The 135,517-nt window shown below is 38.0% G+C and overlaps 1 protein-coding gene across 1 annotated transcript; it reads right to left on the minus strand.

The window, feature by feature from the left end:
- Positions 1-36,625: 36,625 nt before the first annotated feature.
- Positions 36,626-121,540, minus strand: PXDN (peroxidasin; the record flags this gene model as incomplete). The annotated part of the gene is made up of 23 exons (XM_084262067.1): positions 36,626-36,748; positions 37,371-37,484; positions 38,707-38,839; positions 41,407-41,521; positions 49,913-50,121; positions 52,847-52,981; positions 53,571-55,074; positions 60,118-60,275; positions 60,705-60,813; positions 64,484-64,640; positions 65,528-65,640; positions 66,668-66,826; positions 67,996-68,112; positions 69,406-69,678; positions 70,603-70,772; positions 72,979-73,096; positions 74,418-74,587; positions 76,444-76,515; positions 77,106-77,177; positions 84,179-84,250; positions 90,658-90,729; positions 92,389-92,460; positions 121,326-121,540. The coding sequence occupies 23 exons, from the start codon at positions 121,538-121,540 to the stop codon at positions 36,626-36,628; spliced, it is 4,452 nt and encodes a 1,483-aa protein (XP_084118193.1).
- Between the last annotated feature and the right edge of the window lie 13,977 nt (positions 121,541-135,517).

Here is a 135,517-nt window from a genome sequence, read left to right on the forward strand (position 1 = left end):
ATAGGTACAATAGTTAATTTCATCTCTGTTTTCACACATTTTAGGAAAACAAAACATAGAATAAAACATATGTAAATATTTTCCCATCAATAGCATTTAACAATAGTATTCATAATTACAAAATAATGAAGCAGAAAAATAAAACTGAAAAGCCAAATGAAAAAATAGAGGTGCACTACAAGTAACTGCCATCAAGTCAACAGAGAACTGACTTAATGAGAACACAGCTGAGCTTTAAACTGTATAATAAGGAAGCCCAAATAATTAAACAGACTTACTCAACTTTCCTAAATATCCAAATTGGAAACAGGAGAAATTAATTTTCATTATTGTGGTAAGTATTAGTGCAACATCAGCTGTGATCTAGGTTTTGTTTTCTTCCTACCTGGAACCAGAATAGAAGTCTCAGATATGAAATAAAATCATTCCTTCAGTGGAATGATCTAATAAATTATTAGAATCTTAAAATCAGTGGTTTATAATCTCTATGCAAGTCATTGTCTGGGGAAGTATCTTTATTCACCAAAAGTAATTTTTAAAGTTTAAAAATCAAATTTTTAGAAGATAAAGTACAAGATGGAATATTACTTGCTGTGTTTTGAAAATCTCCAACCGATTCTATAGAATAGGATGGGCAGCTCTGTGAAAATCAGTCCAATAAATCAGGAAAATAAATCTATTATTTGGAGAAGTCAACATGAATGAAATGAAAATATGTGATGCTGACAGTACTTAAACATCATTTAAATTTCAGTATGTGTTACACAATACTTCCCTCATTCAATGGGATTTTATACCCAAGAAAGTGAAATCTTAGTGTGAGAGACAAAAAAGAATTGGTTGTATAATTAGAAAATAATGACAGTGTAAGTACAAAAAGTAAGTTTGAATATGCTTGTTACATCAAGCTCAATAAAGTCCAAAACAGTAATATATGTAATTAGTGCTTTTAAAGGAGACATTTCCCAAAGCTGTAAAGAAGTCAAGTCAGCTGGCAGAAAGAATGTAAACAGAAAAATCATATGGCAATTGCGAATCAGTTCTGGATATTTAGTTTCATGCCCAGAAACTCATAATCCTATAAGCAAGAACGAAATTGGGCTAGAAAATCCCCAACAAACAAGATGAAAAGACAGCTATAAAACCAGACCAATGTCTAGAAAATTAGGAGTATTGATACTAACGAATATAAATTAGAAGTTGGAAAATGGGAAGGAAAGAAAAACCCGCAAATTAATCCCCAATAAGAATAAGGACAATGAGAAAGAACACTTCAGTACATAAGAATTAAAGTTGCATAGTCTATTATTTTATAGAAATGGTATGGAAAATTATTTTATAAAATGTTACAGGAAATGCAAAAAAAAAACCCCGTTTTCAGAAGTACATGGAAGTAACATGGAAGGAATCACAGTAATGCTTCCAAATGGACAGACATAATGTCATCAGAATGACAGTTCTGAAATCATAGTCCTATTCTTTGTCTCCGAATTTTAAAATCAAATGAGATTAACCAGTATCTATTTTTTCAGTGATCTATCTGTCAAAAATACATTTTTAACTGCAATTTTCATCCTTCCCCACATTCATGATTTTCTTCATCCCTTTGTGTTCTTTTTCTCCTAAGAATATTTTAACTTTCTACAGAGCTCATCCTTTGCTAGTTGTGTCTCAGGTGTCATAGTAAGTCTCTAAAGCAAAAGGCTTTTGGCTACTTCTGTGTTAACAAATCAAGCAGTGCCAAGGAACATTCCTGGGCACTGGAATTTGAACATGTTAAACTCTTAGAACATTCCCTGGCACTGTTTTTCCTGAGCCAACAATTGCTCTATCAAACAATTTCCAGGCATGGTCTGAGTGTTAGTGCAGGCCAAGGACTGATCTCAAGGGACAGTCACCCTGCTTTGGCAGCTAAGACGATAATGGATTCTCTTCCATGCCACTTGGCCTCAGTGCCAGAGGATAGTAGCAGGCACAGTTTCCTAATAAATATGTAGCCTTTTGTGTCAGATCAAATAAAGACACATTCAGAATTAATGTCTCAGATCCTGAGCCAATGTCCTCTCACATTTTTGGCCATGAGTTTTAACTGTTCCCAGAGCAAAGCCATTTTATTTGACTTTTCAAGCTGTGCTTTGGTTTTAATTATCCTGGTACTATAAGACCCGGGTTTCTGTCCATATTTTATATTGAGATCCTGATAATGTGTTCCCTTAGACAGTTTTATTAGCCACATCATGGCTCTTTCCTTTCTAAAAAAACTAAGTTTAGTTCAGAATGGGTCTTGGATGTTTCTTAGTCATTATAATCTGTCTTCCTTTCTTTTTTCCTCTGGCTTTGTTATTTGCCAGCACTGCAAAACAAAAACCAAATCTAGTAGCTTTCTAAAAGACAGGATGCATAAACCGTAAAACCTGTAGTTTTCTATTTTTTCTTTCAAGCGTGGAATAGTCTAGACAGGAGCTGCTGGCTTTTGCATGCTGATGGTTCCTGTCTAATGACAGTAATATAGGTATGAAACGAGCATTTAATGAACTCATGGGACAATCCACCTGAATAACATTTAAAGAATAATATTATTGAACCTGAAGCCTATCTATCTAAAATCAATCCAAAGTTCCCCTTTTAGTAGAGGGAAATAGCTTCCTAAATCAGTCTTTCTGCCCAGCAGAAGCACTTTCTGTGGCTTTGGTGGCATCCAGCATCTTCTGCAGGAAGAGGAATTGAGAAGGCACCACTTTCCTATACTGGTTCAAGTAATCAGGTGAGACAAACCAGAGAAAGAGATCTGGTGCTTGCTTGCAGAAAAGTTTCATTTGGTTTGTCAATAGTCTGAAATAACACATATGCGCCTTCCACAAAACAATATCTGAAAACATAAACTGCTCCAGCACCTCTTCCTACTCTCTTTTCAAACAAAGCTGCTTGTAGCCTGAACTGCACATTGTACTTGAGGTGAAGTGGATCATACTTTCCTTCACACTCAAGACTTATGAATTAAGCACACATCTAGTGAAGGGAGTTCAATATGTTTGCATTAAAACTTGTGCTTCTTGCTTTCTGAATTCGTGCTTTACCCACCTGGGTGCTTTACAAGAAGTGCTATGGATGTCTGTTGAAACATGGACAAAGGCAAACCTCTCTGCAGTACAGTCCCTCAGAAGATGAATGGAAAATGCCTGAAAAACATCATGGGAACTTCCAAGCTAAGTTAGGATGTGACTAATTAATTATGATACACAGAATTTTAGGACACCTTGAACTTACGTCTGGTAAGATTCCCATCTGAAACCCAGAAGAATTTTAGGAGTACAGATTCTAACTTGGGAAGGAAGAGAGGCCTTAGGACCAGATCTATGCTAACAAGTTGAAAATGTCCAGGCTGCCTTTAGCAGCAAGACAACCTGGCATCAACAGCCCATGTTATTATTAATAAATGTTTTTACCCCTCCAAAGCAGGGTGGCTTCATCCAAATGCAAACTGGAATTGTACCATTGTTTACTTTATTGCTATAGATGTTTTAGGTGAAATGGATCTCATCCAAAATGATCATAGTTCCATATCTTCAGCAATGTACTGTATTTTACCAGCTGTTTTTCTTGTCTGTTTTCCTCCACAAATTCATATGTGTCTGCTATGTTTCATTAGTGGAGCCCATGCACCTTAACTGGTTCTATGTTTATATTATCAAGACCGTTAGAACAAAGTCTTGTGAGAAGCAGTCATCTTTGCTTACCTACAACCTTCTATTACCCTGGGTGTTCATTTGCAGCCGTTATTGCTAAAAGTGGGAGTTGGATGTAAGGATTAAAAACAAGCTCTTTCCTTTAGGGATTGATGTTAACACTCCTGTTTAATTGCACTGAGTCATCTCATTTGCTCCAATGGTGTTCACTTACTGTGTTCTAAATAGAGAAAACCACATCTTCCTTTTATTCCAGCTCACAAATTAAGCAGAATTTCTCTCTGCCATAAACACTGCATTCTGTTTTGTTTCTAGTGCACGAATTTTGTTCACTTGAATTACTCTGTCGTGAGATATTCCCGTATGTTTTATGGGCTGTGAAGAGAGAATACATTTTGAGAAGATTCAGACATGGCATTACTGAAGCCAAGTAACTTAGCTGTTCTCCAAAAACTATTAGACCTTTGTATGAGTAGTAAAATTATCTAGAGGATAGAAAACATTGAGAAAAATTTTCTGAGGATACATATCCTGAGGATATCTAAGTCCTGAGTTTCTAAGGTATGAACAAACTTACAACTGCTGAAAGAGAAGGAACTTCCCCATGGGTAGTATCTGCCATGGCAGCCTGTTATTCCAAGCAGAAACATCTGCTTCCAGCCACTGCTGGCCTTAAACACACACATAGTTATCTGACAATACTTAATATCTTTTGTTACTTTCACCATTATTATCATTCTTCACAGACATTTCCCACAATCATTCACTGTCTTAACATAGTGAATTTGCCAATTTCCATATCCATTGTTTATTATCATCTTTCATCATGTATGTTCATACAAATGAATGCATATGGAGAAAGGTGGGAAACAAGTTGGTCTATGCATCCAAGTCAGAAAGCCAATTCTAAGAAATACATTCAGTCAACAACAGGGAAAAATAAATCCAGATAAGTCATGCTCACTTTGCAAGCCAAGTCAAGTAGTAGTGGCTGACTTTTGGTTTTCTCTTTTTGATTGCCAAAAGAAAAAGTAGAAGGTCAGATAGTAAGATATCCAGTCCTGTCAAACCTTACCGAGAATCCACTGAAGATCAAACAGGAATAAAAGTTCAGGAAAAATGGAATCCCACTGTTTGTTTTCAGCAGAGAGGTTGAACACATGCACGTGATTAATTACAATGACCTGCCAGAAGTATCCACACCATCCAAAAATGAGAGCAGAAAGAATAGCAAAGCTACAAAACAGGCTGTAAAAAAAAATCTGAAGGAAGGCAGAAGTGAATAGGGAGCCAGCAAATTAGATGTCAGGCTGGAGAAAACAAGACAGGAAAAGGAGTAGCTCAACATGAGACGGAACATTCAAGGGCTAAAGTCGTCATAATAGAGCAGCTGGAACAGAAGAGTGGCTATTGCTTCATATTTCCACTTTATGCTGGGATCTTGGGAGAAAACATAGACTGTATGCTTTCTTTTTAGTTTGTTCAGAAATTCACTGTAATATAAGGACTCAGATGATGTGAATGTAGTTTAAGACAAATAAATTAAGTTACATCTGAAGAGTCCCTTGCCAGTGAAGTGCTTTCTAACATGACCTAGCAAGCTGATCAAGTTTTGTTGAAGTGTAAACATACACAGCATTTACCTAGTTTTGAATATACTTTAAAACTGATGGTGGTTCCAAAAAGAGCTCTCCCAACAGGAAATGGACAACATTGTCCAAAGCTTTGAACACTCTAATGGGAGGGATGCATTTTGTTCCCAGTTCTGCCAATGAACTGCTGTTCTTTCTCCATATGTCAAGTTTATCAGGTCATGGTTGACAGTAATGAAGTGTAATATAAGAAAGAAATGCACTATAATCTTGATAAAGAGGCTTGATTTTAAAATGCTATTAATTTTAATTAAGGGTCTTTGAATTAAGTAAATGTCAGTTGTTACCATGAACTTTTGGATTTTTCTCAATTAAAAAAAGCAACTATCTTCAGTTACTGGTGCTTCCTACCTTTCTTTTTCTTATTCTGTCCCCCAGTCCCCTCATTATAAGTGATGTGAAAGCAATACTCAAGAAAATAAAATGTAGCATTTCTTTGGTTTGCATGTTGTTCAGAATCAAATCTTTTTGGTAGACATCTCTGGAGGCCATCATGTCCAAACTCCTCCTCAAACTGGAGCCAGTTACCAAGCCAGGTCAGTTTGACTGGGGTCTTGCCAAGTTGAGTTTTGACTGTCTGAAGGGTGAAAATTCCATGTTCTTTCTGGGCAACATCCTCCAGTGCTTCACTACTGACACAATGAAAATTTTATACTCATAGCCAGATGGAATTTCCTTTTCACCAACCATATCTGAGAAGATTTTAAATCTTTCTTTCCCTCCTTAGTTGGCTGCAGATAACAATTAGATGTCTTCTGTTTTCCCTCTCTTTCCTGGGATGAATAAGCCTGTCTTTCTTCTTAGACTCTTCTTATAGTTTTATGCACCAGAATGCTATCTATCTCACTGTATGTCTGCGGATCTCGCCCAGTTTGTTAATATTTCTTTTGCACTGAAAGGCTAAAAACTTGCCCAAATACTCCACATACAATTTTAATGAATGCAAAGTAGAGAGGAATACTGCCTTCATTTCACCTGATAACTACTTCCTAAGTAATGTAGCCAAGGATGTTGTGGCCCTGCATTTCATGCATGCACAGATGACTTGCGCAACTTGCTAACCTCCAGGATGCTCAAGTCCTTTCTAGCAGAGCTGGTCACTCCCCAGCCTATACTATTACTGGGGGTGTTCTGTCCCAGGAGAGGACTTTGTCTTTTCCAAACTTTATGAGGTACCTGTTGGCTCATTGTTCCAGTTTGTCAAGGTCAATGTTGATCATGGTGCCAATATATCATGTATTGATTGTTTGCCTCAATTCTATGGATTTGCTGAAGTGTCTCTGTCCTATTGACCAGGTCATTGACGAAGATAATTAACAGCACTGACCCAAGCATCAGCCCCACAGGAATACAATTTGTAATCATCCACAAGTTAGATTGTAAATCACTGATCACTGTCCTTTGAGACCAAAGATACCCATCCATTCAGTTCTTACAACAACTTTATAGGAATGATATGTGAGATTGCATTAAGGCCTTACTAAAAACAAATGAAACATCTGCTTTAGCAAAGAGATATCATTTTAGTGCCAAATGAGTCTTAGCAATTTTTCTGAAACATTTTGGAGACAGGCTCCTGCAAGCAGTGAAACTCCCAAGAGAGCAGATCTGGTCATCAGATAGGTGCTTCCTTTCCCACAAAAGGCAGCCTCTGACAGAGTGATACAAAAGAAAATACAGAGTGATCAGCTAAGCTTAAAGTTCATCTCAAGATACTTAGATACTGCTATCCATTCTGGGGACATTCTGAATTTAGTGATAAGGATTAAGTTATTTCCATGAGTCTTAAGAACTGAGCGAGCAAAAAATTACATGAAAGAGACATCCTGAAAGCAATACTCAGTTATGTGAGGATGAAAATGAGCTTTCCCCTGTCATCAACTATTAGGATATATTAAGATCTCAAATTTGCAATTAGAACACTCAAGTATCTACCAGCATGACAGGCTAAATTCCAATTACATTGTGTGGAGTTCTGAAGTGTGTTTTCAATGGAGTCATAGGTAGCACGTCAGTTCCCCACCAATTAAATGCACAGGGATTGACTCATTTTATCAGAGGGATCCAGTGCCTTTTGCATCATAGAATCATATCACAGAATATCCTGAGTCAGAAGGGACCTATAAGGATCATTGAGTCTTACTCCTGGCTCCACACATAGCTAGGCAATTCAGAGCACGTGACTGAGTACGTCATCCAGATACTTCCTGAACACCAATCAAGCTGAGTGCCATTACCACTTCCCTAGAGAAGATCCTAGGATCTCCTCGTTGACAGCTTGTTGCCATCCAGTATGTCACAGACATCCTTGAGTTCCTATATGCCCTCTGTCATTCTGCTGTGGATATCTGTGTCAGCCTAGGGCATCTCAGATGGCTCTCGGAAACCACTGTGCTGATGGGCTGGTTAAGTAAATAATACTCAATTACTCAGAAATAACACTGAACCATATTTTCATTGCCTGCAGTGGAAGTTTGAGCACTTAAAATGCCTGTAGATATCTACTCCCAAGCATCTAAATAGTTTTTAGTGCCATCAGTGTCCAGGCTACCCTAATGCAGACTGACAGAAGTGGCACTGCAAACATTACCTGTGGTAATGAGGCATCAGTGACAGTGGCTTTAGCCACCCTCTGCTAACAAGAGTGGTTCTAAAAATAGACTTACAGCAGAATCACTGAGCAATTTTAGAGAAATTGTCTGGGAAAGAATACACTGCAATTCAGCAAGAATGAATGTCAAGTTCTGCACATAAGTAAGAGCAATCAGCTGTATAATGACAGGATGAATAGTTACGATCTCTGGTGCTAGAGAAAAGGCACTCTGAACTACAGTGAGTCACAAGTAGAAAATTATTCAATGTTAGGCTGCTACAAAACAAAACTCCAGAAAATATCATACTGGGATAGATAAACAATACTTTTGTCTGCAAAACACGTGAAGTAACTCTACTGTTCCGCTTGTCAGTAGTATGACCTCAGAGGGAGTACCATGTCCATTTTTGGGCAGTGCAGATGAAGAATGTGGGTCAGTCCAGACAAGCAAGAAGAATGACAGAAAGTCTTAAAAACATGGCTCACAAAGAAAGATTGAAGGAATTAGGATTGAGTAATCTACATCAGGCTGAGAACACTTGGCATGATTTAGTCTTTACTGCCTTTAAGAGTAACGAAGAGAACAAGGAGAAGAAAAAAACCACACAAGGCCATTTCTGGTGCTGATCCCTACTATAGACTTGTGGCCACTATGATTTATTTCTTCCATGAATGTGCATCAGAAGCAGGGTCCATGCAGGCAGTTCATCCATCACTACTGCTTAGCTCACCCTCATGAGCTAGACTTTTGGCAGGAGAAGGCTCTCTGGAAGCATGAAACTACTGCCAAATGCTGAGGATTGTCCAATCTTGTAACCTTTTTTCTCCTATGCTGAGTATCAGCTTGCATTTGTACAAAGAGTATTTACACCACATAAAGAGGTGACTCAGTCAGAAATGGAGGCAACCTGCACAAATCTTTTCATGAACAAGCTTGACAATCTCTTTGTTTCTTTAAAGGCAGCATCAGAGATTCAAATGCTGCTGCACAGTTGTACACAAAACATACTTTTGTTTAAAGGAAAATAAAAGAAAAAAGAAATCCACTGATTAAAATCTGATGTCAGGGAGTAGCAAGGGCCAGTTGATGCCTAAGGACATACAGGAGTCAAAGGTGATCCAGTGTAAGCCATCCCCTCACCACCAAAGCACAGTCCCACAGAGGCTGAGCATGGTAGGCAGAGCCACCGGCTAGCTGCAGGGTCCATCAACAGCTCTAGACCTTGGTCCACAACCGATGCTGGGGTTCTCATCAGGCGCAAAAGGAGATTGGGCCAGAGAAATGGCTGCAAACATACAGTTGCCAAATAGTTTGGAAACAGAGAGCCCTGGGCTGAGCTGAAATGGTGTCGTGGGCCTATACACATGGATGTGGGGGTCAGGTGGAGGCTGCACAGGGACAGTGATGTCTGCTGGTACTCTTAGGGCCCTGGAAAGTTGCAAAGGAAAAAAAAAAAAAAAGCAAAAACCCAGCTAAAACCCAACACACACTTAACACACACCTGACTAACTGATGTTAAGGATATCTGTATGTCAAAATAATTGATTCCCCATAACGCTTTTAAGTACTAAAGGTGACAGATACAATTCAATAAATACAATGCTTTGTTCACTACTATTTAATTAAAGTATAGGCATTTCTACCAATAGCAAAACATGAGATGTATTTGTTAGTAAATATGGGCTGAAGGAAAGATTCTTTTGTATTGGCTTAAGGTTGGAAATCTAAGCTCACCAGAATTACAGTTTGGGTTGGCAGCAGAACTTAATGTGCCAAAACCTTTTTTAACAGTTACATGGTTTTGGCAAAAATCTCCTGGGAATTGTGGGGTTTTTTGAGAATCTCTCTGCATCTCAAATCAGAAACAGGCTCTTACAGCTTTGGGATCTTACTGGAAACCATAAGCATAGGAGTGATGTTGAAGTTGGGAATTCAAATGTTTCCCCACCCTTCTTGGCCATAGATGAGTTGGATGTGACATCTTAATTTCAACCCATCTGTTCTTTCAGGCACTATCAGATGCCTAGCTCATTTAACTGACAGCAAATTCTCAGAATAATTTGTATTTCTTGCATTCTGCAATAGCCTTGCTGATCTCGTCTCCTTTCCGCACTTCACCCACAGACACAGACTTAGGTATTCATCATGTGTTCCTCACCTCATTGTACTACGAGACAGCTGTGCTGTCATGGATGGCTTTAGACCATTTGGCTGCAAAAGCTGGCTGGCAATCCTCTTCAGCTGTAACCTTGGCCCACTAACTTTCTAATGAAAGCCATGCCACCGTGGGTATCAAAGGGAAAATAAATACCCTTTTGTCCATGGAAAGTCTGGCAGGGAAGCAGATTCACTTTTGTTTCAATAGCAAATTTCCTTTGACTGTAGCCCTCCCTCAGTCGCTCCTTTGACTTTTTCATACTTAATGAAGTTGACTGAACAGCCAAAGGCAGGACAAGATCAGCAGTTACAGCTGCTAATTATTTGAAACAAATGATCTATGAACAATTAGCAAAGAAATTGCTAAATGAATTCTTAGAGTGCTGCCCTACTTGGAGGTGGTTTCATTCCTCGAACTGGTTTCTTTTAAGTACGCACACACACGTTCAGTAGAAAAGCCTTGAGCAGTGAGGAATGTCTGGCATTTCTGCTGTCAGTGTGGTATTTTTAGAAGCCCATCACATCCAAGTATGCATGAATTCTCACGTAACCTCATAGTGTGAACAGCTCACACAGTCAGAGTTGTGTGGGCTTATCAGATTAAGCACACAACTTGGTTCTTGCTGAGTGTCCAGCAAATATTGAAGATCTGAAGTTCTCCACAAAAACACACACTGCATATTCCAACCCAGGGACAAAATACGTTGTAAAACCCAAATGAAGGAGAGAAGCAGTAAAGGCTAAGTATGGTAGCTGGGCTATAACATAACTCTGCAGTGCAGAGATATAATTCATTAAGCCTGGAGACTGCATGGGGAAAGATGGATATTCAGTGCACTTTAGACAGCCACATGTCCTTTCTAAGTGCGTCTAAGAAGGTCATCCTTTAAGGGAAATTTGTGTAAATAGGATATATAGGTAGTATGCATGTAGGTATACTGCAGCTTCCTGGCCCATGCCTAGAAATTAAACCTTAAATTTCTTCTCTCTTGGATACACCACCTGACAGACAGCCTTTAAGTGCCTTTCACAGTAGAAGAAAAACAGGGTCAGCTTTAGAAAGAATGCTCAGGGAATGTCAGCTTCAGAGAATTTCTAATTTGAGATGTACAGTTATTCACAAGGGACTAGTTTTGACTGGCACCTTTCTGGAGCTTTTTCAATTGTCCTTTATTTCCAAAAGATCAGAATGCCATTTATTACAATGTCAGAGCTTGGAAAATATGAAGAAAACATTTAAGAAAATATCCTTGTGTTAGGGACAGAGATTTTACTGGGTTAGCCACAGAACAGTTTTACAAGGTTCCACTTAAAGAGGGCAATGTTTTAAAGATAGGGTAAGAGTCTCTAAACTGTGGAGTGACTTTAGATAGCTTGTAGGTCAAGCAGAGAACAGTTTAAAGTGCCTTGCATCTTTGACCTAGCACTGAAATATCCAAAATCACTTGACATGTAAATGATTAAGTGTACTGAAAAATAAAAAGGACCATATTTCACCAGGGTGCTTTTGAAAAAAAACATTTTTTTTCAGTAAAATAAGGCAAAAATAAATGTGAACCACAGGTAATATTTTTTTTTCATTAAAATGCTTAATCAGACTTTAAGTAACTAATTTAATCACCAAAGTTGGGCCTGAAGCCATTTGCTGAGTGAAATCCAAGTCTGGAACATAAATACAACATTCCTGTATAAAGCAGCTGTAATCTAATGACTAATAACAAGGAAGGATTCTTGTTCTATTACTCCAGAACACAAATGAAATGACCTTTGTGCTAACTTTCCTTAATCTTGATTACATCTGTATGTCTTGTGGGTTTAAGAAGGTAAGACAAAACTAATTATAATTCTGTTAGTTTAAGGGGTGATCTCTGCTTTTGGATCCAGAAGTTATAAAAAAAGGGTTGAAGTAACTTCTTTAGTGTTTTTTGTAGTTTTGGGGGTTTTTTATGTCTTGTTTGTTTGTGAGGTTTTTTTAAGCTTCTCTTAAAAGGCAGAATGAAGAAATGAAGATGGGGGGTGGGGGAGGGGAAGAGCCAATGAGATGGCTACTACTACTTCTTGCTTCTTGTAAACTTGTCCAGAATTCATAACCCATTTGTCCTTATGATAGGAGATAAAGTCTTAAATAAATAAAGATAACATGGTGTCATGCTACTGGAGTTGTGCAAGCTTGTAGAGCAGCCTGCAAAAACACTGTGGAAGAATACACTGAATGTCTTTCTAGTCCCTATGGTAACTGCTGGAGGAATAAGTTGTTCTGAGGACAAGTGGAAAAAAATGCTATGAGAAAAACAGACCCTTCCTGACTATAGCAAGGAAAAGGCATGATCTCTGCAGCCTCCTAGCAATAAAGTACACTGTGATAATAAGTTTAAGTATTCAGAGTTCCAAGTGTCGCAAAGTGGATGAAAAATAAAGAGCTGTCCCAAGGCTCTGAGGTTTTATGATGGGGCTTGAGGTACAGAGGTAATTTTCAGCCTGTAATTAATATTTCCCTGCTATTGCCAAGACTTCAACTGACTAATCTCTCCTTTTTCAAGGTTCCTAATTGGATATTCTCTGAACAAAGTCCCATGGCTCTAAGTAATACAATGATCACAATAAAATTAACACAAGTAGCAGCTGTCCAATTACTTCCTAAGTGCTATAGGTGGCTCTGCTGCTGTTCCTTCATTTCCTAAATTCTCACTTTCTCCCATGACCATCATTTTACCCAGTGCCTGACATCAATCATCTTCAGAGGTGCATGTAAACCACTGCCAGGCATGAGTAGGATTTCCTTACTCAAGGCAGAAATACAAATTACCCTCAGCATAACATCTCTGCAGCATTCCTGTCAGACATTACTAAACCAAATTTCTTATGATAGTAATATCTTATGTGAATTTTTACCAGTGAAAAACATGAATTGTTCATAATTGAATGTATAAAAGATCAGCTTGCTATACTGAAGATAAGGAATCATGTTGTTTCTGCTGTAGAGAACTCAGAGAGCAGGAAGGAAAAGTTCCTGAGGAACACAGGGGAAAGGAAGAGGATCTGGAGCATGAATGTTCAGGAGAGAATTGGAGGAACTAGCTGGGGAGCACCTGGCATAGTAATTGAAATTCATAACATGATTTTACATTTGAACATCATATCTGTACCAAACTTTTAAAACCGTGTATGTTACACACAGTTTCTAAAACACGCCTGTTCTCAGAATCTTATGAAAGTGTCACTAGCATGCAACAATATACTCATAACAGTGAACAGTTCATAGCCAGATACATATTATATCTGATTTTAATCATTATCTACATAACCAATTCAGCATCACACAGTGCTCCAACTAGCAAAATAGTCTTTTCTGCCAAATACACGATGACTTAGAAGTATTTTCTTGCTTCTCTCTCTAAAGGGCAAAGAGCTCTTTCCTGCAGCTCACCAGAGTATTGACTGCCACTGAAAGGACCCCTCCACATTATGTCTCTGATCTAGGAAACACTTTCTCTGAATAAAAATTTAGAAATTCTTTACCTCATCATCCTTAGCAGCTATTGTCAATTGACATATCTCTCTCCCATTACTTGAAAAGGAAGAAGAAAAAATCAAACATATTTAGTTTGTTGAAGAGAGAAAATATATTCTTCCCACATATCACTTCCAGAATTTCAGCAACAGATGTAACTGAATTACCAAAGTTTTGGATTCCTTTCCTCCTGCCTTAGGTAAAGTAAACTGTCTTCTAGGCAGTTTTTGACTACTATCTCCTAGGCAGAAATACATGCACATGTACTCTATAACACAAGCAGAATGAACTGGACACAGATCCAGGACATTTGGAGCCCACCTTGTATGTGATGCACAGATTGACCTTTCTGAGCAGAAGTGTACATTCGCAATAGGTCTGGTCCATCCAATACATGAGCTATCAGTGAACCATGCACACAATACAGTTAATACAGGAGTTCCAATGTATGTAATGCACTGCTAGACTCTGCTGTAGTAGCTATAGCTATAGTTAGTGGATAACATAAGACAAATTGTCCTTACAGGTCCCCAAAATCCTCACATTCCATTCAGATAAAATTTTCAGGTGAAAAAGAGAACATGTCCAGCACATGCTCATGTCTATCCAGCTCTACTTCCAGAGAATACTAAAAGCATGTACCAATTGCTCCCCAAATCTAGAAACTATATTTTTCATCCTTTATATTTCATGAGGTAGAAATTTTTAGTAATTTTTGTTATTGTCAGCCTTATCTTGCTGTGGAGAACCCACATCCCCTAAGCTTAATTTCAGTGTATTTATTTACTTGGGAGACCCCTTCTCTCTCATGGGGGAACAAAAGTCTCAGAATAGTCATAGCCATGCACAAACACCATTAGCAGCAGGAAGAAGACAGATGGAAGATCCTGTTTTGACAAAGCTTCAAAGCAAGGACATAAGTGCTTTTGTCACCCTTTTATCTCCTTTCCCTTTTATCAAAAGTCATCTCTTGTTACTCTTAGCAGGATGCTCCAGGCATCCCAAACAGCATGAGGTCTGTCAGTGTAGCTTATGAAATCTATGAAAATCCATAGGTCTGCAAAGTCACTTCAATCACATGAACACAATTAATCAGGCAGTAAAAAACTCCTGAGCTCACTAAGTTGTATTCTTTCTCCAGTTACACTGGATTTTATCACAAACTGTTGGGAGAGAGTAACAGAAGAAGAGAAAGAGTAAGGTCTGTGGATTATGAGACTTCAATGTTAATCAGTATGAGGACTGCAAATATTGATAATATCCCAGGCTGGGCACACAATTCAGGTATTCAAGCGAAGGCTTGTTTTTCACTCTTGCATGTACAAACAGAACCTTAAGGAAGTTGTACAAAGGCACTATAATCATTGTACAAAGCCATTCAATCATTGCTCTCCCCTGCCACACTCTTCCTGGCCAAAAATAGGATGAAGAAGAATATTTATGAAGAATATAAATAAGGGAAAAGAAGCAGAAAAAGACTAAAAAGGGATTATAATAAAATAGAAATTGGAAACAGGCATAAGTTAAAACCAAAAAACAGTCTAAATAGAGACAGGCTGGCATCAGTCCAAACTATGGGATTTAAAATAATTTAGACAGTCACCTTTAAAAAGAAGTCATAAAAATGCCTTGGCTGTATCAACAACTTAAGCCCTTCTATACAGTAAACCTTCTGTTTCTCTTTCTTTCTGTGCCCTGTTTTCTCTGTTTTCTCATGCATCTTGTCATTTCCCTGATCACTTTCCTCACATTCAGACTACTTAAAAACAGGTATAAATCCTAGTGGTAAGCAATAGTATCGTTCTGGGTCTTCAACAGGGGGTGAAATACTGGAATACTAAGCTAATACAATACAATACAATTATTTAACACAATGATTTTTACTGTATCATGCCTCAAAATAATAACTAGGTAGTTAAAAGTACAGACACTTCTGAAAAGAAAAAAAGGCCAAGAATTGCCATCTATAAAGATAAATAAGAAAAACTGACATACGAAAATTAGATTACCATAATAAAATGTGCTAGTATCTTTAAGAGGAATGCTTTTGCTGGTATTTAAGCAGAGATAAAATATTGAAAAGTCTTTTAGAAAACTTTTATAAAGTGCTCTGTCACAGAAGGCATGAATGGTTAGCTATGTCCCAGGTAGGAGCACACTAAAATATCCACCATGAAGTCATAATGATTTCCCAGGACATCCTTGAAAACTAGAAGTGTGTCAAAAGGGGAATTTTCCTGATGAAATAATGTATAAATAGCATCAATAAAGTAAGAAAAGGGAAATAATTCTGGTGAAAGGATCCTATTTGATCCTCTCCTCATATATATTTTGCTGACCATTTAAATCAATGGATACTACAACTCAAACCACCAAAAAGTAAAATCTGGGACTGATAAATTATTACCATGTTCCAAGTCACAGATTCTAGGCTCAGCACAGGGCACTCTTGCACCAATCTGTCTACCCCACTTCCTTCTTACCCCTTTGCACATACATACACACAGAGGAAAATCTACCTACAGCTAGCTAGTTTAGAATAGATATTTTTTTCTAAGCTGTTATGTTTCTCAAGTGAATATCAGATGAATTCATAGTTGTGGAAACTCTTGAAACATTTCCAGCTTTACACAACATGTTTGTCTTAGGGCTCTGGTGACGTCTGTAATGTGTGGGTCTGCTGAGATTTGGAACAGATGCATTATTTTATCCAGCCACCTGGAAGAAAGTAAAATATTGAGAAAAGCTGGTTTATAAGGACTCCCTGGTGTCCACAAACCGGCTTGGTTAATAAAAGAGAAAACATTTCTAAGTTTTTTCAACTGCAAAACAAATGGCTAAACATATAATTGCCGCTTTCTTTCAATGAAATAAAAATGTCAGGAGACTTGCAAGGCTTAAAATTAACACACAGTAGCTTGCCTAGTGTCCTGTTTTGGGGGGACATTAATGATTTGGCAATGTATTTTTCAGACTTGTCTTGCAAACCTGAAACCAAAGAGAGCAAAACCTCAAACCTGTGTGCAATTAAGTGTAAACTAGACAGCTTTAGCAGGAGTTAGAGGAAATTCAGGAGGTTGTTTTAAGTTCTTAAATTCTTTACTGGTGAAAAGATACACCTGAATTATACACTTGAGGTTGAGAGCAAAAGATCTCTAAAACAAAACCAAAAAAAAAGCCAAGTTCAAATGGCGGTTCAGAGAATGGGTGTACATCTTCTTGCAAATGTCCTTTAAAAAAAAAACAGGCAAACTACTTAAAATATGCAAATATCACCAGTCGTGCCATTTGCTGAACTTTGCCTCCTTTACTTCTCCTCAATACAATGAAACATGGCAAAACACTCTGCAGACCCCATTTCCTCCTTTGAAAGACAGGTGTCTGTCTGTCTGTCTGTCTCTAGGTTGAAAAGAGCAACTGCATGTTCCTCTGCAGCCCTGACTCTGTGAGCAGACTGAGAGGAGTACAGGCTGGGGGATGACCTGCTGGAGAAGAGCTCTGTAGAGAAGAACCTGGGGGTCCTGGTTGATGACAGGTTGACCATGAGCCAGCAGTGTGCACTGGTGGCTAAGAGGACCAATGGGATCCTGGGGTGCATCAGGAGGAGTGTGGCCAGCAGGTCGAAGGAGGTGATCCTCCCCCTCTACTCTGCCCTGGTCAGGCACCACCTGGAGTATTGTGTCCAGTTCTGGGCTCCCTGATATAAAAAACAACCAACAGGGATCTCCTGGAGAGAGTCCAGAGAAGGGCTATGAACATGATTAAGGGCCTGAAGTATCTCCCCTATGAGGAAAGGCTGAGTGAGCTGGGACTGTTCAGCCTAGAGAAAAGAAGACCATGGGGGGACCTTATTAATGTTTATAAATATTTGAAGTATGGGATGCAGGGGGAATTGTCTAGCCCCTTTTCAGTGCTCTGTGGAGACAGGACAAGGGGCAATGGCTGCAAGTTGGAGCACAGGAAGTTTCGCACAAACATGCAGAAGAACTTCCATAGTGAGGGTGACAGAGCCCTGGAATAGGCTGCCCAGGGAGGTGGTGGAATCTCCTTCTCTGGAGATATTCAAGACCTGTCTGGACACCTCCCTGTGCAATATGAGCTAGGGAGCTGCTTTGACAGGGGGGTTGGACCCAATGATCTCTTCAGGTCCCTTCCAACCCCTATGATTTTATGATTCTATGATTCTATGACTTTATCTACCAACACTGACTTTGCAGCTGGAGCAGAGCTTCAGACAGGCATCAGGAGCACATGAGGAGATCCTGCTAAATTGCAAAGGACTCCCAGGGCTCTTACTGCTCTGCTCACTTATGGTCACATGGCCTCAGAGGGCTGTGGCATCTTTCACAAGAAATGCCAAAATTTGTTCAAGATGGAGAGATTCCCTTCCTCAGTTCTTCTTTCTTAATGACCGTGTATGATGAATATTCCTATACACAGAGGCTACAGGTTGTTACAGACCAGTGTTCAGAACCTGGATATCTATTTCAAGCCTTTAAAACACCGCTATAGTATCCCCTGGTGTAGCCCATCCTATACAGCGCTATCAAATACCTGCTTAATTTAATCTTCAATTCAGCTTATTCCTCTGTCTTGGAAAAATTTTTTATGATCGGGGTGGGGGACAGAGGGCAGAGGAGGGAGGAAAGGCTTGCAGCCATGGAACAAGGCTGGATGCACACAGCCATGTTATTTATCATCCAAGGAAACCATCCCAATCTATGGAATTAAGGACTGCAAGGGATGAACCTTCTGGCCGACTGTCGTGGTTTTACCCTGGCTGAGAGCCGAGATCCACGCAGCTGCCTGCTCCTTAAAGGAAAAGAGCAGGGGAAGAGGGAAGGGAGGTGAGTGAGAGGCAAGTAAAGGGAAAAGGAAGGGGCAAATAACCCCAAAACCAAGAAACTAAGAGGCCCGTGGGTTGGGATAAGGATAGTTTACTAAGATAACAGAAAGATACAATATAACAATGCTAACAGGACTTTAGAGCAAAAATATATGAAGCTGTTGATACCCAATGCAGTTTCTCACCGAACCACACAACTCAGGCCGTGCCACCCAGAGCCGTCCCAGAACCCGACCGTCCCCCAAGAACCGCGCGTCCCAGAGCCGCCCCTGCTCTTCCTCCCATCAGCCCCCTGATATCCTGGGCAGCACGTAATTGGCGTGGAATACTCTCTTTGGCCAGTTTAGGTCACCTGTCCTGGCTTCGCCCCTCCTTTCTCATGAAGACCTGAGAAAGTCCTTGACTGTCTGACAGCAACCAAAAACATCAGGGTGTTATCAGCACTGCTTTCATTTTGACTCTCAAACACAGCATTCCATCCGCTGCTACAAATGAAGTTAACTTCATCCTGACCAAAACCAGGACACTGACATACCTTTGCCTTTTGCATTTATAAGCTATGAACAGTCAAGCTACTTCATTACATCCACAGAATATCAGATCAGCAATCAAGTGAGAAGAGCTGTTTAAGTATATGACGGATCTTTACCTCCTCTTTTGTTAACAAAATTGAAAACACAAATAGCTTTGCCTAGTTGTCTTTAGGATCTCTCAGGTGGCAAAAGAGAAACCTTTTACTTTTAAAAAAGCACTTTTAACATGCCTTCACAGGCAGACCAGGGCTTTCCCACATTAAGACATATAAGGTATTGTCTGAATTGTTTTCACAAATTGACCATAAAATGTCATCACTGTTAGGTAAAGGAGGTAAGGTGTTTCTTAACTACTCCTTGGAATAGAGAGAGGTAGTATATGCAGCAAAAACACTTGTCAGAGACAAGAAATTTTGTCCAAGATATACACGTTTCAGCAGCAAATGTAAAAAACAGTTACGTCGCCAAACATCCTAAGCTTCTGGCCTAAAAATTGCATGTTTGGATAGATAATGTTTTAAAAGATACAACATTCTGAGCAGCTGTGTTTGTAGGCTGTGCCCAGAATCCATCTCACCTTTACATGCTACAGCTCAATATATATACACCAGGATTTCCAAAGAACTCAGTTTTAGTCCTGTATCTTTCACTGAAATTAATTTTTGCATTTCTTTGGAACTATCAAATTTCAGAGAAAACAAAATGGATCATCAAGAGAATAATAAGTCTGTGCATTTGAGATTGACCAGTGATTAAAGTATGATTTAGTATCAACTTTTTATGCATCACTAACAAAATCTTTCCATTGTTCTTGCGTGCTGGTTATTGACTCTTTACCACAGTCAGCTCATCTGACCTTTGAAATATTGTGACTTTTATGGGGCAAGTGCTGTGTAAAGGGATCAATGTGAGAGTCGTAGTTGGCACTTCTTAAAAAAAAAACAACAGAATAAAGTGTTCCTTTTTCAAGCCTGCCCTCTGCAAAGTGAGCTGGAATGTAAAGACGTTTAGTTATAATACTAAGAAAACATAATAAGGAATACATTCCTCTCCCCTCACCTCCAAAAAAATCCAAATCTTCATTATTTAGCAATGTATAATTAGCTACATCTGCAAAACTGCATTACTGCATTTGAAAATCCCGAAGGTCCTAGTGCAATTTCTAACAGATGTATCACTGCTCTTACACAAAGGGGAATAATAGTTCGACCAGCTTTTCAGCCCACTAACCACAAAAAATACATCGTTTTATATCCAACATCTGGTGATGATATCATGTCCCCATTTGTTTTTCAACATCTTACATGGACCTAGACCTAAGTCTGGCTGTGAAGCTCACCACAGAAAATTGCACTACAGTTCATTTCTTATTGCCTTTTTAGAAATGCATTGAAACGTTTCATTGAAATTATAATGTATTTAAGAAGTCTATTATTTAGTGAACCATTTGTCATTCTTGTATCATGGAAATAATCCAGGTATCAGGTTTACAGGAAATGTCTGCTTATGTTAGACTCAAAATTGGTCTGCTGGGGCTTATTGACTTCCTTGATTCTTCCAACTAAGTCAAACTTGGAGACTAAGTGGAGTGAGATGAGCAGACTTGGATAAAAAGCTGGTGGGAGTGGAATGATTAAGATGAGTTAAGGATACAAGGAGGGGATAAAGAAGAGGCAACAAAGATGACAGTGCAGCAGAGAAGGCAAGCTGAAGGGTGCATCAGAGAAGTGACAATAGGGCTAGATCCAAATATGGATTGTCAGCTAAAGTACGAGTTACACAGAATTGTAACTTTCAAGCAGCTCACTTAATTGCCAGTCATCCAAAGCATCATCTCATCCATTGGTTTTTAGATGGCTAAAAATTGCCACCCTTTAAAACTGATTGGCCTGACTTTTGTAACTTTTTGGAAAGGGTTTGTTGGAATGAGCTAAAAGTGTGTAGGCTCCTTCCAGATAAACACTCAAGTTTGCAGGTATGGAGCCTGGCATTGTTTTATTTACTGTCATACAGAGCATCATCATCCCGATTCCATGGAGACAGCTGCTTATCAGCATCGCTGCCCTGGTTTATGCTCAGCTGTTGCATTTAGAGCAGCCTGGCTATGGGAGAAAATGGTTCTCAAGTCACTACAGTGACAGTAATACTACCGCTGTGAATTGTCTCTGCCTTCACTCATGAATATTTAATATTGGACAATGCTTAGTTCTCAGCCTCTCAAGTACTCCTCTGCCACTTACAAGTCATCAAATTACTGTAAAAGCACTAAAAAAATAAAGTCTCAGTAGAGTTTTAAATTGGTACTAAGTAGCTGAAAATAAGCAGTAGCATGCCTTAAACATGAAGGAAAATGTGAAATCACAGAAGGAACTGGTTTAAAAGGGTGGCTAAAGTGTATGCTCAGTGCTGTACCCTGGAACTTGGAGCTTTAGACTCCATGGCAAACGGAATACAGAGTCCAAGCAGGAGTGATATTTGATAGCTAACGTTATTCTCAGGGTGTCCCTTCAGGCTAGTGTGGGATGGTCACTGTTTAGCATATGTTTTTTTCATACATCCCATTTTCAGTGTCTTAACTCTTATTATGCATTATATTAAGCTTAACATCCAGCACTTAGATTTCAGATGCTTTTGAGGACTTATTTATCCTGTGTCTACTGTTGTACACAGTATTATTTGTTAACAGCATCTTGACGACTAGAAATTTCTCCTGTTTAGGGATATATATTCATCTTTGCACCAGAGCTAGTGGAGCACATTGGCACAGCTTTAAACTAGGCTGTTTAGAGATAATAGAAAGATTGCTTGCAACAAGTTGTGGGATGGCATACCACAGTTCGAGGGGCAGCATGCCAGTGAGGCCCCTCAGTCTGTTGCTCAGTGATGTGCTGCACACACTGCAGCACAGTTGCAGTCTAGTGGAGATGAGCCAGGGACTCCTGAGGTAAGAGGAACCAACAGGAAAACACTGGTAAAGTACCAAGAATTCTAACCACTGCAGCCAGGAAATCAGCTTCATTGGGGTCCAGATGAAATGACTCTATGCAAACACATGCAGGTAGCATGGGAAACAGTAATCAGTGAGTGATATGTCCCTGTCCTTATCTCAACTCATAAGCCTTTCGTATTTTCTCTCCCCTGTCTAGCTGAGCATGGACAGTTATAGAATAGCTTTGATGGGCACCTGGCCTCCAGCCTGGCTCAGCCCACCACACTCTGCTCAACCTTTTATAGGGAATTTTCTAATGTATCCTTTTAATGGAATTAAAGCTATCCACCTCTTTTGGGAGATGGGAATGAAAATGTAATTGCTGCCTATAAAGATATAAGTATCTTAAGTCAGAAGAATTTGGATTCATCAGCAGAATGCTGCTCTTTATCAGGTATATTTATAAAAGGGGCATCTCTACAAGTTCCTCTGTGCCTGCGAAGATCCTGGAAAAGATCCTCCTAGAAGCTATGCTAAGGCGCATGGAAGATGGGGACGTGATGCAAAACAGTCAGCATGGCTTCACCAAGAGCAAATCCTGCCTGACCAACCTAGTGGCTTTCCATGATGGGGTGAACACATCAGCGGACACAGGAAAAGCAATGGATGTAATCTACTTGGTCTTCTGTAAAGCCTTTGACACAGTCCCCTACAAGATCCTTCTCTCTAAACTCGGGAGATATGGATTTGATGAGTGAACTGTTTGGTGGATAAGGAATTGGTTGGATGGTCACACCCAGAGAGTAGTCATCAATGGCTTGATGTCCAGATGGACATCTGTGACAAGTGGGGTCCCTCAGGGGTCAGTACTAGGACCTGTTCTATTTAATATTTTCATCAGTGACATTGATAGTGAGGTTGTGTGCATCCCTCAGCAAGTCTGCAGATAACACCAAGCTGAGTGGTGCAGTTGGCACACCAGAAGAACAGGATGTCATCCAGAAGAACCTGGAGAAGCTGGAGAAGTGGGACCATGTGAACCTCAAGAGGTTCAGCAAGGTCCTGCACCTGGGTCAGGGCAATCCTTGTCATCAATACAGGCTGAGGGATGATGTGATAAAGAGCAGCCCTACAGAGAAAGACTTGAGGGTACTGGTGGATGAGAATCTTGACATGAGCTGACCATGTGTGATCACAGCCCAGAAAGCAAATTCTGTCCTGGGCTGCATCAAAAGGACCGTGGCCAGCAGCTCAAGGGAAGTGATTCTGCCTTTCTATTCCATTCTCATGACATCCCACCTGGAGTACTGTGTCCAGTTCTGGAGTCCCCAACATAAGAAGGCCATGGAGCTGTTAGAATGGGTCCAGCAGAGGGTCACAAAGATGATTAGAGGGATGAAGCACCTTTCCTATGAAGACAGGCTGGGTTGTTTGGGTTGTTCAGCCTAGAGAAGGCTCAGGGGACATCTTATAGAGGCCTTCTAGTACCTGAAGGGGTCCTACAGGAAAGTTGGGGACTTTTTAGAAAGGCATGCAGTGATAGGACGAGGAGTAATGGTTTTAATTTGGAAGGGGGTAGATTTAGATTGGATATTAGGAAGAAATTCTTTACTATGGGGGCAGGGAGCCATTAGAACAGGTTATCCAGGTGGATTCCTCCTCCCTGGAAGTGTTCAAGGCCAGGTTGCATGGGGCCTTGATCAGCCTGGTCTAGTGAGCAATGTCCCTTCCCATGGCAGTGGGGTTGGAACTGATGATCCCTTCCAATCCTGAACATTCTATGATTCTGTGATTTATCGAAATGCCTGTGATGCAGAACTTGGAAGAAGTACATCCCTGATGAAAAAACAATATTGCATGGCTATGGAAGCTCTAGTGTGTTGAGAAAATGGAAGCAGACCTTATCTAATCCCATGTCTGCCTGGGAAAACCTAAGGAAGGGAATGATGACAACAGACACTGAATTCAACAATTTCCAGAAAAAATCAGACCTAGGGTTGCCTGAAAGAATAGAAATTCAGATGAAAGATGGGCTTGAAGACTCATCTAACATCACAGAAATTTAAACTGATGAAAAAATTTTGTCTGATTTTACATTCATTTGGGTTCACTGAAATTCTGGGATGTTCTATGATTGGTTTTGAACTGTATTAATACATATTGTTTCTTCATCTTAATTTTGAGAAAGTGGTTGAGGATTTACTGTAAGTGTATAGGCTATCTAACAGGAATTAGACATGCATAAGTATGGTCTCATTGTTACTAATTCTCCATATGCCCAATTCCTTGTACATGAAAGGAAAGGAGAAAGAACTACGAATGTTGCTTCTAAAACCAGAGCAGCTGGTGGGAAATGACAGGTAACACAGTGGCACCACAAGCCACTCACAGACCTAGAAAACATTTGTGATAATGAGATCATCTAAGACTCAGCTTCCCTTTCTGGTTAAATGTCCATAGAGGTGTGGTAAAAGACAGATTTGTCTTCATTTGGTCAACCATATTCCTTTATGAAATAATGACAAAGATAGTCATCATGAAAAACAAACAGGAAAGGGAAATAACACAGAGAAGGAGCAACAGCAAGCTTTCTCTGAGACACAAAAGGCCACTGGTGAGCTTCATTAGATGTTAAAAGCCTTTACATAGGCCTGCACTATTATGTCTTTTTTACAGACGGGAGATTTAAACATTGAGAGATTAAAGGAACTGCCAAGCATACTGAAAGCTAATCCAAGAATAAAGACATGCTGTTTCTTATCTTAAAGGCCTTCATTTAACTGATCATGATTCAGCAAGACAATGGTTAAGAGAAGTTTTTCAGTCTTTCTGCCTTGGTCTGGAATATTGTTTTAGCATCAAGATGACAAATAGTATCAATGTAGAATCCAGCAACTCTGGAGACAGCAGAACAAGCCTCTCCATTAGCCATGTGTCCTTTCCAACTGTCCAGCAGCACAGATGGTTTCTTTGGAGCACTTTTGATAAACCTCTACAAACATGTTGTAGCCAAACCTTTTCAAATTATTCATACAAAACACAACCCATTTTTATGTGTTTTACAGCAAAACCTCCTCCTAAATTCCATTTAACTTCTTGGGCTAACTCACAGCTTGACTCAAAGAGTTGAAAACCATTTTATCACTCGTTTATTCTAGTTTGGACAATTAATTCTACCTCAGAAATTTACTTTTAAAAAAAAATAGTTTTATTTTTGCTACACCTTTTATATAAAACTCATAAAATACAGGATACTGTATACAGACTGTTGAGTACTCCCAAACAGCACATTTCCACTTCTCGATACACAAGTTTGTGCCACCTTCAGGTCAGGGAAAAGGAATTGTAGTACAGAATAGAAAAGCCAGTTACTGAAAAGCAACTAAAATATGGATCAATATGTGAAATATATGGAAATCAATATCAGGTACTGGGAAGAAGAATCCTAATCAGGATAATCAGAATAATCCTAAACAGGATAATACTGTCATGTTAATATAATTCTCAAAGGGATGTACAATTTAGTAACACAGCATTAGTAATTTATCATCTAAAGAAAAATAAATTCCTGCTTCAAATACTGCAGATAGTTCTTACAGCATGGTTCTCCTTTGACAGAACGGAACTTTGCAGATACTGAGGAATAAATCAACATATAAAAAAAGCAGATATATGTTTAGATATGTTGCAATCCTTGCAATTAAGCAATTTCATATTTATTGATTTATGTGCATCATGCACTTAATTTTGTGGAAATTTTACCATGAACTTAAAAGATGGATGTCTTCAGTTTAAGGGATTATTGTACACTTTGAAGAACTCCTCTAAAACTGCACTCTATTTGAACCACCTCAAACGATCCCTTCCTGCCACTTTTCCAACCATTTCCTTCAAAATAACTGTGAACTGTTGTCTTATTTGGTCACTCCACAATGGTTATTCAGCAAAAGGTTTTTTAATCTCCTTAATGAAACTAGTCCTTGTGCTACCATAAATGTTGTTTTTCCCTTAGATCCAACCCCTCGGACAGAATACTTTGGACAGGACTTAGGAAATTTTTTTTTAGGTGCAGGGTCACATGTGTCATGTAAAAGAGAGGCATGGGGACTATAGCTGTCACTAGATAAGGATAAGAAATACCATGCATCACAGAAATAAATGTAATCACCACAGTCAAAGAAAACATTAATTCATAATAATGTAAAGTATTTAATAATTAAAAGTAAATACATGTAATAAAGGACTATCATGTTAAGTGTAAGTTTCCTTCCTGCTTACAGCTGGAAATTCGTGTATTCCATAGAGATATTTTAACTAATTGGCTCTCAAGTTTACAAGACAAAAGGGAAGTATGGGTTTTCTGCCTGATTGCCAGAGATTTTATTCAGGGCCTGAGAGAGAAGTGTATTCATGTAAGTCATGATCCTGTGCACGCTTCCTCAGTGTGCTGTGCCAAGACTGATGTAACAAGCTTTGGGAATCTTCACTGAAGACCAAAATGTGCTAACTGAGATCTAAGCTAGAAGCCATCACCCTGACAGTCTGGCAGGCTGCCTAGGAGAATTTACTATATCTGCTGGGAGAGCTACAGATATTCTCTGAAGAGTGAATGATTTCCTGAAATCCGGCCAAAAACACATAAGTTAGCTTTTACTTGGATTTCAATTTCATCTGTAGCTAGGCAGTCACAGGAATAGACCTTTTATAATAAAAATGACCTAGAAATAAAAACTTTAAATATTTTCTAGGGTAATGTGACCAAGGCTTTTATTCTAAAATGACAAACCCAATGGTCTGTAAAAGGAACTCCTTTAGTGAAATCATGTCCTTAAATTGTCATCACATATTATCCCCAACAATCTAATTAGGAGGAATTTGTAAGTACACTGTTTATAAATGTTCCTTGAGATACTTCTGTTTTCAGGTACTGCTACTGTAACTTTTCTGTTGTTCTGGGCACATATTTAAAGAAATGAGACTCAGGATATAGGCCCAAGATGTTATAGAGGATAGGACTTCTTCCTAACAAAAATGCATCAAGCCTGACCTTGAATGTCTCCAGGAATGGGGCCTCCATCACCTGTGGACAACCTGTTCCTGTGTCTCATCACCCTCAGAGTGAAGAACTTCTTCCTAATGTTTAATCTAGACCTACCCTCTTTCAGCTTAAAGCTATTTTCCCATGTCCTATCACTACACTTCCTGGTGAACAGTCCCTCTCTTATTTTCATGTAGGACCCCTTTAAGTATTGCTAGGCTGCAATTAGGTCACCACTGAGCCTTCTCTTCTCCCAGCTGAACAAGCCAAACTCTCTCAGCCTGTCTTCATAGGAGAGGTGCTTCAGCCCTCTAATCATCTTTGTGACCCTCCTCGGGACCCGTTCCAACAGTTCCATGTCCCTCTAATGTTAGTGGCTCCAGAACTGGACACAGTACTTCAGGTGGGGTCTCATGAGAGTGGAGTAGAAAGGCAGAATCAACTCCCTTGGCCTGCTGGCCATGGTCCTTTTGATGCAGCCCAGGGTAGGATTGGCTTGCTGGGCTGCGATCACGCATGGTCAGCTCATGTCAAGATTCTCATCCACCAGCACCCCCAAGTCTTTCTCTGCAGGGCTGCTCTCTATCCATTTTCCACCCAGCCTGTAGATGCGCTTGGGATTGCGCCGACCCACATGCAGGACCTTGCACTTGTCCTTCTTGAACTTCACGAAGTTCACATGGGCCCATCTCTCTAACATGTCGAGGTCCATCTGGATGACATCCCTTCTCTTCAGCGTGTCGACCTCACCACATTGCTTGGTGTCATCAGCAAACTTACTAAGGGTGCACTCGATCCCCCTGTCCATGACACCGACAAAGATACTGAACAGTGTCAGTCCCAGTACTGACCTCTGAAGAATACCACTCATCAGAGACCTCCACATGGACATCGAGCTATTAACCACAACCCTTTATATGCAACCAGCCAGACAGTTCCTTATCCACTGACTGGTCCATCTGCCAAATCCATGTCTCTCTAATTTAGAGATAAGGATGCTATGCTGTACAGTGTTTGAAGGCCTTGCACAAGTCCAGGAAGATGATGTCCATCATCCACCAGATTTTTCAGGCACAATTTGCCCTTAGTGAATCCATGTTGGCTTCGCCTCCTCATTCTCCTTGTGGCTGAGCATAGTCTCCAGGAGGATCTGCTCCATGATCCTACCAGGCACAGAGATGAGACTGACCAGTTCATAGTTCCCTGGATCTTCTTTTTTCCCCCTTTTAAAAACGGGGCATTTATTTCCCCTTTCCCAGTTGGTGGGTACTTCATCAGACTGCCAGGACCTTTCAAATATGATGGAGAGTGACTTGGCCACTTCATCTTCTAGTTCCTTCAGGACACCAGAATCTGTGAAACTATATGATTTTCTGTAAAGTCCAGGGTGAACACTCTAGTTTGTGTTCCAGTAGTAGCTACTCAATTCTTAGTTCAAAAAATGAACATGTGATTGTTGTGGTATTTGCATTTTCTTTTTATGTTCTAAAATATCCCTTTTATTTTTGCCATTTAAATTAGTAATTAGTTAAAAAAAACCAAATCATGCAAGCAACTTTTCTCTGTAGAAGTATTCTAATACTCCAAATAATAAGTATTATGGGTTTTAAGGTGGTCATGGTTATATACTACTGCTAATCTGAACACCTCTAGAAGACAGGTAAAATGGTTTGCAGTGTTTCAATGGAGAAGCAACACTGCTATAAGAATTCTGCACAGAACAGAGATACTCCTTTCTACCCTCTTGCAAACAAGTAATTATCACACACCCACCACCAAGAGTGGTCCTTAGTTGCAGTGTTATTCTCAACAGAGACACCAAGGTTTGAATGAACTCAGGTCTTCATCTGTGTGTCTGAATAATTTTCCAGAGCTCTGGTGGAGTTCACTGGCACTGGTAAGTTCTCACATCTGCAAACCACGGCTGTTCAGTAGGCCAACAAGGCATTTTTCCAGTGGTGCAAATCCAACACTAAAATATGCAACATTCCTGACCACAGCTATAGCTTAATGTAGCCCAAACTCTTTAAACTTCTAATATAAACATTTTCCCCAACCATGCTTTTCTGCTCTTTCATAAATGTGGACTATTCTTGCTTTAATTTAATTTAAATTAAAGACAGAACTACAGACTACAATACAGACAAGCTTGTGGCCTGAAAGGGAAAGGAGAGACAAGATTATCACTAGGAATACGCAACCTACACAGTGTTAGTAGAGTGTAAATCTTGACTTTCCTATGAAAGTTGTTATATTTTTAAATAATGTATCATCCAGAGTGAAACAAATGGCAGCAGATGGAGATAAAACCCCAGCAACTGTCACCAGCCTTGTTCCTCTGTGGGCAACTTGTCACCACGGAAAGGAAACAGAAGCTCAGCCTTTCTTTATTTTTCCTTTACTTCCTTGCTCTCTCAAGTGTGATCAGTCATATTTGGCTGTGTTTTGCTACAGGGAGTATCAGAGAGATTCACCTGTAGCCTTATCAGAATATCTGTATCAGATGAAATAACTTAACTAAATTACTTTCTCCAATAATAATTAAAATAATTGCTGAAAAGCTTTCTAGCCTGAATTTATCTGATTGGTATAACACAGTTAATCACAAGATCATGCATGGGGGGAATAAAGAATGTGACTCCACTTACATAATTTGGGGCTATAAAACAGCTAAAAGCAGTTTTAGGATCTAGTTGAATATGAATTTTTGGTGTAATTTAATGAATAAGAGTCATCAGAAACTGAATGTGCATCCATAAAACTGAGCAGTGCAGTAGCTGAATGCCTGCACATACATGAACAGTTTCTGGCTCAACTTCTTTGTGAGAGTAAGCAATCCAGTATTAAAGCTTACATTATGGTGATGCAGAAGTAACATTTTAAAATTTTGAGTCACGACTGCATATGTTTTAGTCGGTATTCAATCACGTGATGGTGTCTTAATGTAAGAAACACTGAATTCAGTTTAACATGCTGTGCAGATAAAAGACAGGGCTGCAGTGACTTCTCCGTGCTTTAAAAAGCCATTAATCTAAAGCAATAGGTAGGATTGCCTCTTTTTATCCTTTCCAACATGCAAAATGATTGATCTTCATAAGCTAAGATGACATGTTCCCTGATTACATCTGAAGTTCAAATGGAAACTATTTGCTGCTTGTAAGGTGAGATGTGAGGGAGCAACAGCATTCAACCACAGAAAAAAAGAAGGAACAAAGTGGATGTTTTAAAATCCACGTTAACATTTGCCTGCACTAGAAATAAGCTGTCATTTTCTGACCTCAAGGCAGCTATTGTTTGTTATTGCCTGAATTGATTGTTGATATAAAAGAAAATCCAAATAATTGCATGGCAATCTTGAAATACTCTCAATATAAGAGAATAGCCTGGCAAGAAGTAAGGCTGTATGTAGCCATGCCAAGCCAGTTCAGCTGAAAGAAAACATTTATTCCACTCCTACAATGTCTCCAGTCTGCCACACTGTATTCAAGAAGGCCCTTTCCACAAAGCTTAATTTAAAAAAACAACCAACAAAAAAAAACCCCAGCCCTTCCTTTTCTGTAAGAGCATTTGAGGTTTTAAGTTAAAGCACAGGTTGCAACATAACTCAATTTTACCCAGGATGAGAGAAATTCCCAGCAGCTTAGTATTCCTTTGGTAACCAGAGTTGTTCTCTATATATGAAAGCTGTCACACTTGCTTCCCATGTGTAGCGAGAAGATGGCTTTCTACAGCACAGGTGAGTTAGGAGAGATTAAATCCTCAGCTTGATGTCTCCTCACAGCGGTCCCTGGAACTGTGAAACCCATATTTTGGAAATCTATAGCAGGCAGTGCCAAATCTGGCACATCAGCATGGGGAAAGGACAAGAACTCCAATACGCCCCCTTGGCTAACATTTCCTACCCGCTGACTCTGAACCCTCTTCTGAAGCATCCCCTTCAGGTCTTTGACCAAGTCCTGGTTCACCAGCTAGGACCTGCCGTTTTGAGGGGTTAGGCTGATGATTTGCCCTGATATTCTTGGTTTAATTCATATTTAGGGACCTTAGCTGTGAAATCACTTGGAGGGAGAAAAAAGTAAAATAAAAGGTGATTATGGAACGAGAGGAAATGATTTGGAGTGGAGGTAGGGGCTAAAGCCTGCCTTACTCCCACTCTAGTAGCTGGTCTAATAAATTGTGAACGTCATGGTGAGTCTATTGCAGTCTAGTATATGTGTAGCTTTGCTCTATTTAAGTTTCTGTATTCCTTATGAACTGTTGCATTCTGTCTGAAAAAAATTCAAAGAACTTAATGAAATCTTTATATTTTTCTCCCAACCAAAACAAAGCAATAGTTTTTTTTTCCTTTCTCAGGACAATTTCAGATTGCTTTTTTCCCTCTGGGTACTTTCTTCAAGCTAATCTCTATGAAAAGAGACATGAAACACTGCTTCGCTAATCCGTGGAATGGCTGCGAGCCAGGTTAACAACAGACAACAACTTATAAAGATATAAGTAGGTAGTGGGATTTATCTTGGCAAAGCAGCAACATTTTTAAAGCATGTGACTTGTGGGAATGTAAAGATGTATCGCCGAGGGAGGCATTAAATAGACACAAACATCTTTACCGAATGCAACAATAAGATTTATTCCTTTATCGCAGGAACTGGTGGTCTGTTCCATTTCTGAATCCAAACAGAGATATTCAATTCATAGCTTTTCAGCTAAACACAGCTGGCCAGATCTTCATGTAACTGAGACATATCTGATCTGTACTCCGCTCCGTCTGTTACCAGGCCGGAATGGTACAGCACAATGAAAGAACCATTCATAAGATGTGGGGTGGAAAACAAAAGGAAAAACATGTTGGAGGTGCAGAGATTTCCTTGCCATGTCACAGCAGGCTAACCATGAAAACAAAAAGGAACTATTTGCATGGAACTAAGTGGCCAGGATAATTGCAAAATAACAGTCTGATACTGCTGGGATGTTTGCTTTAAAATACGGTATTAGCAGACAATGTTGCCTTTTCATGACTCAGCCCAATCTCCTGATTAGGCACATCACAATGCAAAGCTCATCAGGACAGTACTAGTATCTACTAATTTATTACATGTTTAGTAGTTTATTGGTCAACTTTATTTTTGATAAGGATAACATTGTTTCTTTCCATTGAGAGTCTGACAAACTTACATCGTGAATATGGATGGGCATATGGTCATATAGGTATTTTTTGTTGACATATTCTATCTAGCAAGTGGTTTGTCACATAACAGATCTCATTTTTTTTCTTGTACATAATAAAAAATATTATTCTGAACTCTGAAATAACTTCACTGAGACCCACATTGTAGATGAGAAAGACAATGAGAGGACGGTAAACAGTTTTTCTTTCTACTGGTACTACCCTGTATATGCAAAACATTTATCTATTTTAACAATATGACAACAGAATAATGCACAAATTTTGAAAAAATTAGTCAAATATACCAGCTTTTTATACCTTATCTAGTTTCCAAACTAAAGCTATGGAACAGTCCCAGCATGTCAAAATCTCACTGCAAAGATTATTCAGAAAATACAGGGGTATTAAAAGGAAAATATAAGGAAAAATATTTTAGATCACATAATGACGCAAACTATGGTAGCAAAATATTTTTTTACAGAACAAAGCTACTGAGTACGGGAGGCCATTCCCTATAAAAGACAACTTTAATCTTACTGCAGCCAAATGATTCTTAGCTGTATTCAACCAAAAGGAATAAAGCAAATTTACTCAGTTTATTTCAAAAATAAATGAATCTTTCTTAAGATATTTCAGTATCAGCCCAAGAATTTTATTCTCAATGTCTAAAGTTTGTAGGGTTTTTTCAGGTTTTTGGGTTTTTTTTTTAAGAATTGTTAGCAAACTTCTTGGCAGTTAACTGTCTTGAACCCTGGCTGTTGTCTTGTTTGGACTAACACAAAGTTATATGCTGCAACAAAACCTTTGCTGCCTGTTTTAGTCTCATGGGAAAAAAACAAATATATTTTAAAAAATTGTTCAAATTTTAATATTTGAGTATAATTATGTTAGGCTTAGGAACTTATGAACTGTGTCTGTTAAAAGAAGCAGAGTCCATCTTGGAGTCCATCTTTAACTGCTCCCATTTCACTGTAAGGCAACTTAGAATTATTTTAATTGCAATGATATTGTATCAGAAAATGCTTTACTGTATGAAGCCATTAAGAAACAGGTGAATCTAAGGTGGATCTAAGAAAGGAACCACCCCAGTGCCCTAGAGATCCCAACACCTCCTTGAAGGATGAGAGTAACTCAGCAGTAATTCATATATTCTATGACAGAGAAACAAGATAAAGTAAAATAAGAGGATCTCTTTTGCACAGGAGATTCATTTTGAGCTGCAATTGAGTGAACCTGGATATCCATTTGTGAAATGATGTGAATGAAGAATGAATGTAGACCCAAGAGCTCTGGAAGGCAAGTCAAGACTGGATGTATTTCAAGATGTGAGGAGGTGAGAACCCTGTCTAAGAACAGGCTGTATGTAGGTGTGATGACGTTCCCATAAAAATGGGGAAAAAATGATCTGTGCTAACAGTTTTTACATGTATATTTGTGCTAAGAAATAAATGTATTTCTAAATATCCTTCTGAGTCTGCATGCATTTTTTCCCATCACCTAGAAGAAAACAGTGACTAGATATTTAAATTCTATGTGTCATAATATTAACGTACCTACTGCATTTACATAATTCATTAGCTCATTGTTTAGTTCTCAGAAATGGTGTATTGATCCTTCCTAACTTAAGTAATATAGATATTTGCTAAAAGCCTACACAGAGGAATCTTCCACAAATAATTTAAACAATGTATGTATCGAGAAGAAATCACTTGGAATGTACTTGGAAATGTGGCCCACTTTATTTTAACTGAAAAGCATTCATTATACAGTGCAAACAGTTCTTTGGTAAATTCACTGCTTAAAATAAAAACAACAAAGACTTTGTTTTAGGTAACATTAAAAAAAAAGAAAATAAATATGAAAAATTTGCAACATATTACAGCAATATTCTCACAGTGGACACTGAGGAAATGGTCATCTAGCCATTGGCCACTGTTTCAGAAACGTTAAAATCAATGCTGATTCTGCAGACACTGCAATAAAATTGAATTAGTACAACCCATGACTGCTTACATTTTAAAAACTGTGGATAAAGACCTGTTTTTCCTGAACGGTTTATAATCAGATGGATGGCAGAAAATAACTCAACATTACACGTGTTTAAGCATATCCAGAGTCCTAAGCCCATTTTATATACCATATGAATAAACAGTGAACAACGAAGAAAACCTCCCAGTTTACTCTGGAGGCTGGAGAAAAGGAACAATCAGATATAAGGTACTATTTTATAGTGTATAAATGGAAACTCTCTTCTCCTATACGCAGAAATCTTGAGAAAGTTTATTTAATATAAAATTGGAATAAAAGAATGCAAGTAGTAACCAGCTGGAAGTATTACTGCCTTATTTAACTGTTTAGACAGTTAAATTATATTTGGTTCAGCTCTGCAAACCTTCCTCTTTGAGGAATTTCTGCTATAGGTCAATGGGAGTTCCATCTGAGTTGGAATTACAGGACGAGACATGTGGTTTGGACTTCCAACAAAAGTCAACAAAACACCAGAGTATCAAAGGAATACAGGAATGTCAGCCTCTCGGAACCATATGATACTCAAGCATGCTCGCCACACACAATTTCTAAAAGTATTAACATAGAAAATTACATAAGTCAAAACATTGTATATAAAATCAATTAAAATATTCTTAAAAATATAAATTGTAATTCCACGTGTAGCTCTACCACACACCTTTAACACACCACTCACATGTACATATTGCTCCTACCATAGTATGAAACAAGTTTCTGTAGCAAGCTTTAAAGATACACCAAAGTTTGGATGTGTGTCACGGTATCAGTTTATCAAATTAGAAATTACTTATGTTAGTAATCAGAGAAATTATGTGCCAAAATGTTATAGTGGAACTCATATTGCTGTGCTAGATTAGTTATTAGACAGGTATTTGATCTACCATGCAATTTTTAAGCATTCGGTGTGTTTACATAATCTGAAATGTTTAAGATGTGAGTGTTGAATTTTGTGTGATTTCTTTGATACCCAAAAGCTCTGTTTCCTAAACTTGAACAGTAAACTCAGAAGTCAGGGAACCATATAACTAAAAAGAGCTCTGGTTCTAGTTAGTCCTGACTTAGGACTTAAGGACAGAACCATAAATTGTAAGATATTAAGTACTCAGGGAGAGAATCAATTCTGAATAAACACAGAGAAGTTGTAAAATGAGGTATGACAGTTGTCCTTCACTGAATGTAATACATAATTCCTGGTCAAAAATATGCAGTTTGTATTCTAAAAAGTACGCAACTTTGAAACACTAGTGTAGACATATACTCTATAACGTTGAACATTTATTAAGTGGGAATAAAGTCCATTGGCAGACCATTTTTAACATGAATGATAAAAATATTGAGGTAAAAATATATATGCATTAGATGAAATTGAAAAATAACCCTAAAAAAATATCAAATACCTTGTCAGAAAAAGTAGTCAATCCACGATTATTCATGATGCTTGGTTTTGACCTTTCTTTTTTTCAACACACAGTGCCACAATAAAATCAGGAACATATGTCTATTGACAATATGCACAATGAATCAGTAGGAATCCTTGTATTAAAAATGGCATGTGACAACTTTTCACATTTTCACAACAGGGCCATACAAAAACGTGAACTGATCTGAGATCAAGAGAATCGTGCTTTAAAACTGGACTGGATGGTCATATTACAATGATTTAAAATAAAATGGATCAAAAAATGTCAAGTTATTACATATTTTTTGACAAAAAGGATTATGTTTGTTTGAAGATCAAATGCTACTCTATCTTGTATGTTTTCCTAGAATGAGGAACACTGTCAATTACATCTGCAATATGCAGCCAGTTGCCTTTGCACCTTCCAATTACATTTATTTCTATTTCCTGACTAATTCTAGATCTTTTGGCTTTAAAATTTTGATTAGTTTTGCTCCTTGAACTAATGAAAGAGTGTTCAAAGGTGTCATGTAGGTTTCCTTATCTTTTTGCTGGTCCAGAAGCAGAAATGATTGTGGGTTTGCCGAAACTGGCCCCCAACGGCACTACGCTGGGCACAGTGACCTTGTGTTTTCCTTTTCCCTGCAGCTACTAAATAATAACAAAGAGCTAAATATTAAGTCAGACTCGTACGAAAAGGGATAGTAAACTTTTAATGTTGCTAATTAAAGATAGGAAACAAAGTGTTCCTTTTGGAGTAAGTCTTAAGCCCAGTCATTTTGGGTACCTAAAACTACCTGACAGTGTTCTTTTAAAGTAGCACCAGTTTGAGTTTGTCTAACCTGAGAAGTTTAACACACAATTAACTTTGACCTGTTTGATAATTTCCCTTTCATTAATTTTTGCATTGTGATTACCTTCATGGGCAGAAAATAAAATGATACATTATGTTATACTGTTACAGCACCATTAGAATGTTGTAAATCTTGATTTATTGCTGTTTTTAAGACTGTAGTTACCTGGTTTTGCCATCAGCAGGCACTGATATGATTTGAGGAGTATGCACCCTAAATTCTTAAAAAGCAGATTTATGGCTTCTTTTTATTAATATTTGGTTTTAAGCAGACCGGACAGCAATCTCCTTTAACCTTCACAGGCGATTTGCAGTCAGGCGGTGGGCATGATTCTACAAAACAGGTAATCTGGCCAGCCTGTGGCAGGGAAAAAAAAAAAGTAACAAACCCAACATTTTCCAAAACCAGAAATACATCTTTCATGTTATGGAAGAACATGTTCTCGTTCATCATCTCTAAGATCTTATTTACTATGATTAACTCCACATAGTTTATTTCACCATAAATATCTATTGGGAAGGCTCTTTGTATTATATATATAATGGACCCGTGTGCCATTTTATCCAACATTCAAGCAGGAAATTCTGGGATCCCAAGTACCGACACATTTATTACCTTTTCTTTTTCCAAATCTCACCATAACAAAAGAAAAATAAAATCTAGCACTAAGGTAGATGAACCTTTACTGATTTTTACGCATGTTAGGAGACTTTCTCAAGAAGTGTCTCACTTCACAGTTAATTTTGCCAGTAAAACTACACATCAATGAAAATGGAAATATAATAAAAGTATATAAAAACCAGTGTCAAGGGTGGGGATATGTGAGCAATGTAATTTTCCACACCAAATAACTGAAGATCCATTAAAAAACAATTAGCAATTATTACCCAGAAATTAGCAGAGACAAAACTGGAACTGCTGTATTAGAAGTAGAACCTAGTATCATTTCTATCTGAAACACAATTATCCACATACTTACTTTGCATTCACACACAGTACAAGGGTCCCTTTTCCAGGTTTCATTGCTGGAATATGATTTACCCTTTTCATCAGTGCAATCTGTTTTACTGAGGCGTGATTCAAGTTTTTTTATCTGAAAACATTAAATAAAATCAAGTAAAAGTTTTTATCTGTGCAAGTTATTCGGTCTTTTTTCTTATGCTACACAGTTGCTGACAAATACTTGTCTGGGTTTTTCTTCTCACTGCTTAGTTTTGATAATGTTCAAAGACTGGAAGTAGGTAACACGTGCGGAAATAGCCTTTCAAAAGAAAACTAACAGAAGGTACATATTTTCTACCATTGGATTATACAACTAAAGCATACAAAAGAAAGCAAAGTATGTGTGACAGAGAAAGATAAATCTAAACTTTCAAGAATGTCTCACTGAAAAGGAGGTGAAATTGAAAAAAAACCCCAAAACCTACTTTAATTAAAAACATTTGCTTGGACTTATGTACTATCTCTATTTGTTCCTTAATGATGAAAAAAATTGGTTATATGACTAGATTATCTTGCTGACTGTGTGCTTCTTAGAAACAGCACTTGGGAAGGCACAATTTTTAACAATCTCTCAGTCTTTTTTTACATTCAAATAAGACAGAGGAATTTACTGAAGTGTATTAAGTCTTAACATGACTTTTGCACTCTCAAAATGGGAGCACTGAAGATGAGTATAACAAATTGGAATCAACTTACTATGCACATAAGTATATGATCTGCATCAAGAAATTACATGGAAAAGCTGCTCCAGAGGAACTGGAGGAACTTAATTATTCTAGGCAAACATTTTGGCCTACTTTGGATTTGTCTGTCTTGTATGATACACATTGTCAAAACTGAATTCCACTGAGTTATTCTGAAAAAGTCTATTTATACCACATTTTAGAAATCTAAGCGATCTAGAACTTACCTATGTTTAGAGCTGTATTCTAGCATGCTACTTCTTATGAAGTCTACATTTTAATCGTAGTTTTACATAGACTCTATATATTTCAGATAGGGAAAGAAAGATTGGTTTAACTCTATAGACAAATTTATAGAGAAAGACTAATCCTATGTTTACTATACAATGGCTACACAAGGCTTCAGGTTCAAAAGTCCAGAGGGTTTAATTCCAGAATATTTTAGAATGTTTTCAAAACAACATAGAAATAAAGAATAATAGCACACCATGTTCTGTGTTTTTTTTGAGATAGTATGTGGTGGGTTTTGGCTGCAGAGATGTCTAATTATTAGAAAATTAAGAGGACTGATGTTAGAAAAACACGATAAATTAAATCTGCAATTAGAAACTAGCCATTATAGCATCTTACCTGGTTTCTGAGGCTTGAAATAGTCTTTTGCATTTCCAAAACGAATTCTTTGAAGTCATTCACTGCGGGCATGTTTCTGTTTTCATTAGATGCTGATGTGGCATTGCGAAAATATTTACTCTGTTTCACAGAACTGCAACAAATGAATGCCAAGTCAGGATATTCATCTAACTCATTTTTACATTGCCAGACATTTTAGAACACCTAGCAAAAATGTAAAAGAAGAGCAACCAACCAATGTAGGAACTGTATGAAGTACAAGAGTCCATGAGACCTGCTGGTGCTGAATACAGCCTTGGGGTAGGTGAGCTATGGATTAGTGCTAATATCATTAGCAACAGGTAATTTCCTTTGCTTAGAAAAATAATGTAACTACTTCATCCAGGTGAGAAATAACACTGTCACCAGTAACACCGTAAAGCATCACTTAAAATTCACTGGAAAATCTAAACCTCCTGACAAAAAGTAAGAGTCTTAAAAAGTATTAATTCAAAATATGAATTTCATATTTCACATTCAGTTTCATAGTTTCTCCCCTCTATGCTTAGCAAAATATGCACTTAAAGAAATGTGACTTTAAAAGGTTGGGTTTTATAAATAAATGAGAAAAACATTTACATATGAACATATATTCCCATGTCCCATTTTAACAAACATTTGAAATCAATACTGATTATCAGACACACAATGTAAAGTCTTTTGCCTATAGCACTTTCCAGCTAATATCTGATAAGAGTTGTACAACATTAAATTGTGTTAATCAATTCAATCTTTTGATGGGAAACAGTTACCAAATTAACTGCCCATAACTAATAATATGTTATTTGGCAGGGCTTAAGAAAACTTGTATCTAAGAACAAGGATAACACTAATTATTAAGTAACTTATTAAATTAAGGTCCTTGAATTCATAAGCGTATTCCTATTGTGTTAGCATACCTTCTCCAGAGCTAAGGGACACTCATAGAAAGAACTTGGAAAGAAATCCTCTCTCATATAATAGGGTTTATGATTTATAATTTTTCTGCATAAATTAAACCAGCACTTACTGGCAGGTGTTCAAGCTACTTAGTTTCCCATAGTTTTTCATCTAAATTAAAGAAGAACTCTAAACAACATAACATGCCAAATTCAAGTAAACCAGCTGCTATTGCATAACAGAAAGTCTAATCTTCCCCACCTGCTCAAGTTATTGAAAATGAGAAGGGGGAAAAAAAGGAGAAAAAAAAAATCTCACCATGAACGGCATTTAAACAAAAAAAGGAGCATGAGAACTGATGATAACATTAAAGGACTGAGCTTTAACTTTATTTATACCATAAATAAAGTTCTGTAAAATTGCTAATTTGTTGTCCTAATCAGTAATTGGACAGTTGTAAATTTTTGAGCTTAGTTTCTGAAACACAGTTAAACAAGTTTAATAAAAACAAGCTGCTTCTCAGATATAATCCCTTTTTTCCCCCTTGTTTTCTGTTTTATTTAATTTAACCCTTCTACAGTTTTAGAATTCACAGAATCACAGAATCACAGAATCACAAGGTTGAAAGAGACCTTTGAAGATCATCAGGTCCAACTATTCCCATCGTATGCTAAACCATATCCCTAAGTACCTCATCAACCCTTTGTTTGAACACAGCCAGGGAAGGTTCTTCTCTGGAGATATTCAAGACCCGTCTGGATGCCTATCTGTGCTAGGGAGCTGCTCTGGCAGGGGGGTTGGACCCGATGATCTCTCGAGGTCCCTTCCAACCCCTACAATTCCGTGATTCTGTGAAAACATCCTTCCTCAAGTATTGCTTGAAAGGAACCTTTCTTTTTCTGTCTGCAAGTAAGATTACACTTAGCTGCTGTCTTCTCTTGTCTAATATCCTAAACACCTAAAGGCCTATCTCACCTTTAAGGCAGATTTCTATCAGTTAAGTGAAATATAATGGCAACATTTTGCTATAACGTTTGCATGAGTATCTGAAACTGCTGAGTTAAATTTACCCATCTACATATCCACCTACCTGTTGATATGTAGACTCACGGAGTCTCAAATTCACCCATCATAAAGGATCTTCAGAAGACATGTTTGGTCTGAGCAGAACTCATTTCATTTTAGTAATTCGTAGATAAGTTTTAATACTCTGGAAATTACAGGGACCCTGTGCAGTTGACCATTTGTGACCGACATTTTGATTTGCTTCCTTGCTAGTGTATTTTGAGGATTAGGGAGTTATAAACAACAGTGTCTGTAGCACTCTTCCATTCCTGCTTTGACTATTTTGGTACTAGAAGCCAGTCTCTACTATTACCAGAGATTTTTATGGTAGTGTTATCAACTCTTGGTTTCCTCCTATTTCTACAAGAGGACCCAGCGGCTCTAAGGAGCAAAGGAAATAATTTAGTTTTGCTACTGCAGGCACAGTAGGAATGTGGGATGCCAATCCGCCAAACTAGGCTTCATTGCTGAGTTTTTTTCATGAAAACACAGGAAGAACAAAAGCCCTATACTGTGTCATTCACAAAGGATCTTAAACAAATTTGAGGTTGGAAAAAAAAGTGGTTTACTGTTAGCAGACACTTTAGCAAAAGTATCAGCATGAAATACATCAATCATAAACTTGAGAAAGCACATGATGGAAAAAGTGGTACTCAGTTTCATTGCATTTTGCTAACAAATGATTTTTCATACTTCCTTACAAAAAATAAACCTCACCTTACTGTCTTGGACATTTTCTTCAACGGTTTGTCCTCCTGAAAGCTGTAATCAAGAGAACGTCTTCCCCGAAAGTGATACGAAAATGCATTAAACTGTCCTCTAGTTCTACAGTCTGAAATTAGACAAGAAATTACACATTGTAAGGTACAGTATAATTGTGCGGTTATAATATTGATATGGGTTTGCTGTATCTTCTGAACTGGCAAAAGTAATTAATCTGTTCTGTCTTATCCCTCTGGAATCAGTTTGATGGCAGCTGAATATGTCTCAGCAATGCAACAATTAAGCAAGCTGGATGCAGAGAATTTAGTTATTCAAAGACAAGCTTTTTGATATGAAGCAAATGAGTAAAGTTTATTTTCACAAATATATCAGTGCTACTTAAACTATTGTTTTCACTTTTGAAATTTCCAGTCTCTTGGCTTTTAATTATTTTCTGCTTTCTGAATGGGGTAGTTAAGTATGGAGGAAAGCAATGATAGAAAAAACAGCCTGTTGCTTCCTGATCTATTCCAGGCATTATTATTTGTTATTTTTGGCATTTAAAAGAGAATCTTCAATTAAATCCTGGAGAACATTTGCAGACACACTTTACTGGCTGACCAGCCCTATTTCCATATTTTAGGGATTTGAAGTTATCACCGAGTCACTTAGACCCTAAGATCCTACTTTACAGAGAAAATCTCAAGTCTGAGAATAATCATGACAGAAATCTTCTCTTAAGGTCCTAAGAGGACATCTTCACAGGATGCAGAATGCCTTTGCTTCAGTTCACTTTATTTAGCCTTCCAAACACAGTGAGTGTTTGGAAGGAGTCCCATTTAAAAAAGAAAAGGATAACAAAACAAAACTGGAACAGCACTTTGGAGGAGAGACAATGAGAAAATAAAAGTTTTATCATTTCTGTTCACAGAAACTCTAAAACAAAAAGATATAATGGGCCAAGCTGCAGCAGGGATCAGCAGCACATTCAACTGTTAGAAGCAGAGTCTCTGAAGAAGGGGAAACTGTATCCCATGGATATATCCCAGCAAAGTCTGGCATTAGCAGCATGAGCCATGAAAGCAACTGAGTAGGGGAAGAAGTCATTTTCCCTAATGTCTCCCTTAACCTGAACCAGAACAAATTTATTCAGAAAGTCAGTAACATTTTATGAAGTATGTTTTTTGGAATTCAGCAGTAGCTAGATGGAATATCTAAAGTAGTAACACAAGTTATTTCACAAGTTTCAAGTCAAGAAAAGAGCAGAAATCTCTTTCCCTTTTCTTTCCTTGCAGCTTGTCCCATTCTTGAGAAAATTTATTCTTCCTATAATAACAGCACCACCAAAGAGCTGGATGATACATACTGTCAACATATTATTCATTCTTCTTGTGTGTTCTGCTGTTTCTCACACAACCTTCTTACTGCCCACTCAGAAACTAAGCTCTTTCAGACGGGAACAGACGGACGTGTCTGTAGGATGCTTGGCACGAAGGCATTTTTGATCACTGCGAGACACTTCTATATTTAGCATGGTGAGAAAACAGGTCACACTCTGAAGGGCCACTGGCAAAGCAACTAGTTTTGGTCAAAGGAATTTTTTTTCTTAAAGCAATCTGTTGCTTAAAGTTTTCCTGAGTGTCATAGAAATTTCAGCAATGGAAGCAATTTGTGAAAGTTTTCTGCTATCATCCTTTGTTTAATGACTGCTAAGGTCATCTCAAACAATGCAGAATTTTATTTTTTTTTAATGATAGCACAATGGCCCATTATTTTCTTTTATTCCTAAGCTGTGTTTTAGAAACAAAGGTCTGAAGTCCAATTCATCTTCTGCACAAAAGCTGAATGTTGAAAAACAATCTAGGGATTCTTTTTTGCTATGGAAATTTTCTTTCAGAAGTTAGATATTGTTACACCGCAAGTATCAAGATCACACATATGTTGGTGGAAGCTATGTTCACATCTTCAGAAAATCCCCTGCCCCCCACAAGGTCTTAAAAATGCAACTACATTGTGAATTAGTAGAAAAGTCCCTGACATTTAGAAGCATTGAGCACTCTTAATTTCCAGTGAATCACCTTTCAAAATCTGGCTCAGGAGATAATCTAACAATAGATTAAAATAAATACCACATCAAAAACTAAGGAGATGTGAAAAAAATAATACATAATGTAATTGTTGCTTCTGATTGATGATATTTCAATTCTCTGAGATTCATAGAATCAGAGAATTTTTAAGGTTGGAAAAGATCCCTAAGATCACCAAGTCCAACTGTCTGTCCAATACCACCATGTCAACCACTCCTTTGCCTGAGCCTTTGAGGGGCTGAGATCTTAGATTTGGGGCCTCATTCAAGACTTGGGGTTTAAATACAATAAATGACATGCTATGGCTTTTATGACATAAATGACACCCTATGGTTTTTATGGCTTTTCACTAGGGATGGCAACTACTTGCAGATCCCAGCTAGCAAAGAGAGAACATTGTCTTAGCTTAAGGTCACCTGATTTTCAGTTTATGAATTAGAACTGTATTTTACTGATCATGGATACCTAAAGAAGATAAAATATTGTTGGTTTGGATGAAATACAAGTAAAAATACTGATTTCTCTCAAAATTTGTAATTATACAGAAGTGCTGGATTACATCAAATGTACTACTATTCAAAGAAAGAAGGATGTAATCTTTAAAATTACAGACCATGGAACCTTGTTTCTGTAGCCTGGCATACTCTGAATTGTTATTAAGTTAATAAGATACTGTCTTTAAATGTAAATGTAAATGTAAAAAGGATATATTTGAATGTAGAAAGCAAAAATGAATATGGCATACAGAAAAAAAACGAAGGATATGTGCAAAGAGAAAACACTTTCAGACAGAAATCACCATTTTGGTATTTTGAAGAGTTCTTCATAAAGAATTCTGGTTGTCACAGAAGATGTTTCAGTCTCACACTGAGACTGCTGTTACCATTTTAAAAAGGTAAAGTGCATTTAGTGCATAGTCCAGTGCTGCATACTGTGTTCCCTGAAGATGAAAGGGCATGCTGAGAAGCACATAATAAAATGTAATAAGTAAAACCAGACAATTTTTATCTTGGAATACAGCACAATAGTTAAATTGTTGATGGCTTTCTGGATGTAATGTTTGAATCTAAGAGATTAATGTGGCCAGTACAGATGACATAATTTTTGGTCTGATCTGAAAATGCAGGAATTTGTAAAAATATAGGTCTAACTTACTGGAAGACCATATATAAATGCACTCAGATTAAGAATGTGTCTTAAATCTTCTAATAAAATTCAGTGGAATTTAAACATGTTTAATCACAATTTCTATAAGGCTGTTTTCCTGAACTAAACAACAAAGAACAATATCTGGTAAAGGAAATAGGTCAGTTGCTAACTGAGAACTGTTTAAAAAACCCTGCCTTTCCTTCAGTTTACGCTTATGAGGATTACTTGCATCTTGTCTGAATCACTTCCTACTGGGTTGTTGTTTAACATCCAACAAAGGGTTAAAGAAAAATTTCATTCTGATTTACAAAAAAAAAAAAGACTCACAGTGCAAAGCATTTCAAATGTACATATTTGGAGTACAATCATGTTTCCATTTGGCCAATATGTCTTTGCATCTATTTTATAGTCTTTTTTTTTTTTTTACATAATTTCTCTCACAAAAATATTTGGCACATCCATAACAGTACACTTCTATTTGAGGGGAAAGAGACTTATCATATCTGTTCAGATCTGTGATACAAAGTCAGTAGGAGTAAGCATAGAAGTGTACAGAGTACTTCAAAAAAAAAAAAAGTCTCACTAGAGCATGAAAAAAAGCACGTTTCTTGTTTGATAATTTTGAAGTTTGGATGCTCTGTGCTCAAGTTGCAGTAAATCTGCAGAAATTGCTCATCATCTCCAGCAAGACAAAGAAAGGTAGAAGGTAAAGAAAACTAGAAGAAAAACCTGTGTACCTCAGTGGAACCCCTTCTTTTTCCCACTATAATCCAGTAATTCTGCTGTATGATTGGTTAACTGAAATATAAGGGTAACTTGGTATTATTACATAAAGGAATAATGCTCTGCTTTGTAAGAGATAAATACTAGTGTTACTCAAGAAATCTAAGAAGCCGCTTTTGGTAACTAAGAAGTTTTTCTATTCTTCATATGGAAAAGTATTTTGACTTGAACAAAACAGGAAGGATAACAAAAACAGATGTGTTTTTTAGCTTTGCTGAAACAGCTGAACATATGGGTCATTTATTAGACACACACAAAATGAAATGAATAGTATTCTGTATTGTAAATTTTAACTTTGGAAGATTTTAATTATAAAATAATCAGAATAATTTTAAGTGTGGAGAATGGTATGTTTTTTTTCTTTTAAGTAAACAAGTAAAAATATTTTAAAGGAACAAAAAAGCTTAAAGTATTTAACTTAAAGTAAATGTATTTATCTTAAAGTAAATATATGCTGTGTATTCCCCTCACTTCAGAACAGTGGTGAGTCCCCAGTGCCACAGAATGAAGGAATTTTTTTTAATGAATCCCTTAACTGGATTCTCACAGAAAATATCACACCCATTCATCCATTCAAGAAAGAATTCAAGACATGAGTGTTTCTTTTTTTTTTCTTCATTAACCTCTGCATAAATTTCAAAAGAGTTCAGAAGAGGATACAGATAGGCAGTTTTTTTAAAAGAACCTTAGTTATTTACACTTTATTTTGTTTGGCAGTTGTCTAACTGTACTGCAACCAGTACTGGTAGTAGCATTTTTTAATGAAAATACAAACTAGGTTGTCAAAAGATGGAATACTACAACAGCTTTCCAAAGATAATATGTGCTCTAGAAGACTCTATGATAACCTAACATTTAGAGAATCACCATATAATTTCTCAGAACAGCTTTACAATTTTTCCCAATAGATACAATTTTGGAGACCAGTGTAAGTGAGAGGGACCTTGGGGTCCTGGTGGACAGTGGGATGACCATGAGCCAGCAATGTGCCAGGCTATTGGCATCCTGGGGTGTATTAGAAGGGGTGTGATTATTAGGTCAAGAGAGGTCCTTCTCTCCCTTTACTCTGCCCTGGTGAGACCACACCTGGAATATTGTGTCCAGTTCTGGGCCCTCAGTTCAAGAAGGACATAGAACTCCTTGAAAGAGTCTAGTGCAGAACCACCAAGATGATTAAGACAGCAGAACACCTTCCGTATGCAGAAAGGCTGAGGGAGCTGGGCCTGTTATCTTGGAGGAAAATGAGGGGTGACCTCATTAATGCTTATAAATATATAAACAGTGAGAGTCAGGAGGACAGAGCCAGGCTCTTCTCAGTGATGGCCAGTGACAGGACAAGGGGCAATAGGTGCAACTTGGAGCATAGGAAGTTCCATGTGAATATATAAGGAGGAACTTTTTCACTGTGTGACGGAGCACTGGAACAGACTGCCCAGAGAGGTTGTGGAGTCTCCTTCTTTGGAGACATTCAATTTAGTCTAGGTGATCCTGGTCTGGCAGGAGGGTTGGACTAGATGAGCTTTCGAGCTCCTTTCCAACTCCTAACGTTCTGTGATTCTGTGGTTCTGTGATAATTAAAGTATTTCTGAAACTGTCTAACAAGTTGCATGAGTCATGGCAACGTGAACTTATCCTGAAGTGGTAAAATATGATGTATTTGATTATGGTGAAACATTTGAAGAGTGATAATTGATTTTCTGCCAATGCTTCTGGCATATGTCAGGGTTATTTTGACAAGATTCTAGAAGACTTTGCATGCAAATTACAATGTATCAACCATATCTAGATTTTTACAAGTAACTGACATTTATTTGGGAATAGCAAACCTGGTAAAGACAATGCTTAAAAAATTGCAATACCAAAAAAATAAAGCCCTGGTAAAAACTAGGAAAGGCCTGAATTGAATTATATCTGGGAGAAATTGTACAAGATTTCATTGAAATCTAAAGGCTCACACAGATAACTGGCATTTTGAGCCAAGGCTTCTCAGAATAATTTTCCTAGAGAGTGATTTATTATTCAGAGAGTTGTTTACAGGAGAGGACAATAATCAGTTCATAAAGTAAATTGTGTGGTATCTTTGAATTGTAATTCTCTATCAACTTTTTTTTATTTTTCATGATATCTGAGTTTGTTCTTATGGTAAAGTCACACTAGTGAGAGCCATTTCTCAGCGTTTACTGTATCCGTACCAGGTTGAAGGGATATTCTCCATCAGTTTACAATTCATAATTAATTTAGTGCCTTAAATTCTGAGCTATATCACCAATGGACTCTCTGTTATCAGGGACAATTATATCTTACCAAAAACGTTAAAAGGACACTAGAGGAAGAATCTGATCTCTCTCTCAGAAATAGAATCTGATTCTTTCTTCATGCATATCTTCTGACAAAATATTGAATAGCCCACTCAGAAGTAGTAAACTCAATAAAATCAGCAGCAGTAAAGATGAAGAACTCAGATCTAGATACCCTTCATCAGCAAATCTATAAGATGTGGGTATTAAAAACTATGTTCTTATTATAATATTCTAATGTTGTCAACTGATAGTGACATTACTCCCTCTAATAAAAACCATTTTTTTTCCAGTCAGTAAATTGGTTTACAGCCATTTCCAGATCATCAGAATTACACAAAGAAGTTCCCAAAATTCCTGAATAAAATTTTTCACCCAGGGCATGTAATTTGAGTTTTGTCAAAAGAAAATGATGATACTGTCAAGGAGATCGTTGTCCTCGGAAGTATTCTATTGTGATGCTACTACAAATCATTCTGCAAATGTGTGATGCAGAAAATTCTAACTTCCAACTATGTTACAGATGCAGAGAAGTCTGATATGATAATGGCTAAAGAAAAGCCATCCAGAAAAATCTGTATGTGAGATAAGCAGCTACCAAGCAACACGGGATTCTCAGTGTCCTGTGTTTCATGCAGCAAAGTAAAACTGTTGAAGGAGATGGCAATGAACAAATGTAATTACCCACAAAAAGAAGAAAACAGGAAAACAGTTATCTATTTCTGGCTACCACTGGCCTGGACAAGCACACTCTCTGCTGGGTAAAAAACTGGCTGGATGGCCAAGCCCAAAGAGTTGTGGTAAATGGAGCTAAATCCAGCTGGAGGCTGATCACAAGTGGCATCCCCCAGGGCTCAGTCCTGGGTCCAGTTCTGTTCAATATCTTTAGCAATGACCTGGATGAATTGATTGAATGTTCCATCAGTAAGTATGTGGATGACACAAAGCTGGCAGGAAGCGTCGATGTGCCTGAAAATAGGGAGGCTCTCCAAAGGGATCTGCTTCAACAAGCAAGGATAAGCTTCAACAAGGCCAAGTCTGGAGTCCTGTACTTGGGTGTAACAACCCCATGCAGTGCTACAGGCTTGGGGAAGAGTGACTAGAAAGCTGCCTGGTGGAGAAGGACCTGGGAGTGTTGGTTGACTGCAGACTGAACACGAGCCAGCAGTGTGCCCAGGTGGCCGAGAAGGCTAATGGCATCTTGGCTTGTTTCAGAAACAGCATGGCCAGCAGGTCCAGGGACATGATTGTGCCCCTGTACTTTGCATTGGTGAGGCCTCACCTCAAATACCATTCACATCAAGGCCCTGGAGCGTGTCCTGAGAAGGGCAACCAGGCTGGTGATGGGGCTGGAGAACAAACCTTACAGATGAGGGAACTGGGGTTGTTTGGTCTTATCACTGCCTACAATTACCTGAAAGGAGGTTGTAGAGAGATGGGTGTTGGTCTCTTCACCCAAGTGGCAAGTGATAGGACAAGAGGCAATGGACTCAAGCTGAGCCAGGGCAGACTAAACTAGGAACAAGTTCTTCACTAAAAGGGTTATCGGACATTGGAACAGGCTGCCCAGGGAGGTGATTTAAGTCACCATCCCTGGATGTATTTAAAAGACAGGTAGACAAGGCTCTTGAGGATATGGTTTAGTAGAGGATGGGTATGGTTGGACTCAGTGATCTCAAAGGTCTTTTCCAACCTAGTGATTCTGTCATTTTGTGATTCTATACCTTACAGTGCTGAAATCTGTGCTATGTTTAGAAAGTCTATTTAATATAAAATATTGGTCACTTAACAAAAGCATAGTTTTATATCTTATTATACTTTATACTTTATTCCCTTACTAATAAGCAAGGAACACTATTCTACCTCTCCCCTTAAAAGCTTTGCAATTAATGTAGACAAAAAGATGATCTCAAATAAATTGTAAAGCATCACAGATGATCCATAATGAGATAGAATCCAGCCTTTGGTATAGACAGACGAAAAGACATCTTCTCAAAGAAGACAGTTCAGTAAATAAGAATTTTACTCAATCTTATTCATCTTCTTATGTAACTTCTGGAAGTTAAACAGTAACACTCTGCTCCAGATTAGAGTTTGCAATATCTTAACAAAATTTGAACAACGATCAAATATCTTCTGAAAATAAAATAAACAGAAGTTAAGCAAAGTGCGGGTTAATAGATCGAAATCTGCCTGTATACAGACCTTCACAGCAATCTTGCCACATTCTGAGGTCCAGTTTTGGAATATCTTCACAGCTACTATATCCATGTGGGAATTCGGCCACCTTGAAGACATCATGCTGTACCCTGGTTATGTTGTCACCGTTTTCACACAAAACTGTGGCAAGAGATGTCTGCTTGATCTGAGTCAGCTGAGCAGGCGTAAACACACCAGGGTTCTCATACCATAACCTGTAATCTCACAGAAAAGACAAGTTTGTTAGTGAAAAAACAAAACATACAGCTTTTCCAATATAGTGCAGTACTATAGTCAGAATGAAATTAGTTCTTCCATAAATCCTGTTCTCAACTTTAAATTGTATCTGAGGGAGTGAATCAGATCCCAAAATGTAAGTGCTTGATGTTACTTCAGCCCTACTTGTGTCATGCTGACACTGAAAGGGTCAAAGTCTTGGACAAATCTTTGACTTTTCTTCTAGTCCCATTGCAATGTCTCAGATGTATGGACATCTATAATGGCACTAGACTACCAATTCTAGGGTTCTTTTAAGGTAGAGGCTTAAATTACCATAGATTTCTTTCATTGATAGAATCGCTGAGATTAGAAGAATGCTTAATCTATACCTATTTTATTATCAAGATAAGTGAGATATCACAGAATCACAAGGTTGGAAAAACCTTTAAGATCATCAAGTCCAACTGTTCCCATCCTATGCTAAACCATATCCCTAAGTACCTCAACAACCCTTTTTTTAAACACATCCAGGGATGTTGACTCAATCACCTCCCTGGGCAGTAATTAACAGCAATTAATTGTTGTTTAATTTACTAAGGAGTTATTTTTATGTAAAACTATTTTAATGACTATACTAATTCTGGCACTTATTAATATATGCTCAGCTAGTTCATTATATTCAAGGAGGAAACACTGTAGTTTCAAGTAATTTATTTTTCATACATAAAAATATAAATTGCTATATTAATATAATATAGTTATTTATAAAAATATAAATTACTATGAAAAGCAAGCCAGCCCTGGTAAAAGAAAATGTTTTAAGTTACTGGCAATGATTTGAAAACATTTCACCCTCTTCTAGAATGTAAGAATTGCTTGCTATGATACTGTTGACATCTCACAAAGCTGTAAAGTTATAATTCAATATTGATTTTTTTCCCCACCTATTTCAACCAAAAGTAAGTACGAGCACTTTAAACTTCATGAAAAACCAAAGACAATTTTATACTAAACACGGAAGTTTGGTCAACGAATATCATTTTACCCACTTATTGTATTATTTTCAAAGGCATTAGACAGTGAATCATAGAATGAATCATAGAATGAATCATAGAATGGTCTGGGTTGGAAGGGACCCCAAGGATCATAGAGCTCCAACCCCCCTGCCACAGGCAGGGACACCAACCTCCAGGCCTGGATCTACACAAGGCTGCCCAGGGCCCCAGCAGCCTTCTCTTCTCCAGGCTGAACAAGCCCAGTTCCCTCAGCCTCTCGTTGTAGGGCAGGTGCTCCAGCCCTCTAATCATCCTTGTGGCCTCCTCTGAACCCTCTCCAACAGTTCCACATCCTTCTTGTATTGGGGCCCCAGATCTGGACACAGTACTCCAGATGGGGCCTCACGAGGGCAGAGTAGAGAGGAACCATGGATTTCCTAGTACTCGTACCAGGAAAACAGATTCTGAAATTTCCACCTTGACATGAAGTTAGGTTCCCTTCAAACATCACTCGTTTTCCCTGCAAATGCACATTTGTTTTGTATGGTGCTGGCAGCTTTGATCCTCTGCCCATTGTAAAGGCTTTTCAAAGAAGTGAGAGTTGCTTTCACTACGTCTAATAATATTTTACTATTTCCTGGCATGTTGCTTCAAAACATTTGTATTCTTTGGACAGCAGAATCCCGTTTCCTAAACGCTCAGTGTTTTCCTACATTTTCTAAATGTTGTTTCAGGAAAAAGATAAAAATAAGTCCACAAACACAGAAAAGCAGTATCATTATCCTGTTGTGACACAAATCGGTACCTGTCACCAGCAATCTGGAGCTCATACTGCATATATTTCTCCCTTTTCTCCCTCTGCCTGCAGGCATGAGCTTTATGTTTCACAGCTTAATGTTTAAACAGATTATATGTAAGAAAGTTGTTATGAAAAAAAAGTCATACAAACAGGCTTGTGTTACTGACTACAGAAATAAAAGAACCTTTATACTATCTTAAGAAGCAATTTGACAACCTCAATAAAGCAAACAACATTAGGTAAAATGAATGAAATCTAATTTCCTAATTCTTCCTTGTTTCCCTTTCACTAGTATGGGACTAATCACCTTAAGTCTTTTGACCCTCCTGTCATGTAAAAGCTGGGATTCTAGGTAACAAATTCTGTTAAACTGAGGGAAATGTTGATTTTAAGATTATGAATGAGTGTGCAGAAAATATGCAAGGAGATCTGGCTGCTCTGACAACAGCAATGGACATTTTCGTATTTCAGGTACTGTAGACACTGAAAACAAGAAACTGTTCATAATGTGCATGTAAAGTCATTTAAGAACAATTATCAACTTGTGTTTTGGGATAACTGTTGCTTTTAACAGTCTTTTGGTGCACAGACATCCTGCATTGAAATAGATATAGGAGTTATATACACCGATTGATACTTTTCCAACCTGTGCTTCAGGGAGGAAGATGGTTAAAGTGTCTGAACCACCCACCACAACTCCTTTGCCAATAAAATATCTAAATGCCATTGAAAGGACATGAGTAACCTCAATCTTTCAGAAAGGAGACTTGAATAGCTGGGAAAAGGAAAATTTGTGTTAGCTGTGGTGTTTTTTGGAGCTGAGTATGATATACTCATCATAAAAAGGAACAGGTTTAAAAACTAAATTAATCATAACTTGTATACTTGATCTTTTCCTAAAATGTTTTCCATAGCATTTCAATTTACCTGTCCCCATCTCGAATGCGCCTAAACTGTGTGCTTAACAGACACATCAAAGTTGGTCCCAATCGGCTCCCTGGAACCAAGTCCTCTACCATTAGAGCAGGAAATAGGTCTATGTTCAGTGGGGAACCATACAACCTACAAAGAGGAAAAGCACAAATATTTAATAACTAATATTTTACATTTACAATTTAACCAGTATGTGGTAAAACTATGGCCCAGAGATATGAAGGAGATATGAAGTCTACCCCACAATTTTGATTCTTAGAACCATTTTTTACTCAATAATTTCTCTTTCCTGACTGCACATTACTGGTAGTTAAGGGTGTTCACATGAAAATTCTGTGAACAATACTACTGTTTGTTTTAGGATGTGGAATGGATGGAACTGAACATGAAAATACTTGCATAAGACTGGCATTAAATATGATCTTACATTAAAACAGCATTCATATTTAACAGCATTTATAAAACTTGACATTTCAAATTAATAATCTCATTAACACATACAGTATAAATTGACTTCTTTTTGTTCACAGAGATGTAGAAGTAGAGATGATATCTGCACATAGGAATTTTCCACATCCAAATCCTTGTGGGGATGGAAACTTCTTTAAATTCCTTTTACCCCCTTCTTAACAAATATTTTCTTCTAGATAAGACATTTAGCTACTGATTTTGCATGCATATGTAAATAATTGATTGGTTTTCTTCACCTCAGGCTCACCTGCTAAGTTTCTCCCTGATTTCAGGATTCTTAATTTCATTTTTCAGATCTTCAAAAGTCTGAGCTGAAGAAAGATTACAGTAAACTCTAAAATCATGGTAGGGAGGAATTCCATGATCTCTGCCTCTCTGAATATTCATAGCTGCCAGATCTAAAGCCACAGTACGTGCCATGGAGAAGAGTCTTTCTGTTAATTCTGTATTGAGTAATTGTGATGGGACACGCATCTTACCAGCAACACCAAACAATCCCCTTAGAAGTGGATCAATGCCTCCTTCATTTACAATCCGAAATGGAGAGAAGAATGCCTTATGAAGAGGTAGATGGCCTTGTGGAATAGGTTCAAAGTTTTCATCCAGTCGATACAGAAAAGGATTAATGAGTGTGTGACCAAACCTAAAAGCGGCAGTTGCAAACTCATTAGTTATGCCAGAATTAACACTGGGATCATAACCCTTATATTCGCCAAGCATCTTCATGCCTACCTCTCCAAAGATCTTAGGTAGCCAGTGGCTAAATGTTATGTGTTGCATTTCTGCACCAACAATTTTGCGTGTTTCATGATATATTGTGTCACCATCCCAGTGTGGATTGAGTTTCAGTAGCTCTGTGGCAATTCTGTTGTGTTCTCTAAACCACAATGTGTGGATGCTGGTAAGACCCAGCTGTTCATTAGAACGCTGATCACCAGCTAAAAAGCAGGGAATTGGGCTCTCATTCTCATCTCTCATACATTCTGTTGGAGGGCCAGTAGCGAAGGGAAGTAGAGGTTTGCCAGATCTCTGTACGATGCCCTGTTTCAGAAGACCCCTTTGACTTGCCAAGTCTCTGATTTCTAGTGCCTCATGGTCTGAACTGCCATACACATTGGATGCATCAATGTATGAAGTCAGCTGATTGATCTGTTCTCGTGGGTAAACAGAATTCATCAGGAGAGATGTCATGCCGCTTCCACAAACCGGACTGGACCGTACAAAAAACATGCAGCGTGCACCATTTCGAACTCTGGGATCATTTGGTGGTATCATGATGGAAAAGCATGGAGGATCATTTGTACAAACTGAACTGCAATGCTGACCATCCGAAAACCTGGCCTCACTTAGGGCAGCAACAGTGAGGTCAAGGTCATGGTCAAGAAACTGACCCCACTGCATGAGCATGTGAGTGTACTGGTCATCAGGAGTTATAGTTTCCGTTCCAATCAGAGTAGTTGAAACCAATCGAGGCATTGGGAGTGCATAGCCATTAGAGAGCCTCCTGGGTTCAATGCCCCGAGGCAAATTAAATCCATTTTCATAGACTGACTTTAACAGGCGTTCAAAGGCTGTCAGAGAAGCACCCCACATGGGATGCTGAAGGTTGTTGCATGTTCCGTCATGTGTCCTGTATTTCTGGTGGAAGCACATATCTGAGCAGTTGTTCACTCGTCGATGGGCTGTGCAGCCTGAGAGATTAGCTATCAGATTCAAATACTGTGGGGATACAAGGTCATTATAGTGATAACCTGAAACCAGAAGAGAGAAAGGAAAAAAATCAGACTTCATAAACCCATGGTCCCCACAGATCATTAATTTCTCTGAAATGTTAGCTTATTCTTGCATTTTCTACCAGATTAAATATCGCTGATGCTTAAAAAGACAATAATCACATATGTATATGAGATCATTAAGTCATTTAAGCAACAGCTACTAGAGGGTCAGGAGGGAACTGTGTAAAATGCCAATTCACATGTAACTTTCACAAAATGTTTACAAAAGCAGCTCACTTCTTATTTGGTCACTTAAGAAAGCAAAGATACTTTCAGAAATCAATGCCTTGTGTTCAGAGAAATGACAATGCTTTTCCCTGTGTCAGTACAAGCATTGAAAAAACCTGTCAGTAACTTTTACATGGATTTACAGGATTTTGTTTTGAGACTTGATAACTCAATGAAAATTATTATTTAGTTTTGCTTTATTGCAGCAAAAGTTACACAATTTCAAGGGAAAAAGTCAACAAAAAATCGCAAAAGAAAATAATCACAGGCAATATAGCTAAACAGAGGAGTAATGTCTCAAACAAGTGGTGTGGAGTATTTCACATCTTCATTATCCAGAGCTGTTTTCTAAAGAAAACTGGTGTTTGCCTAACACTTGGCACAGGTTTCCCCTGCAATCCACACCATTCACCTCTGGGACTACAACATACTTACTACTTTCCTGTATTCTATGATTCTATGATTCTATGATTTTTTTCTCAGTTCACAGAAAAATAATATATACAAAATATTTACCATAATTCATTAAGATTACATTTTCCTAACTTCAAACTACAGCTATATGTTACATAATCTCTGCTACAGTATGATGGCATAATGGCATGTTGAAGGGTTGAAGATCATCAGGCCTCCTAGTACAGTGTTGGGTGATTGCAAACAGGAGAATAGTCAGGCTCCACCTTGTCCATGCTGCCTATTAGAAGTCATTCTAAAAGTGAAATTTTTCTTTCCTTAGAAACCTTTGGGCTTCCTTTCAGGGAAAAAAAGTCATTAATTTGGGCTACATCTACATTATCAACTTTTGTAGACCAACAGAAATGTGTCTGTAGAGTGAAATTTTTGATGCTGAGAAAGACATCTCTACCACACCCACTGTGCAATAGGAGTAGGTGCCCTTCAGAGATGATTTATTTTGTTCTATTGGACTAAATGTGGCCCTGGACTACATTTTTCACTTGACTTCAAAACAATCCACACTGTTCAAGGCTGTACCACAACTCACACCAAAGCACAGTAAGTGGGGACAACACTTCAAGTGGGCCCTGCTCATCCAAAGCATAGGCACACCATCAGTGATTAATGGGTACACAGTGTAGATGAGCAAGGCTCCAGGATTCAGGAGAGCCCAGAAGGTAGAATATTTGGCAGTGTTGATGTACTTTTAGCTAACTACGAACCATCATACACCACCAAGATTCTTGATCTGGAAAGCTTACAGTCAGGAGTAAAACCAATGAAGTAAAATAAAGGCAAAAGGAAAAAATGAAATGAATGAGTGTACAGTGGTACTGTGTTCCCACAGGCTCACAGGGTTCCCACCGTGATGCTAATCATTCAAGAATATGACCTGCAGGCAGTTTTCCGAGATGTTGGTGCAGGCTACTTGCACACAGTTGAGAAATGTTCCTTTTAGTCCTGGGCTTGGTCCCAGCATGCCTGCAAAGACACCAACCTTCATCTACATTCAACACATAAATGTGCACTAGACACGCTACTGCTCTGTGCCAACTGCTACAAGGAAGGGCAATTTCAAACAAACCACCTAAAGCTCCTCTTTGTCTTTGCTTGAAAGGGACTGGATTGCTCATAGCTGCTCAGCTGGGACAGGACCTGTGCTCAGTCAGGGGATCTATGCTTTTTTAACCTCAGGCTACATGTATTCCCAGTGGTTTAAAAGTCAAAGCAAAGATATTAGAGACCTAGTGCTTGCATTAAGCAAAACTAACCTGTTCTTACAGACATACATAAACTATTTCATGGAGTATGCCAGACTAGGAGAAAGAAAAATAAACTGCAGAGCAAAACCAGTATGTGCCATGGGGTAATGCAGTAAAATAGACTCTTCAAGGTTATTATTGATAACATACTATAATATGGTACTAGGGCAGTTTATTTCTAAAACTACATCTTCATTTATCATGGAACACTTTCCTTATGATCATTATTCATGCAGTCTTTACATAATCACTTGTCTGCTGTGTTTATCCTTGTTGCCACACACATTTCCAAAATCAAGTTATGAGCAAACTCAACTGCAAATGTTTTGGGTGGAATGACCTTCATTACCCATTTAAAATAAAAGGTGCAGCTTCTCTATTTAGAAGTTGAAGTTGGAGGGAACGTCTCATCTATGTGTTAGATTGGATGGCTTTCTGCGCAGAGTGGATGCTGTCATAAATGCCAGTCTCAGACCTCTAATTACCCCTTGCTCCATAGGCACTAACACTGATTTTGCTTTCTGAAAGGGTTGGTGCTGAGCATTTCCAGTGCTTTTAAGTTGGCTAGCTTAATTCACATAATATTAGCCATATATTTTTCAAGCTGCAAGGAAGATGTTCCACAGAGTCATAGAAATTGATTAGAAAAGTGTCCTGGTTTCAGCTGGGATATAGCTACTTTTCTTTCCAGTAGCAGGCATAGTGTTGCAGTTTGGATTTAGGGTAAGAATCATATTGATAACACACTGATGTTTCAGTTGTTGCTAGGTAGTTGTAGTGTCAATACCAATTCAAGGGCTTTTCAGCTTCTCATGCCCTGCTGGGTGCACCAGAAGCTGGGAGAGCACAGCCAGGTCAGCTGACCCGACTGGCCAGAGGTATGTTCCCTGTCAAAGAACATCAGGGTCTAGACATAACTGGGGAAGCAAGCTGGGAGGGGGTGTCACTGCTCAGAAACTGACCGGGCATCAGATTGTTTTATTTTCCTTTTCCATGTGGTGACCAATTGTATTTATGCATCAGTTGTATTATTGTTATCAGTTATCATCACTGTTGTTACTGTTATTGCTATTATTAATTATTCGCTCTCTTTGTCATCCTATTACTATCTTTATCATTTTTTCCCATCCCCATGCCCTTGGACAGGGAGAGCGTAGCAAGTGGCTGCCCGGTGTTCAGTTACCGGCTGAGGTTAAACCGCGGCAAGGGGATGTCTAACCTGACTAAGTTCCTGCTGGAAGCAAGGCTGTCTCCAGCACTACACCAGCTATATCCTTGCCTAGCAGGCTTGAAAACCTCCAAAGACTGACACTCCTCAGCCTTTCTGGTTAAATTGTTCCTATGCTGCACTGGCTTCCTGGTGAGAAAGTGTTTCCTAACATCCAATCTGAACCTCCCAAGCTGCAATTTGTAGCCATTCCCCTTGTTACACAGTCTGGCACAGCAGAGGAGAATTTGGCTCCATAGTCTTTCCTTGGGATATTCCAAGATTTTACATAGAAAAACATCTCTGAATGTGAAATTGTTGAGTTTCTCAACTGTTCCCAATGCAAACTTGCTAAATAACACCTCTCATTGGGCTCTGCATTTTGAAATAAAACCAGAAAAAGGACAAATATGAGTATTAAATCTGAGCATTAGGCTATTTAAATGAAAACAGATTTATTTTACTACACAACTTTTCCTAAAAGCCAGGTTTCAATGGAGAAGGAAGCTCCAGTTGCGAACTGAATTTCCAGTATCACAGAGATGCCGATTTTGTGTTAATTTGTATTTGTATGCTTTAATGCCATTTTTTGGTAAACTTTAAGTGACTGAATTTTGCTATTACAAATCCTAGGGAAAAGTAGTCAAGCAATTCTCACACATTGGGATTAATATATTCCTAATACTATATTCAATATGCTTGCATATGTGTCTAATCAGAGAACCAAATTAAATCAGGTTGCTCTTATAAAAGCCAAGCCTTCAAAGAATTTTGAATAAGTTTTTGTGGTAAACTATTCTTCGCAAATTATTTACTCAGCTCTAATAATGAGTAACAAGCTTGTTTTACTAGCCAATGTTAACAGTACCCCACAAAGCTTGCAGTCATTGGTCGTATAAATACTTGCCTAGTTTACAGGCAGAGTTAAAGTTTTCGGAAGTTACAATAAATACTCATTTATTAACATCAAAAAGAATATAATAAGTAAAAATATTTCCTCTAGATTTTCAGTGTAGCTTTTGGCTATGTCTCAAGTCTCAAAAGCTCTCCTAAAACTCTATCATTATTTCCAAATGCTTCAATCCTATGTCCCAAGCCTCTCCACACACATATCTACACACAGTTGTATATGCTCCAGCTGGACTTCATGACTCCAAACTTGGACTGCAATAACTAAAAAGTAGAAATATTAAATTTCACATTTTCCTCCTATTTATAAAACGCAGAAAAAACTGTATTTCTCATTACATCAGACCAGTGTTAAAGGAAATAATTAGCTTAGTTCATTAGGCACGTAAAGAGTGAGTGTCAAATAGTTCTTTGCATGCTACTGTGGTACATGCAGAAACCTTGGTCTATAAAGCATACAAATCCTTGTTATATCATCTTCTCTCCTTGCCATGGCATGCCGACACAAAATGGTTTTACTTAAAGAAACATGAACAAAATACTGATTATTTTTAATATATAACAGAAAAGCCTGTTCTGCTAGGAAAACATGGTCCTGATGAATTAACACACAGGGAGTTAACAAACAGGATGCATTATGCACTTCCATTATACCAAATTTGACCAGTAGAAGAACATGAACATGATTTTTTCCCTAATATGTAAGCTTGAGGAAAAATAAAAACATTCTTCTCTGAGAACTCAAACATAATGAGTTACACCATAATGTAGCAATGTGCAAACCAAGGGCTGAGGTGGGCAAACAAATACTGGGTAAAGTTTTGCATTGAATCAGGCTCAAGTACTCCACTGATTTCAATGAAATGGGGACCCAGACTCAGAAAATAAATGTCTAAGTAAAATGATTTAAGAAGGGAAATACACTTCAACACAGAAAAATAAGGAAAGAGTACTGACTTGTTCCATTCAGGTCAACCATTAGACCATCCTGCACATGATCTTGAATAAGCTGCAACGTCCTTTCAAATATTTCCCCAGCTCTTGCTTGCTCAACAGTGTATGGATCCCTTGGGTATCGAAATAAGGCTAGCAAATCATTTGGAGAACGAGGACGACTGAGAGATAATTTGGAAAAAAAAAGTAGGTGTACACAGGAGTTACAGATTAACAATTCTACATAAAACATGTAAATGTTCAGCAACACAATTAGTACATACCTTAGTTACTCGTCTCAAAATGGAAAGCAAGCAAACAAACAAACAATTTAATAAAATAATAAAACATTCAAAGTTTAGTAGCAATTAAACATTTTGGAGCCTTTTAATAAACATTATCTCAGCAGAAAAATTGCTGCAGCCAGTAGAGATCTCAACAGGAAAGTTTAAACAATAGGAGTCCTGACACATAAAACAGTATTCCCAGAACTAACAAGATGTTAACAATGTCATTTAAATAATAAAATGCCTTCTTGCTTAATAAATGTTCCATTATTTCTAATATATACAAAACTAATTTTGATTTCTCGATATAAAAAAAGGAGATACCTGTCAAACAGATGTGTGCGTGTTGAATTTATTGCTCTGTCAACAGTCGCAATTGCTTCCACAATTGATGTTTGTACAAAAGGATCTCCATTTCGGCTGACATTAGGGACTACAGAAAGAGGAATTCACATGTTATTGCAAAAATGGCCACACACAAAAAGATACTTCTATAAAACAGAGTCTAGACACGACATCATTTCAGTTGTACAAAGTAAACCCCCGTTCTTTAAGCATTAGTTCGTCCAAATATAAAATTCCTAACCATTTTGGAATTGTATCAAAGCATATTACGGCACAGCAAAATTCATTTAAAACAGAAGTAAATGTAAGTTTTAAAACTTGCTTTTAATTCTAAACCAAAAGGAAGTGAAGATAAATGCATACAGAATTTAGCTGTCCGTTAATTAGTCTTAAAATTTCAAGTAAAAATGACCAAAGAAAAAAAAATTAGATATTATTAAGAGGGTTTTTTTTTTTCTGGTGTGGTATATTTTCAGCTTTCAGATGTTGATATCAAGAGCCTGACATATCCACTGCAATCATTGCAGTATTCCCTTTGATTTTAATTAGTACTGAATTCAGTGTAAAGATTTAAAAGGTTTACAGAAATGTGTTAGAAGACGAAAATACTGACAGACTTAGTTTTCTTTTATAACACATGCATCACAAATTCAAAGAGATTTTACGAAAAGTTAAATAAAACACACACAAGAAAAACCCACAAAATTTTATATATTCACAAACAGCTACAGTAAACTAACACTGCTCCTCTCCCAAGCTTAGTCTAGAAAACAACACACATCGATTTTAAAGGGATATAAATATATTATATATTTTGATCATTACTTTGGTTTTTACTTTAAATGGTATCTATCTTTTTCATACCATGTCAAAAATCATATGCTTAAAAGCTGTTTAATGACTGTGTACTACTGGAAACTCACTAATGCATGGGCCCATTCATCTGCCTTTTCATACAGTACTCAGATGCAGCTGGATGTTTCTACAATATATCTGAGGCTAATAACCTTCCTTTCAGTCTAAACCAAGAACTACCAGATCCAGGGACAACAGCTAACAATTTCCAGAGTATGTTTAGATTGGAAAAGTCACATAGGAAGAAGGGCAAAGTCGGGAAAAGGTCCAAAGCAAATACACTGGAATAAAATCAGCAGATGTACAAAATCAGCTGACATAAAAAATGCTGTTTGTAAGATTTTTGTGTCTTTTTTCTTTTCTAGGCAATATTTCATTATTCCTTCATAACTGGCAGCTCAGGCTGTGTCTATATGAGTTTTAGAGTCTGAACCTGGGTAATCAAACGTAACCATCTATATTGTCAAATAAAACAATCCCTGGCACCTATAGCTGTAGCTGAAGCCCCTTTCTCTGCCCTGAGACCAGCTGCCTTGGGCTGCTGACAGCACAATCCCAGCATCAAAAATGAGCTGATACTTTCCACAGTGTCTAATGGCAATGGCCACTGATCTGTCATAATTACCAACCATTCTCCTTGCCTGACAGCTTCATTTTCATAGTAACCATACGTGACTTATTTTAAGGAGAAATATCTTTTACAGGTTTGCTACCCCCATTTTAGCTGTTTCAGAGAGGATGTGCATGTCATGAAGCATCTTAACACTGCAACACTGCAGACTGTAAAAATCTGGTGGCTGGTTAGCTTACCTAGTGTTGTCTAATCTCTAATCTTGGTGCTCAATTTAGATACAGGTTTTGCAAAGCTATCATTCTGATTTATGATAACACATGGGCTGAATCGTAAACCTTGATCAGATGTTAACTATACTGTACCTTATTTTTGTTTAGACTACTTTTGCTGCCAGTGATTCCCTTTTTAGACTGATAAACAGTTAAAAGCTCCCTGCAAGCCTTTCACAGAATGCCTTTCTTTTGTGGGGAGAGGATATAAATGGCAAATTTTAAGTGCCAAAAACATAATCTACACACATCCTGCCTAAGCCTTAATCCAGGGACTTGCAAAACAACAGAAAAGAACAGAAGAAAATGGCAAAAGCCCCCCACCCCCCAGCTTCTACACACTTACCTTGATTCTGTCTCAATGTAAAGAAAAGAGAGTTACCCATTAGGAGCACTCATAAAACATTAACTTTGTTTAAAAGAAACACTGACATTAAAGTTTTTTTAAAGATTTTCTGGCTGTACAATTATTAATACTATTCAGATAGCAATTGATGTGTACTTTTAATCTGTCTGCTTGTCCTCCTTGCTTCTCTAACAGCTCAATTTTTATACCAACCATGGAGAAACAGTCTCTGATATCCCACTAGTTTAAAGGACAAACGCAATTTACAGTTTCTGACTGAATACAGATCAATCAAGGGTGGTTTCACAAATTTTAGAATTATTGATGATGCAGTTTACAATAGAAAAATAACCAATCACAATTAAATACTGCAGATAGGATAGCATCCAGTTCTGTGGTTTGCCAATTTCAGGAGATGAGAATGAGCAGTCAACACCTGCACTACATGAATGAAAGTGGTTTCCATTGGGCTTATAGTTCAGTTCATGGTTATATTTTTCAGAGCTCTTCTTTATTTGAGACCTGGCTAATTTGTTTGGGATTTTTTGTTGGGTTTTTTATTGTTGGAGGTTGTGGTGGTAGTGCTGGTTTTGTGGGTTTTTTAACAAAAGCTTTTCTATGCATCTTCAGAGTAACCAATATTATCTGATTTTTATGGAATTTTTTCATTTGCAGACTTCATATACATATCTGAAACCTTATCATTGAATGTTCCTAGTCTTGCATTTTTCCTGTCAGAAATAATCTTTGCAGATTAAAGAAACATAATTTTTGATATAGGGAGGGATAGATCGTTAATCTATTAAAAGCAATGTAAGCCAGGGAACATAATACATTTTATTTGATACCACGTGATATAGTGGTAATCAATAAATTAGAAAAAAACACAATAAATGTTTATGAATTTAGTACACATAATATGAGACAGAACAATGGGAAACAATATCCAGTGTGCTAAAAAAATGACTGCTCAATACTCATTTTTCAATGATACAAAAATATTGGGGTATATTTTCCACCGAGAAAACAAAAGATCACTGTTTCCTTAATATTTTTCATCAAAATGAGTCTGAAAAATCAGCAATTTTACCCAATAAGTCAGAAAAGCATTAGAATCAATCTGTGAAATGATTTCCTTAGCCTCTTTGATTGCTTTATTACCAGTTATTACTTATTAATAAATTACAACTATTATTTGTCATTATTACTTTTAAATAATTAGAATAAGCACAAACATTCTCCTTTATTTTATTTCTTCTGTAGCTTCTTAAGAACATTACAATTTTCCTTAATTCTTTTACAATGGTTGCAGCCTAATTTTAAACCAAGCACTACAAGTGCTTCGTTAAAGATGCCACTGGACTTCTTGTGAAGTTATGCCTAAAGATGAGGCTGTGCATTCAGCTAGTAAATTCTAACAGGTCTAAATAGCATCTCAAGAGGAAAGCAGTATGACTAACTGGGGCCCAAAGCATTGTTTGTTTTGAAGTTTAACTCCTAGAGACATTTTGGCTGACACATTCCCCCTCTTACTCACATCTGCACAAAGAGGTGCCTGAATTAAATGAAGGTAGGAAAAAAAGGGGAGGATTAAGGAAGAAAAATAAAAAGATCAGTAAGAAATAACATTTTATTAGCTTCTTTGCATCCTACAAATTAAGCAATTAGAATAAAACTAATAATCTGGCTCATATCTCTGATTCATACACCTTACCGTTAACACTAAGCACCATACTAACAGAGGAGTATCCTATGGTATTCCGGGCAACACATTCATATCGACCTTCATCAGCTGTGCCAACATCACGAATGGTAAGAAATCCCTCGGGACTAACATGAAATTTTCCACTCTCAGTTACCTGTACTCCATCCTGCAGCAAAGCACAAAATTTGTTATTCTAAACTCTTGTTTTTAAACCTTATTTTTTGTCTTCTTTTTCAATTTTATTTTTGCATTTTACTTTATCTTTCTATTTCCTATGCCAAGATAACAGCCAAATGATGCTGATTGTAGGACTTGCATGTACAGTGTATTTCTTTACTTTATAAAGTATTCATTATTATAAATCAAAGTATTTTAATACTTTTAGGTTCTCACCACAGAAAACCAAGACAGCACTTCTTGAGAACATATCTATTTGATTTTACTCAAAATTAACAAACCAAAAAAGATCTCAAGAGATTTATATGTATCACTTCTTCATGTGTTATGCATGTAGAAGCTATTTAAGGTACATTAAAGTACATTTTCTAATGTTCATTAATTAAAGAGAAGAAAATAATCAGGAAGAGCAATATTAGTAAACAATTAATTCAGTGGTAACTCTACTAATAACTCTAATATTTTTAAGAAATGGAAATCAAAGCCACAGAGAGGATACCGAAACTCCAATCCAACAGTGTTAAAGGGGTCAGCAATACAGGGGTTTTCTTACTGTTTTATACCTATAATATCATAGCAAATGTGACTATTAGTAGGATATTTTCACAGAATTGTCACGTAAATATATAGGCATTTGAAAGCCTACATTATGAATTTTAGCTGGTCTGTATCGTGATTTGCATAACCATAAATATGTATGTTTATATATATAATTCAGGATTGGTTCTTATATAAATGTTCTATATTGAAGATTTGCTGATCAAACTTCAGGTAACATTTACAGACACAAGAGAAAGCAAGGATTTGACAATGTGCAATTAAAAAGTGATAAAAAGACCATCGCCTTTCTGCAACAACAAAACCAATTCCCAGCACCTTATTCCATGTAATCACTGGCTCCGGCTCTCCTTGAGCACTACATGGAATTTGAACATTTGTGCCAACCTCCACCGTCATGTCACTGGGAACGCTGGCGAATACAGGAGTCACTAAAAAAAACAAATGATACAATGGCAAATGACACATTTTGCACAAACTTGTACAAAAGATGATCTAAAAGGAGGTCATCATGGGGTTTTTTTTCAGTTACCCAATATTTCTTAATCTATAACAATATTCTACCTGCAAACTTTTAGTTGCTTATAGGTTTGTCTTAGAGATAAAATTACTTTTTCCTGATGTCTGCTTTAGACTGATTTTTAAGTGCCCTACTTCTAACAGAACAGGCCAAAGCAGAGTTGCCAAAAACACCAAAGTTCCAATAATTAAAAGCTCTGAAAAAAATTTTAGCTATTCAGCTAAACCTGAACAATGACATCAGAATGGAGATTCCATTAACTCTGCCAATTTTTAAAACTTAATTTTTTTAATAGCAACAATAGAGATTTCTTAGATGATAAAAGCAAAACTTTCCACAACTCATTCAACTGAGATTCCCCCAGACAAACTTGCTGAGGTGCTAAGCCCTCACAGCTCTTACCCCCTGACATCAATAAGCCTTAGGGCTTAAAATATCAAAACAACACTGTCACTTTTAAGGACATAGGGTACACAGTTACCTAAATTCAGTGTGAAAAAAATGAGTGCATTCCTTTACTGAATGTAAATCTTTCTTTAATCTTTCTTTAATTAATGGAAATCTTTTCTGACAAACATCTAAACACAGGAAGATATTTGAGCCCCTTTCACAAAAAATACTGTTTAAAATGAGGTCACTAACAATACATGCTTTGGATTAACATTTAATCTCCTTGAATTTAATTAAATACCAAAGTACTTAACTGAATGTTAAATATCAATATGATTCTAATTAATTCTAGAAGTAGCTTATTTTGAATTTAGTTTCAGAAATACATAAGAAAAATGGAGTGCTGTGGGTTTTTTTCTGTGTCTGCTTATTTATGTAAGGAATGACTTTTCATTGCATTCTGTTTCTGGACATCCAAACATTTAATTTAATAACACTATTTAGCTTTTGGCTTTATTTATTCCAGCAACTGTACATGGAGAAAATACCTCGAGGCTGTACGGTCAGGTATACAACAATTCGTTGAGATCCAATGATGTTGACAGCTTGGCATTCATACTGTCCCTGGTCATGCAGAGCAACCCTGGAAATCCTTAGAGTTCCAGAGGATAGAACTAAGTGTCTTCTGTCAACAGACAATTGCCCTCCTGAAACACAGAGAAACGGCATTTCCCATTAATAGCAGTGCACAACAAAGTCCCTTTTTAGAAAAAAAAAAAGGAAAATCCACAGGATTGTAAATAGGATAAAACAATGGGGAAATTGGAGTCCTGAAAAAGTTTGAAACTTACTTCCCAGATGATAACAGCAAACTAAAAGAAAGTACATATGCAGATAATCATAATCCTGATCTCCTCTCTGTTCATAGTAGAAATAAACATTTTCATTTAAGGAACATGATAAAGCATCTGAATTAGAAGGCATCATAAGAACATCCCCAACAGGTATTACTGTTCATTTCATATTGCTATGTGCATAAGGCACAATTCATCGCATCTGCCTAGGCCAGCTTGAGAATCCACAGAAAAATACACATAGCCCTGAAGAATGGAATATAATATAAATGAAATAAAAGGCACATCAGTGTTTGTACACTATTCTTCCTTTCTGGACATTTCATTTGATTGGAGCAATCTTGGTAAAGGGGGAAACAGAGACATTATCAGCATCAAAATGATAAAGAATTTGTTAAAAATCTGCTTTATCTACAATAACATCTAATTTACTATGAGTTGATTTGTCTACTAGAGCTATTTCATTTGATTCAACTGGAATATTTACACACTGATAGAACAGCCATTATGCTATTTCTTCCTGTTGGATTTGGCTTAATGCCTTTACAGTCACAACCTGAGCAAAGAGTCACCAGAGTGAACCCCAGTGTTCCTGACAATGCTCATTATGTGACAGAAATGGAGTTACAGCGATGCCAGCTACACATTGGGCTGTTCTGATTTCTGAAGAGACCACATTCCACCTAATTTCAGATCTCTGGTTAATGGCAGTCATTTCCATTTCTTCTGCAATAAACTGGAAGTGATAGGCATTGCCACTCATATTTTCTTATTATCTCACATTTATTATTAGGAATGTATTACGAGGACATATTTCAGTGACTCTTTTCCTGAATAATTGGCAGTTAGCTTCTGTGAGGTACCTTGCCTTTTCTGGCTAAAGCAGGAAGAGATAAGCCCTGTTTCCTTCTGAGGTTGAAGCATCTAAACAAATATATGCAATTCCTTTCAATGCATGAGTGATTCCAAAATGACAGAGAAACAATTGTAGTAGTTTAAAAGTAAAATTGGAACAAGCTTACCTCCTTTAGTCCAGGCGATAACAGGCTGGGGATAGCCTTGAGCTTCACAGGGGAAGTCAACGGTTTGTCCCTCAATCACTGTTTTGTCCTGAGGAGTGACAGTAAACTGAGGTAGAGCTAGAGAAGAGAAAACAAACTGGTTGGGAAAAAAATAAAAAACCAAAACACTACTGAAAAATGCCTGACTGTCTGAAATTACGTACAGTTTCCTGTGTATTGGTGGGAGAAGAGATGCTAATGAAACTCTTTTGTATTGTGACTGCTCTAGGGCAGACACTTATGCCAGAGGAACATCTTCCTCACACCTGGTCCTAGTGTCAGTGAATAATTCTGAGTGGCATAGTAAGACTTGTAGCATCAAATATGAAGTGTTCCCTGGATTAAAAACCACTTCTCTTTCTCTCAAATAAATTGTGAAGAAAATGCAATGTAGTGAAGACTATCCTGAGCCACCTGTTTTCTTCTTTACACAAAAGGAAAACAGCGAGTGGACAGCTGGCGAGCTTCTGCCTCAACACCATGGCATTGTCAGTGTTAAAAGGAATTTGCCCAGCTCTCAAAACACTATCATTGCCTGATGAATCATAAATAAACAAAACACACAGACATGTCATGGTGTATAGCTTTAAAAACTGAACTCAATAACAAAAATTATTTTCAACCTGAGCTATTTGCCAACAAAGAGATCTTAGTATTAAGACAGAAGAAAACTTAAAAGTTACTCAAAATGTTTTTCAAATAAAAGTTTCAGCATTACAACATTTGCAAAAAGTATTCTCCATCTGTATGGGAAGCTTTTTGACATCATGCTTTCAAAATACTTTATATTCTTACTATTGACATACTAATCAACACTATTGTGATCACAGTAAGTTAAGAGTACTTTGACTTTTGTTTTACAGAAAAGCTAAGCTAACGCCTCAGCTGGCAATGATATTTTCCACAAAACTCAGGAGAAAATGTACTCACACTCATTATAGTATTTACAAAAGAAAGGCAACACAGTTCTCACTTGAAACTCCATCTCTAGTACTCCAGACACAAATTCTAATTTCTTGGATTTCTGCCTGTTACAGAAAGCATTTAGTCCCCCCTAAGCTGGATGCTATGTTTATTCCCACAGGCAAACAAGATGTGCAATATGAAATGCACATTTCAAAACACCAGTTATTAACTTCTGAGAATTATCAATGAAATCTATTTTTCAGAGAATTAGTAAATACTATATTACTTTGAAATGCATAGGAACATTCCAATGGACTGCACTAGCCCAGTGTAATTAGAAAAAACTCCTATGGTTTTAGTTTAGCTCTGACAATTCAGGAAAAAAGACAAAACCATACAATTTAAAGCAATAAACTCTTCTAAATATGTTTTACAGCTTTTTTCTCCTAGTTTAATGTTACTCACCTTGGACTATAATGTATGCAGTCGCATGGATATTATCTATGCTGTTAGTTGCAAAACAGGTATACTCGCCACTGTCCTCCTGCTTCACATTCTGTATGTAGAGTCCTCCTGATGGAGTTATTGTGATGCGAGGGTCACTTGGTAAAGGGGTTCTGTCACCTTTGGTCCAGGTAATCCGTGGCTGAGGGTGCCCAGTTGCGCTACACTCTAAGGTAACACTCTCTCCAACTAGCACTTCAGTGTTTTGTGGGTGGATCACAAAACTTGGCCGGGCTGTGAGAGAAGAGTGATGCTTAATATGACTTTAGCTCACGTAGCACTAATTTAGATGAATATTGCAACAGTTTGGGGAAGCTAAGGGGTTTTAAGAGATCTGTTCCACCATACTTCTATTCATGATGTAAACTCTGCCTCCCTTTAAGCCTAATCTAGCTTCAGACATTTATAAATATCAATAGATAAAAAATACAAGCCCATATAATTGCACTGATATGTTTTTTTAACTCCCATCAAAACAATTTTCAAACATTTCCTTATCATTTGCTGATGCTTATAGTCTCTTCAGAGGCATAGGAACTGAGACATAGAAAACAAACTGTCTAAAAATCACTGTAAGTGCACACAAAGACAAACCCAAGTTACATTTTTGAAACTTTTCCCAGCTACATGCGTGTGTTGCCGTGACATTTTAAGTTTACCTGACACCTGAGTGTCAAAACAAATTTTCTCACAGCAAAGTTTGGAATTTAAACACATTACGGTGCTGGACAGGAATTTAGTGCCTGCAAACATGAAGTCCTGGCTAGACAGAGATTCAGGCTGTACAGGGTGTGCCAGAGCTTTCCTGAGCGGCCTGTTTGGAAGCTTGTGGTTCTTCAGGTATCCAAGGGGAACATTAGTGCACTGAGCATTGTTGCAATGCAACAGCCTCTTTTCCTACCCTTTCTACAAGAGCCTACACAACTGTCATCAGAATTGCCTACTGTGATAAATATGTTGATTTATTGGGTAATCTGCATTTTCACTCTAGGCATATTATAACTTTATGATGTAGTTCTTAAGATGCCCAAGCACAAGAAATCTACATGTCAAGAACATATGAAAGCCAAAGGCTCTTTTTTTCTTCTTCTTTTAATCAATCTTATTATCAAAACAATTATCTGTCTGAATGCAAAATTCAGACTTGATATTCTTTACCTGGTGACTCAAAGTATCTAAGAGTAACTTCCTGAGTTTTCACTTCTCCAGCCACATTTTTTGCCATGCACTGGTAAATGCCCTGGTCTGTTTCTTGAGTATTCTGAATCATTAACGTGCCGTCATCTAGCAAGTTTAGACGGGAATCTTCTTTCATACTGAGCTCATTACTGTGAAGAAAAGAATCTTCTGGAGTTAAACCTTTAAATCACAAGCACAGAAAACTGTCAAATAATAAAACGCAAAGTATATTTGCCCAAAACAACTTTGGGGAAAAAAAAGTTTTACTATTTTAAGTAAAATAATAGACTTTTAGTTTTCTTCTAAAGAAAAGAAGAGGAAAACAGAAAAAAATGAACCAATTTTGTTTATGGAATTATTACATCTTCAAAATGAAATATGAAATTACTTCTAAGACTAAAAGCTTACTGGGAAAAAAGTTAACAGACTACACATACCTGGTCTCATTTTCCTTTAAGGCTGTTCTAACTGGCAAATCAATTTAAAATGTTTCCACTGAAAGTATATCAGGTAAGTTCAACACTCAAGCTACTTTTTACTAGGAGAGAGGTTAGTTGCTATAAAATCCTCTCTGTGCCAACTTCTATCTGGATTGCTTGAAGAGCACTAATGACCCTGATTATAATCTGTACTGGTTTGAAAGATAAATTAAGATTAGGTTTTCAGATTATGTCATGGATGTATTTCTGTGATATGAACTAAGAATGCCTAGGGGTTTTAATTAAAGAAACCGCTTCTCCCTCTATCCCTCACTATATGATGAACAAAGAACAGAGGACGGATGACATCTCACCCCCTATGTACAAAACCCAGCTGGACTGCTGATCTATTCAACATACCACTCAACAGGTCAATGGCTTTTGACTGAAATCTTGCCATATTCAACTACCTTGCAAAGAGCTTTGCTCTCATTCATGCAGCCAGGAAACAAGCCAGAGTCAATAATCCCACACCCCAAGCTCAAATTTCTTCTTAAAACTCTTTCATATGTGTATTCTGAATATGTTTTCTTTGTTTATTATAAAAAGTACATGAGCCAAAGAAAATTTTAATGAAATAATTATGCAATCCAAGTTCAAGGTGCTGTTCTTGACATACTCCATAAATGCTTTACCCATGCTGCACGTGGGGTTCTTACTGACATCAGCATAAAGCTACAGAACCAAGACTCTATATAGTTCCACTTTATCAGCAGATAACAAACTAAAATCACAGAATCACAGAATTGTAGGGGTTGGATAGGACCTTAAGACATCATCAGGTCCAACCTCCCTGCCAAAGCAGGTTCTCTTGCTAATACAAAATCGTTCACTTGCTAATACAAAATGTGAGGGGATTTATTTTCTATATCAGGTTTTCCATTTGCATAACAACACCATTAATGTGAAGTCTGAATTAATGAGTGATAAACCCACAATTCATGTGTCTCTTGTAAATTAACATCAGTTTAAGGGGAGCAACATGCTGCCACATGGCTGGTTCAGCTATGCTGCCCCAGCACTGCTGGGAGGAGCCAGGTTCTGGGCAGAGCTCGAGCAACTAATCTGCATCAGGCTGGTCCTTTGGCTGCTGAAAGATATATGTCCTTTATAGGCCATTCCCTCCATCTTCTAAGCAGTGAGGAGAAGCAATGGAGCAGGTTACACAGAGTGCCTGCGCCACTTCCACCCTTGGAGGCTTTTAAAACCTAACTGGATGAAGTAACCTGGTCAGATCCTGTTTTGAGCAGGAGGCCACACTGAGACACCTCCTGAGATCACCTCCAACCTGAATTATCCTACAATCTTGTGACATAAGCACTTGACTGCCTTCCATGTATTGATCTGCAAAGCCTGGAAATTGATATACCTCCTCTTTTCGGGGATGCAGCTACCTCTAAGGAGCTGGGTTCGAGGAAGACCCCCTCTGAAACCTCTTATTAGGCTGGAGTCCTTTAAGAAAGTAGCTTTGCTCTGCCTCAAAACTTAATGCAAACAGACCTGCAAAGAGTATGCAAACACTAGCTAAAACCTCAGATTGCATGTACAACAGGTCCATAGTGGATTGTCCAGTACGTCGCTGCAAAAGAGTTTACAGGTGTAAACAACTTTGCAGGTAAAACAGCACTTGAAAATCTTACCAACACTATAGTCATTAATTAATATGTTCTAAAGTTATCAGCTCTTAAGCATTTAAATTACTAATAAAACTGATCTGGGCCGTTATTACTTCATACACTTATTCTTACTAGAACATTTCTGCAGTATCTAATCCATATATTATTAGCAAGTAAGGTGTGTGGATATGCACCCAGAAATGTGTATGCACCCAGACAAGCATACACATCAAGTTTCTCTCTTCCTCTTTTAAACTTACTTGTTCCGAAGCCAGATAATTTCTGGTTTAGGATTGCCTTCAGCTCTGCAAGTGAAGTACACTGTATTCCCTGAGGTAACATCCACATCCTGAGGCTCTGATGTAATTCTTGGCCTCTCTGTAGCAACAATGAAGCATATAAGGAACCCTTACTTGTTTTAAAACTACTAAAGAATGGTAAATAAAAGAAATTCCATACACCTTGTAGAAACGTTTTTCATAAAACTTTTAACTTTAAGTATTCATATGCTTTATCAGGATTAAATGCACTTTTCCCCATGCAAAAGTGACTGTGGGCTTTCTGGCCTCCTCCATTGTTCCTTAGGACCTCTTTGCAGTCTGGAAATGTATTGTGTAAATTTGTATCAGGTTCTAAAGTAGCTGTTTTATTTATTTGAACAGCGACTCAATTTGCTCATGAAGGAAAAACTTTAAAGCAGCAAGCACAAGTGCCATTTAAAATAACTTCCTCTAGATAAGTATCAGTGCCTAGCCTGATTCCTACAGAATAATTTGTCCAGTGTGCTTCCTGCATTTTCCATATTCAGGCACCTTAAATGTGAAGAGAGCTGGTAGGATGCCATGTGAATTATACTTGCACCAAACTGCCTTTTCACTATCTCTTTCAAGAACCTTGTAAATGCTTATGGTCATAATTCTTATGATCAGAATCATATCCAACACATAACCAAAACGACAATTTTCTTGTTATCTTCCTCTCATCATGTGGCTGGGCAGGGAAATGCCCTTCACATGATGAGAAACCCGAGTTTTGGCTTCAGAACGGGAGAGGTGCCAGCCTGAGCTCCGGGATGCCCATGGGGCACAGCCTGTGCACTCATAGGCTGAAGGAATACAGATGAACAAAAAGATTATCATCAAAGTGCTTATCCATTAATCAGCCAGTGACAGGACTTCAGTGCCTGTGCAGGGCCCTCCTTGTAAGAATAGCTGAGCAAGAAATGAATTCAGTGGCCCAACACCAATACCAATAATATCAATAAGATTTTTGACAATGAGGTCTGAAATCAGGAGCAAATCTGCATGGAGTCTTTCTTCCTATTCCCTTGTAAAAAAATGAAACAAAGGACACCAAATGATATTAACATAATACCAACAACCCCAGTTGACAATCCTTTTATGATTAAAACCAAAATATTAAAAGGAAAAAATAACTCTTTCTGGATATTCACATTTAGTCCCTCAATGGGAAATTTCAAACATGCCTATATTTGCTTCATTAAAGATAAGTCAAGGGACAAAAGCCATCAGTTTTGTCAGGAGCTGAGAAGGAACTCAGGAAATTTCTGGAAATAACCAATGTTGACCAGAAGTGCTCAGTGTTATTGAAGAGAACAGAACAAATTTTAACTAAAACAAACAAAAAGCCTAGGTACATTTAACATGCTAAAGAGGCCAGCAGGAAGTTGCAAACCCACCACAGTTAAGTTCTTCTGGTGTTATTGTGGCCACTGATCTTCCTTGGATCCTTCGTGGATACTCACACGTAGCTGCTGCTTGAGCATTACCCGACTCTGCGTAGGTCTTCAACAGCTCTGCCAGCCACAGGATTTCACAGTCACAGTGAAGAGCGTTCGAATCCAAACGCCTGCGCAAAAAAAAAGAAGCAGCCACAACATTTGTGAGAAAGTTTCGACCACTTTGCCAGAATCAAAACGGTTCTGCAATCCCAGCAGCAACTTTTTCTGTGGATCGGAACAAGGGGCAGACTGGAATACTGGTGACAGTCACATTCTGGCAGTCTTTATTACAAAACTGCACAGTATTTTTACTGTACAGGTTGGATGGTTTTCAACCTGTACAGGTTGGATGGTTTTCAACATAGCAAGTATCCAAACAACATTTCTTTTTTAACCACAGCGTTCAGTGAATAAATCAAGTTCTGTTTAGATGGTTTACAAACTTTGTTTAAATAAGAAACTTACTCCATACTCCATGCATTTTTTTCCTGTTTAATACTTATTACTGTAGTAACTTCACAGCTAACCTGACATTTTTACAACTTCCCATTTTGCTGATCAGGCAAATGAGACAAAGACCCACAGTTTCATTTAAGTGTTCAGCAGGTCAGTAACTTCATAAAACACCTGCCTAGTGCAGATAACGAGAATCCATAAATTTTGTTGACTTTTTTTCCAGTAGTGGAGGGCCCTCTTACTACATGGAGCACTGTACTTTCTGGTGGAGGGCCATGAAGGAAAGAAAAAAAACCATTAAATACAAGAAGCTATACCAGTATATATATATGTGTGTGTATATACATGTGTATATATATTTTTTTTTTAACTTGGAAATAAAGCTGCATGGCAAGGCAATCTCATAAAGTTTGTTTATCTTCAGGGGTAGTAAATTTTTCAATGATTTTGTTAATAAATTTTTTAACTTCTTGTAAAAGTGCCCAGATATTTTTTATTCCCCGCTCTCCTATGAGAAATGGGCGGTACCAAGGAAGCTACTTATTTTTACAAGCTACTATACAAATGTCTCCCAGTATATCAGATGTTATTGGCAGAATTTAAATCCGGAACATGAAAGTCACAATGTAACCTTTGAGGATAAGCTGTTCCAGGTCAGAAGACACCAGGTCGGCCTAGCCCAGTGTCCCATTCCACTAATAGCTTATTAAAACTCCTCTTTACCTAGGCAGTATGTAAAGAAGCATCTCTTTCTGATTGCTTGAACTCCACAGGACTTTAAGGGAGGTACATTTGAAGCAGCTATTAGTGAAAGGTTCATTCACCACCAAAATTTACTTTATTCCTCTTTTCACACACAGTTAAAGGTGTGGATTCACACTCATCCTAAACCAGCAGGATGATCTTCCCACTGTTTCCCTTGCAGTCTCTTCTTCTAGATCCATGGAGATTCAAAATGAGGCATAGAAAACTCCCTGAAAGTCATCTTACTATGGCACTTATCAAGATCCAGTTTTCAAATGCTATGTGCCAAGTGAATGGCACTTCAAGAACTGGCTTCTTGAGTGGTTCTTGAAAGTAGTACTTATATTCTTTCACCAGTGAGTACATTTCTATATGCTTTAATCATCAGATAAGGAATGAAAATACCAAAATAATCAAATATTGATAGATCATCCAGTGAGACGTAGAGGTGAGTGGAATAAACAGACAAACACAAAACACCCAAAACAAAAAGAGTTGTGCATGTTATTTGGCCTACAAAACAAGACCTTATGACCACAAATGATTCCAAGACAGGAAGCAAACAAAAAGATTTAGTTAGTCAATGGAGACAGTAAGATGTGAAGCAATCATCTCAGTCTGTGCATGTACACAAACAGAGTATGGCTTAGGTAAAATGATTTAATATTTAAAACAATGACACAATGAAAGCCATTTTCAAGGAAGATAAATATTGCAAGATGAAGTACAGTATTACTACATTATTTAAACTTTCTTCAGTTCAATAATAATTCAGTTTACTTACAGTCTCTTCATAGATTGTAAGTGACTAAATGTTCCAGGAATCAAATGAGATATTCTGTTGTTATGCAAAAACCTGTTAAAATAACACAGAAATATGCATGTAAAAATTCAGATTTTGACACTTACTCATTACATGTACATTCTTCTGAACAACCTTTAAGAGAAAGTAATTTTGCCAAAAATAAATAAATTTAATCTTTTCCTGCTATTCACCGCCTGCTATTTTTCAGGTGGCCTCCAAGGTGTATTTGAAGTATGAGGAAAAAGAAGCCACTGAAAGACAAAGTAACCAAAAAGAAGGGAGCTTACAAGCATTCAAATGAGAAACTAAAAACAAATAAACAAACAGAAGACATAATATAAATCTCCTATTTTTTCATTCATAATATTTATTTGAGGCCAAACAATCACAGCTCTTTGGGAAAGAGTTTTGCAACAGAAATATATACCAGAGGCATTGTTCACTTCTGCACATCTATAAGGTCAGCCCAACTAAGGTGTTCTTGGCAAAGACTACATAGCAGTTCCAATACAAAATTCAGATTCAAAATAATCTATGGGAATGATAAAAAATACTGTTTTGTAGTTTCAAACATTTTATTTAATACAAACAAAGAAGCAAGCTGACTCTTCTGAATCTTACCCCAAGAAAAACAAACTTACAGCCTTTCAAGTTTTGGAAGATGGGTAAAGGATTCAGGTTCCAACGTTTCTATTTGATTAAAGTGCAGGTACCTGAAAATATGTTAAACAAAAAGAAAAAATACTGAAACAGTTTTCTTAATGAAGCTTAACTGTTCTAAAGCATTTGTTATTGTTTACACCCTGCTTAAACATCTAAATGGTGATAGTGATGTAGTGGCTCAACTTTTTTCTCTTATCATCTGAATCCTGTACTTGAATCTCAGAGATATCAGACATGGCTGCAGATCACAATACAGAGTGTGTATTTCTGTACATGTATGTGCAAAAAAAATTGTTTGAAAACAAGTACTTCAGAGATTGTAGAAATACTACTTTGAACCTTCTTTTCCCAAGTCAAATTTTCATTAGCAGGTGTACTTGAATAAATATATATGCAAAAAAGAAATTTATTACTTTTTACAACAGAACGTTACAGGTTGTTCAGAAAACACTTCAATTCCAGCAGAATAACATTTCTTAGTGGGCAACTTTTTTTCATTGCTATCACACTGAGTGAAAATTTAAAAAGATGTTGAGAAGTAACCTGGTCTATGAATCCTGATATTTAAAGTTATGAATGCTCTCAAAAGCCAAACAAATTAGTAACATAAAAACGAGCTTGATTGAATTGGTTTTAGACAAAGGGCTTCCCAGCAATTAGTGCACAATTAACCACCACAGATGCACTCTGATGCTCTGCTGATGTAAGCTATTAATATTACACAGCAACAAATATTACACGGCAGTTAATCCTGTAAAACTGAAAAAGCATAATGGAACAAGATAATTAACCAAATTCTTAATCAGTATCTGCTGTGAAAATGGACTGCAGAGGCGGGCTCATTCCAGTCTCCACTATATTGTGGAGTTACTCCATAACCTTACAGATGAGATATCAAGCAGCTGATAAGACTTGCACAAGGAACTGTGAAAATGATTTCTAGACTTTGCATCCTAATTATATCCAAATGTATGCAAATCTCCTAAAGTTTCTTACTTCACCTCTGACAAATTCAGGAACATCTGCAGGATGTGCATAAATAGAAATCACTGTAGGCTGGAGAATTAAAAAGCCCCCATTGCTTATAAACAAAGAGAAAGCCTCGGCACCCCCAAAACTCCTGAAAAATCATTTCTTTGGCATGAAAAGGAAAAAGGCACAGAAAGCCCTTGCACTGAAACATCATGTGCTCTACTCCCTGACCTAAGTCCTATGGTCACCATGGAGACAGGAAAGCGGGAAGAAGCAGCGATTATGGCAGAGTTGTTGCAGCGAGCCCTGGAAGGCGTGAGCAGCAGGGAAGCCAGGCACGTGTCTGGCAGTCTCCCAGACTCCCCGCCAGCAGCAGCACGGCCCGAGCGCGAGCCAGCAAGCGATGCCAGGGAGCAATGAATGGGGACCACAGAAAAAGCCAATAAATCAGCATGGATGTGATCAGGCACATCGGAGTGTCAGTTCTGCTTATTGCAAGTGCAATGCGTGGCCACAAATTGCAGTGAACACAGAGTATGATCCTGTTTGCATAAGGAAACAAGAAGCACTGTGCCTGCCAGTCTCCATCTCCTTTTTGAAAATACAGGCCAATTTCATCTAAATTAAAAAGACAGGCATCTCAAAAGCAGATCTTTCCTGCAAGGTTTGTTCAAATTGCCAGTGGAGAGAAGAGAGACTACAGTCAGGTCCAGCCCTGAGGAAGGAAAGGCAGGACAGGATGGCTGTGTGGTGGGAAGGAACAGCTCCCAAGGAGTCAGGGCTCTGCTCACCTTCCCAGCTCCAGCAGCATCTGAGAGAAGGCAAGGCAAGGTAGAGATTGCTGGAGTGAAAGAGGACAAAGGAAAACCAGACATAGCTATAGGGTTAGTTACTTCTTCTGAAGCAGCTTCAACTTTGGAAAAAATTACATATGGCACTTCTTGCTAACTTCCTTTTTAACTTTGTTAACTCTTCTTGCATTTTTATGATTCATAATTATCTTGTAAGTGTATCCCCTTATCTTCCCAATGAACTAGTAACTTGTACTTTTTTGGTAGTGACGAAGCAACGTTTGTATGTACAAATAATGTCTCTTACTAGAACAACAAATAAGGTTGGGGACAGTAGACACACTGAGGCACACAATCCCTTCTTCTGGTTCATGGATCAGAGGTGAGATTAACAAAGAGAGAAAAAGGGAGGACATCTCTCTCAAATGGTTTAAGTGTTGTGTGCATCTCTAAACTAAAAGCAACAGCTCATAACTGCTACTTAGTACTCAGGACTACTACAATTACACATGTAAATAATAGTTTATGTGCCTGAAAACTCTACTTGGTTTTCCCACCAAATTAATCAGTGTAATTAAAACAACACTTCTGTTATAAACATTGCCTTGTTCAGAGCCTCAAATCATCACAGATACAACTAGAATAATTCAGGCACTGAAACACATTGTAACAGTTAACTTCACCTCATCAGAAATCATGATACCTAAAGTAGCTCCAAAATTCAAATCATGAAATCCGACTACAAAATACCAATAACTGCTGGATATTACAAGTTATTTGGGTTTTGCAGGTCTTTAATTATGACCTCAAAAAATCCTGAGCAACTTGGTCAGGCAATTTATGAACAGGGCAAGTTGTTAAATAAGTGGACAAAGTAATTAGCAACAAAAGTATGTCCAAAAAGATAGGTGCAGAAACCCGATTCCACTGTAAATCTGCAGTAAAACCAATACAAAATCCTTGGATCTACGACCTACACTTTAATCAGATTTTATCACTAAAGTTTATCACTTACTTTCTTTTTTTGTATGAACCCCATTAACGCTTTTTTCCAAGATTTTTAATATTTTAATTAACATGAAAATTTTGGGGGCTGGAAATTAAAGGTAATGATATTCAGGAAATAATCTCACACTGATATGTCTTTACAGACACCTTTTATGTTCAGAATATAAAACGCTCTTTATAAAAGGAGTATGATGTAATGAATTTGATATTAAAAAGACTTTCATAATGGGAATTGAGAGCAAAAGCATGCAAGAGTGATTTTTAAAGACTCCTGTGCCTTCCTATTTAATTCTGAATTCATTATCAAAGATGAAGCAGAATGAAAAGTAATATTGAACGAAAGAAAAAAAAATGTCCAAACCAAACACACCTGCAGGAAAGTAAAGATTTGATCAAATAAACATGGCACAGATTTTATATTTATGGTTAATTTTGGAGGATAAGGATGTACAGTAAGTTCACTCCCAGTGGCATTTTTCACAGCACTAAATTTAGAAGTGTCTTCCAGAGATACAGATAGAGGATTAATTTTATGATATATGCCAATTTTTCATTGCTAATAGTATCTCCGCATCTTTGGGGAAGCGCTTAAAATTCATTAGTGAGCAAAAGCTGTGTTCTGAATATTTAAGTTATATGTTTGCCATTATGATTACTTGAAAGAGAATGAACAAGTAGGCTTAAACTTCAAGGAAAGAAATTTAAATTAGATGCTACAGCAGCTATATAAAATACTGCAAGAGGGTATGTGAGAAGATTATGGAATCCTCTCTTTAAAGAGTTTCAGAGTAAGGCTAGATAAGTATCTGTTTCCATCCATGGAGGTTAGTTGTCCCTAGCTCATCCTAAAAAAGAAATACTTCTCAAGAGCCCGTTTGGGTTTCTTTGTTATTAATTCTCCTTCATTAGTTCTTACATAGGTATTTTTAGCAACTATGAGACTTTTATCAGTCTCCACTGTGTTAAAAGTGCGTAACTGCTCACATGCATTTATGCAAAAAAACAGAATTTCTTTTAATAAAAAACTTTAAAAATTAATAGATACATTTCAAAACTACTGAAATATGAAGAGCGAAATAAAATTAATATAACAAGTTACATCATTATAGGTAAGATAACATTTTTATATATTAATTTCCCCCAAAATATGCACACTTGTTCATATGCACATACACAAACTACAGAATAACTCTAATAATGACTTGTAGAGAACAAATTTAGTATGCTAAATATGAAAGTAAAAGAAAATTCATCATTACTATTCCACTAAGATCAGGTAAACAGATTTAAATAATTCCATTAGTATTGGGGATCCCACTAGTTAAGCAGAGAGGATACCTTTTGTCCCCAATATATATAGGTCTTAAGGTGAGATCTCCAAAAAAAAAAAGTAGATGTTTTGAAGAAAAGCATCGTAAAAACAAACACATCCATCTGCATTTAGAGCTCAATCTTGGGATTGACATACAGCAAAACTGTGATCTCCCAAGCCTGGTATTTGTAGCATTTCAGGTGAGATTCAACTGTCAAAGCACAGGCATAAAGAGTCATACAGCGGTTGTGCAAGCATATAGAGGCAGCTTTCTCTGCCTGGCTGCCTCCCAGCTGCTGCTCCGAAAAAAATGCAGCTTTCCTGTTGGTTTGTGTCACATTTGCCAGACCCAAACATGTTCTGCAGATTCAATGGTGTCTAAACTGGTACTAAGCGGCTACTTTTAATTAGCTGACTTTCTCCTTTCGTGCCTTACCATGACTGAAGAGCTAGGTGACGAAATATGTATGGCTCAGTGAGTTCAAGCATCTGAAACTGCCAAGTTTTTTCAGGATTTACTCTAGCACAAGCAAGTTTCAAGATCTGATTCAAAGATTGTATTCCTTTGCCAGAAATTTCTGAAGAAAAGATATTTCTACTACATCAGCAGCTAAGAATTCTTCTGCAGAGGTTTAAGCAGGATCCTGCCAGCAGCAGCAAATACTGGGGTTTTTTTTCCTTCTCTTACACATGAAACAGGCCTCCTAAATCAATTGTATTTTAACTCCAAAAAAAAACCCAGTCCTAAAAAACACAACCCCCAAACCAGAAAAATGTTTACTCTTCTTATAACTTTTTGTTTGTTTGTTTTTATCTTTTAAAAAGCAACTATCAGTTTCATTCTGCTTCAGTGGAGTACAAGAAATTACTGTGAATCAAGTCTTCTGTGATGTGGACAGCATCTCCTTTTGAGAACTCTTCCAAGCATTGAGAAGAGCATTTGGCTGAGTCCACACGTCTGGTAGCAAAATGTGTTTGATAACTTGAGGCCATGGAAACCTCAAATGCAGAAACATTGTACTGAGCAGTCAAAACGGTCCCAAAATGAAGCCAGAGGACTTGGGAATTTGTTCACAATGATTGACTTCTGTCTTGTGAGCAGTCTTTCTCCAAAGATAATGTGATGAAACAGCCCCCATAAAGTTAGAACTTATTTTTATGCTAAAGACATATAAATGAAAAATCTCTCACAAACTCTCATAAACTACAAATCCTAATAAATACCAAATATTAGATTTTTTTCCAGACCTATGTTCCTGTTTTCCAATCTGAAGTGCCTTCTTTTTTAATATCTGCCTGTGAGAAAGGCTCTAAAAGAAGTGAGCTGCTGATGTGCTCCCAGCAGCCCACCAGACCAGCCGTGGGCACTGCTCACAGCAACTGATACCATGACACAAAGGCAGTCACTAAGCAGTGACGTGCCAGGCTCTGTTTCCATAATTCCAAGATAGGGATGAGACTCAATCCATATTTAAAACTTAATTTCATACAGAATTAACATTGATACTTCAAGTTAGGGCTGAAGCTGATACAGTGTGATACCACTGCAAGCAGAGAGGTTTAACAGCAACCTAGAGGAAAAGCACATTCAGGAAAGTACATTCAGAAGATCAACGGGAAACAGAGCAAAACAAAAAGGACAACTGTTGCCACTTGCAGCATATCAGGCTTGTGGCATGGGGAAGAATATTATTTTGGAAGCATTAGTAAATGGGCCTCAATATTTCCATTTCTACACAGAAAATAAGAATTGCTATTATCATGCATGTAAAGCCCTACCAGTTGCTGTCAAAATGCTGCAGTAATCATTTCTAGAGTAGGAGGAAGAGGAAGAGAAAGGCATTAAGGAAACAAATGACATGTTTATATACGTTTGATAATTATCACTTTTGTTTTCTATAGAATTTCTTCCTGCAAAAGGCCTTGGTTGCCCTCTGAAATGAGCTTGTATGATATTGTAGCTGACAGAAGTGTCATTTTATTTCAGATACACACTTTGTCAAACGTCCACTGAGCATTTATAGCAACAAAGAAACTGGTACATATCATAGGAAATTTGTAAAACACTGGTGTCAGGAGTTTCAAAATTTATGTTGGTCCTAGAAGAAAGATGCTCAGCTCTCAAAATTTATATGCTACAAAACTCATTGGTCTAGTACTGTTCTTTGGCAGTCAAACTGTGAAATGATTATGTGTTTATAACTCTTTCCATTTTTCTAAACACTACCACAATGAATGTATAGCTATGTTTTCTGATTATAAAACAAAACATACTTAAACTTCACAGAATCAATACAATCAGATTTCTCATGTTAATAACTAATTTTTTCATTCTTTTTCAATAGAAATCAATCTTCAGTCATTATGATGTATGACAGTGTATGGTTTGAATCATATTTATAGAAACATTACTGACACAACTAAATTACAAGCAATAAACTTTCTTACTTTTTAAACATGTCTATATGGCAATGATTAACACGTATCAATAATAGCAAGTTTTTAATTTTAAAATTTCTTCTTGTATTAAAATATAAAAAACTGAATTAAACTTCAAGAGACTAATTCAGCTTTAGTTATGCTGGCATAAAATGGAATAACTGCTACAGTTAAAGGAATTGCAATCTTGTAAAACCTACAGAAATGAAATCAGAGTCTCTCTATAAGAAATATGCATTTGTTTTTGACATTTTCCATGTTAATGCTTCTTCTTCATCAAAGCTATGTAACAATGTATAGGGACACTGGGAATGCAAATCACAAATAAAAGACAAACACAGAAATGAGGAACTTGACACAGAGATCAATTCTGTTTTTCCACATGCAAATGATTATGGGATTTTCTGCCTAACAACCCAGGGAGTGCAGACATGCAGAGCATGCAGGCAGGATGTACGGATCAAGGCGTGCACTTTTCCTCTGCGGGGGAACCATGGAGATGACAGCACAGAAGAGAAAAGGCACTTACAGTTGTTCTAGAGAGGCAAGTCCTTTAAATGCTTGCCTGTCAATTGACTGGATTTCATTCTTGTACAAATAGCTGAAACAAGAAATAATCAGTAATATTAGTACACAAACAAGAGCTACATGAAGGTGGAAAAGAAGAATTAAGTTGAACGTGAAGACAGTTTTTCAACTACATATTAGGAAAAAATTACAAAACAAAAACTAAACACATACACATAAAAATATTTTGTCATCAAGTTTTCATCCCAAATGTTTGCCAGGAAAGACAAAAGTCTGGGGCCATGTAGGTCCTGAGGCTGTCACCTGCATGGTTTGGGCTTCCCAGTGCTCACTGTTATTACTTACTGTTTCTTTGCCCCTCATTTTCTTGATGGGCTTGCCAAAAGTCAAAATAAATTCAACTTAATGGGACAGTGGGGGCGCCATTGGCCTCTTACTTTCTTTAAAATATCTCATCTGTCTACTGGTATAAATATTCAAATTATGATGGATGTAGTCTCTTTACTGGACTTAAGAGAACAAACAGTGAGAATTTCCGTAACTCTGTCTGTTACCATTTGAATATTTACAAAAAAAAATGCAAGTTAGAATATCGGTATCACATCCATAAAACATCATTGTATATTTGCTTTATCACTGTATAGAATACGGACATTAGGTCCCCATCATTTCGTTGAATGACATTGATATTCTATAACATAAACAGAATGAACATATGCAGAGTACCAGTATGTTCACATGTGCTGTCTATACCTTTTCTACAGGAAAATAAAATCAGGATGGATCAGTGTATGTGCTCATGTTCATCATGTTTTTAACAGTAAGGATGATTTAGTGAGAGGGTGTTGGACAAAAATCACTGTTTAGCTGATGATTATGGTTTCTGCATGGAGGCAGCAAGTAAAAATGCTGTTGGGATTCAGTGCCAGTCACACTCCTTTTGTGTTAGGTTACGAACAGGTTTGTGGTAAGAGCTTTCTCACAATTATTTGACAAATGATTTAAAACTCAGTTAATCAGGCATGGATTTCTGTGAAAAAGGGATGAAGACACTTTGGACCACAAATGGCTTTATTAGCAGGCATTTTATTAGTAGTGGCTTTTGCTTTTCTATTATTACAGTATTCAGTAAGTTATTGGAAGCATTGTAAACTTCTTTTGATGCAACAAATAAAACACTGATTCTGCTGGAGTTTTTGGCGGTTTTTACACTGACTTGACAACAGACAACTTTTCACAATAGGACCTAGCAAGGAAAAAAGTTGTAAGTATCTGATGTTCAACTCATAACAAGTTTGGGGTACAATATGGAGTAGTAAATTTAGTTTTCCTATGCATTGTTTGTTGACATTCCAACAGATTAATATACAGAGACTTGGGTTTGCTTAAGTAACTTAGATATTCATCTGAACAAAAAGCAGAATTCCTCCAATAACAGAGTAACAAGTAAGCAAAAATTTCTGAGGTTTTAAAAGCGGTCAAAATTCTGAAGAAATTAAACTGGAAAAAAGATCATCCTATAAAATTACTATAAAAACTTTAAAAATCATTTGAAAAGACAGAGAGAAGATATATCACTGACTTTGTAAGAAGAATTGGATTTCATTGAATTTGAAAAAACTATTATTTCAAAGGTATTTAACTACTAGTGTTGACAGAAATTTATCAATAATTTGAGGATAATAGTAATAACAGCTTCATGTCTCCTTAATTTTCCTCTCTGTATTATATTAAATTCCTACTTCATCTTCCAGCAAAAATTTTAAATGAACTATTTCTTCTCACTCCTTAGAATATTTCAAGGACTGAGCAGCTAAAGTGTCATTTACCTTTCTTAATACACTCCACTTGGTGGTGTAGAAATTACTCTTATTCCCTTGAGTCCTAAACTTCTGACCAGACCAGTGCACCAGACTGGCCTAAGATGTTTTTAATAATCAACCTCAGTTAAATATTTATTGCAGGCATTTGAATAATTATTTAAAGAAATGTGAATTAATCTGATTTTTAAAAACAAGTTTTACCAGAATGTCTCATGTAACTGTTATTTACTTTCTGCAGACATGGTAAGGCAGAGTGAAGAACAAGGGTGGGTTAGAGGAAGACTGGGGTAACGACTTCGCAGGTCTGCAGACTTTTACCATCACACTGCAGGGAAGGGAGCAGCCCATCATGTCCCCTTCTGGAGCTCTTTCCAAGCCACTGTGGTGGGACTTCACTTGGGATTCAACTTTAAACTACACCTTTTTCTGTGTTTATTAGAAAATGCTCAATCATGTCCTCCCAGCAACCCCAAGGCTACAAAAACTTATATCCTATGACAGACGTGTTAACCAGACATCCATTTAGTTATGTAGATGTTTCCCCATGGGTATTAAGAGAAAGAAGAAGATATATATATTTGCCTAATGAAGAAAGAGATGACAGAACAAAAGATAAAAATAAGTAGCACTCACAAAAAATATTTGCCTTTCTAAAATGCTACTGTGCCTACAAAGTAAATCTTTGTAAATACCGCACTAATCTTTAACCAAAACATTCTCAAAATTTATCCCAGTTACATTAGCAGAAAACGGATTTAAAGTATAATTAGGGGAAAAGAAATTTATCATTTGATTTACCTAAAAGCTCTCTTACACAACTGAACCATTAAAATAAACAGTGGATTAAGATGATTTGGGGATATACTGTATTAAGATTTTAAACTATTTTCTGGGAATTACTACTACCTATTTTCAGAACAGTTTAAAAAAAATAGCATTTTTCAGAAATGACACACTGGTCATAAACTTGGGAAATGAACAAACAAATACGTAAGCAGATTTCAAAAAATTGTAGAAAAAAAAGTAGTTTTATTTTTTAATTTTGCTAGATCCTCTGTAACAATAATTTTTGTTTAGATTTTTTTATGGCCTATATTAGAAGTCATATGAATTAAGGAAAGTAAGATCCAGACATACTTTTTTGGAACTGGAGGGAAAAAAGGGTAAAAAGTAATAGCGGTATTAGGCATTGCGAGTTAAACCTGACATGTAAATAAATATAGCAAAGAAAGATTTCTATAGAAATATGAAGGAGATGGTGGAATTAGCAACAGGAATTGTAAAGAAATCAGTTCCATAATCACTAGAGGTGTCCAAAGGAAAAAAGTAACATGACCAAGACAGCAACAGTGGGAGAAGGCACAGAAGGAAACATGACTTTATCCCATTTCTAGAAATGTGAGTCAGCAGCTCAGCTCTTTGGCAAACCTATGACATATCTTCTACCACTATTACTTCATCCACCAAAGGCAAAACAAATCTTGCATGTGTTTACTATTTCCATAACCGATACATTTCATGCACTTTTAATTTCCATTGTCATATGTTTATCGCAATGTTGTCATATCTGTGATTCCTCACCTCTCCATTTCTTACTAAGTGAACATGTATCAGTGTTGTTGCCAAAATTATTTTCATTCTCCATTTTTATTTCCCACATTGCCTTCACACTACTTTCCACTTTCCTGCTCTGTAGATACCAAGCTCATTCTCTTTACCTGGAAAGGGGTTTTTTAACTGCTAATCTACATTTTCTATTTTCCTGTATCTGCTCCCTAGCTTTCTTTTTAAACTTTGTTTTGGTGGTTGTGTTTTTTTTCACTGCTGATTCTAAATCTTCTATTATCCTACATGGTAAAACTGCAGTAGTGTCTACCTTTAATTTCCAACTATCTTCCCTCTTGGAAAATAAACTGTTGATTTTCAGGATCAGAAAGGATTATTTTATGAAGTTTCCACAAATCTGCCTGCATCTATATTAGAAGTTTCGGAAGCTTGTCTTTCACATCTTTCTGTACTACCACCGGTAGTCAGTAAACTTAAGTAACTCACGGGAAGTCAATCAAATATATTCAGTGTACCACACATATCCATATATACATACACACCTTGCATAGGAAGCAGCAAATTACAGACATGTTACCAATTATTTTGCTCACATGAAGACAACTTTTAATGTTTATTTTAGACAGGAGTGTTTACAGTATCCTTTGCAGAAGGAGGAACATAAGACCCTAAAAGTATACAGAATCACTGAAGTGTAGAAAGAAACTATACTATGGATGGGGTCCAAGCTACTAATGCTTTTTTGATCCTTACTAAAGAACCATATTGCCAACGCTAATATATATGAAATAAAGACAAAATGACAGGCTTGAAGATAGAAAAAAAAATTCCACTTGGTTTCACAGCAAAAAAATAATAATTACATTTCTTATTTTCCAACTTCTAGTATATGAATTAAATAAAAATTACTGCCACAAACAGCACAGCAAGATCACGTAAAACTGTTCATAGAACTGTCAAAAATTCAATCACAATAAAAATGTAACAAATATTCCTAAAACATCAGCTTTAAAAATCATATGTGCATAATTTTTATAATGTAAAGACAAACTTTTACAACTACAAATATTTTAATGCATAGAAAGCAGAGAAAATGACATTAATCTTTGTCAAAATTTGTTCTTCAGACAGACAATATAACTCATGAAATCGTATAAAGAATTGTAGGGCTTCTTTTACACTTGCTGGAAAGTACAAAACCTGATCTGCTGCTGAGATACAGGAATGGGCCTTGACATCTTTCTCTCAGACATTGGCTTTCTTTTTAAATGAATATACTAAAAAGTGGTTTATAATTACAGGTTTTATATATAACAATTACAATTACAATTATTTTCATACAAAGTTATATATTCATGTTTACTAATAGTTACACATTTTATATCTACTTATATTTTGTTAAATCAAAGCCATTGAGCAATGACAGGCTTTCTAAAATTACTCAGCGGATTATACATTTTCAGAACCATGAGAAGTTCACTACTTGAGTTCTCATAAGAACATGAGTAATGTCATAGATCAATGATCTCATCTTACAAAACACGACAATACATGTTAGGTTTGCAAATATCCATAGGATCGGGCCATACAAAACCTCAATTTTTCCAGATGATTTAGCTTTATAGTGTTGTTATGAACAATATTTCAAACTTTTTAACAATTTCTCCACAATGCTTTCTACTTCAGTTGATCCTATTGGGAAAAAAAATTGCCTGGATTGTTCCCTTTGTGGCACAAAAAACAGAAACCGAAATAATCAAAAAGATCTTCAATTTTATTTTAGCAAAATGAGGGATGGTTTTAAAGAAGAACTCTCTGCAGTCGAATGAACGTTGAATGAACACTGAACTTTATATTCAAATTTTCCAGGAAAAAAAGAGGAAATGAAAAATATTTTCCTCTTAATAATGCAGACATACATAAACATAGTACACATCTATGAAAAAAAATAGTATTTCAGTTATCTATTTTCATTCTTTCATTGAACTCAACATTTCATTCAACTGAGTGTATAGTTGGCTTTTATCTCAGGTTTACTACAACTAGGCCAAGGCAAGCATGTGAAAACAAAGAAATAGTACGGATCAAGTAGTATTTCTGCACAGTTGTTGACTATGGAAAGAGGCATAGCCATCCTCAATTAGTAGACCTTAGGCAGTCGACTACCAGATCCCCCTTACAAACACACCTTCTAACAAGAATAATCATCAAAAACTTTATATAAGTCATTGGGGACAGTCTGTTCAATATTCTTTTTTCTCCTGTTGTAGATAAACAATTTTCTTACTGAAAGAAAATGCATGTAAAAATAAGACCAGGAAATGTAATTAAACACAGCTTGGAAACACCAGGTAATGAGTAGGTACAAATTTAAGTGATTTTTATTTTTTTATCTTCTCCCATCTCCTTAGAGATATTCAGGCTGCAATCTTGAAAACTAGATGAAAAATTAAACTTCTGAATTGTTTCCAAAACAATGAAATCTCAAAGTGCACATTTTTTGTCCTGTACAGCATTCAAGCAATGGTCGATTCTCCAAGAAAACAGAGTGAAACTTTTCTACGTGACACTATATAAGGTGGACCATCAAGACCAGACACAGGAATCCATGACAAGTTACTTGCCAGCTTTACTCTTTTATGCATATAAAAATAACATTTCTGATGCCTTTTGTTTATTTAGATAATTAATACACTTGATGTGTTTGCTAAAAATGGGAAAAGTTAGTCTTAAAATATACAGGGTGCCTGAAGACATAAAACTTACAGCAAATCTTACAGGTATTTTATTTTGTGTGTGACCTGAATTCACTCTTCTGAATTTATACAGCATTCAGTGGACAATTTAGGAGCTTATACCAGTTACAAGCTTCTGCAGACACAAATCTTGGACTATCTGCTTTTAAACCACTTTTCAAAACCTGTATGAAAGTTTCAGGGAACCTTTAAAAAGGTGATGCGCTAAACTTTCCAACATAACCCTTTTTAAATTGTCATTTTAAGCTGCATACTGTAAAGCAGCAACTAGCAAGTCCTTTGAAATCTACTGCCAGTTAAACATTGATGCAAAAAAATACATTCATTTAACTTACAGATATTTCAGATTTTCAAGGTCTTCAAACGCCCCACTAGGTATTCTTTTGATTTGATTGTTGTTTAGAAGCCTATAATAAATAAAAAGAGCCATTTATTTTATCATACAGGAACAGTAGGGGGAAAAAGAACCCCAAAACATATTACAGCCATGCAATATAGCCTTAAAAGAAAAACTTTAATAAAGAAAAAACCAAAATGCTTTTCTCCTTAGCAGTAACTATTAGAAGAAATAAAGTGATGTGCTTACAGCTCATCACTCACTACCTTGCAGGAGAAAATTACAGACAGAAATACCCCCCCACACCCACTCCAAAATCTAAAAATTGAAATAATGTGACTTTTGTAAATATCTCAGATGAAGACTAAAGGGAAAAAAAATCTTAATCTGAAGTCTACACACAGGTTTGAAATTTATAAAATTGATACTAACAAAGATTTGTCATGAACAGATTCATTAAAGTGACTTTTCCTAGATGTTTCTTAGCAGTACTCTGTGTACTAGGCCCTTCACATCATACAGGAACAAAACAGATTCACGCATTTGCACTCATGGCTCATGAGGTGGCTTTATGAAGAAAAGGGAATCCAAACTTAATGAATCCTCACTACAACTTGTGGATCTTAGATCACTGATTTTGACAGCAAAAACTTGAGACTGGATGTCTGACAGAAACTGTAATTCAAAATTGGGGATCAACTGCAAACAGAGGTACAGTAAGAGTGAGAGGAAGTAGGAATAGTTAGCAAAAAATATTTGGTAGTACAGATTTGGAAGATATACTTTTGGGTGAGAATCCTATATTTTATTCTGGTACAAGATGTCTCAATACATCTGTGGTGATGTGCTTGCAGGTAAAATAGGCAACAACAATCCAAAGGTCACTGATATCATTATTATATTTCAGTTCACACATCACTTGTATTCCAGAAAAGAGTCAAATTTGCAATCATAAATTATGCACATTTAAAAGTAAAAATAACTGTATATCCTAATTCCTTCTCACGTCTGCTAATATATTGAAAAGAAATATGCACGCATGGTTTTTTTCAGAAGTGATGTTTGAAAGAATCACAGAATCATAGGGGTTGGAAGGGACCTTAAGAGATCATCAGGTCCAACCCCTGACATGATAAATCCTAAGTTAAAACTATATTATGGTATAATATCTTTATTGAGGGTTTCTAAAAATTCTTTTAGAAAACATGGACTTTTCTCCACAAACGTATATGGTAACAAACATCTCTGTAAATGGCACCTCAGTAGGAACAAAGTCTTCCAAACCTTTGCCTGTACTGGTGAGCACATTACAATAGGACTGTTCACAACATTATAAAGTTTGTAAAATATTTTGTAGCTGCAACACATTTGCACATCTGAGCCTCTGAACAGCTTTTTTGTATCTCTGTGATTTATTACATGATACTTCAACAAAGTAATTTAACACAATTTGAAAAAAATACACAGTAATTGTCCTTTTCATACCTTCAATCAAAACATGTTAATAAAACATTAGGATGTAAATAGTTTCTTTTTTTTTAACAGACATATACTTGGTTTTGCTTTCAAATACTTTGGGCCTAAAATCCCCCTTCCCTCATCCATATGAATATTACATCTAAAATTTGTGAGACTACTTACCTGTGATAAATGAGCAAATTTGGCACATTATCAAATTAATCATATTAATCAAAAGGGGAAAGGGCCTTAGAAGTGAAAAACAACTTACAGTGTGTTCAGGTTTTTAAGCCGTCTAAACTCTCCAGGCTGGATTTCTTTAATCCTATTAAATCTCAGGTCTCTGTAGAATAAAGAAGGAAGAATCATGCTATTAAAAATAATTTTTAAAAAATCCATGCTTATTTCCATATGAAGAACCAAGCTAAGCACAAGTCTTTTGTGACAACCATGACCAGACTCCATCCATAAACCATAGCTTTTCACCAAAGGAGAAGGCAAAACAAATCCCAAACATGCCCAGTCTTCCTCCAAGCCCCAACTCCTGGCTCGCTTCCCTAGTTCTATGCTGAGCCTGATGTTTATGTTGGGGAATATCCCTTGGGCCAGTTGGGTCAGCTGTCCTGGCTGTGCTCTCTCAGCATCTGGTGCACCTGGCAGGGCGTAAGAAGCTGAGAAATCCTTAACTTAGTGTAGACACTGTAACTACCTAGCAACTACTAAAAACACCAGTGAGTCATCAACATTATTCTCATCCTAAATCCAAAACACAGCACCACACAGGCTACTAGAAAGAAAGTTATCAACTGAAACCAGAACAGTCATGAAGGATGTTCTCTTCCACATTGACGCATCTTGTAACAGGATGTTGACTTGTATTACACTACATTGAATTGCCTTCATATTTTAAAAGTTGCTTGTAAATAACGCAGTGAAACAGTCAAATAAGTTGGTATGGGAAACAGACTCAAAAAAAAGAGACAGCTTTCAAGACTTATAAGCTACTTTATTCTACTGTTTTGTATAAGGAGGCTTAGCTGCCTTACGTTGGCCTGCTTTAAAAAAACTGTAAATCCAGCTGTACAAAGTTATTGATTTTCTTATTTCATTTTCTTAGTATTGGATATGTTGGCATAATCTTCAACTTCCCACCATATCCTTAGCTTAATGAGAACTTCTCCAAGCAGTCAGAAACTCCATTTACTCAAGGGAGGTGTTGCACAGCAAGCAGAGACCAGGAGTGAGGTGGCAGCAGTGCAGGTATGAGGGGAAACAGCAGCAAGGCTGTGCCAGTCTCACATCTCAGTAGCATTTTCCACCTCTGCCTATCTCATTTCCTCCCCCTGGCTTGAAGTTGTACGATCTTGCTCACACTGGCTTTCATACTCTCAGCAGCTCCGAAACTCATTTAACTTGCCAGGACTAGCAATGAACCCATGAAAGAAAACCACCAAAATCCCAACAAACTAAATTCTAAAAAAACAAAGGAAAGAATTTTCTGCCTGGTTAGCAAACTGAATGGGCTTCCTGGGAGGCCACACAGGTGAGAGAAGGACTGTGAGGAAAGACAGGAACCAAGGGACAAGGAGGGCAGTAGGTCTGTCATCTTCCCTAGTATCAGACCAAGGGCACAAAAGGGACAAGCGAACAGAAGGGAAGCAAACACAAAGTGAAATCTGAAAAACTATGATCACACTTACTGCACTGTCCTTCCTAGACACATACTTACCAATTGCTTCCAAAAAGTAGGGCATAAATATGTCTTAACTTCAACCACAGCACCAAAAACTGTTCTAATTAAAACATGAACATGCCTGTGTTTTAAGAGGTAATATGTTATCAAAAAGTCTCTCTGGAATTAGGTATTTAGTCAAAGGAAACTTAGGAAAGCAGACAAAAAGTCATGTGGAGACTAATCCTGTATAACCCCACTGGCTGAGCCTGTAGGTAATGAGGGGTACAGCTGCCTGAAGTCTTTTGGAAAGTACATACTTAAGCACCACTCCTCATGATCAGCCCATCAGGTCTTATTCAGCTCTGGAATAATGGCCTCAGAAGGACTTTTTCTACATAAGTGGTTTAGGATGTGGCCTACTGTTCATTGTAAGGAAAGGATCAGATATGTGGGTCTGTTTGCATTACACTCCATCAAAATATTTGATCAGCAACTAGAACAAACGAGGGATACAAACTCCTATCCCTTACATACATGTCTAGTTAAAATGCCTGTAGACATGCAGGACAGCCCCCTTACTCAACTTCCAGCTGAACTAAGGACTTCCAGATTTAGAAGCCCAAATTATCATAGCTTTAAAAATGCACCTTCTTTAGTTATAGCTAAACAGCATTGTGTTTAGCTATACACACATGTCCCTGTTGAGAAAGAGATGCTGCCTGTGAATCACTGAATCTCAGGTGCTGAGATTTTCTAAACAAGCAATGTTTGTCATACAATGCACAGAGAGAAGACGCAACAGATCCCTCATGTAAGCATCACTGGACATGTCATTCCACTTTATGTTTCTACATTATCCAAAAGTATGAACTGTTATATCTCAAGTAAGCATTTTGATGTCAATTACCATTTGGAGTGCATGGAACTCCATTTGGGGATGGATGAGGAGCCAACCAAGGGTTTCGGGGTCAGGAATAAAAGGAGCACAGGGTCAGGGGTCACTATGGCATCTGCTACAGGCCACACAACCAGGGAGACCAAACACAAACAAGTCCATGGAATGTGACAAGATGCATCCACAGGTCCTGAGGGAACTGGCAGATAAAGTGGCTAAGCACTTTCCATCATATTTGAGACTTCATGGCAGTCCAGTGAAGTTCCCACTGACTGGAAAAGGAGAAACAGAACCACCATTTTAAAATGGAAAAAAAGAAGACCTGGGGAACTATAGACCAGTCAATATCACCTCTGCGCCAAGCAAGATCATGGAGCAGATCCTCCTGGAAACCATGCTCAGGCACAGGAAAAATAAGGTGACTGGTGACAGCCAACATGGCTTCACTAAGTGCAAATCATGTATCACAAATTTCCTGTCCTTCTATGATGGGGTTAAAGGGAAGAGCATCAGCCATTATCTACCTGGACTTGTGCAAAAGATTTGACACTGTCCTGCACAACGTCCTTGTCTCTATATTGGAGAGACATGGATTTGACAGATGCAACAATAAAGTGAGTAAATAATTGGCTGGCTGGTTGCACCCAAAGACTTGTGGCCAATGGCTCACCATCCAAGTGGAGATCAGTGATGAGTGGCATTCCTTAGGGGTCCACCACTGTTTAGCATCTTTGTCAGAGACATGGACAGTGGGGTTGAGTGCACCCGGAGCAGGTTTGCCAATGATACCAAGCCATATGGTGATGTCAACACGCTGGAGGGAAAGGATGCCATCCAGAGGGACCTTGACAGGCTTGAAAGGTGGGACTGTACAAACCACATGCAGTTTAACAAGATCAAGCATAAGGTCCTGTACATGGGTTAGTGCAATCCCATGCACAACTATGCGCTGGGCAGAAAATGGATTGAGAGCAGCACTGAGGAGAAGGACTTGGGCGTGTCAACTGATGTAAAACTCAACATGAGACAGCAAAATACACAGAAAATAACAGTTGTTAAGTCATAATGATTATAGATTTCTGAAGATGAAATTCTGTCAAACTGTCTTAATTTCCATGTCACAGGATAAAAAGCCACGTGAATAAAGGAAATAGGGTGTACATTGCACACCTCAGTTTAAGGGTTTTGATGCAGGCCATTCACAGAAAGAAAGCATAGAAATATAATTCAGAGGAAATTTCTGTAAATCAAGTGTTCAACTGGTAGGGAAAAAGACAACAAAAGACTAGTTATTGAACTGAAGTTTGTATCATGTTGAATCGGGCAGACATCTGCCGTAAGGCATTAACTATTTTACAACAAGGTTGGTAGGGAAAAATATAAGCTTATTAAGTATGCAGATGTTGGCAAGTTTGAAATGTCTGTGATTATTCTGGAGGATGTTGAGACCAGAAACAAGCCTGAAGTAGTAAATCCCTGTGAATTGAACATAATTAACAGCAGCGAGACAGAGAAGAACCAGACAGCCACCAGCTCTTGCTAAACCAATTAAGATTGCAGTAGATGATGAAAAAAAATCTTCTTTAAAAGTCTCAGTCAGCGATGCCATCCCATTCCATAATAAACAGAAGCACCATTTCCAAGGCTTAAAACGTCATTCTCTCATGACACAGACCCCATGTCCAGCTTAAGAGAATGGACAGCATTTCAGGTGAAAGGAGAGAGCAAAAACGTAGCAGCAACTGGAGAGCAGGGAAACATCCCCACGGAGAATGAACAGCAGGAATGAGGTCTGTGTTAGCCTGCAAATTGAGTGGTGGTAGCTCAAGCTGGCCATTATGATCCGGGCTTTCAAAGGCACTTTGTGTTGCTGAAATAATGTGCAGTCAATCAGCATGATGAGTTTTCTTGTCCCTTTCCCCGCCCCCCCCCTTTTTTTTTGTCTAGTTCCTGCCCAACTGTGCTACCACATGACTTATTACTCATAAAAACCTCTTCTCTGCCCATTCATACCTCTTTCACCTTTTTCACTATTCCCCATTTTGCTCTTACAAACTGACTGCATCCTGGTTGTGCTTCAGGGCTCAGCAAGCCTGGCTTCCGCTGACCAGCTAGAGTGCACTAACAGGTTAAAACAGCAGACATGGAGTTGCTGACTGTCATTTTTCCTTTTCCTATTCTCTAAGTAATAAACAAAGCAACCAATAAAATTTATGCAAGCAGTTATGATGGCATGGGACTCCAGGGTAATGGAATAACTTTTGCGTAATAACCCAAACCTAAACATCATGCATTTACTTTTTCAAACAAAGATCTGGTATACTTAACTCTTAATTCAGATTGTCTCCTTTATTATGTGCTCCACAGTGAAAATATTTACTCCTTAAAATTATAACTAGGCAATGCAATACTACTTTTAATGAAGAGTATTCTAGAGCTGCTTTCTTGTATTGAATTCTCTGAGCTTGTGGTCCTGTACCTACGCAGCTTCCTTCAGAGAAATTCTGCCTGACCTCCCAAAACCTTTTGCTGCCAGCATTATCTCTTAGCCCATGTTCTCAAACACAGCCACAAGTATATGAACTTTCCTTTCCACATAAAGCCCTAAAACTTTTCTTTCTGTCAAACCACAAAAGCATCCAAGATAATAATTACCATTTTCTTCCTTCTTGCAACCCTCCACAGCCTAACGATTTGTGCTTTAAAATTATACTTCAGCCATACAGGCTTCCAGAGAAGCTAAGATCATCACATTGAAGCATTACATCTCCCCTGAAAAACACAAGTGAAACAACATGTTTACGACGCCAAGTAAACTGAATACTCTCAGGATTATTTTCCTGGCCCCGCATCATCTGGTCTGTGCTAATTCATGGAGTGCGACCAGGAAATGCTCGGCAGAGCGTAAGGCTGCATGGGCCAAGAACGTGCCAGGGAGCACGCCGACAATTTAGCAACTGGATGCCTCAGAGTAGCATTCCAGTGCCTGGGAATGGTTGGGGTCCCACAGCACTGTGAACAGCCATGGGTCAGGAAGGGTGTTGAGCAGTACACAGGGCACACATACACAGTTGCTCAGCAGACTTCCTATGTGCAGTCATGCGAATGAGATTTTATATGACATTCTAAGATCTAGATGTATGGCATATAAATAAATACAATATTTATATGCTTTGTTTTCTGTGACAAAGCAAATGAGCTGTGCTATGGGCACTTTTTGTCTAGACAAAATTAAATTCTGTTCCTGCTAAAATCTTTATTTGAACTGTGTCCGCCTGTCTCTCCCCCTTAAAGACCCATTCTTAATGGTAAACTAATAATATTTCTAATTTAACATTAAAAAAATAATTGAAACAATATTTTTATCGCATGCAATCCAATGGCAGTGCCCATGGCAGCTCCTGGCACTTCAGACGCCCTACTTAAAGTTTACATTGACAGTCTACAATAATGAAAACCATGGGTTCTGTTAAGAAAACCTGATAGGGCATGACAATATTTGGGCACGTAAGTTCATTGCAGGATTACAAAAAAAAAAAATAATTATAAAATCAATAAAGCAATAAATACTAAAAGGCATTGTAAATGTTGGGAGTATGATCATCATAAAGGATATACAATGAATATACAGTGAACTATACAGCTTTCAAATATATTCAACTTAAAAATCAAGCAACTTAAAAGTCAATTAAAGAATTTTCATATCACTCTCTGAAATCTAGGAATCCTTCTTAGAGAAGGGTCTGTTTTTCTCCAAATAAACCATGCACTGAAATTAAAACTGAAAATTTTATTAAAAATCCAGTAACTTCAGTTTTAATTTATTTTTTTGCTTCCTAATTATTGCAAAAGAACATAAGGGGAGGAGAGTTAAAGATTTACATTTCATTACTTTTATAAAAGATTAGAGCTAATGTACTTTAAATGATTTTACTTCAGCTTCCTTTTCACACACATTCAATTTGTAGAGATTCTGTTGCTCCATCAAACTGTGAAAAATCATGAACTGTTCCAAATAAAAATGATTAAACATAGGGCTGCCAAGACAACATCACGTATTCCTGTCCTGTACCTCAAAAGTTGTCAGAATGCAGATTGTTGTGGATAGAATCATAGAATCACAGACTGATTTGGGTTGGAAAGCCCTCAAAGACCATCTGGTTGCAACCGCCTGGACATAGAGAGGGATACCCTCCGCTAGACCAGGTTGCCCAAAGCCCCTTCTACTTTCTATTCTATTATCAAAAACTGCTTGAGAGGAGAACTTTATATTCAAATGGAAAATTTTATGCACAGTGTGTAATTTCATCCCCTTTTTATAGCCCTCCTCATTTTTATAAAGGTCACTGTAAAAATAGGCTATCAATTGTATTTCCTTCTCTGATTCAAGAATAAATTTTAAATAATACATTTATTTGTTACTGGTTTTACTGTTGAGGGTGAGGACAAGTAGTTAGCCTAACCAAGCATTCATGGCTTGTAATGACCCCAACTAATTCTGTGACATGAGACTGTCTGTCTTAGTACTTTTTGGGTAGATCTGCTGCTCTACACCACCTATATTTCTGAATTTTAGGAGACCCCTTTAATCATTCTGTGATTTCCCAGCATTTGTCAGACCTTTTTCTTGTCCAAAACTACTATTATTTTGCTTAATAATGCAAACTGAACAAACCAAACATGGTGTTACACTTTATTAAATTTTCTTTCGAGGACCATTTTCCAGTGTTCTGCTCTCCAATACAGTAGGTCTCGTTCAAACTTTCATGAAAACACTACATGAGAATCAGACTAGGTGAAACAAACAAAAAAAAGTTCCAAAAAATGTAGGACTACCAAGTTGCTCTAGAAGCAATATCAGTCAAGAGAGAATAAAGCCAAAGCATCAGATTTTACCATCGGTGAAACAGAACAATGCATTTAAACTCAAGTTTAGAAGATATGCATTTATATCAGTCCATCATAATGAAAATACCTGATTTCATACTTTAAATTTAAAATATTTGTGTATCTTATAGTTTTGGACAAGAAAAAGGCAACATAGATGAAATCAACATAGTCGTAGAACATATTTATGTTTGAAGCATGATGTTGACACATGAATGACTTCTATTGTCAATCGTTATTTAAAAGAAAAATACTGAAACATTTGCCAGCAAAATCAAATCTTTATTTTTTTTTTACTGGTGGTGAAGGTAAGTATCTCACTACCTTGTTTCAAGAGTTTACCAGCATTTCAGCATTGATTTTAGGGCATTAAAAAAAAAGCATAAAGAAAAGCAAAATCACTACAGCAGCAAAATGGAAATATCTGAAACAATGCTACTGTCTTAAGTAACTTAAAAAACAAAAGATTCTCAAACACAAAGTGTAGCTCATAAAAGAACAAGTCCCATTCCCAACCCCCTGCCCCAAATGTGAAGAAGCTTCAGTGAAAACTTTAAAGCTAAAACTCTTCCTCTGTGTGTCATTATAAACTATATGGTAATAAAATCCTTATGGCTTTAATTTGACAAATTAAAAGGAGACAGTGGCTTTGATTTGGTAACAATCAGCAGGAATAATGCAAACTACTTTCAAAGGACAGATGTCTCATCATATAATTGATCTGATACTGAGATATATAAAAAGTCTGAAAAAGATGTAGATGTGAAAGACAATACACTCCCTTATTCATCTGTAAGGCTAGTTATGAAATGTTGATTTGCAACAAGAAGAGGCGCCAAAACAGAAAAAAACTGATTCCTTCAGCTGCATGATGTATACTGAATCTGTGCAACTAATTCTTCTTTTTCTTTAAAAAATAGAGGGTGCAATTTAATAGATTCATAGATCTATTAGTTTTAACATGTTAAATCAATAATTTAAATTCAAGGATGATCACTGTATTTATAATTTGTTTAGTTCTCTTCAAATGTTTTAATAAGGTAGGGATTGTCATAACTTGATCTCTTTGCCATTGGCAAATTTAAAAGATCAAAATAAGAGAAAAACATTTTTTCCCTATCCACTGAAGATTAATTACTGCCCAGCAGAAATAACCTATACCATAAATGCCAAACTACTATGTTTCTCAACACAGAACAAAAGATCTGCAAATGCCAGCAAGACTACATTGCTTATGTCTACTTTATTCTTATTCTTTTTTTATTCAAGGTCATCCCAGCAGGAAATGAAAAACAGCCATCAGCATAGTAAAAACATTCAAACAGAGCAGAGCATGAAAATTGCACAAAAGAGGTTATATAATCAAGTCAGTGCAGTAACTGGATGATGTCAATGGCACTTTAATGCTGCTTTAACTACTGCCCTGTAAAAAAATGTGTCACTTTGTTGAACAAAGAGAAGGCCAATACTTTAAAAAAATAAAACCCAACCCCCTTTCAGCTGCAGCACTTCTTATAGTAATTCTCACTGCTGAACACATAACATTTTCTAGAATACCAGAGGAACCAAGATTTTTTTCCTCTTTTTTTTAACAATTATTTTACAAACAAAATTACATCATTCTCCTTTTCATTTACTGAATTAATTCTTCCCCATTCGAATTACTAGATAGGATGAATGATTTTATCTAATTTATATTGAGATTTTTTTTATTACCTGTACATCAACACTCAGCACATAAAATGAAGCCACTGCATTTTTAAAGGGGAAACTAAATGTAATTTTTACACAGGGAATTGGTATCATAGTCAATAATACTTAATATACATTTGGAATTTTAGTAACAAAAGTAAATGGTAAATTCACAAAAATATTTAAATCTGTGGAAAAGGATGTTGAACATTTGGCAGTACTCACACGGATCATAAAAACGTGCTTATGGAAATATAAATAATTACATCTGTGTAATCTATCACTTATCTAATTAAAGTAATACCTGATTTCTGCAAATATGTAAGGATCGTTGAAAGGGTCTGAGTTTGTAAGTCTTTAAAAAATGTATTTAGCAGGTACAGCTTTGGTGAATGGAGAGCTTTTGATAGAGCCTTCTCCAAAAGCTAAGGATTTGTTTTAACTAACAATTATTTTCCCATTAGGCCTGAAAGGAAAACATTTAAATGTGAACTCAATGAAAAGCAATACAGTATTGTCTTACTAAGTCTGTAGATCCCTCTGCTGCCCTTGTTGCCAATTTTTCCAACCAGCTATGCAGTGCCATTAATAGGACTCAAGCAGGATTTGCTGGTTCAAAGTTTTAGGCGTGTAGGCTTAATTGTCAACAATTATACATGGAAATTTTACTCTGGCACTATCATAACTATTTGTCTCATCCACTTTCAGAGTCTTCCAAAATCCATTCAGAAATACTGAATTTTGAAATTTTATTATATAATGGTTTCTAACTATCATGCTATCTTAAAAACAACAACAACAGCAAAACAAAGCCAAAACACACAACCAAAACACCCTCTTTTTCACAGTATGGGTAGAATTCAAAGAGTTGCAATTTCTACAGGCTGAAGAAATAACCCAGGGCACAAGAAAAGGAGAAGTCTGTCTATTCCTCTCAGGAGGATCCATTACTAAAACTAAAGAATGAAAAGGTTGTTGACAGTACAATCACATGATACATTACTGATTATTTTTGACAGAAATATCCTTGGGAAGGATGCTTTCTTGTTCTGTGTTTGTGCCATGCCAAATAAAATCAGGCACAACAGCTGTGAACAAGTGCTGTGCTATCACAAATACATGATGGTTAAGGTCTTGGATCAAGCAAGGAGTGAACTAATGGTTGGCACAGTCTGTAAAGAGCTACTGATACATCAAAATATTTTTAAAAGTTTAACAACAGTTGGAGGTGAAACCTCAGTTTCCTTCTCTGTGTACTTTTCAATTTTATAAAGAAAAAAAAAGTTTCTCCTCTACAGGAGGCTAAAAGAGATACCAAAAAGGGAAGATTACTAGTTTACAGTATGCCATGAACCACTGAAACAAATGCAGTAACAGTTTTGTTTGGTTTTGTAGTTAATAGTCATGAGAATTACTTCTGTGAAAAACCCCACACAAATACTGCTTTTATACTATAGCCATAAATTAGCCTGTACCTACCACTTAGCAAAAGAAAGAATGTTTCTGCACCTCTTTGTTTCACAGGGATGCTCAAGTCTAAACTCTGAATTAATGAAATACTGATATTCTCAGGCAAAAGAACTGAAACCCAGAAACACTATCATCCCCTGACCTTACACACAGGACAAGTCACACAGCAGAAGAGAAGTTCCTGTCTTAAGGCAATTATTGCTGTAAGAGCTGAACCATCCCTTTGATTCAAAAAAAACCCCCATGAATCAAGTAAAACCTAATGACTTGCTAGGCATTCTAGTAGTTAATTACATTCACTGTTAAAAATGGGATAATCTCACCCTGCTTCCACCTTGAGCATGCTTAACTTCAGTTTCTGCTCACTAGAAGTAGACAGCTCTAAATGAAGAGTAGCATTGACCATTTCTCTTATAACGTGTCCAGAGGAGTTAAACATTCATTAAGTCCATGCATGAAAGTCTTGTATTTTTTTTTGCAGCAGTTCTTAAAGATTTATTAATTAATTGATTAATTAATTAATTAACTAACTAACCCTGAAGCTTCAAATATGGGTGGGCAGAAAAATATCCTCACAACTCTTTGTATTTTTTCTAATTCTGTTCTGTGGCAGATTAGCTCTTTCTTTCTTTCTGGTCAGGAAAGCGAACATGGGTGCATGTTCATAGAAGTACACACTGATACAGAAGAATCACCTGCATTTCACCAGAGTGCCACGGGTCAGATCACTTCTTAGGCCTCATTCTAGCTCTGACACTTCAACCCCTCTCCCACAGGAGTACCCAGCTGGGTAGACCCCACGCTGGGCAAGTATCAGCCCAGAGCTATGGGCAATAGGCTCTCTAGCAGCAGATCCTGCAGCTGAAACCAGGGATGTGGGTAAAGTTGCAAAAGATGTAACAGACTGGGCAGGCAAACTATTACACCAGTATGAAGGTGGGATTTCCCCATCAATGCAGTTTTGGAGGTTTTTCTTTCCTCAAGACAGGAAGCCTCATTGATGCAGTGCATGCGAGCTTGCATTATCTTTGTAACACCAATTAATAACATCCAGCATCTACAATGTCAATGACCTTACTAAAGAATGCCCATTTTGCCTCCTTCAATTCAAAAAGGACTCTTGCAAGACAAGATCAGGAAGCCAAGGGATGTGGAAAATTACGGCATCTAAAAATAAGATCTAAATTTGATTCAAAAGTCTTTATTCATTGTAAATCTATGCATCACTTTTCCCCCTCTATGAGGCGGATTTTATCTGAACATATTTCTATCTGTTATGTACTTTCCAATTACTTCCAATACAGATAATGCCATATTAGATTCAAATGGACTCAGAGGTGGTGTTATTATTTAACTGGATACGTGTTCTTACAGGATGCCACGGACAGAATCACAGAATGAGAGGGTTTGGACCCCTCTGGAGATCATCTAGTCCAACACCCCTGCCACAGCAGGGTCACCTAGAGCAGGCTGCAGAGAAGAGAGATGTTCTAGTCCCCTAATGATCTTCGTAGACCTTTTTTATCGCCTCTCCAGTAGCTCCCTGTCTTTCTTGAACCACGTAGTCCAGAACTGCACACAATATTCCTGTTGAGGCTTCACCAGGGCAGAATAGAACGAGAGGATAACCTCCTTCCAACTGCCTGTCACACTTTTCTTGATACACCCCAGGATGCCATCAGCTTTCTTGACCACAAGGGAACGTTGCTGGCTCATGGTCAACCTGTTGTCTACCAGGACTCACAGTTTTTTTTCCACAGAGCTGCTTTACAGCAGGCCAGCCCCTAACCTGTACTGCTGCATGGGGTTATTCCTTCCTAGGTGCAGGACCCTACACTTGCCCTTGTTGAAAGATTACTCTCTGTCCAACTCTCCAGCCTGTCCAGACTCACTGAATGGCAGTGCAGCCTTCTTGTGTGTCAGCCACTCCTCCTTGTTTTGTATCATCAACAAACTTGCTGAGAGTACACTCTATCCCTGCATCCAAGGTACTGGTGAATATATTGAACAGGGCTGTACCTAGGACTGACCCCTGAGGAACACCACTTGTTACAGGCCTCCAACTAGACTCTGTGCCACTGATCACAATCCTCTGGGCTCTGTCTTTCAGACAGTTTTAAATCCACTCCACTGTTCATTCATCTAACCCACATTTCCTGAGCTTGTCTATGAGGATGCTGTGGGAGACAGGCATCAAAAGCTTTGATGAAGTCAAGGTAGTCAATGTTCACTGCTCTCACCTCATCCAACCATCCAGTCATGCCCTCATAAAAGGCTATAAGGTTGGTCAGACGTGACTTTCCCTTGGTGAATCCATGCTGACTACTTCTGGTAACCTTCTTTTCCTCCACATGTTTTGAGATGACTACCCAGAATGAGCTTTCCCAACAACTTTACAGGGATGAAGGTGAGGCTGACTGGCCTATAGTTTCCTGGGTAATCCTTCTTGTCCCTTTTGAAGGCTGGAGTGACACTAGCTTTCCTCCAATCTTCAGGCACCTCACCTGTTCTCCAGTGCCTTTCAAAGGTGATGGAGAGTGGCTTAGCAATGACTTTTTTTAATTGCATTAGTCTTAAGTCGTGGGGGTGACTGACTCACCCTGGGAGACTCCCCTGATGGACATTTGTCTCCATCCTCATTTGCCTGGCCCTCAATTTTCAGAGTCCCATGCCTTTTGGGTAACTGGGAAGGCGAGGGAGGTTGCGAGGGGATCCACTTGCCTCTCCAAGGAGGGATCTGTTTGCATTCCACCCCATCTCTTAGGTCCCCTCCCTTTATCTGGTGGCAAGAGGGTAGGGGATGCTCTGCTTCTCATGGAGCCACCATCTGCTGCCTTTTTCTCAGAGAGGATAGAGTTTGGCTCCACCAATCTATCTCCTTCTGACACTCTCTTACAGCTCTCAGTCTTTTGTCCTCCTCCTTCAGCACAGCCACCATGTTGAGCAGACCATTCACCTGGTCACATTGAATACAGGTATTGTCTCCATCGCCCTCTGTTACAACTGCTAGGTTCTGGCACTTCCGACAGCCTGAGACCTGGACACCCACATTTGCATGGGACTCACCAAGCTCTGTTTGCTCTATCTATTTCCATAGGATCTCAGATCCCTGTGCTCCTTGAGGGCAGCTTCTTGATGTGAGGGTGGTGAAGACCATTGGCACTTTGATGCCTCATTTAGATCAGCCACCAGTTGTGCTGCCCATGAGGCCTCAGCAGCCCACCCACAAGCTGCTGGCTAGCATAGGCCAGCCACTCTTTCTAGCTTTAAAAAGCCTCAGAAAGTCCTAAAAAGGAGCTTCTTCCTGGCCTTTTTTCACTGCAAATCCCTTCCCAGTGCTGACATACCTGCACTGGAGAGGGTCTCCTCAGCGAGGAGGACATTAGACTATTAATACAGCAAGCAATGCTGGCTTGCATAAAGAGGAAACACAAAATTCATGTACTCTGTTGCTTAGCTGCAGGCTTCCTGGTTTCAGACAAAGCAACAACTCTTCCTTCCACTTCATGGAAAATCCCAGGTTGCCTCACGGAAAAGTCGGCGGCTCTTGGAAATGTATTTTCTGCTTCCTGAGGTTAAGGACAGGCTGCCAGAGCAGATAAGTGAGCTACGTTCTTGCTCTGCCTCCAGCTCCTCCTGCTCCTGGCAAAGCAAACTCAGAAAAAGAACTGGGAGTGACGGGGCTGTGTTAGGGCTCCTCCAATATTTATCTTCTCATATTTACCTTCTCATTCCTCATTGGTGCATAAGCCACTGAACAGGCATCTGTGAGTTTGTGTCTCTTGGGAGAAGCTGCTTTCTGCCAAACAATGAGCAACGGAAGCAGCTACTAGAAGACAACATTCAACGTAAAGTACCCAACTGAATGACTTTTGCTGAAGGGAATCTCTGGGAACAGAGATTGTTCCTTCCTTTTTCTTCTTGCTATGTCTATCTTAACATCAATATGAAAATTATAAACAAAAAAACCCAATTAGAGATACTTTGGAGCTATTGATTTCCCACTCCCGCTTCCCAGCCATGAGTAAAAAATTTACTTTACAGAACGCATCAAGAGAATAAATTAAATAGAATAACAAATATTACACTTTATATATTTTAAACATATCCTAGAACATGTAGAATCAATCTTGTTTTACCTCACATGGCTAAGTTTGGATAAACTAAACAAAATGCCAAAAAATTATTTCCCTGCACATTTTTATTTTTTCTCTATTGAAAGTAAATCTGGATTGACCAGATTTAAAAAGAACTTGGAAAAATGCTGCAAATTACAGATGTGCCTGGAATTTCAGGTAAGTAACTAGTGTTACTACTCTTGTGTGTGTTCATTATTTAAGATTCCAGTGACATCAGATCACATCTATTTTTCTTTAAATCATACACCCTTTTTCTAGAAGGCCTAATATTGGCAGTATTAAGGCAACAGTTAATTAGAAAGCACTTTTTAATATCTCTGAATTAACAAAGTACTAAAAATACCAGACAGAACCATGGAACACTTTTAGACAGAAAAGGATTTTGCACTCTTACATATTGTTCCTAAGGCAAAGAAGTTCATTTCTGAGTATTAAATGAAGACAATTCTATACTACTTCAGTCTTCACAATTCAATGCGATTTTTAAAGTCATAATTAAATCTGATTTTTCCATTTTTGAACAGGTATAAACTTACATCCTAGTTTCCATCACCCCTTATCAGTTACAAACTAGATATAACTTAGGCCACATAAATACCATTTGGGCCATGTGGTGAGCAACTTCATGGGCTTCACAGTACGATATTATAGCCACCATGGGCTCTCCGGGGGTCTTTCCTAGTGTTCAAGCAGAAAGGAAAATGCTTTCAAGCATGTGTGCATGCAAAAAATGGGAAAAAAAAATTAAAATATTTTATCAGTCTTGCCAAAATAGAATAAAAAAAAAATACTAGAAAAATCTTTGAAACATAAGTTAAATACAAACCTGCCTTTAGGAAAATCAGATGGTTTAAAATGAACAACTAGCATTACAATTCGATACATGGGAGAATACAGAATCACAGAATGGTCAGGGTTGGAAGGGACCTCTGCAGATCCTCTAGTCCAAACTCCTACTAAAGCAGCATCACCCAGAGCAGGTTGCACAGAATTGGGTCCAGCTGGATTTTTAATATCTCCAGAGAAGGAGACTCCACAGCCTCTCTGGGCAGTCTGTCCCAATGCTCTGACACCCTCAGAGTGAAGAAGTTTTTCCTCATGTTGAAATGGAACTTCCTGTGTTCCAGTTTGTGCCTGTTGCTCCTTGTCCTGTCACTGGGCATCACTGAGAAGAGTCTGGGCCCATCCTCTACACTTCCACCCTTTAGATTTTTATAAGCATTGAGCAGATACTCAAGTCTTCTCCAGACCAACCAGACCCAGGTCTCTCAGCCTTTCCTCATACAAGAGATGCTCCAGTCCCCTCATCATCTTTGTAGTCATCCACTGGACTCTCTCCAGTAGTTCCTTGGTCTTTCTTGAACTGGGGTACCCATAATTGGACACATAAATTAATTAAAAACTAATTCATGAACATTGACATTCTACAGACAGACATTTGCTTTTGCTGCCAGGTGGCAGCAGCATGCCTGGGGAAGCTGGAGTGGGGGGACACGTGGCTCTTGGTTCTCTGGCAAAGAGAGTAACTGGAAGGGGACTTTTGGGCTTCTTTCTGCAAGGAGGTTTCAGCATGGGCATTTACAGTCCTCTGTATATGTAGATCCTGACCCTTCAATGTTCATCATAAATGTGGCTTATTTTTAAGGTTTATCCCTGAGGACAGGTCTGTTTCAGTAAGACCCCAGGGGCTGGTTGACAGGTTCCTTCAGGAAGCAGTTCCTCTGCTCCTGCCACCTGCCAGGCCATCTCTTAACCAGGGCTAACATGAGTGGCCATTGTCATCACACCACAGGCCACAAAATCAGGAAAATTATTCAAGTGAAACCAAAAATTTTCTCTTGTCTAGTTTTCACCTGAGAACCGACTGAGAAGACCAAGGGCAGGAACACACCATTACTGCTGGCACTCAGCAGTGAAAAGAAACCAAGTACCACTCACAAGGTGTTTCTGGATGAGAGTTTTTAGCTGTAAAGGGGCACAGTCTCTATTTTGCAAAATAAAAGAGAAAATTGAAACAAGTATGTACATGCTAGCATTAATATGGAGACCAACTTTAAGTGCTATTTTCTATTAATACTACTAGTTTCAATTAATTATAGTTAATATATTAATATGTTTTTATATAATTTATATATTTTGTAGTTTATATCTAATAAATTATTACTACTTTCTGTTAGTACTACTATTATCTTTTAATATACAGTATCCTCAACTCAAAAAAGGAAGTTTTAATACTATTTGCAGCCAAAAGTTAAAAAATTCTTAGTTTCAATAAGCAGATATATCTACTAATTGCTTTTCAGCTTTCAGTAATAGATTCTTAGAATGTTTCCACTACCCAGAAATATATGTCTTGGACATTCATAAGCTACTAGTATTTCACGTGACTAAGATCACTGCCATATATAAGGCAGTAAAAAAAAAAATCTTTCCCACAAGTATTATTCACCAAATTTTAAGTTTACCTGAAAAAGGAACCCACTTGGACCCACAGCTAAACTATCTTTGCTGTAAAACTGGCCGGGATTACAAATGCACCCTCTGATCCACAGGCATACAAATGCCAATTTATGGCTTGGATTTCCACAAATACCTAAGGCATCTTAAGTACAATTTAAAAGGCTGAGGCGTGCAAGCCACAAACCCAGCATTTAACATCTACTGGTAAGGTTTCCTCAGGCATCAGACACTGTGCTACTACACAACTGTCATGATTGAAATCTCTCCTGAGAGATTATATTCTTGCTCTGGTCTCTGGAGGGACAAATCCTCTCTATGTCCAAACCATCGGGCTGAACAGACTTTTTATTCCCCACCCACTGAACCTTTGTCACTATGCAGTTAAAACCAACAAATTTATAGAATTAGAGAAACACCCACTGAGAAGAAAAAAAGCAAATTTTAAATCCACAGAGGCATTCAACAATTTTTTCTGATCCTGATGCTATTGGAAATTTCTTACATGTGGGCCCAGATCTTAAAAAGAATTTATTTTATAGGCATCTACCATCATGTCCAATTATCTCCAAAGTTCGAAGTTAAAAAATATTTATTAAAAATCTCACTTTCTGCCAATTAACTTACTTTGCCAAGCTGTTCAGTTGGATTGCTTCAATGAACACTGTGTCTCAGACTATTTTTACATTTTAAACAATATTTCGTTTCCACTACTTTGATGCAATTCTTCATGTGCAAGATATATCAAAAAAGTATAAAGAAAATAGAATATGTAAAAAATAAAAACCAAAAAAAAAAACCCTCCAGAAAAAACCCATAAAACTTACAAAGAACAAACCATCTCAGAAAATACTCCTGGGAAGAGATTTTCTGGCCAAGTTTTCAAAACTGCCCTTCTCTGAACAACAAAGATCTTTCAGCATGTATTAGAATTTCAGAATTTTCAACTGGTTTCCCTTATTCATAAAGCACTTAGGAAAAAAGAATGGCCCAAGCTTTAAAAACTGTTTTTAATAAACTATAGGAGGTGTTTCTGCACTGAGAGAGGTCCTCACAGACCTTTAAGAAATGCTTGGCAGCAATTATTTACACTGCTGACAGCTGTGTCTTCAATCTGCACATAAAACATGCTTTATCTATACATAAAAAGTTGAACTAGCAAACATTTTAATTTATTTACTTTAGCTGATTCTACCCCCTACATATGTGCAATTACACTTCCTTAAGCTTTGCCTAGGACAATAAAATTAAATCAGAAAGTTAATGACTTGAATCCGGCCAGAGCAAACCACCTACTCACATAATCACATTGCTCTAGTTAGCTCTTCAGTGCTGCTGCAGCTCTTCCTGCCCAACAAAAGCCTGTCCTTCCTCTCACACTTTAAACCAAATGCCTGGGCCCTATTTTACTGGAAACTGAAGTCAAAGGTCTGAATTTTATGATTCGGTTTGTGCTTCAAAAAACTGCTTAAAATACTCTCACCTCTCAGGTTTCTTAGGGACTTTATCAAAATGCCATCGGACTAGAACTTTTTCCTGGAACTGAAATTAGCTATATTCCCCATGAGTGACAGAATACCCCTTAAAAGGCAACCCACTCTGATAGGAAGCTTGCCAGTAGGCATTTTTAATGTACATATGCCACAACATCACACCACTGCTCCAGCTTTTACGTTAGCTTAGCAGACAATGTAAGACAGCATTTATTTTGAGTTTTGAATGGCTCACTAGAGTTATCTACACACCAGGCCACACACTGCCATGCACATTTTCAAAAATATTTTTGAAAACTTGGGGGGAAAAAAAATGTTTCCTCCACATTAGATAAGTTCATAAATTAAAGAGAAGCTACCACAACATATCAAAGTAGGGGATTTAGTATCGAAGTGGCCAACCAAAACTAGGAAAACCAAAATATTTACCTTTTGTAGAGCACAGTGAACCTTGGACAGAGGCTATATAAGCCACTGAATTTAACTGTTTTGAGAAGTATACATTGAATTTCATGCTGCCCCAGCTATGTATGATGCTCACACTGCCTGGAGAGAAGTCAAAGCGACCATGGATCTGCTTTTTCTGTATTTTTCCTCCTGCAAAGGAAATCGGCAGCCATATGACTAATAAAAGGCTATTAAATCTATCAGTCTGGCTAAGACATAACTTGACACTTAGCAGTCACCACCCTGCTTAACAAAAACAGTCCTTAGTTAAGGTAATGTTGTGTACAAAGTAATACTCTTTTCCTTATTTAGACCAGGCAGGCAATGAGCAGGCTGTTGTAATAAGTGATTTAAGGGGAAAGAATGCTGAAAGAAAAATGTTTCCCAAAGATCTGGGGAGCGGCAACTGGACAGAGAATAAAAGATCTGAAAGTCAGAACAACAACAGATCACAACAAATGAGGGAACACTGTCACCATCATTAAAACTGGTTTTAGAGTTGAATAGGTACGCTTCTTGTTTTGCTTAGAAAATAAATTTAAAACAAAACAAAAAAAAAAAGAGCAAGACCACTACATTGCACCAAAGTTCAGTTTACATACTACAAACTTTCAGAGAGTTCAAGAAGCCATGCCAGGCACTGCACAAACTCCTCAATCACCTAATCTTTGTAAAGACAGGAAGCTGAGAGCCCACATAAGTTTCTTCCTTGTCTTTTTTAAGGAGTTGGAGAATCTTTGCTATTTGCAATAAATGAAACATCCACCCAATTTTCTTTTCAAAGGAATCACTCGACTCTCATTAGCAACAGTAATAAATCCATACCACAAAGAAATGACATTTGGCAGCCTGGTAAGCAAAGAAAGGAAAAGGAAATATTTGAGTCATTCCATTCCAGCTCAGCCAGCTCTCATTGCACCATCTCTTTGGCTTGTCTTGAAACTCTGCCCATGTTTGCAATAATAATGCCTGTAAAGCTATTTTTGTTTTGGTGGTTGGGGTTTTTTTTTTCATCAAATCCAAATGGAACAAATGATAAAGACAATTTGGCTCCGTTGTTTCCATTTTACTACGTATATATACACACGCATACATACACATGATATGAATAGCATGTGTGTGTATATATATATATGTATATATAAAACCAGACATACACACAAGTACTTAAAATATTACCTTACTTTCATGCATAAACTTCTCCAGAAAGACAACCAACTGTAAATATTTAGCTTGTATGATACAGATTTTAAATATCACCTCTATAAATTGACCTTTTCTGTAAGTGAAGCCTTAGTCTATAAGGCTGTAAACACTTTGGCTTGTTGGAAAGAGACTCAGCAAAATGTCCAAACCCAGGAAGAATCAGAAGCCTGGGGATTACTCATGTATACAATGCCAAGCATAAATTTCCATTTACGAGATGAGATTTAGAGTGCACAAAATTTTTGATCACAAAATAATATATGAAGTGGGGAAAAATATTGTAAAAAAATCTACAATAAGCTTCAAAACTCTCAGAAATACGAATGCAAATAAAAATAATTGAAAAAATACCATTTTGAGAGATGAGTCAAGATGAAAATTTAGTTTGTTTTTCAATTGTTCAAAACAGAATTGGGGCCTGAAAACATTAATCTAGCATTCTCATTTTAGCCATTATGCACAGTAAAATATTCCTGTAAAAGGATGTTTTATAATTCAAAAAATAAAATATTATGTAATTTTACACATCAGGCACTATTTCTCTTCTTCTTTTGTTATTTTCTGAATAGTTGTCTGCTATTTTTTCATGTCATTATAGCAACAGTGATTTTTTCTATCATATTATGTTGTTTTCTTTCCACAGCTTCCCTCTGTCTTTACCCTATGCTCTCTTCCTTACTGGCTATACTTTCTACTTTTCTTTTCTGCTAGACTTTCAACCTTTCAGTTTAAACTTTGTTTGCTCACACGACAATCCATAAGTACACATGGGCAGCCTAACAGTTACTTAATATCTAAATGACCAAGTTTTCTGCTGGCTGATGGCATCCTCATGGCGCATCATAACAAGCACTGACCTCTCCCGGGAGAGAAGTCAGTAAGGACTACTCAGAAAAATAGAGGAGGTTGGAATATTTATTAAGTCATATTTTTCTCTTAGACATGTGTTTACCACAGTGTTAAATGAGGCTCTCACTGCTCTTCTAGTGTCTCAGATCCAGACCCTCCTATGATGCAAGAGATAGGCATCTCCCTGCTATTTTTTTTACCAGTGTTCTTTGGGAAAGAGTCTATTTATTCAGATCCAAGCATCTATTTCTTACTCTTTCCAGTGAGTAATACCATGTTTGTCTCTGCTACTCAAAATTTTCTTATCCAATGTCGCTTATGCCCCTAAATTCCCCAAAGTAATGCTAAAAATTGATGTAACCCATCATTTTTAATTTTGCTGGGTTTTGGGAAGACTGAATAACAGCAGAGGCACGGAAGCTATCTGCCAGCATAGTCACGAAGACAGAAAAGTGTTTAGAATTGTGGTATTTAACTGGGAGCCTACACAATACCAAGCAATCCACTGATCTATATCATCTTCATGGCTTCTAAAGCACTTCAGTAGAACAAAACAAAAAGATCTTGTGCTGACCACAGTCCAAACTCCCAGAACTTTGACAGAGCTAGAAAGCAAACATCCTACACAGTCCGGATGAGCAGAAAAGGGATGCTGGTAGTAAATGGTGAATTTTCATAGCGAGTGAAGATCACCAGTTTCACAGAGTTGTGCAGGGTTCTGCATTGTTCAATTTATTCATAAGTGAAAGAGGGATGAACAATAGAGATGACAAAGTTTTGGATATGATCTATTTTAACAGTCTGACTAGGAAAAACAATGAAGGACCTGTCAGCATTCCATGAAGGGCTATTAAAGCGCAGACCTAATGCATATTAATAGAAAGCATTATCTGATTAGGGGAATCAATTTTTTAAAAGGGTAGACAATGGCAGGACAAGGGGGAATGGATTAAAGCTAAAGGAAGGTAGTTTTAAGTTAGATATTAGGGGGAAGGTTTTTTACAGAGAGAGTGGTGAGGTGCTGGAACAGGCTGCCCAGAGATGTGCTGGATGCCCCATCCCTGGAGGGATCCTTCAAGGCCGGTTGAATGGGGCCCTGAGCAACCTTGTGTAGATCCAGGCCTGGAGGTTGGTGTCCCTGCCTGTGGCATGGGGATTGGAACTTTATGATCATTGGGATCCTTTCCAACCCATGTCATTCTATGATTCTATGCAGAAAATCAAACTTTAAAAATAAAGTGGCATGTCTATAACAGATCATTAGCACTTACAAGTTCTTAAGCTATTATTGATGATTCCATTTAAGCAAGGAATGAAATACGATGTTGGGAATTATTAGGAAAGGAGTAGAAAATAAAAACACAAGACCATCCTGATCTTGTTAGACCAAATACCAGACCTGTCCATGCAAACACTGGGGAAATCCCTCACCACAAAACACAGCTGAGTGGGGAAGGAGCAGCTGGGATGATGAGAGGTTAGGAACACCGACCCTTCAGTGAGAAGACTCTTCAACTTTAAAAAGAATGGAGAACTTTAGAATCAAAGGTCACAAAATCATGGCAGCCCTGAGATGATAGAGAGGGACTGAGGGGGGCTGAAGAAATCAGGGACACCAGTGAAGCTAGTCGCTTGCAGGCTTCAAATAAAAGGAGAGAATGATTTACACCATATAGTTCGTGTAGTACTCCTTGTCACCAACAGTTATTGGTACAAGTAACAACAAAGTTAGCTGAAAAGAAGAGGTTAAAGGAGAAATCCATCAAGATTTGCATATAATATGGAAATGATCTTTAACTCTGAAATTCCCTAAGATGCAAATCATTATAGTGACAAACCACTACATGCTTGCTGCTCTACTTGCTTATGAGCTGCACTTTCAGCCACCCTCAGAGAACAGGTATTAGGTCAAATGGATCTTTGGTTTTACTCAGTACAGACATCTTTCTGTAAATAAATACATGTTTAACATTTTAACACAAACATGTGAAGTATTAAGTGCTTAAAAATACATCTTAGTAAAAAAGATGAAAACATAAATTTTGTTTATTAACAAAGTATTCCTCTGGTGATGGAGTGTTACATACACAGTAAGGCACTTGCAGGAAATGATGGGTATGATTTTGCTCCTCATGTTTTCCCATTCTTCAGCAAAGAATTTGCTGAGAGTTAACTTGCTACTGAGATGACAAACATATTTTCCCACTAGTGGATCTAGTGATTCACAGATGTGTTCCTGAAATGAAGACTCATCTGAGCCTTACCCTGCATCCCTCAGCAGCTTCACATAGTGTTACACAGTATATAGCAAAAGCTGTCTCACTGTTGTGCCCCTCTGTCCCCTGCTAACAGCCAAGCACATTCTGCAAGGTCTGCAAACATCTTAACCCATCCAAGCCTTGGTTCTGGCTGGTTCAGACCGACTACCTGGGAATGTTTCACATCCTATACGCCCTCTCAATTGCTTTTCTAGGGAGGTTTGATTCATTTGATTTGTTGATATTCAGATAATAAAGCTTAATGGAGGAGAAATACTCTCCTTTTAGCAACAACTCATATACTTTAAGTTTCTTTCTGTATTGGGTACGACTCTTTAGCACAACTTTTGCAAGTAGTTTCTTTCTGTCAAAAATAGTAGGAAAACATCTCTTCTGAAAGTATTTTAAGCTTTTGTTTAGACAACTAAATATCAACATCGACATAAAAATGTTTAAACTCCTTTTATTGTCAACAGAAGACTAGTCAGCACATTCATGTTGGAGAAAGCTGGAGAATGAATTAACTGCTCTAACAGTAGCAGCTTAGCTCAGTTATCCCAACAGTGGTGCCTGCTGTTGGTTTAGATGTCCTAGGCTATCTGAGACAAGATAGGAGCAAGTAGTTATGACACAGGCCCAATGTGTCCTTTTAAGAGAGGCAGCTGGAGGCCATAAATCATCTTCTCAAGGTAATTCAAATGGTGCAAGATACTACTGTTAATAAAATGAATCGAGCCCTGGCACCCCCCTTTCAGGTGAGACACTGTATTGGCTAAGTTGCTGCTCTCCGGAAGGGAAGCTCAGACACCAAATATGTCTGTGGGTTACTGTGTATAGAGACCTAAATGTAGGTGGTGAAATCTCTAATTGAATTCTGCCCTTGGTCATAAAGTTTCCATGAAGGCCTAAGATATTTTTTTTATTGAAATAATCTTATGCTTTCCCCCTGCTTTGTGTAATTCAAGCATCTTTTCATTGGCATCTAATACAATTTGCTGCCCAGCCATGAGTCTCTCAAGATTTCTGTCTGTATTCAGTTATTCCCAAACACTTCAAGTAAACCTTCAGTATCTGTTCTTTTTTTGAACATTAAGTATATGTAAATCTCTGTGTCTTAACTAAAATCTTATCTCTTGACTACCTCCTATATGTAAACTGATGCTCAGCAGTGATCAAGGTTGCTCACAGTCCAGATTAGAGCCTACAATCCTTTGTCCTTCACAGTGCCAAAGAACATTTCTTTGCTGTCTTAATTGCTTATTCTTCTGGAATTTTTCTAAAAGGGCTTCAAAGATCTGATTGGAAGCATGGATCCTGGTTTTTGCAGATAAGAATGGTGGTTTTCTGACAGTTAATGCATCATTTGCAAACGGCAGATCTGCAAATAGCATGCATCCTTCTGCTATGCTAGCGCTGAGGGTCCTGCAGAGACAGAATTCATATGTATCACCCATTTCTCTTCCCTAAATGCCTCTGTTAAGAGCCACAATGTTATCACAAATCAACAGTGAAATGCAAAATGTCATTATGTTTCCATTACCCCTGCTTTTGGTAATTCATGTACACTCCAAACAGATGTGTGATTTGTGTAATTAAGTTTGGGGGTTTTTTAAATTGTATTAAGATAGATCCTCTTGAAAAGTAATGAGTTTCATTGGCATTTATCAGATTCCACAAAAATTCTGATGGAGCTATGAGAAAACCTCTACTTCATCTAGTACAATTGTCCAGCAAACCACCATGGAGTTAAACAACTAACGCTTTCTCCTTTCCCATTGGGTGGATCCCTGACATTTACACTATATATCAGAGTTTAAAATAAATAAATAAATAAATAAATAAATAAATAAATAAATAAGCGCTGCAAACTGTCCAAATTGCAGAACAGGTTGGAAATCCTTTAAACAAAGTCAGTAAGGAGCAACACTGTAACTGTTGTCTTCAGTTTAATTCCAGTGACAGCCTTCAAAAGATGTCACCTGGAACAATGTTGAAAAGTCTGATCACTTGAAAATAAACTTGTGTATTGAAAAGGTGTTTTATTCTTAGCAGACGTGCAGGGGAGCCTACAGCAAATATTATTACAAGTGACTTACTTGAAAATATATTTTTTCCTTAATAATTTTCATGCCATTCTTAGTGTAAATCAAGTCCACCTTTTTTTGTGATATTTTTTTGTATAATTTTTACCTTTTCTGCTTGCAGTAGAACATTAGTTTCTATTCTTGTTCTATCTTTGAGACCCAACTGCAGTGAATGCATTTCTGCTTGTATGGCTAGCAAAAAAATCAGAGAGCATCCAGGTGCTGCCAAGAAAAGCTTTGAACAAATTTTAGTATTGGTCTGAGTATGTGTAAATAGCCCTGTTACACGGTTTTTGTCGTGTTTAGGCAAGATATGGTTAGTAACATATTGCACTGATACTCAAAGGATCCCTGTCCAGATTACAAACACCAGGAACAAGAAGTGGCTGCAAAACACAAAAATCCCATCAATAAATGTAAGATAGGATACAATTCAGGCATGAAAGGACAGCAAAAGTACTGTATCCAGAATTTTACATTCCTCATCCATTTAAATGGTCTAATAGAAATATGTTTCAGCAATTTCCGTGAACACATGAGCACTCTATATTTAGTCAGAGATGAAAGGAAACTTCCAGGACTGTATTTAAGGCATGAAGTGGTTTTGCAAACCAAAGCCTTGGAGGTGGGTCTCGATTCATAAGGGAAATCAGCACAGGACCTGCTGACTGGGATACTAGCCCTAGTCCTACAAAGAGTCTGGGCAATAGTCTCATTTTGGGTGAAACCACGTGCTCACACCAGGCTCCACCAGCACTTTTGAAGCTGGCAAAATCCACCCTGCAGAAGAAATCTAAGCCATGGATCCCAGCCTGCAGCAGGGAAGGGAGAAGTGCCAGAAAGTGGGGGAAGCAGGAGAGAGTGCGAAAATGTACAGCCAGAAGTAGCACTGGCAAGGTCAGCAACTAGTGATGTTATGAACAGTTTTCAAAAGGGAGCCTGAGATTAGGAGTAGACATTTTTGATATGTGGGGAAAAATATTTGGCTGCACTGTTGGTCTGGGCCCCATGCTGTTTTAATCCATATAACAAATTATATGTGAAGTAGAGCAAAGCCAACCCTGCTTCCAAAATGGGACAGTTTTTAGAACCAGTGTTCAGCAAAAAACCAATACAACTATATACTTATAAATGAGGAAAAACTTATGGTGATGTTTTTCCACAAAATGGCTTTGCACAGTCAGTCTGTATCCTAAGAAAGAGAGAAAGAAAACAGACAAGTGTGTGGAATTTATCGATGCCAGTTAAAATAGGCTTAACCCATCTGCAACACACTTTGCAGGATTTCCTAAATCCATGTTTTAAAGGGGAAGGTGTTCAACTGAAATAAATTCATTATATGTAATTATCTAGCTACTAAAGAAAATACTTTCAATATACAGGTTTCTCAAGACAAACTTTGAGAGTGAAACCAGAGATGAAACAACCGCTTCTTATTTTCATGCTTAAAAACCTTATTATTGAGTATAGAAAGACTTCTGTGGGTGATGGGCTACCTCCGTGAAGCGTGACACTGATGTGAAGAACTACGGTTCTACGTAGCAGCAAGGTAAAACAAGTGGTAAACCATCTGGTAATCCAAGGTGTACCTCAGACATGCAATAATTATTCTGAAAGTACATCCTACAGCTAGAGGTAGGCAATTTATATACAGCAGGTAAACTATGATCGATACCTTCAAACTGCTGATTACTAAATAAGTTGTACCATTGTTCCTTATCCCAGAGATTCATATTGCCTGCCTTATTTTCTGTCCCATCTTCTTCCCATTCACAGCAATTCCTCAGAACTGTAGCAGAAGGAGTAATTGTGCATTTACAGGCATAGCACTACTTATTTTATTTGTAACAGTCCCTCATCTGGTGAAAAACAAGAATATCCATTGCCAGATGAGAAGCAAGGTCACCATGTTTTGAAGAATGCTGGTCATTTGCAGGCATATTTTGAGAATTACTCTTCTGTGTTAAGAGGAAAAAAATGTTTTTAACTTCTTTTGCATTACTTCTGCTGCACTGTATTACATACACCAGAATGATAACTCAGATGTGGGATCCTAGACAATTGATATATTAGTGGGGTTAGACAAGTATAATGCTCTCATTGTTCACACGTTCTTCTCTGACTCACTTGCAAGATTATAAATACCCACCGTAAGGGGAACTCCGCACTGGCTAGGTTTAATCTAATACTTGTTGCAGTTGCAGGCCCTTCTACCTTTGACATGAAACCAAACCACTAAGAATTGTCTCTATACTCTGAAGATTTTCTTTTTCTTGTCTTTTTTTTTTTTTTAACATTTAAAATGATTCACACAACCAGCTTTACACGGTTTCCTGTAATCTCAAGGCAAAAGGTGTTCTGTAAATGTACTTTGTTTCAAATGTAAGAAACATTAACCACCCACTTCCTGCATTGTTCCCTAAAAGGTTTACAAGTACTGCAGGACTAATCCCATTCTGCCAAAAGGCTGCGCTTCTTGCCAAAGGGGGGCTCAGCTGATGTTAAATGACTGAACTCTTCACATTAAATAATACTTGGAAGCTGAAACACACCAAGGCTTTATAGATCCCTTTTGAAAATATCTGACAAAGTCACAAGTCAATTTATTACAGGAGGCCCTGCAGAAAATTCCCAGGGCCAAGCTCTGCTCAGCTTCCACGGCTGCGTGTGTGTAAGGGAAGGACAGGGCTGGTGCCAAGAGCTTTCTGAGCCCAAGTAACATATAAGCAGGTCAGTGGAACAAATCTGTTCCTCACAGTAAGCCTTGAAACAAAATAGCGTGTGATGTTCGTTTAGATCCTTGAGTTTATTACACGCAAACATAGCTGGAAAGGTCACCGTTTCAGTAAAATCAATGTGCACGAAGTAAACGTTAATCCTTGTCAATACTGAATTCTATTACCAACACAATCCTGCTCCAAACAGTGCTCAGACCCTGCCGAGGAATGGCCGGGCACTTCAACTGACCTGAACTTAGTGCCCGAATTTAAAAACAGGGCAGAGAACTCTACAGTTCGATGTCCTCGGTGCTTTGCAGGAACTTGAACCGCGGTAGCCTGCGGTAAACCGAGGTTTTGGGTCCCGGTTAAGTCATACATCCCCACCACATCTCAGAACCGGATAGAAAGTGCTACAAGGGTTGACCCTTCTGCCAACCGAACGTGTTTTCAAGCAGGATACTCAGGAAGCAGCTAAATGCCTCTAGGGACGGTTAAGGTCGAGACACAATCCCCGCAGGTTAAGCAGAATACCCATCTCGAACCGTTCCCGCAAAAGCCGGGGCACCGGCCAGACCCCACCCGCCCCCCGCGCTGCCAAAACCGGGGCACCGCCGTCCCCCGGGACCTGCCGAGGGGCCCAGAGGGCAGCGCGGCTGGGGGGCAGCGAAGCCTCGGGCCGACCCGCCGCCGCTCCCCGAGAAGCCCCGCAAACAGCCGGGGGGCAGCCCTGAGGCCGCCCGGGCAGAGGCGCCGCCGCGGGTCCAACCCCCCTCCCCCGACTGCAGACAAAGGGCTGAGGCTCCACCGCCACCCAAAGTGCCTCCCACCCCAGGTATCCCCTCCTCCCCTTCCTCCTCTGCCCTCCCTCCGCCCCTCTCCCTGCCCGCTCGCCCCGCCGAGCCGCCGGCGCGGCAACCCCCGCCCGTGGCTACTCACAGGATGGTGGTTTGGGGGGACACAGCGGGGACGCTCTCCAGCATCAGATGCATGCAGCGCACCGTGGTGCGGAAACAGAGGCAGCGGCTGGGGCACCACACGCTCCCGCGCTGCTGCGGGGGCTGCGCGGCGGCGGGGGGAGCGAGCCCCCCGCTGCGGAGCAGCAGGAGCAGGAGGCAGAGGCCGGGGGCGGCCGCGGCTTCGCGCCGGGCCATGCTGCAGGGCGCGGGGCAGGAGGAGGAGAGGGGCTCCGGCAGGTCCGCGTCGCGCCCGCTCCGCTCCCCGGCCGCGGTGCCGCTCTGGTCGGCGGCGGGGCGATCCGGTCCCCCCGCGCAGGCTGGAGGAGGGGACGGCGGTGGGACCGCCCCGGCCGGCGACGGGCTGGGCGGCCGCCCTGCCGCGGGGGCTCCGCACCGCCCTGCGCACGCACCGCGGGGCAGCGCCGCGCCCCGGAGCGAGGGACTCGGCCGCCGCCTCCGGGCTGCTGCTCCCTGGCCCTCGCCTTCATCCCCGGGAAGAGACGAGGTGAAGGTATCCCCTGAGACGGCTGACTGCGTGCTCCCAGGAGTGAGAGGAAATAAAGGGAACCGGAGTAGTGGAGAAGGAAAAAGAAAGGGAAAGATAAAGATAATGGACGTAGACAGAGTGGAAAAGAAAACAGAAAGCAAAGAGAAGAGGTGAGGAAACAACGAGAAGGGAAAGAAACCTCTATGGAAAGAAGCAAGTTCAACAAACTAAGTCCTGTTTCTGCCCTGGCCTGAAAGGCTCACGTAACAATCCCTGGAATATTGCCTCTTAGTGCCGCAACTTTCACTGCTGAACCAGAAAAATTTGTGGGATTTCCCTGAATTACGTTCAGTTGATGGGTTTGGTTGGGTGTGTACCCTACAAGAGTAAGTGCAAGGAAGTATGAGAGGACCACTCATCAGCTAGTACTTACAGGAGTAATGGTTGCAGCCTTAGCCCTCCATGTTCTCAACACTTTCTCAAAACAAACCCTGCAGGAGAATCTAAAACTAGACAAGTTTTCCAACATTGGCATAAATAAGCTGTTGTTCCTCTGTGTTGTCAGGTCCCGAGTATAAAAAACTTCTCAAACTCCATGCTTTGAGTATCCATTTGTTTTCTATGTCATTTCTGCCATTTCTATGGTGCAAATAACAATGATCACAACCAACCTACTAACTGTAATAATAGCACGTTCTCTTACAAATGATGGGTGTCAGCATCCCCTGTTGCACCCCAGAAATGAGCCATAGCATTTCTGCAGGGTTGCCTGCATGCCTGTTTCTTCAACGAGCAATGCAGAGGCCACTCTCGCCTAAAGTTTAACTATAGTAATTCTTAGTCTGAATCTCACTGCGAAAACTTGCTCGTAGTATATGAGTCAGGGGATGACTTTTTTTCTTTCTTTTCTTTTTTAAAACACCAAGTCAAACACCTCATGTAGGAAATGAGAACCTGGAAGTGCTACTAGTGCTGGAAATCACTGATGTGCCCTGGATCAAAGTACACTGAGTCATTATCTATAACTTTCTTTCTGAAAAAGTACGCTGGCTATGTTTTTCCTGGGTTACTATGTCTCTCTTCTCTAAAGCAAGTCATGTCTGCTCTCCTTAAAAAGGGGTTGGCTAATTGAAGTGTAGAAGTGTTTTTCTTGTTCTAAGGAGTCCCGAGTCCTTTAAAAACATCTTTCAACCTCCCTGTGAGCTGGAGGCTGGCTAACTGGGAGCCTGAGGGTTCGATTTGCGCTTGGAGATAGGGGAGGCTGACTGACATGCCGCCAGTAGTATCATTACAGAGCTTCTAGTGTAGTCCCAGACTCCTGGAAGACTTTTACCACTTACTCCTAAATTGGGTGCATTCCTAAATACTGTTGCAGAGCTGGGCCTACTCTGCTATTTCAACACACTAAATTGCTCAGAAACTTACATGCACGTCAATGGGTTTACAGTGAAGGATACCAGTCTGGAATAGAGAGTTTACAAAAGAACCAGGTTACAATGTGCATCACCTTATTGTTGATTCAGCAGGCAGCTGCTCTGTGTATCACCTCCTCTGCATTTGTAAAATGTGTTGGGATATATGAGTGTCTTAAATCTGGAAATAAAATTTGTTTCCTGGTCCAGGAAAAGCTCGGGCACTTTTGAACTGCAAAGTGCAAGTGTTGGCACAAGTTAAGGTTTTGTCCTGGAAATGCCTCTCACGTTAGAGCATCTTGGTGTCTGTAAATCTGTCATCCTGCAGCACCCATACTGAAAGCAGCGGAACATCTGAGGTTAGATAATTAAACATAGAGATATCGCTAAATTGAGATATTCATAACATTTAGGAAAGCATGATGACAGTTTAATTTGTAGCATTTTAGTGCTTTAGGGGGAATATTTCAAAATAAAATGCATAGTCAAAATTGATTATGTTTTCTCTAGGATTTTTTTTCCCCTGAAAAGTGTTTATCATTTGGGGACTTGCTGGCTATGCATTAGAAGCATTTATGTTATACGTAAGTAATTCTGAGAATGCGACTAAAAGTGCATAGATATTTTCACTCTAATTAGGCAATTTAGCCTTAACACTCTATATAGCATTCCTGCCACTTACTTTAAGTTACATGTAACCTTCAGGCTCTTGGCTAATATATTATTGATGCCTCATAAGTCATTGAAGCCAGACTTTTTTCATGCCCCACAGAATCTGAGTATGAGGTGGCGTGCAATTAGCTCAGTACTAGACACTGGATAGAATATTCATGCTTTTAATTAAAATATAATGCAGATCAACTTGACATTCATTGAGATGCTGAGACAGCAGTCAGTTCCTTCCTTGTCAGTGCACTGATTAAAGAGTCATTTTCTGAGGCCAAGAACTGCGCCTTGTTTTCAGACTATAAAATGCAAGTTTGGCAAGGAAGCAAGGAGAGAAACGTGGGTAGATTGAAAAGTCTTTGCAGAGTGGAATAAGAAGATCCAAAAAAGCTTTCAAGAGATTTTCTCCAATAGTAAAGGGGAAGTTTAAAAAGATGCTTAGAGACTGGGTTAAAAAGGAAATCCATTTTACATAAAGCTGCAAAGGAAAGCTATTTGCGTTATGGTGTGTTGTAAGTTAAGCTAACTTTCACAAGTCTTCACAGTTTCTTAACTGTTCTTCACAAACTTTGTGGAATAGGACAGCTTTCATTCCCAGATTATGATTAATTCTTTGAACTAAATAAAGTAGGAAGCATGTGGAAAAATGTATTTCACGAAGTAACTGAAGACTATTTTAATGCAGTTGTGCAGGGGAGAAAGCAGATTTCTGCTGTTTCCTATGTTTTTTTTGCATTTTACAACCTCAAGCTTTTTTTTTTTTTCCCTCCACAAGGAGATTTTGTGTAATAAAACAATAGGAGTAAGACATTTGTCTGGAACAAACTTGAGTCACAAACTATTCAGGGCTCCTGTAGTTGAAATCAGTGAGAAACAGTTCAGTGACTTCAGGAAGTGGGAAATCAGGCCCCAAGGCTTCTTCTGTGTGATCTGTCGTGGTATTCATGAAACCATAGTTTTAAAAGATTGGAGAAAAAGTTCTGCTATGAGTTTAATTTAACTCTTGTTCTTCTGGTCCTCACATGGTTTTGGTGCTGAAAATATGGATGTCATTCCATAATTACACTTTCCAATAATGCTAGCATTCTTTTGGTTTGCTTCTGGCACCTCTGTTATGATTTAAAATCAAAGTTTTTTGTTTTTTTTTTCTTTCTTCATGTTTATCTGAATCTTAATTTCTTTTATAAAGTCCATTGAAAAAAAACCCATCCTGTATAATCATTTTATTATTGATTGTGTGCTATTTGAAATTGGTGACAGGGAAGGATTCTCATAAGTAAGATTTCCAAATGGTTTGATATATCTTTCCATTCTTAGCCAGTTTTCATAGAAGAATTTGTCTAAAATATGGAGGGTCACTTTTGTTGACCCTGCATATAAATATCCATGGGAAATTTATCTTCTGTTTCCAATTCCTCTACTTGAGGAGTTGGCCTAACAGAAAAATAATATATTTATGCTGGAAGTGAGAGATATTTCTGTCTGAATGCTAGGAGAAATGCTTATCTTATAGTTAGATATAGTGTAAATCTCCATTTGCTTTTAAAAGTTTCCTACTTACCTCTCAGATTTTTGTCAAATACTGCCACTTGCTGGTTTTATTCCATACCAGTAATTTAGTTTTATATGTTTTGCTTTGCTAATGTAAAAATAATAATAATAAAAAACCTTTCTGAAAGATCAAATAGTTAATACTTTTACAATCTTCTTTTTCTAAATGTTCACATATATATATATATATAAAGAAGATTGTTCAAATTTGTCTTTCTTATATATATATATATACACACCCATGTTACCATTGTATCTCTGGATATAAGTGAGACATTCAAGATATTTCAATATGTCTTCAGATACCTGACAATGGAAACACTTTGCATCGACTTTGACATTTAGGACCATTTTGGTCAACAGTAACACTAGCAGTTAAAATGAACAGACTGCCAAAATAGTTGACGAAAAAGCACCATAAAACCTTTATATTTAAAGTTATTATAATATACCAGCACCGGACTCTAAAGCTTAAACACATCTGATCTTCATTTTCTTAAAGGAAGAAGCAGAATTCAGACTGGTTTTGAAAGCATATAATTGTGCCTTTTATTTCTATTCTATATGCAAAGTAAATAGTCAGGTTAGTCAGAGGCATTGTAGCAGCCTCTCAGACCATGGACATTCGAGAGGTAATGGCATTTCCTGGTCCAGCAAAGACTGAGGGTATTTTCTCCACAGAACCCAGACTCACATATCCTTCTTCCTCTCAGTTGGGAAAGCAATTGTTGGTATCTCTCACAGGTTTTTCTGTAAAAGCTGCCATTCTCCTTTATGAGATAAATGTGTGTCTGTACATATATGTATATCAAATGAATTTAATCAAAAGTTACTCCTTCACTGGTTACATTATGAAAAATGTTCCTTCCAAGTTCAAACAAGTGTACCATTCACTAGGACATGCTAAGGTATCTTGAATTGCTTTGTGTTTTGCAGGTCACTTGAACGTGCTTTGTCAGTTTCTTTATAATAAGAAACGCCTGGGACAGATTCTATATAAACTGGGGGAAAAAAATAAAGAAAAAAGAAAAATATTTTATTTCAAAATATCTTTGAGACTCCACCTCAGTCAGGTGCCCTGGTGCTAATGTATATGCCCGAGAAAGAATGTTTATTGTATCTTAAACTGGCCAGTATAACTTATATTTGCCAGATATTTCTGTTCTTTTGGATGATGTGTTTTAATGTGTCTCCTCTTTCCAAAAGACAGTTTGTTAGGTGTAAATGTAGGAAATGGATCTTGCTAACCTGTTATCTGATATTTAGGGCAAATCCTGCATTGGCTAGTGAAGCCTGGCTTGAAAAGTAGACAGGATAACCCACTCTTTATTTTTAAATTATATGCTAGAAAATGAATATTAAATAAAAATAAGAATTAATATTAATCTCTGGTTTGGCAAACTGCTTAAAACATAGGAAACCAAAGGTCCTTGCTCAATAGCCAGCTGACGTGCCTAGTGGAAGACTTAACCTGTAATGGTAAAAGAAAAGAAGAACACTCCCTGAAGAGGCTTTCCCAAAGGAAAGTATACTTGAACCAATAAGCTCCTGATTTCCCACAGAGTGATTTTCCTTAATATTGCTATAAGGGGAAATGGGTGTTATTCATTTAAACCCTTGCCTACGCTGAGGAAATACCTCACACAGAAGAAATTCTAGGTGGTTATTTACGCTACAGCTGTGCCTAGAGGCCTCAGCCAGGATCAGAGCCACCCAGCCACATGTTTTACAGACATCAATAAAAAATGGTGCCGTGTCTGAAGACAGACAAATGCAGTAGGACTGTACCCATTTCTCAGGTGGGTACTGTTCGGGTCCTGGTGCCCTGAGCCTGGGGTCCTGGCTACTGATGTGCAGGGCCAACCTAGGAAAAGCAGAGCCAATTCCTGAGGAGAAGGAACTGCTGTGAGGAAAGCTAGGGCCCCCTGCAAGGGTTAACAGCCCTGATTTTAAGATAATTGCCATTTCCAGCACAGCCTCCACCCCATGGTCCTGTCCAGCCATCCCATCCCAGGGCTGTGTCAGACCTTGGTTCCCCCAGTGTACCTGATCCAAACCCAAACCCATGGGTCAACAGCCCAGCCCAGCCTTGGCCTGTCCCCAGGTAGGTGTCTGACACCCAGGACTGGGGCTACCTTGGTGTCCACCAGCTGCCCTGCTCCTGGCTGAGGGGTGGGACAGGCCAGACAGCCCCTTCCCTGCCACCTTTGGGACCCCCTGTTACTCCTGGCTAAGGGGATACCAAATCCCAGGAAGTGTCCTCTAGGCAGTGTTGGGCAAGCCTGGCTGAATTCTCCAGAGGACTGTAAATGTTTGCTGTTCTTCATTTTAAAAGAATGAATGCCATCAGGAGAAATGTAATTAGCAGATCAAGGGAAGCTGCTTTCCCCCTCTGCTAGTGCATGTGAAGTCCTTCATAGAAGGACGCATCCCATTCTGGGCTTTCCAGATCAAAGGGGATGATGAGAAACTGTAAAGAACCTGGCAGATGACCACCAGGATGCCCAAGGGCCTCAAGTATGAGATTTATAGACATAGTCTGAGGGGTCTGGGCTTGTTTCATCTTTGAAGTGAGTGCAAGGTGTGATCCAACAGCAAACTGTGACATCTTAAAGAGAATCAAAAATCCAAACAAGAAATCAAACCAATTATTTCCAGTGGCAGATGAGATATATATACATGTATATGTATATGTGTATGCACAATGGTTGTAAAGTGTGACTTGAAAAGCTTAGGTTGGATACTGGGTAGAAGTATTTTTTACTAAGATGATAGTTTGGCACTGTCATGGGTTAACCAGAAATGCTGGGAATCCTCATTCTGAAAGATTCTCAAGACTGGATTAAGTAAAGCCATGGCTGATCTGAGATAGTACTGAGCAAAAGGCCTTCAGACATCCCCTCCAGCCAACATCTCTGTGGTTTTGTCATCAGCTGATTTACTCACCCTTTGGCAATGCCAATCAATGTTTACAATAGCATGAGCCTAGGTGACTACCTTGGGTAAAATGCCTCACAAACCTGAAAGGTGAGTCATTAGCAATTTTACAAGCATGACACAATCTGGGATAGGAATCGTCTGCTCAAGTCATGGCTTTAGCTTCCAGTTCTGGGGCAAAATCAATTTACCATAACTTCATTAGAGTAACAGTTAAACAAAGGTCATTAAAAAAAACAGAAGGAAATTGATAATTTAACGGACATTCAGAAGAACAAAGCATTTTTTCCCACATAGATTTTTGTGTTTAAAAATAATAAACCAAAGTATGCTAAGAGGCAAGAGGGTGTGTTCAACTAGGTTGAGATTTACCTTCCTCAACTCATCTGTGTTTTCCTGGTTGATCAAAGTAAATAAGACTGTTCAACTAGGGTGGGCTAGCTCAGTTCTGTTGTCTCCCTCAGGGTAGTTTTGATGTCCTCTAATTGCTCCCTGGATTGCTAATTCCTGTTTGATCTTTCTCCTTTCGTCACCTTTGATGTTCTGTTGTTGTTTGTTACAGGATCTCTGGTTAGGATTAAGTGATTTTAGAGTGGCAAAACATTCCTGAGAAGGGGATTACAGACTACTAAAAAGAGAACAAAACAATAATGTGGGTTTTGCTCCAGTTGGTCAATCCTGAATTACCACGTTGAGTTACAGTAGCAGTTGATTTGTAAATAAGGTTATTTTTTCATGACTAAAACTTCATGTGTTCAGCATCTAACTTCTCTTCCTGTTGGCCTTTGAATTTTAGAATGACCCACCAGAGAGCAAAACAGTTTTCTCAGCTACAAGGTTTAGGTGAAAGTAAGCAAAGAGACAGCCCTGTGAAGAAACAAGCAGACAGAAATAAACCCAGTTCCAAAACCTGTGTCAACACTGGCTCCTTTCGCATGCAAATCAATGCAATGCTCTTCAGTTGCACAGACAGTTACTCTATTTCAGCTATTCTTGGTGTGCATCCTCCAGTAATCATTCTGTCCTACACTCATCCCCAAGAAACCATTTGGCTGATTTGGTTGTCTTTGGTTCTTTTTGAACAGCCTATGGGAAGCAAAATGATTCCCATCCAGTTCTAACTTGAAGTGACAATATCTTTAAAATTTGACTGGGTTACATGAGTTAAGGTTCTGTTGTTTATCCATATCATACCACTTGAAACTTAGGTTACTTGAACAAATTTTAGAAAATTATCTAGTTTTAGATTTTTGTTGATTTTCTGTTGCATTTTCTGATTTTCTTTGTTTTTCTGTTGACTTTTCTGATTTTCTTTGGTTTTTCTTTCATTGTTCATTCTCATTCTGTTCCCACTGTTTCCTTTTTTTTTTCTAGCAGAACAACAGCTAAAAAAAGCTCTCAGGAAGTAATGAGGGTGAGGGTGGGGTTTCTTTTTAAGCCTATTTTTTTTACTCAAAAAAGCAGATATTTTAAAAAATCCAATGCAATTAAAGTGTTCCATTAATTTGAAATGTTTCATTTTAAAGTTATAGTTGAACCTGATTTTTTTTCTTATAGCTTCTCTCACCACTGAAAACAATGGCACAGGCTGAATCGCTTAGAAGGTCATCAGTTAGCTTGGAAGTAAGGATGTGCTTTCGAGGAGCACATGGGGACATCTGAATAATCATTTTATTTCTCTTCTAGCTGCTCTGAGCCTTCCCTGTTTAAAAAATTAAATTACTTTTGTTCAAAACCTATCTTTTTGTGTTTCAAAACTATTTGGTCATCTTTGAAGGGCTCACTGTGAGGAGAACACCTAGGCAGATCCTCTTCAAATCCAGCTCAGGACCTGTCACACGCACATTTTTAAGTCCTGCTCACTGAAGCCTTAGTTTCTCTTTAATTCAATGAGATTTTGAGGCATTGCACTTGGAACTTTTTAAAGCAGATCACTGAATAGATGAGTATAAGGTTATCATATATTTTACCTTTTATGTATGGATTTGTTTGTAATCAGCATTTAACTATGTGTATCATATCCTTTAGGGAATAGTGGGTGAATGAAAGCTGCAGTTTGAAAAAAAATCAAGGTTGAGCCCTGATTTTTAAACTGAAGCACATAGGACAGTAGTTTTCCAGAGTGCTGAGCACCTCTGTTCAGACAGCTGCTGATCATGTGTAGACAAGATGCACCATGCGTTGGTTTGCATGATCCCTATCTATAGGTAAGATCACATCATGTGCAATGCTAACAGCCTCACCTGAATCAGCATGTCCTGCTAGATGTGCAACCTTTGCCATGAATATTGCTATCAACCCTTGCTTATTTATTCATCTACCCTGTATCTGGTTTTAGACACACCACAGTTTTACTCTTAATTTCAAACATTTTGCATCAGGTGTCCTACAACTGCTTAAAAAGATAACTCCTTTCCTTTTCCCAGAGTGAATTATTCTTCCAGACACTGTATTCCAGACCTGCCTCCTGGGATGGAAATTCAGCTTAGGATAATATATAATGCTTGCAAATATTCTGATAAACATACATGGCGCAAATGCAAAAGGGACGAGTAACTGGAAATGAACGTCAAAAAATGTAAAACTTTGGGGTTTTTTTGTTTTTCCTGTTGTTTTTTGCTTGCTTGTGTGGTTGGTTTTTTTTGTTTGTTTGTTTTTTTGAGAAAATAGCATATAACAAAGGAGGTGAGAATAAGAAAAATCGGTACCTGGCAGAAATAAATTTCTCCGGACAGGCTTGATTTAGTGATATTTACTTGCATTAGTTAGATTTGCTGCTATTACTGTTGATGTGCTCGTTTCTAACGCCAGGTTTTACCGTGGATTTCTTTTTGCAGTTTACTGGAAGTGTTAGTGGAATGTGAGCTAAAAGATAAAAGTTCTTTCTTGGTCCAAGAGACATAGAGTCCACAGAAAGACTCTCCTGATCCATCTTTTTGTAGGAAACATGAAGTTTGGGTGTATCAGCATTTTTTATGAGAGGAGGTTAGCTCCAAAAACATAAACATAAGAGGTGAACAGGTATTGTGTCATGTAGTCAGAAGAGCTGAAACATCTACTTTAGCAATAAAGTTGAGATACTACTCATTTCAGAGTGGAGACCTTACTTCTACCTAGGCTTAAACATGTCTGTTTGTGGAGGTGTTAACACTGATCTGGTTAGATATGAATGTGTCTCACACATCTCAGGCACCTGTCTGGGCAGAGCCTGAGGGCTCTGGGGCATGGCCAGGGGTTTTGTGAGGCAGCACACTTCACAACTGAAGTGCAGGTATGCACAAACTGGTCTGCTGTGTTAGTCACAACAAAAAAATATACCTAAGTTTCATGCACGTGGAGAATACACCTCTTTAGGAGCAATGTCTCAAGCAAGGACAACATGGTCCATACAGAGAGAAAGATTCAAATGTGTGGAAAATCTCAAAAACATTTTTCATTTTGCTACATCTCCTTAACGTGTAAATCCAGTAATGACTTGAGCACTTCTGTTGTCTCCATAAAATCTATGGTCAGTGAGGAATGCAGTAGAACAGCTCTGTGTGAGGAGGGTCACCAAATAGCTTGTTCTTTATAAACCTTACTATTTACTTATACTGAATGCTGCTCAGATCCTATTGACTGTAACACGCTTACTTATATTAATTCAAGTAACAAACCCATTTAAAAATAACCACAGACAGTGCATGATCACCTCAAAAATGGAAAAAGTACGCAGCTACTTGTATTGTTCCCATTATAAATAACTGCTGCATATAAACTGATGCCTCATTTTCACCATAACCACAGAAACTAAAGAAACTAAACTAGAAATGTTCTCTAAAATGTAATTTGATGGAGTGAGTGCTGCGGTCACTCCAATCACCTCTCTGCTGCAGCTGCTTGTGCCCCTGTGGGTCTCATCACCCCTGAGACCACTCAGTGTCTGCAGCCCCAGAGCTACTGGTTAGGCATAGAAGGACAAGCATCAGGGACAAGTCATCAAGTCAGGGACAAGTGACATCCTCATGTGAGGCTACAAGGTCTGACAAAGAACATAACCTGGCCCAAGGCTCTGTTCTTCAGGGGAATATTCACTCTTTCTGTATCTGTCAAATGCAAACTGGGTGCTTGAGAAAAATGATGGGTGTCCCCGAATATAGGTCATGCAGCATGCAGTGTTTTGGGGCTGGAGAAAGAAACTTGATCAGTAACTCTAGCAGTACAGTTGGTTGCTTCTCAGATGTGTGCTCACTGAGGACGTGTGTGTGGCCCTAACGTTTGGTGTGCAGCAGGAGGCGGAATTTTGTGGTTTCTTGCCACAACATTGTTTGACTCCTTAGTGTAAAGAATTTCTTTCTTTCAGATCACAAAAGGAGGACACATTTGAAACTAATATAAAATTACAGCTTCTCTCATCGACAACCTAGAAAAAGGAGCAAAATTTTCAATCAGGGCAGAGACCAGAGCCGGATGCAAACCCAAGGAATAACTGCAAGTGCTAATACATGAATCTCAGAAAGACAAAATGGCTGCTGAGCCACTTCCCCTGGGCATGCCCACATCCTCCAGCCCCATAGTATCCTGCGTCCTTTTTCTTCTTGGAACAGTTGTGATACCACATCACAACTTCCTTATTACTCTTCTTCCTTATTACTCTCTCCAGTTTATATGCCTGCATGTTTGATGGTCTGACTCTGACCTCTTTCTTTCTCTTTTTACTGACCATGGGTACTTGTTCTGCAGTTTTTGATTCTTCTTTTTTGATCTTTTCCTCTTTGGAAGCTTTTGCAAGAGGAGTGATTGTCCATGTACAGTCAGTGGACCTCACAGAATCCAAAAATTATTCCTAACAGTCCATGAGAGAGAGTTAAGAAAATCAAGCCTATTGTCAGCAGTGTTAAATGTTCTGTTTAGACATCAGTGCCTGCATTGAAAAAAGTGTCTGCAATGAAAACTCCTAGACTTAGATCTGATTTTCTCCACAAGAAGAGTTGAGTGAATAACTGATTGCACATGCCCCTTTCCACATCATCTCTCTTTTTGATGGAAGTAAAACTTCTTTGTATATACTAGTGACAAGACAGAGCTCAGAGTTATTTGTGAATATAGTTTTGCCATTGTTTTTCTCCTTTTGACACTACTGAGGCAAATCATCCCATTAGTGATTTCAAATAAAAAAACAGAAATTACCAATAATGGGAAGATTGATCTGCACAGACATGTTATATTGTACATGAGGAACTTGATGATGTGATGCACTAAACAGCAAGGAAAGGTTAGAGACTGGAGATAAGAGAAATTTTTTTGCTACATTCCAAAACTTTATTGAAATGCAACAGTTGATTGGTCATGGGTCTAAGGGCCATCAGTAATGGTCAGGCAAGACAAAGGAAAAGGCAATATGAGGATGTAACAACATGGAAAGCATTTCTGGGCAATGTCATCAGAGAGCTCTAGAGTTACTTATGAAGGCATTGCTTGGGATAGTGGGCACAGTAAACTCAAGAAGGATTAAGCCGAAGGAAGTTTGAAAAGGATTAAGTCCACAGACACAGAGAAGGGCCTGTTGATCACAACAATGGAAAAGCAGACCTACGAGACCAGAGGATTTGCCTCAGGATTTCTCAGAAGAAATACTAATGTTGTCAGGAAACACAAGCTGGGAGTGGGCATTAACTACTTCAGCTACCACTGAGCAGCTGACTACTAACACAGCAAACATGATGCTTTTCTGTACCCTGCATCATACCAGCCCACTGGTGTATGATCCAAGTCTAGCTGGGTGTACCTGCTTTCTGGCCACAGATCTATTTTACTGGAGATGAGCTGACAACATTGTGAGCCTCAATTTGCAGACAAATATATTCTTTATATTTAATGTACATGGTTTGCCTGTTTATTGGGATTGAACACTGCCACCTTTTTGTCCTGTAGCTGCATACAAATGCAGTTTCATATTATAGGAACATTATGTTACGTGCTAGCAGTTAAAGTTCTGGTACACAGAACTAATATCCAAAATAATTTGACAAATATATAGGTTTATGTGGTGCCAAAATGTTTTGCTGAGTTTCTTATGAGTACTGCTGAGGGACACTATGACTGAAAATACCTGAGCAAGAAAAAAAGTGTTTTATTAATAAATAGTTAAAATAAAAGAATAGCATAGCTGAAGAAGAGATCTGCAGTTTTTCTGTTTCCCAGACGGCACTATCTATTGAGATTCAGAGGGAATCTTCTCTTTAGGAATGTTATCCTTCAGCTGCTCCATAAGCAGTTCAGGCTTTTTCTGCAAAGAGACTGAGTGAGGCCATTATCCCCGGCAGGTTACTGCATTATGGGGATCACCATCTTGATCCAGTGCTGCAACTTCTACAGAATAAATAGATTTTAGAGAGGGGGCAGGCAGGATGACAAATGAGATAAGCTGTCATGACTTAAAATCTTTATTTTGTTATCACTCAATTTGAGTAGGTTTTTTTCTGGTTCCAAAAACAAGGATTCAAACATATTTGACCAATTGCCCATCTGTCTCAAAAAGCTGAATTCTGACTATTCCAGAGCTTAAAAAAAAATGAAAATGAAGATAATTGTCTGCCAATTCTCTCCTGTGTGATATTATTTGACATTGATGCCGCCAAACTCTTGTAGGTTCCTTCCTCCCATGTTAAAAAGTTTGCAATGTGGTGTTAAAAGTTTGTGATGACTTTGAATGGCTGTAAAAGTTCTTTTGCATTTCTAGGAGTTCTTTCATATGCAGATTATATCATTTCTTTCATTTTCCCTTGATATAGTGTGATTGAGACTCTATTGTTCTTCTAATTTTCTTTAACATAACTGATACCAATTGGTAGTCATGTTTTGGATTACCAATTGCTACACCTATCCTCCAAAACCAAGGTTTTTTTCAATCTATTCACCTCCTGCAGTTTCTCATCCTTTCTTTAAACTTTGCCATTTTGTTCTGTTTCTTTCAGAAGAAGACCCCCAGTACGAAGAATCAAGTTCTAATGTAAAAAAGCCAGTCCTGTGGTACATGATCATAATGCCATAAGCTTAAGAAGAAACAGAATAGATTTGGTTGCATCATATATACATGATTAAGAATAAACTTTTTCGTGTGATGCTTAGGGAGGTCAG

The sequence above is a fragment of the Gallinula chloropus genome (genome assembly GCF_964237585.1).
Source record: "Gallinula chloropus genome assembly, chromosome: 3".
In the NCBI taxonomy this organism is placed as follows: Eukaryota; Metazoa; Chordata; class Aves; order Gruiformes; family Rallidae; genus Gallinula; species Gallinula chloropus.